At 45.8% G+C, this 140,949-nt stretch overlaps 4 protein-coding genes across 17 annotated transcripts; 2 read left to right on the top strand and 2 right to left on the bottom strand.

The window, feature by feature from the left end:
* Positions 1–9,906: 9,906 nt before the first annotated feature.
* Tmbim6 (transmembrane BAX inhibitor motif containing 6) lies at positions 9,907–27,917 on the bottom strand. 3 transcript variants are annotated; one of them, XM_027396541.2, is made up of 10 exons: positions 27,808–27,917; positions 17,342–17,424; positions 16,870–16,978; positions 14,980–15,100; positions 14,102–14,150; positions 13,906–14,003; positions 13,631–13,710; positions 13,177–13,277; positions 12,489–12,564; positions 9,907–11,543 (listed from the first exon to the last, which is right to left on the bottom strand). In XM_027396541.2, the coding sequence occupies exons 2-10, from the start codon at positions 17,395–17,397 to the stop codon at positions 11,520–11,522; spliced, it is 714 nt and encodes a 237-aa protein (XP_027252342.1). In that variant the 5' UTR covers positions 17,398–17,424; positions 27,808–27,917; the 3' UTR covers positions 9,907–11,519. The 3 variants fall into 3 exon arrangements, with proteins under 3 accessions (XP_027252342.1, XP_027252343.1, XP_035296758.1); XM_027396542.2 differs by having other exon boundaries at positions 17,342–17,421; positions 27,808–27,905; XM_035440867.1 differs by lacking the exon at positions 27,808–27,917 and adding an exon at positions 27,453–27,473.
* A 2,062-nt stretch (positions 27,918–29,979) lies between these two features.
* On the top strand, positions 29,980–30,816 carry LOC100769162 (baculoviral IAP repeat-containing protein 5). Its single transcript, XM_035439216.1, has one exon. The coding sequence runs from the start codon at positions 30,046–30,048 to the stop codon at positions 30,430–30,432; it is 387 nt and encodes a 128-aa protein (XP_035295107.1). The 5' UTR covers positions 29,980–30,045; the 3' UTR covers positions 30,433–30,816.
* A 25,300-nt stretch (positions 30,817–56,116) lies between these two features.
* Fmnl3 (formin like 3) lies at positions 56,117–111,840 on the top strand. Of its 7 annotated transcripts, none has more exons than XM_027396525.2 (27): positions 56,117–56,409; positions 89,549–89,632; positions 92,761–92,841; positions 93,744–93,820; positions 96,438–96,521; positions 99,210–99,362; positions 100,505–100,613; positions 100,773–100,849; positions 101,026–101,119; positions 102,608–102,682; positions 102,791–102,901; positions 103,196–103,342; positions 103,750–103,851; positions 104,996–105,278; positions 105,708–105,776; positions 105,857–105,981; positions 106,202–106,404; positions 107,205–107,439; positions 107,569–107,637; positions 107,762–107,842; positions 107,933–108,062; positions 108,570–108,730; positions 109,267–109,368; positions 109,672–109,764; positions 110,020–110,143; positions 110,258–110,374; positions 110,705–111,502. In XM_027396525.2, the coding sequence occupies exons 1-26, from the start codon at positions 56,284–56,286 to the stop codon at positions 110,347–110,349; spliced, it is 3,087 nt and encodes a 1,028-aa protein (XP_027252326.1). In that variant the 5' UTR covers positions 56,117–56,283; the 3' UTR covers positions 110,350–110,374; positions 110,705–111,502. The 7 variants fall into 7 exon arrangements, with proteins under 7 accessions (XP_027252326.1, XP_027252324.1, XP_027252328.1 ...); XM_027396523.2 differs by having other exon boundaries at positions 56,118–56,409; positions 103,193–103,342; XM_027396526.2 differs by lacking the exon at positions 56,117–56,409 and adding an exon at positions 56,911–56,973 and having other exon boundaries at positions 103,193–103,342.
* A 215-nt stretch (positions 111,841–112,055) lies between these two features.
* Positions 112,056–136,064, bottom strand: Prpf40b (pre-mRNA processing factor 40 homolog B). Of its 6 annotated transcripts, none has more exons than XM_027396537.2 (26): positions 135,866–136,064; positions 126,667–126,747; positions 125,811–125,954; positions 125,456–125,521; positions 124,782–124,809; positions 124,524–124,549; positions 124,295–124,405; positions 123,880–124,000; positions 123,764–123,788; positions 123,345–123,554; positions 123,030–123,156; positions 122,886–122,950; positions 122,278–122,442; positions 122,064–122,172; positions 121,632–121,782; positions 120,662–120,795; positions 120,007–120,121; positions 119,771–119,862; positions 114,580–114,696; positions 114,273–114,410; positions 113,968–114,063; positions 113,767–113,868; positions 113,472–113,649; positions 112,941–113,002; positions 112,707–112,850; positions 112,056–112,624 (listed from the first exon to the last, which is right to left on the bottom strand). In XM_027396537.2, exons 1-26 carry the CDS (start codon positions 135,866–135,868, stop codon positions 112,532–112,534), a joined length of 2,703 nt encoding a protein of 900 aa, XP_027252338.1. In that variant the 5' UTR covers positions 135,869–136,064; the 3' UTR covers positions 112,056–112,531. The 6 variants fall into 6 exon arrangements, with proteins under 6 accessions (XP_027252338.1, XP_035296756.1, XP_027252340.1 ...); XM_035440865.1 differs by having other exon boundaries at positions 112,056–112,620; XM_027396539.2 differs by having other exon boundaries at positions 113,779–113,868.
* Between the last annotated feature and the right edge of the window lie 4,885 nt (positions 136,065–140,949).

The following is a 140,949-nucleotide window of genomic DNA, read 5'->3' as shown; positions in this document are numbered from 1 at the left end:
ACTTCGAGCTTGCTTTGCAGGACGTCCCAGAATGTTCACTGAGCTTTTTTCTCAGAGCTGCCAGTGGTTTCATTTTCTTTCCCTATTTCTGGTTTGTTTTATTTTTTTTTTCACAAATAGTATGTTTTGTTTCCTTTATAAAAAAAAAAAATTAAAAAAAGAAAGTCATGCTCAGCAGCAAACTCTAGACACCCTTCTTCCTCTAGAAACCTCCTTCTTCTAGACAGTCTCCTGACTCTGGAACCCTCCCCGGCTCTAGAACCCTCCCTGACTCTAGACACTCTCCTTCCGCTAGAACCCTCCCTCCCCTCTGAGGTACTTCAAGTGTATAATCTCTTAAAGACACAAGTTCATGCTAGGTACTTGTGGGCAAGGCTGTGATTTTTAGGGACCAACTTTTTTTTTTTTTTTTAACTTTCTAATTATTAAAAACATACAAATTTGGACTGGTTCACAACCATCCATAACACCAGTTCCAGGGTCTTGCTGTGGGAACATTAGGACCCTAGTTAGGATATCTAGCCTACATAAAAGCCAGGTGTGAAAGTGTGTGCCTGTAACCTCAGCGCTGGTGGGGGGGCAAAAACAGGCAGGTCACATAGCTTGATAAGTAGCCAGTCTGGTCAGATGGTGAGCTGTACATTCAATAAGAGACTGTCTTAATAAATAAGAAAGCAAGGCCGGGCAGTGGTGGCACACACCTTTAATCCCAGCACTTGGAAGCAGAAGCTGGAGGATCTCTATGAGTTCAAGGCCAACCTAGTCTACAAAGTGAGTTCTGGGACAGTCAGGGCTATTACAAAGAGAACCCTGTCTCAAAAACCAGAAAACAAACCAATGGCTGGTAAGATGGTAAGATGGCTCAATGGGTAAAAGTGTTTCTTGTGCAGGCCCAGCTTGAGCTCATCACCCAGATGTCATAGTGCAAGGAGAGAACCAACCCCTGAACGAACATTATCCTCTGACCACCACACAAACTGTGGCTCACACACCCACAACACACATCACAGGTACATCCATGCTAATCATAAAATCAAGTATTTTAAAAAGCCAAGCAGAGCCAGGCGTTGGTGGCGCATGCCTTTATCCCAGCACTCGGGAGGCAGAGGCAGGCAGATCTCTGTGAGTTCGAGGCCAGCCTGGTCTGCAGAGTGAGTTCCAGGACAGCCTTCAAAGCCACAGAGAAACCCTGTCTCGAAAAAACAAAGAAAAAAATAAAATAACAAGCAGAAGCTGGAACGGTTGGTATGTGCTTAGCTAGCATGGTAGGCCTTGGGAGTGCATCCCTAGCATCAGTAAATCCTAGCATAGTACTGCGTACCCATAATCACAGCACTCTTGAGTGGAGGCAGGAGGCTGGTCAAGACCTGCCTAGGATACAGGAGACACTGTTCCAAAACAAAGACTTAACTAGAGAAGGCCTGGGTCCACTTGAATCAGTTAGGGGTTTATAGTATATGTAAGAACAACTGAAGAAAAGGGGATCATGAATTTCAAAGAGAACACAGGAAGTCTTGGAGGGAGAGAAGGGAAGGGGGAAATGATGTAATTATGATCTCAAAAAAATAAAAAACGAAAAATTCAAGGAAGTAGATGAGTGAAAAGGGAGGCCTAGTGGGTGGCACAGACCAAGGAAGTCTAGGGAACAGAGTCTGTCTGGTCTCTGCAGGGTCTTGCTTAGGCTTTGAGGTTCAGGCTGGCTTGGAACTCTTCATCCTCCTGCCTCAGCCTTCTAAGTGTTATTGTTTATAGTTTTAAAAACTGGAACACTTAACAGGTTAAAGCCTGTCTGTAGAAAGGCTGTTATTCAAGCAAGACCCTGCCCTGCAGCCAGAGAGATGGATCAGCCAGGGAAGAAGATTGAACAAGGTTCTTCCAGAAGACCAACTTTGGTACCCACACTGGATGGCTCACAACCACCGGTAAGTCCAGCTGTAGAGGGATCTGCTCCAGCTCTAGAGGGATCTGCTGTCTCTGGCCTCTCCAGGCACCTACACGCATGTGCAATCCCTCCCCCCACACATATACATACATATAATAATATATATAAGAAAAAATGGTCTCAAAAAAGAAAACGACAACAGAAGGAAATTAACTTGAAAGCTGAGGCAGGAGTACTGAGACCACACACACACACACACACACACACACACACACACACACACACACACACACACACAGGTTGTCACTCAGTGGCAGGACACTTGCCTAGCAACAATACCCTGAGTTTGATCCCTAACCCTGAAGATGGAGGCGGGGAAGGAAGAGAAGGGAGCTTGGGCTGGCTCCTAGCATGGGGAGGAGTGACTGACTGGGTGGTGAACCGAAGGATGTAGCTGTGTTTTGAGTAGTGGAACCTTCCCCATCTCATGCCACTGACATGAGGCAGAGGTGAAAATTGCCAGAGGGAACCCAGAGGATTCAAAGTGAAGTGGTTGAGTGAGTGTGTGGGCAGGGAGAAAGCAGCTAGGGTCTTATGACGGAAGAGCCATCAAAAAATTAAATTTTGGAAGCTAGGTGGTGATGCCATTTGCCTTTAATCCCAGCACTCGGGAGGCAGAGGCAGGCACATCTACCAAGCAAGTTCCAGGACAGGCTCCAAAGCTACAGAGAAGCCCTGTCTGGAAAAAAAAATAAAATTTTGGTCCTTGCCTAGTGGAAGCCAAGCAGGTAGCATGAGAGTGTCAGGGATGAGGTGTTTCTCTAAGGTAGGAGAACTCCTTGGAATAAATTTTATTTCTTATCTTTTTTTTTTTAAAGACAAGGTCTCACTATGTACCCCAGGCTGGTCATGAATTCAAGACAATTTTCTTGCCCCTGCTGTGGCCTCTCCAGGTCTGAAAGTATAGGACCACCAAACCAGGCAACAATAAAAAAATCCTTTCTTGGCAACTGAGAAAATGTTGCCAGAAGATGGTGCAAGAGAGGCAGTGTCATGGTTTTCGGGGCTGCACTGCCATCGTGTGGTTATAAGCGGAGATACAGAGCGTCCTCCACCTCTTGGACACCTTCGGTAGGTTTTGAACAAAGCACATGAACTCGTTCGTCCCTGTCCATCTCACGGGGCTAGAACTATCCCTTCTAGTTCTTTCCACCAGCCTTGCATCACGGGAGACACATTTCTTACAGACAGTCTCGATGTATTGGGGGCTGGCAAGGCAGCTGGACAATTCTGTGCCTCGCGCGTTTCTTGCAAATGCTCGTGAGGGGAGGACTTTCTGCAGATGAACTTTCACGCCATACCTGTCTTTTCATCCCTTTTTTTTTTCTTTCCTTTTTTAATCCAGGCCCGTTGAATCTGCAACAGACACTGGGCAGTGGAAAACACGGGGAAGTCCTCAGGTGGACACTGAATGTGAGCGATATTGTGGACCAGGCACCCAATTAGTTTGAGGTGGAGTGGGGTGGGGGGCTCTGAGAGGACTTTCTATACAAACTTAAAAGGTTTTAATACACTCTGTAAGGGGTCAGATTCCTGAGATCTGTCCCTCTGCCTTCCCTGCCCTCATGTCTTGACTTTCTGGAAACCACAAGACAGTAACGCCTCCAGGTGCATCTACGTTGTTCCATGTACCATGATTAATTTCCATATCAAAGAGGTACAGTTTATTCAGTCAAAAATGGAAGAATAACTGAATCATTGCCAGTTTTAGGTTATCAGAACTAAAACCGGAGTAGGGGATATAGTTCACTTGGTAGAACGCTTGCCTAAAATCCACAAAGCCTGACCTGGGTTCAGTTCCCAGCTCTGCATAAAATAAGATGTGGTGGTAAGTGTCTGTAACTCCAGAACTTGGGAGACGGAGGCAGAAAGGCTAGAAGTTCAAAGTCATCCTCAACTATATAGTGAGTTTGAGGCTGGCCTGAACCATATGAGACCTTATCTCAAAAATGAAAATAATTAGCTGGAGAGATGCTCAGTAGTTAAAAGAGGACACTATTCTTGCAGAGGATTGAGTGTGGTGGAATATTGTTTTAAGGTGTGCGACTTCTGTTTATGCTGCATTTGTTTAACTTTGTGAAGCTGTGATTCTTTGCCTGTCTAAAACACCTGATGGTCCCAATAAAGAGCTGAATGGCAAGGACAGGCGGGGCTGGCAGGCAGAGAGTGTAAAAGAACAGAGAAAGAGGAGGAGCAATGAGAGAACAAGGAGAGAGGTCAGGAGCCAGCTACTCAGCCACCCAGCCACACAGACAGCCATAGAGTAAGAAGGAAAGTAAAATATACAGTAGTAAGAAAGGTAAGAGCCCAGAGGAAAAAGGTAGATGGGTTAATTTAAGATAAGAAACAAGCTAAGCTAAGGCTGGGCATTCATAACTAAGAATAAGCCTCCGAATGATTTATTTGATAGCTGGATGGCAGGCCCCCCAAGAAGCCAGAAAAACCAAAAGAGTAAAACATCACACAACACCTGAGTTTGATTTCCAGCACCCACATCAGGCAGCTCACAGTTGCCTGTAACTCCAGCTCTACATATGACAGCTCTGACCCCCCCACACACACACAGAGGTGCAGGGTACAGTTTTTATGAGAACATAGTTTCTTTTTCTCTAGAATACTCAGCATTGCTATTGCTGGGTTGAACAGTTAAGTAAGAAAGAAAGATCCCGGTGGTGGTAGTGCAGGCCTTTAATCCCAACTCTGAAGGCAGAAGCAAGTGGATTTCTGTGAGCTCGAGGCCAGCCTGGTCTACAGAGTGAGTTCCAGGACAGCCAGAGCTGTTACACAGAGAAACCCTATCTATCTCAAAAAAAAAAAAAAAAAAAAAAAAAAAAAAAAAAAAAAAAAATTGTGAGCTACATGGCATGGGTGCTGGGAACAGAACTCCAGTCTCTGCAAGAACAATACAAACTCTTAGCCATTTCTCTCCAGCCCTCTATGTGGCATATCAGACAACACACCATTCAGTCTCATAGAACAGAGGTTCTGAGTTCGAGGTCTAATTTGTTTGATTTTGTAAGAGGCTGTACCTGCCCCCGACCCCATGTTACTGGTGATTCAGAGGGGGCCTGGCCTGTTGCATCACACTTTCAACAGCAATATCAATGTTATCAATACCTACATATATGTACACATACTTTCACACACATATGTACATACACATTAGCCATATCTCATACCTACTTTCATTTGCATCTCCCTGTTTGATGAGTTAGTTGCCATGGCATCTGGATCAGCCTTGCTCCTGATCTCTGGCCTCCCTCCACCTCTCAGGCTAGCCTAGGACTTACTGTATAGCTCAGGCCCCAACTCCCTGGCAGTCCTCCTGAATTATCATCTTGAATACTTTGATTACAGGTGTGAGCCACCACATCTGGCTAAAATTTTCTCTTTAATTTTTTTAATTCAAGATTGAACTCAGGGCATCACACATGCCAGACAACCCTAAAATTAATTTTAATTGATAAATTATATAATGATTTCTATGTATAATATAGAACAAAATCACAAAACCTCTGGCCTCATCTTAGGCATACAAGGCAAGCACTCTGCCAGCAAACATGTCCAATGGCCTCATTTTTCTTGTTTTTCCACTTAGTGTTTTTTAATTAAAAATTTAATTATTTTCTTATTTTTAATTATGTGCACATATGTTCATCTCTGTATGGGTGTGTGTTTGAGTGCAGTACCCACAGAGGCCTGAAGAGGGCGTCAGATCTATGGGAGCTGGAGCCACTTTGTGAGTCACTGGATATGGTGTTAGGAGCTTCTGTCCTCTGGAAAAGCAGGAAATGCTAGCAACTGTGACCCATTTCTCCAGAAGCACCTCCACCCCCATTACTGGGTTTTACTCATCACATTTCCTGGGTGGTGGTACTTAATGTTCCTTTAATGTCTTTCCTATAAATGGTACTTAGATCTAGAACTTCTCATGACTCAGATTTAGTTGTTATTTTTAAAAAAAGAAACAAAAAACTTCCTTGGTAGTGTTATCTACTTCTACCTGGAGGTGTATAATGTCACATTGCCTCTGTTAACATGACACTAGTGAAAGCTACCATCATCTGCCTTCATATATCACAGGTTTTCAAATTAGGGATACGTTAGCACTGTAATTCCTTCATCCCTTATTGGAATATTTCTGCATGGAAATGCTTGTTCATGTTCCTGCAAATAAAGTTAGGAGAGAAAAGGAAGGCTAAAACACTGTTTTCCTTTCTGAATATTTAGAGTGGCTGTTTGCTAGGCTCCTCCAAAGACACCGATAAGATAGTTTAAGAATATAGTGATATGGGGGTATGGAATGGCTTAGCTAGTGAAGCTCCTGCTCCAGAGCCTGATGACTACAGTGACCACACAGTAAAGATGCAGAAGCTGATCCTCTTGCCTCCACACCTGTGCCACGGCTAGCGTTGATCAACTGAGCTACATGTACCCCAAACCGAAAAGTTATTTACTTTGGTTTTTTGAGACAGGATTTCTCTGTATTGCTTTGGAGACTATCCTGTAACTCCCTCTGTAGAGCAGGCTGGCCTCAAACTCACAGAGATCCCGACTGCCTCTACCTCCCGAGTGCTGGGATTAAAGGCGTGAGCCACCAACACCAGGCTCTAAAGTTATTTTTAAATTGACAGACATACTGAACACACACACAAAAATAACAATTAAAAATCACATACATGCATGCGTGCACACACACACACAGAGACACACATGCACACAGACACATACATGCCCCCTCTACTGTGGCTGAGGAGGTAGTTTAGTTGGCAGAGTGCTTTCTCAGCACCCAGCACCAAATAAAACGAGATATGGTATTGGCAAATGATAGTAATTACACCACTTGGGAGGTGGAGGCAGGAGGATCAGAAGTTTGAGGCAATCTTAAGCAATTTAGCAACTTGGAAACCAGCTTGGGGTGACCTGAGTCCCTGTCACAAATGTAAACAAACATGTACTTTGATTTTAAAGACTAGAGGGCTGGAGAGATGGCGGCTTAATGGCTTAACTCCAGTTCCAGTACAATTTTCTCTGCTGACCTCCACTGGCATCAGGTACTATACATATATGCAGGCAAGACATTCATACACATACACTAAATCTAAACAAAGATTAAAAAAAAAAAAACAGGCATGCTCTCATAATTCCCACACTTGTAAAGTTGATTCAGGAAGATAATTAGGTCCAGGCCAGCCTGGATTACATAGCAAAACCCCATCCCCCAAAAAACCAAATGAATAAATAAATAAAAACAAAAAAATTAGTTGTTTCAGTTATGATTCTTACTGATGTTTGAATTGCCCCATGTTGAGCTAGCAGCGGTTTCCTTAGGTTTGCCTTTGAGTCTGGTGCTAGTGTGGTCATAGAGTTCACTATGTAGCTTAGGTTGGTCCCTAACCCTAGACCACATGGTGGGGCTTGGCCAAGCTTGCTTTGGACAGAGCATCCAGGCTCCTTTCTTGTCATAGACCTCTCAGCACCAACAGGTGATCTGGTTCATTCCAGCTGGAAATAGGGACAGTCTGGAAAAGGCCATTTGCCTGCTAACCTCCAGCAGCCAGGGCATAAAATCAAACCAACCTCTCTTGTTTTCGGGCTTTTCAGTGCTCTCTGTTGCCCCCAGAGAGCAGTCAACTCCTGTCCTACTTATTTAGAAGCCTAATTCCCATCTCCAGCTATTCTCCTTAACCCAGCAAAACCTGTGCTCTCCACGCTGAACCGTGCACTCAAGTGTGCCTTGCTTTGTGTCATTTCCTTAGTCCAAAGCCTCCATTCCTACCGCCTTCCCTGATCTCTCTCCATTACATCTCACTTTGACTCAGCCATCAAGATTTATTTAGCCTTAGTTTGTGTCATCTTCAAAGGGCACTCCAGACTCGAGGACTGTTCATTGTCACAAGCACACAGTAACCACCTGTCTAAAGGTGTGTGTGTGTGTGTGTGTGTGTGTGTGTAGGTCTGAAGTCAGATGTCTTCAACTGCTCTTCACTTGATGAAGCAAATCCACAGGTTAACCTTCCAGCCAGGCAACAGAAAGTTTTCCAAGACATTGGGCAGTACCTAAGCAAAGGAAACTTCAAAGCCCACCCCCCACAGTGACACACTTCCTCCCAACAAGACCACACTCACTCCAACAAAGCCACAACTCCTAATAGTGCCACTCCCCGAGGTTATGGGGGCAATGAAAATTAACTACCACAAGGGAATCACCCTCCAGTGCCGAAGCATCCATTGCTGCAGCCCATGTCTTCCTCACTCTGGTCCTGACTGGACAAAGCTCCCATTTATCATCCTCGATTAGCGTTGCTGAGGGAAGATGAAAAGCGTGTTTGCTTTTGCAATTCATACTGGTTGCAGAGATTATCGGTGAAGAGATTTTGCTGAAATGGATCCAATTTCCCTCTCACCCAAAGGGCAACACTTAGCTCAGGACAGAAAGGACAGCAATGCCCCCAAACTCTCATCATTACCTGCACATGGTAAGAGACTAAGGACTCTGGCATCAACTGCCTCTTCTGTTTTATTTTTGTTTTTTAAGATTTATTTATATTTATAAGCATTGGTGTTTTGCTTGCATATATATCTGTATGAGGTGTCAGATCCCCTGGAACTGGAGTTACAGTTTGTGAGCTATCATGTGGGTGCTGGGAATTGAACCTGGGTCCTCTGGAAGAGCATCCAGTGCTCCCAACCTCTGAGCCATCTTCTCCAGCCTTTTTTTTTTGGGGGGGGGGGGTAGACATTTACTACTATCTAGTGGTGTGACCTTGGCAGCAACTGAGCCCATGTAGTAAATGCATCACCTTCCTTGGCTATTAAGACCACGATAAAACAGGGTCAGTGAGATGGCTCAATGGGTAAATGAGACCTAAGGCCAAACCCTGGAACCCATACAAAGGTGGAGAGAACCCACTTCACAAAGTTGTCCTCTGACCTCCAAACATGCCACAACCCACCCCCAATAATAAATCTAAAATGTTGAAAACGGAGGCAATGTTTAAAGCCAAAATAAAAGCACTTTACAGGTGCACTTACATGTCACTTTGCAGTGTGACATTTGTAAGCAATCAAATATGGTGTGCTTGTGCTGGGGAGAGGATACTGCAGAGTCCTCTATAAGAGGACTCTGGTTCAACTCCCAAGACCCACATCACACCATTACAACTGCCTGTAATTTCAGCTCCAGAGGCTCATGTTTTGAAAAAGAAAATGGTGTGCCTGTGCCTCCCCCTTTCATACAAGAACAAAGCTAGGTTTTAAAGTCCTTAGGATGACTTTTAACAGTGAGGTGGTGCGAGGTATTTTCTCAATATAGAGAAAAGTGCGGTGTTTGATATGTTCCCCATGGGAACATTTGAACACTTAGTCCTAAGGTGGTACAACTGTTTGGGAGGTGTGGCCTTGTTGGGAGAGTTGTATCACTGGAGGTAGACTTTGCCAGTTAAAGATTTTCACCATTTCCAGTAACTGTACACTCCAATAAACCCTTCTCCATGTTGTCCTGGTCATGGTGTTTCATCACAGCACAGAAAAGTAACCAATAGAGATGATGGTTTACAGGGTCCAAATAGATCAGCTGTGAGCAACCTAGATAGGTAAGAGTTCAGCTAAGCAGGGTGAGTGGAACAGACTGAGCTCATCTCACACAGGGGTTTTTATTCACTGATGCTCCTGGAGTAGGGCCTGGCCAGAGTATTGAAACTCAAGTATTTGTGGGATGAGTGACATGCATTCCCCAACTCTGAGCAGTTGAACACCCTAACTAACTATCAGCCACTACCACCAGCAGAAGTTAGGGCGAGGAGAGGGCTCTGGAGGCTGGGGCATGCTGAGGCTCCAGAGTGGGAGGCCTAAGTGTGGTCCTTGCTTCTGTCTCTATGAGAACAGCTCCCACCAGCAATATTCTAAACAGCACCCCAACCCTCACCCAGCCTGCCCTTGATTGAACATACTTAGACGTCAGGAAAGGTTAAGGAATTTTCTTTATTTTTTACAAATTAAGACTATGTAGATATATTTTTTAATCAAAAACACCTTTGTCTTCACAGTATGAGTTAGAGAATGCAGCCTGAGCTGAAAAACCAAAGAACTGGGAAAGAAAGTGGAAATGACAATGATACCTGTATTAAAAACTGTTAGCATTTTCTTTAAAAGTAGTTTTATATCTTATCATTCTTGGCACTGTTTCTAAAGAAAAACTCCTTTATCCCAAGCAAAAAAGCACAAGAGGTGGAGTCTGGCTTCAAGAGGTGGAACTAAGTCAGATCCTAGACCTTGCAAAGAACCACTGTCATGGAAAGTTGCTGACTGGTGGGGGTGGGGGTGGGGGTGGGGCACTATGTTCAACTGCTGTGATGTGGGCAGGGAGAGCCCAAAGCGCCACCCTGCTAGTAGTGGGCTCTAGATGAGTTGGTCCTTTGAACTGAAACCACAAATAGCCACAAAGGACCGTGACAACTGCTGATGCCACCCTTCTGTGCAGACTGGTAGCCTACAGTTGGTCACCTGGCTTCTGCCAAGACCTAAAATTTCTACAAACAGGTGAACAAACCAGACTAAAGTGCATCTGTAAGTGAACATTACCTACTGCCTCAAATCTCTGGCTTGACCACTCCCTAACAATGTCTAAGCAGATGACAAACAATGCACTGAAGAGCTGTTAGGAATGCCATCTTCAAGTTATCACAGTCAAGGACACCCCCAACCCCCACAAGGAAGTGCTCAGCTAATGGAGACTTGTCCCTTGCTGCAGCCCTTACAGAGGCTTTTTTTCTGGCAGGATTCAGTACAATTAGCCCTGAGGCCCAACCATTCCCCTTTTCTATCCTTCCCCCAAGACTTACCCATAGCCACCTAGTGGAGGCCAATCAGTAACAAAGGTATTAATTTTAAAAACCACCAACAACAAAATACAATAGGGAAACTTGAGAACTGTCATCTCTACCTTGCCATATATTCTTCCTTTTTTACTCAGGCCTTCCCACCCCACAGATGGAAAGCAGGTAGAGTCCCTGAGGGCCACTCAGGGGTGGGAAAGGGAACACCCACAAATCCACATTCCCTTCTTCAAGGCAAGGCAGACAGGCGTTTGCCAGACCAATTCAGGCAGCAGAGGAAGCAAAGCACCCACCAGAGTCACTCTCTGGAAGGCTGACAACTCAGGACAGGTAAGCTCCTTCCCAGGGCAAACACATTGCCCAATCTCTCTGGACTATGAAAATCAAACACAAGGGCCAAAGAGGCTCCAGCAACAGTCCAGGAGAATCCGTCTGCAGAGGCGTAGCAGGAAGGCGGATATCAGCTCCTCGCTCATCTTGGTGGACTGGCTGCCTGAGCAGAGCAAGAGGCTATGGATCGGTTGACAGAAAAGGGAGCGTGGGAGAACCTCAGGAATATGAAGCCAAACTCCAAACTATATTCACTAATCAGTTTTTTGATCAAAAAATTCAAAATAGAGAAAACCACAAAGTACAAAAGCTTTTCTGATGCTTTTCATTATCATAGAACACGACACCTGTAATGTGTGCAGAGAAATGAGGGCGGGAGAGGAGTCAAGCTGGGGAGGCCAGCGGCCAATTCACTTCTTTTCTTTCTTCTTGTCCTACAAAGAAAGAAAGCCACCTAAGTATTTTTCCTCTAACATGCAAATCTAAATTCTTGAGCACTGGCAAAGGATATGAAGGAATCTGGACAACGAAGAAGATAAGAAATGCTTGCATGAACTGAGTCCTCCCAACCTTGGGTACAAGCCCAAGACAGAAAAGGAACAGAGCTCAGCAACTGGGGGACGGGGGGGGGGACAGCATTATCTCCACCATGTTCAGTCCAACTGCGGCTCAGCCCAAACAGAACCACAACCCCACCTTGTCCCTGCCTCCACCCCACTGCACTCTAAGGCTTACAAAGGAAAGTTCATAGGTTCATTGGTTTCTCTACCGCTGTACTATACTGACTAACTGCTTTTTTGGGAAAGATTAAGATTAACAAATGGATGGGACTGGAGAGATGGCTCAGTAGTTAAAGCACTGGCCGCTCTTGCAGAGGACCTGGGTTTGAATCCCAGCACCCACACAGTGGCTCAGAATTGTCTGTAACTTGTTCCAGGGAATCCAATGCATGCAGTATACATGTATACATGCAATCACTCATACATATTTATAAAAACTTTAAGAAACAATTGAAAGAGATTAACAAGTGGATAAACTGATCTTCTGACATTCACAAAGGACAGCTGTCATTACAACACCTTTTTCTGAGTCCTAACTAGCTTTGTAACCTTAAATTCTTCATAAGGTACCTTGCTCTCACAACTACCAAAGTTGTCTGCCATTTGATACTCATCTCTGGGATCAGTTAATATTTAAGGAAATTGTTTTCACGTGTTTTTCTTTTCCTTGTTAGCAAAGACTTCGGGTTCACCTCTTGAGAGCCCTGCCTTGCACATACTTTTGTCCTACATAGTGAATGAACCACTTTTCAAACTCTCACATCCACACAGATGTGAGCAGGAGCCGTTCTCTCATGTGCAGGCTTCAGACTCACTAACCTTCTCATTCAAAGCCAGGATCAGCATGAGCTTCCTGAAGAGTGTAACAAAATCTAAGAAGAGGTCGATGCAGTGCCTGAAAGAGAAGGACTAGTTCACTCACAGCACTTCCTTCCTTCCTTCCCACTTCCCTCATCAGAAGCCCCAACACTGATAGGACATAACACCGCCCACCTGAGAGTCACTCCCTCCAGCACCCAACCCCCACTAGCAAACAGGTTGGAATCCTTTTCAACTCAACAAATCCATGAGGCACCAGGAGACCAGGCTTTATACGAACAGAGACCAGGTCTGAACTTGGAACTACCAAGTACCAATGACCTAAAGGACTGTTCCACTTAACAAATTCTGCACACCTCTCATTGTTACCACTGAAAACAGAATAAAAGAGAAAGTCCCTTTACTACTGGATGCCTGGAGGAGGAGACTGATAAAACTGTGCAGTGCTGGGGTCCAAAGCTCGGCCCCAGTGACACAGCTTGTCTGGAGTGCTTGCCCAGCACTGATGAAACCCTGTATCTAATCCCGAGTATAAGGCACTGGTGCATGCCTGTAATGCCAGCAGGTCATCCATAGTTACTCAGTGAGTTCAAGGCCAGCCTGGACTATATGAGACCTTGCTTCTTTATCATGAAATGGAACAGTTTGTGTCAACCTTTATTCAATGCAGAGCAGTTCTCATACTTACCAGATGTAATCCTTATCTCCATTTTCAGCCTTCTCGATAATGAGCTGAGTATCAAAAAGGACAAAGCCGCACATGACCAGCAGCCCCATATACAAGTTTGCCTAACAAAAGAAGGAGACACAGTTACATGTGGTAGATGCAGTAGTGGGGAAAACAGCCCATTTCCTGCCTCTTACCATTTGAAAACACATCACATGCTACCCCAGAAGACAGTAAAGTTCATATTGCTTAAGACACAATTGCATTTTCTCTTTCAGGTCACTAATCTGCACTGAGGCAAACAGTCTCCTCAGCTGTGCCTAACCATGCAGAAGGCCATGTCCTCTGAAGGTTCTCAAGGTCTGTAGGGCACTGCCCAAACAAGGTGAGGGCTCCAGAGGAGTTAGTTGCCTCTTTGGACTTAGAGAAAGTGTATGAGGCAAACGGCTGCTGGAGATTCAGTATAAAATCTCACCTGGAATAGCCAAATGGATCCAAAGAAAAGGTTCCCCAGAGAGGACAAGAACATGAGGCTCATGGCTGACATCAAGATACCTAGTAAAACAGAGCAACAGTTGTCATGAGAAAGCCAAAGCAGGGCAAAAACAATCCCACTAAGGCCATTTCTAACCGTCTCCCCCAAGGAAGGTTTTTGGAGACTTGAGGTTTCCAGAAAAGGCAGCCTACTGAGCTCTATAGAGCTCAGAGTTCTATAGAAGACAGAGCCAGAGCCTGTCTTCCAGTTCCTACCTCCCAAGAAGAGATAGCTCCGGCGCCTGGCATAGAGTGCACTCAAGCTGAAGCAGGTGAAGATCATGGCTGTGCCCATGAAGGCTGTGGGGAGGATGCTGTGAAAAGAAAAGGCCATGAGTTGAGAGCTCCAACCATGTGCTCTGTATTTAGAAGGCATATTTACAAAGGTACAGAACACAATAAAAACAGTTACCTGGGATTGATAGCAATGCACAACTCCAAAGCAGGGCCCAAGCCAACTCCTAGAAAACAAACCCCCAGAACACAAAATTACCATCAATTCTATCACAGGCATTCATTCTCATTAAAAAACAAAAAAACCAAAAACCCTAACATATGAACCAAAGCAATTATTTTACTATATATAAAAGAATATATAACTAAGTTAATTCATAGATCTATCTTCCTCTTAGTTCAAAACCATGGATATTTTCAGGAAGAATAGAAATTAAACAAAAAAGCAGACTGTCAAATGTCATGTGTCCTTGAGACTGCAGTATGGCCACATCAGGGACTGAGTATAAGGATGGAAACAGAGTCTGGCAGCCAGTGACCTCACAGGCCTGCAGAATCAAGCCCTTGGTAGTAAAGGGCAGCCAGACCAGTTTTTCAGGGTGATCACATGGCAACAGGAGAACAACTTGCTAAAGCCCAGCATTTCTTCTACTCTAGCTATTTCCTCCCTGATAATCTCCCCTAACACTTCAATAACTAGTGTTCCCTGAGCCAACTCTTAAGTCCTCAATCTTTTCCTTTCTAAAATTTCTTAACACTGGTGCTTTTTTTTTTTTTTGGTTTTTCGAGACATGGTTTCTCTGTAGCTTTGGAGGCTGTCCTGGAACTCACTCTGTAGAACAGGCTGGCCTCAAGCTCATAGAGATCCACCTGCCTCTGCCTCCTGAGTGCTGGGATTAAAGGTGTGTGCCTGGCCAAGAGAACTGTTCCTAAAGAATTTTACACAGACAAAAAATACAAGTCACTTGGAAAATCAGAGTTAAACTTAGCTTTAATCTAAACAAGAACTAAAAATGAACACCTCTTCCAGTCTCATTAGACAACATGTTCACATACCTGTGAGGAAAGCAAAGCCAGCAAGAAGTCCCAATCTTTTTTGCTCAGTTTCATGGCTATGAGGTGTTGCCATCAGCCAGATCATCAAGCCCAAGGAGCCCAAGGCAGAGAGTAGGCCAGCCTGTAAGAGCCAGTCAACAAACAACAGTTCAAAGTTTCATGCTTACTAGGCTCAAATACTCATCTGACATTTCTAACATTTGCTTCTTCACGTAGAGGCAGAGAAAAAGGTAGTATGTTCTCAGAGAGAATGAGGTGATAAAAACCAGAGGCCTGGAGGTGAGGGCTAAGACCATGATCAATACCAAAAGGACATTGCATCTGTAGGGCAGCAGAAATGACCCCTTCTTGTTCACTTAAAAGAAGGGAAAACAAACAAACAAAAAAATACACCAGGTGACCTGAGTTATTTGATCCCTAGGACCCAAGAGGTTAAAGGAAAGAAACACATGCACTGTGGTTCACCCAGGCTTACCCATGAGCCAAACACACACTCCTGGATGATGGGATTATGGAAGGAGGGGGAGGGTTTACAGAGGCATGAACTTGGGTCCTGCTGCCTCTACTTTGCAGTGCTGGCAATACAATCTTGTCTCCCTTCTAGGGGTTTAAAATCGTTCAGCTATTTTTTAATTTCCTATAATAAATTACTTTTATAACAAAAATAAAATTTTAAAAGTGAATTTTAAAGGGAAAACCCACCCCCCAGGTATTAGGAGGAGATCACTGAGGATAATCATGGGCACTGAAGTTCCTGCCATTAAAATAGACAGCATTTCAGCACCATGTTGTTTCTGGTAAAATCAGGAATAAAACCATAGAATGGGGACAGGTCATGGAGGTGTATACCTTTAACTGCAATACACTTGGGGGGGGGGGCAGAAGCATGCAGAACATCCAGCCAGAACTACAAAAAAAGCCTATCTAAAAAGTATAAATCTGGCTGATGTGCAGCTCAGTGGAAAGAAGCATGTATGAAGGCACAGGTTCAATCTCTGAGTGAAGTATGATCCTAACCTCCACTGGGCATGTCGTAAAAGATGAATCAAACTTCTCACTACTTTTCATGTTTGCAAAATGTGCTCAACAGTGATCCTGGAATGGTTGAATCCCCAAATGCAGAGTCAGTTTGTATGGAGAACTGAGTGCATTTTACATTCCTTCAAACAAACAACAAAAATGCAAAAATAAGATACAACCAGAAAACAAGACATAGAACTTGCTTTGAACTCAAGGATCAAAGCCTCTCCCCTCTGAGTACCTGGAGCAATTTTTCATATAACCCTGGGCAGAAGGTGCCTGAACAAAAAACCAGTTCATTACAGTGATAAATGTCAACACAAATAAATCTCTGTATTTTTGCTAAAAAAGGGCACTCCAAAGTTTGGGTACTAGGGAAACTTCGAACCTTTTTGGTTCTTCTTTAAATAAAAATAAAAAAATGTGCCTTCTACTTCTGCTGGTCAAACCTAAAGCCTAGGACCATGAGTTGCTGAAGGTTTCTCCCAAGCACGAAGCACATAATTAAATAGGTCAAGCTTGTACAAGTCCCAACCTTGCCTACTCTGACAATTATATAACTGGCGTTTTGTTCCAAGCATTCCACAGTCACTGAGGCAATAAAGAAGAAAAGGTGGGACAGGCACCATGCCATGGAGTGCTAGCACCTGATTCATGTGTGAGGACGGGGTCTTGTACGTCAGCCAACATCAGCTGCACACCTTTAGGGCCAAGTACCCAGTGGAAGAGATTATGTGTTCAGTTTCTACAAGAGGAACACTTGCCAGAAAACTTGAACTACTGATAAGGAGGGGCATAGGAATAGACTACCCTGTTGTTTTCTTCCTAATGGAGTCTTGTGTTGCTGCCCCCAGAGAGAAACATTCTTACCTGAATGAAATGTGTGACCACATGGACATAGGCCCCTGCCGCCGCCACAAACATACAGAGTGCAAAGCTGGCATAGACCTTCTTCAGGTGCTGCTGTGTCGAAGGAGTTCTAGGAAAGAATGGTTGTAACACATCACATCTGGACAAACCATTTCTCTGTAAGTGAAATTTTTTTTATGAACAGTTTGAGATACTTTGGGAAGAACATATAATAAAAAGGAATGTTTGGAAAATGGGTCAACAGAATCTGCTAGAGAAGAACCCAAACCCCAAATTACATGAGCAATCAGTACCCACCGAACAAGTGACTTACTGGTGACTGCACAGCAGCCCCTAGAATCTGACTACTTCTGCTAGGCTTCTCTGGAATCTAGTTGGTTTGTTTACTGACACCTATAAAAGCTACCCAACCAAGAAAAGAAACTAGGTATGAAATGCAGCGAGTGACGATAGTCAAGGTTAAATCACTTACATATGGGAAAATTTTAAGAGGGCGTCAAAGTTGATCTTCCGATCAAATATGTTCATGGTTCCGAACTCTGCTCAGCACGCCTACTAAGAAGGAAGAAAAGATTATTTTGTAGACACCGGGACATTTAAGAGCACAGTCACATCATTTAAAAAAAAAAAAAAAGCAGTATGCAAGCTTTGAAAAATTAAAAGTCCCCCATTCGACTCCTTTATAGAAGACAAAAGACAGGAACATAAAGCCATCTTCTCTCCAAAACTCTTGTACCATCATTTGATTTCTATTTTAGAAGGTAATTAGACATTTTTTTTTTTCAAGACAGGGTTTCTCGCCGGGCGGTGGTGGCACATGCCTTTAGTCCCAGCCCTCGGGAGACAGAGGCAGGTGGATCTCTGTGAGTTAGAGACCAGCCTGGACTACAAGAGCTAGTTCCAGGACAGCCTCCAAAGCCACAGAAAAACCTTTGGTCTCAAAAAACCAAAAAAAAAAAAAGGGACAGGGTTTCTTTATGTAGCTTTGTAGACCAGGTTGGCCTCAAACTCATAGAGATCCGCCTGCCTCTGCATCCCAAGTAGTACTGGGATTAAAAGCCTGCACCACCACCTGGCCATAATTACAATTTTTTAAAGGGCAAATTTGTCTTTTAAAAAGACAGTTTATACCAGGCAGTGGTAGCACATGCCTTTATAATCCCAGCACTTGAGAGGCAGAGGCCGGCCTGGACTACAGAGCAAATTCCTGGGCAGATTCCAAAGCTACACACAGAAACCATGTCTTGAACCACCCCCTATACCCCCCAAAAAGACAGTTTACAAGAGAATTTTTCAATTAGCAATCTAGTTTAAGGAAGCCATCTGAGTTTTGTTTATAGTATTAGAACCCTCTTAAAAACATTTATTTATTTATTTATTTGTTTGTTTGTTTATTTATTTATTTATTTATTATGTATGCAGTATTTTGTCTGCGGTATGCCTGCAGGCCAGAAGAGGGCACTAGATCTCATTACTGATGGTTGTGAGCCACTATGTGGTTGCTGGGAATGGAACCTCTGGAAGAGCAACCAGTGCTCTTATTTTTTGGTTGTGAGCCTAGCCTTTAATGGCCGAGCCATCTCTCCAGTAGGAAATTGTGAGTCACCCAATATGTGTACTGAGAACCAAACAAATCCCCTTTAAGAGCTGCAAGTGCTCTTAACTGCTGAGCCACCTCTCCAGCTCCGACCAAACCACTGTCTAAGACATGGTCTTACCAGAGGCTCTGACTAGACTGACCTCACTACATAGACCAGGCTGGCCTCAAACTCAGAGATCTGACTGCCTCTGCCTCCCAAGTGCTGGGGTTAAAGGTGTGTGCTACCATGCTTGGCTTCCCTGGAACCTTTCCTATAGAAAGATTGTAACCATAAAAATTCCTTCTATAGTCTTGGTTGTTCTCTTGTTTAAGTTTAAAAATATAAAAAGAGGTGCAAGATGAGACGTGAGAACGAGAGATACATTAACCATAGTTTATTCTAGGTGGGGGAGGGAGAGAGAGAGGAGAGAGGGAGAGGAAGAGAAGAGAGCACAAGTGGGCGGAGTCTGTCTTTTAAAGGGGTCCTTTACACCTTCGTGCAGACTTAGTTCCCATGGAACCCTGGGCTGACCAGGGTACTACCTGAGTGGATTCTGCCAGGTAAGAGGGCCAGGCCAGCGTAATGCCTGAACCTTTCAAGTCTTTTAAAAAATGTTGTGTGTGTACTTGTGTGTGTGTGTGCAATTGTGGATATGTGCTTGCCACAGCATGTGTGCTGAGGTCAGAGGATGATGAGCTTGGCCCTCACCTTCCACTTGAGACAGTCACTTGTTGTTCACTACTGTTATGTGCCAGGCTAGCTAGCATGTGAGCTGCTAGGGATCTATTGTCTGCCTCCTATCTCCCTGTAAGAGCACTGGGATCAAATATGGGAGCAACCATGCCTGGCTTTTACATGGGTTCCAAGGACTCACATTCAGGGCCTTAACATGTTTGTGAGAAGGACATTACCTACTGAGCCACCTCATCAACCCCCTGATATTCTCTTAGATTTCCCAAATATTAATATCTGCCCTTTCCCTCCTCCATATATAACAGTATTTAATACAAAGACTTAAAATATTTTTCTTAAACTGTGTAGACAATGTTCTAGTACTTATGTGTGTATATCCAGAAAATACTCACCAAAAGCAAAAAATTAGGATGCAACGCTAACAGACCTTACAGACCTTATTCAGGTTTTCCCAACAGTTCCAATATGTCCAATAGCATTTTAGAACCAAAGCAGGGACTCTATCACCCCCTTTTCATTGTGATTCTTACAATACACACACAGACATTAAAAGCAAAAAACAAAATCCAACCAAACCATATCCAGTTACATCACACCAATACTGTTAAGATGGATTAAGTTTTGCTCCTTCATCTCACATGCAATCTCAAACAAACATATCCAGTCTAAGAACTAAGATCTAATCAAGAGCTTTCGTCTTTCCTAAACACACACACACACACACACACACACACACACACACACACACACACACACACACAGAGTTCTTTCTAAATACACAATGCCCACTCTATTCCCAATCTACCAAAAAGGGAGAGAGAAAGCAAAGAACCATTAGCCTGCAACCAAAGTTACAATCCTAAAATCAACTTCTGAGGTAGAAAGATGCAGTTTGTAAGGGTGACAGCACCAGTGGTTTCCCGAGGCTCTCTTCCCTCAAAGGAAGCAATCACAAAGGCACAGGCTGGCTTTCTCATCACAACCCTACTTACCTGGACTCTTGTTAATTTGGTTTAAGAACAGATCTGGTGAGAAGCTGTAGACCCTACCAAAGCTGCAACTTTCCTCTCCAGTCACTGGCTTCTGTGCCCTCTTGGTCTAGATGGTGCAACTATTACAGACTGTTGCAAGGCCAAGCACAGTCTTCCACAACCATGATGAATGCATTCTCCAGAGAGAATACTTACAGGATGGTACAATCCAGCAACTGGAAAGTGTCTTTAAGGCTTCCATTAACACTCCTAATGACTTCCCCAGAGAGAACGTGCAACTTCCACAGCCAAGTTTCTCAGTATGCACAAAAGTGCTAAAGTACCTCTTGCTTCCAATTTCAATCAGCAACAGCAAAAAGGGAGGGGACATTAAATACCCAGGGGGTTGTTTGTCAAAAAGGGGCAATACTCATGTAACCAGACCCTCTGAGGAAAAACTGTGAGAGAGCACACCAGCAGAAACTCTTCTTTCCCAGGTACTGACTGCCTCTTTCTGTGGCTTTCAGTTGATTTACAAAAAAAAAAAAGAAAAGAAAAGAAAAGAAAAGAAAAGGAAAGAAAGAAAGAAAGAAAGAAAGAAAGAAAGAAAGAAAGAAAGAAAGACGGGGCTGGAGAGGGCTCAGCAGCTAAGAGCACTGGCTGCTCTTTCACAGGACCAGGTTCAATCCTAGCACCAACATGTCAGCTGACAGCTGTAATTCCAGCTCCAGAGGATGCAAACCTCTCTTTTGAACTCTGAGGGCACCAGGTACACATGTAGTATATAGACATATTTGAATGCAAAACACTCACAATCTTAAAAAAAAAAAAAGGCAAAACTCTACGTAAGAATGAAGATGTCAAATACTCAAGTTTTTCCTTGACTTATTAGTAACTTTGCTTAAAATACTAAAATATACAAAAATTTTCCCTTTTTTTGTCACTCTTGTGAAATATAGTCTTACTATGCAAGCCAAACCTTCAATCCTCAGTATCCCAAGTGCTGGGACGGCATGTGTCACACCAGGTTAAAACTGCCCTAGTTTTTTGTTTGTTTTACTACCTACTACAAGTGTGTGTGTTTCTCTGTGTAGACTACACTGGGCCTTGAACTTAGAGATCCTCCTGCTTCTGCCCACTGAGTGCTAGGATTAAAAGCCTGTGCCACCACACCCAGCCTACTTCAAACTTGAGGTGAAATAAGCTAACTACAGCAATGTTAATACTATTAGTACAGAGAGGATGGGAGAGCTTCTTTGAAGGCCTAATAGCTTGAGATCCATTCCCAGTGAAAACAGTGCTGACTCTCCAAAGTTGTCTTCTGGCCTCCACACACATGCTGTGTCATGCACACACACCTCACATACATACACAGTATTACAAATTTTAAACCTTAAAAAAGTAGTAATATATATGCATATTTCATTTTGGAAATATAAGCGGGAAAGCAAGTCTCAGAATGAAGGAAACTTTGCTCTAGAGTTGTTCAAATTGGGGCAAACAAAGGTATAAACAGAAATGAAATGCTCCCTCAAGGTTTTTCCCCCTTTTCATTTTTGAGACAGGGTCTCACTATGTAGCTGCCCTGGCTGGCCTGTAATTGACAAAAAAACCCACCTGCTTTTGACTCCCAAGTGCTAGCATTAAAGTTGTATGTTGCCTGGCCCTGACATATACATTAAAAAAAAAAAAAATCCAAATTAAGAGTGTTTTGGATGGTTCCAGACCCTCTTCTGTATTGAGCAATGCGTTGGATTTTTTTCTCTCTCCTTTTTCTTTTTCTTTCTTTGAGATAAGGTTTCTCTGTGTAACTTTGGAGCCTATCCTGGAACTAGCTCTGTAGACCAGGCTGACCTTGAATTTACAGACATCGGCTTGCCTCTGCCTCTCGTAGTGCTGGTATTAGAAGCGTGCACCACTATTGCCAGGCAAATTTTTCTGTTTTTAAAGAGGCAATGCCTTTTGTTTTTGCCAAGGGAAAAAAAAAGTGGGAGCTATAGCTCAATGGTAGAACACTTGTCTAGCACAATTGAAGCCCTAGGCTCAATCACAGATACAACAAAAAAATCATTCCGGTGTATATGGGGGTCCAAACTGCTCCAAATTTCACTATATTTCTGATAAAGTGAAGACAATTACAAAAGTCAACCATCCAGGTATGGTGGCACACCTCTGTAATCTCAGGACTCAGGAGACAGAGGCAGGGTAAATTTAACTTTGGGGGTAGCCTGGGCTATATAATGAAGCTTAGTCTTAAAAAGAAATCACTGGTCTATCTCATCACAAAATAACTCTAATTCATACAGAAACCTAGAAACAGATCCCTAGTTCTAGAAATACTAAATTCTGAGGTAGTATGAGAGATTATTTATACAAAATTAAATGGCAGTGCCTTCTGGGGCATTGAGGAATTTGCTTATACTGCCTGTATAAAAGAAATGGAAATGCTCAGATTGTTTAGTTACAAACAACATTCGTTGGCTCTGCACCTTATTTTATGGCTGTATCTTTAAAGCAGTAGGAACCTGAAATAGCAACAGAACCTATCAAAATTTGTTATGCACATATTGCTACAGTTTTGTTGAAGTGTAACCAAAACTGATGATGGGTATCCTCCTCTGCTAGAGCCACCCCAAACTACAAAACAAAAAGCAAGAGCTGGGAGGCACATAACTAATACCAGCATGGACAGCTGAACAGGGTAGGGTGTTCAGCAGTGCTCTGGCTTTCATAGTTGATACTTAACTAAAAACAAGACCACCCCCAGTCTGAGGACATGGCTCAGTGACAAAGCACTTGTGGACTATGCTCAAGGCCCTACATTCAATCCTCAGGACTCACACACACAAGCACATGCATACACAACAAAAAACTCCCAAGCTTACTGCATATTTTATTTCTGTGACCTCCTTTTGCTTGGCAGGATAAAGACTAGCCTGTCTTGTTAAATCCGTTTCTGTTCCAGGGACCCTTCTTACCCTTGTCCTAAAACAAAAGGTTATTATCTAATAGAGGTTGCGCGAGAATGCGAGCATGCATGCATACACACCCACACCCACACCCACACCCACACCCACCCACCCACCCCTGCAAGCACTGGGGACAGCTCGGTGATAGAGTGTTTTCATAGCATGTAAAAAGGCCCCACCACTGGAAAAAAATTTTCATTTCCGCACATATAGTAAATATAGTACAAATAAGATATGCAAAAATCTACTCCAAAGTATCACAGTTGAAAACTACAGGAGTTGCCTCAATGTACACAATCTAACAACATTAATAAGCCAAAGAAACACTATGTAGATACTAGACTGAATTACTTTGTTTTGCCCTCCTGTTGCATTACTTCAACTATCTTGACTGCTCTCACTGCACCTCCATAAGGGACCAAATTGGTAAGTAAAAGAAAAACTCAGGGCTGATGACTGATTAAATGTGCTCGCTGCCAAATCAGACAAACTGAGTTTGATCCCCTGACCCACATGCAAGAGAACCAACTCCTAAATGCTATCTGTACTCTGAACTCTATACACATGCTCCTCCACACACAAGAAATGATGTCATCTTAAAGGGAAGGGTAGAATCATCACTTTTGACTAGTTTTCAGCCTCTGGATATCCATCCTTAGTATGTAGTGACACTGCATACTAGAGGTGTAGCTCTAACCAATCGCTAGCACCCAACAAGCTTCCACAGCAAGCTTCTAGCACTAAACTTCGATGTGCTTCAGTTTCATCATTTACAAACCAGTTAACTACAATACCCTTCATGGGGTTGAATATTAAGTGAGTCAGTACAATTAAGTGCTTAGAATATCACACTGTGCATAAGACAAGCTCACTTCCCGTTCACCAAAGTCTGCTTTTACTAGATTTCTATTTAAGCCTTATTTAAATAGATCATATAAATAGCTTAAAAATGTGACGGTTTAACAGTTAAATAGATAAGAAGTCTAAGAAAACAAACTGAAATTTGAAGTAGCCCAATAAATCCCATTCCTAGTTAAAACTGCTTTGTTTAAATGGCATACCTTTCCTCTAGCCATTTACTGTACCTCCTGCCTCAGAAGGCCATGAGGTGTTTTGAGACAGCCTAGTAACTAGGTGATAGGTGGCCATGGTAGAGTTTGTTCAAGTTAACTTTGTTATTAGCTTGATGCTTTTAATCTCTAGGAAACAGCTCAGTTTCAAGACATCCAAGGTTTCCTGTTTCATCGAGGGCTGGGCCTACATCATTAAGAGACCTGAAGTCCTAGAACTCTTTAACTTGACACCAAATCCCTGAGTTAAGCTACCACTGCATTTATCTCTGGAGAGGGCGGCCTCAAAACCAGTCATTACTGAAGGAATATCTTCCACTTTCAATTCTTTTGAGACAGGGTCTCTCTATGTATCCCTGGCCATTCTGAAACTTTACATAGACCAAGCTGGCCTTGAACTCAGAGGTCTGCCTGCCTCTGCCTCTGGAGTGCGGGGATTAAACCAGTGCACCACTACATTTGGCTCAAATTTATTTATTTGTTTATTTTTTTAACCAGGTCTGAAACTACTGAATCTCCCTCTCTAAAACCACAACTCTTTGACCGAAGTGAAGCTTAAGAAGGTTTCAATGTCCTAAATACATAATCTTCCATTAAAAACCAATAATCCCTCCTGCATTAATACCTTGTTTATCCCCCCAAGAATGAACAAGCATAGGGGCTGGAGAGATGGTGGTTCAGAACACTGGCTGTTTTCCCAGAGGACCCAGATACAATTCCTAGCACCCACATGGCAGCTCACAACTGTTGTTAACTCCAAGATCTGACACCCTCACACATACATTTGGGCAAAACACCAATGCACATTAAATAAAAATAAATTTTAAAAAAAGAACAAGCATAAATTAGGAACAAAAGTGTTCTATAACTTCAACATTCCTTATCTAGCCTACTCAGAGTGGAACCTCCTCAAATGCAATCCAATCTCTACAGCCTTTCTCTCTTCTCTTGAATACTGTATTTGGGGAATGTGTGCTACCATGAAATCTGGTTAGAAACTTTAGAACAAGACTGGATGAAATAGAAGGCGTTTGTGCCGGATCCTATAGCCAAGTTGAACTAGCAAAGAAAACCTTAGAAGTGAGTGGTTTCCCCAAAGGAGTTTAATACCCTTGGGCAGTTTATGAAACAAAATGAAACTCTTCAAGTCATTACCTCCAATGATAATAAGTATCAATTTGGTCCCTTCTGGATATACAGGGACAGAGTTCAAATGGTTGAATTAACACAGCAGGGGGTGGGGGGAAGAGGTAATTCACAATCTAGTATTTAAAAATGTTACCTTAGTTGTTAAACTGTATACACTGAGACACAACCCCTATTATCTTCACAATTAGTCCATGAAAAAAAGCAGGAAACAATCCCACATTCAAGGTTTTTTTTTTTTAATAGCAGTATAATAGTGGCAAAAGAATCAGATCTAGAGTTACAAATCCTACCTTTTCCGCCACATAACCTTGAGAAAATAATTTTACTTAACACCCTCTTCAATTGTAACATACATATGATTAATACCAGTTCTACCGACTCTCAGAAAAATACGTATGCCAGTCAGTGGTGGCTCATGCCTTTAACCCCAGCAGCACTCTAGAGGAAGACAGGTCTCCGGTTCAAGGCCAGCCTGGTCTACGGAGAGAGTTCCAGGACAGCTAGGGCCACACAGAGAAACTGTCTCAACAACAACAACAAAAAAAAAAAAAAAAAAAGAAAGAAAGAAAGAAAGAAAAAGAAAGAAAAAAAAGTATGATTTCTTTGTTAGACTAACTCAACATAAGGAATGACTTGAGCCAGAGCCAGACCCCAGGTTCCTGACACCCACAACAGAAAAGTAAGTTTTCAATACGGCAATTTCATAACTCCACAATACATATGTTGATTCCTACCATACTCATGTATTTTTTTAGCACTTCTACCAAGAAGAGGAACTATATCTGTAACAAGGAGGAAAACTGGAAATGCTACGTATTCAAATTAATTTTTCCTTTTCCTAATCATTAGTAAAGCCAGGCTTCGCTGGGCGTTGGTGGCTTTAATCCCAGCAGAGGCAGGTGGATCTCTGTGAGTTCGAGGCCAGCCTGGTCTCCAGAGCAAGTGCCAGGATAAGCTCCAAAGCTACAGAGAAACCTTCAAAAGAAAAAAAAAAAAGAAAAGAAAAAAAAGAAAGCCAGGCTTCTTCGTTCAGATCAACAGGGACAGAACAAGGTTGTGAAACCTTATTTCCACATGATGGAATAATGGAATATCCAAGTTATAGACTATTTCTCAAGGACTCAATTTTCTACTGGAGGAAAACCGAAGAAGAGACTCTAAATGTCAACTTTTCTCCAAGCTAGAACAAACAATTTTAGACAATGAAGAAACACAAATGAAAATAAATGTAACAATTATAGACCTAAGTGTCCACAGAAGCCACGAAAACTTGATTATGCAATCCAGGGAAATCTTTCCTGAACCCTATATCTCTCAAACTACTCATATAGTCCCAAGACAAATTTTCCATAAATATCAATAAGTGACTAGAAATTCAGCCATTGAACTTTAACCTTAAGTTCCTTGTGTTTCAGGCAGTCAGCTCTTCTGAAGTGTTACACATTCACAAGTGTTTGTGTAACTGTCTAGAGTCTCAAGTTCAAAGTGGTTTTGTTGTGGTGTGGTCAACAGAAGCCTGATTGGACAGGAAATGCAACCTGGCCCGGCATGAGATAGCTTGGAGAGAGAGGAGGAGGGGGGAGGGAGAGAGCAAGAGAGCGCGCGCGAGAGAGACACAGAGAGACACACACACAGAGAGAGACACACACACACACACACACACACACACACACACACAGAGAGAGAGAGAGAGAGAGAGAGAGAGAGAGAGAGAGAGAGAGAGAGAGAATGTCCAAGCCTACTTATCATATGTTTAGTAAGTCGATCCAAGGGAAAAAACAGCCCATCGCAGCCCTTCCGGAGCAGACTTTGGGACTCCCACAGGGTTCAGGACTTCCTCACCTGTCCAGAGGTAACAACCAGCTCACAGAGGGGCTGCTGCGTGGGGCTGGGAAACCAGGCCAAGCCCGGGTTTTCTCAGCTCTAACCTCTACCGTTGGCTTCCAAGTAACTAAGGAATCTCGCGTGTCACAGATAAGTGTGACATCACCCAGCCCGCCGTGACAGGGCAGTCCGCCCGACCAGGCCTAACTCGAGTCCCGGACCCCGGCGGCTCACCCAGGCCAGGCGGAGGGAACCCGAGAAGGCGCAGGCGAGCCGCGAAGGCTGGGTGGGGTGATCACAAACAACACAGCTTTCCCTTTCGTTTACCTCCAAGTCAGTGGCGGGGGAACCTGTCTCGAATTCAAGCCCTGAACTCGGCTGAGAGGGAAGACGGTGGAAACTGAAAGCGACCCAAATCGAGGGTCACTAAGGGGCCTTCGCCACAAAACCTGGCCCTAAGGCCCGGGAGACCCCGCAGACTCGCCCCCGCCCCGCCCCCGCCGGCGCCGCTGCGCATGCGCGGCACTAGTTCCTTCGCGTCCCTCCAGGCCCAGCTCGGATCTCGACGCCGAGCCGTCCTGGTTCCGAGGGACCGAGCTGTCCGAAAACGGAAGCCACTGCCCGCTCCCGCTCCCTCAGCATCCCTCGCTCCGGGCTTGCCTCCTCCTAGCCTCGCACGTACCTTCTCAGTCCGCAACTCAGGAGCTTCCCAGCTCTGCTAAAACCGGATGTGCTCTGAGCCTCCCCGGGTTGGCTCCGGAGCTCTACTCACGCCCGCCCCCCGTGAATCCCCGCCCCTGACCCGCCCCGGCACATTCTCATTGGGGTTTGGATGCGCTTCTGCCTTTCCATTGGCTTGCGTTCATAAACAGCAGCTGCTTACGTCAGAATCATCGGCCAATGCCCTTGTCAATCAGGACTCTGGCCACCAACCGGCACCGGAGCCACAGGCCTCCGCCTTCTTCCCGCGAGGAAGGAGGAATGTCTGTCTGACGCCCGTCAGTAAAGACGGTCAAGTGGGGTGTGTCAGTCCCGAGACACTTAACGACCACAGCGCTAAAAAGTCCCAAAATGCTGGCTTTAGGCTTCTCGTGGAATAGTAAAGAGGGAAAACTCCTCCCTGGGACCTTTTAACAGGGAATATATTGGAGCTCACGCTTCAGAGCACCTTTGAGGGTTCTGCTATTCTACAGGAACCCAAGGATCCCAGCCTGGAGGTCATTCTCTGTGGCCACGTGGTGGTCCTGGAGCCCCAAAGGAACAGGCCACCTGCATGGAAGTGGGTGGTTCTTTATAGTTACCAAGGACCCTGCAAGTCAGGTGTGAACAAGGCAGCCAAGACTGGTCTTGCAGTCCTAACCAGCTCTTTGGAGACCTGGCCAAGGGAGGTCAAAGAGCAGGCGTTTTCTTTAAGGCGTGTCCCCAACCAGAACACACCAGTTCTTGGCCAGCATTGATTACACAGCAGGACGTTTCCTGTTGGGAAAAATTAATATATCAAAATGAACGAAAACATTTAAAATTAAACTGTTATGGCTAGAGAGGCTCCGTTTTATGCCAGTCATCCGTCTGGTGACCACCAGTCGTTTGTCTCTGACCCCAGTTTCTGAAAGATAAGTGACCCCATCCAAACATGTACTGCTGTGACTATCTACTTGTTATGATTTGACTAACTTTTTTTTTTGCTTCTGTAATTTGCTTAAGCAGACACCCAAAGATTGTTTTGAGTTGCCTTAATCACATAACTTGGCAGAACACAACGGTTTTTATTTACTTGCATAGGTACTAAAAGTCTCCGTGTGGTTTTCCCCTTTTTCCCAGGCCCATCTGTCACAGCAATCTCAAATTTAGCTCCGAGATTGTTCATCCTGATAGCAGTTAATCATTTAATTATAATTGGATTGAGTCTATGGTCTTTTCCTAGGAGCTACAAACTCCATAACAAAACAAGAAAGAAAACTAACAGCCCCCCCCCCAAGGATATGGAGTCTCCCTATGTATCTCAGGCTAGCCACAAATTCAGCTCATATTAGCCTTGAATCTGCCCTCCCCACCTTCCTAGTACTGGGCTAACAGGTATGCACCAGAAAACCCTACTTCTGGGTGCTTTTGAGACCTGCTTCAAACTGCCTATTTCAAACATTGAGCTGGACTGAATCAATACATCTTTCAAAAATACACATTTCAGGCCAGGTATGATGGCACAGGGCTTTTAATCCCAGCACTCAGGAGGCAGAGGGGGTGGATCTTTGTGAGTTCGGGGCTAGCCTGGTCTACAGAGTGAGTTCAAGGACAGCTAACACTATACAAAGAAACTGTCTAAAAAAAACAAGCAAATAGACAAAAATTAAACCCCAGGTGAATCGACGAACAAAATGTGGTATAGCTATACAATGAAATATTATTTAGCCATAAAAAAGGTTGAAGGCCAAGTGTGGTAGTCATCCCTTGGCTACATAATGAATGCAAGGTTAGCTTAGTGTCTTAGATACTATTTGCTGATGGTCCATGATCATCACGGCAGAAAGCAGACAGGCATGGGGCTGGAGCAGTAGTTGAGAGCTTTACAGTTTCATCTGGGGGCGGGGTGGGGGGCGTTGGTGGTGCAGCATTGGCTGGGCCCTCCCACGTCAATCATCTATCAAGAAAATACACCACAGGCCTGCCCATAGACCAATATAGTGGCAAGGTTTCCTCAATAGGAGTTCCCTCTTCCAAAATGACTAGTTTGTGTCAAGCTGACTTAAAAGTAGCTAACAACTCCCAGAAGGCCGCGGGCCACGGCGTGGGGGCGGGGCGCTCCCGGCATGCTCAGCGGCTCTCCGCCGCCCGCGGGCTTTGAATCGCGCTCGCAGGTGGCCTGGCGGCGCTGGCATCATGGAGGCTCCGGCTCTGCTCCCCGACCTGGCAGCCGTATCTCATGGAGCACCGCATCTCCACCTTCAAGAACTGGCCCTTCCTGGAGGGCTGCTCCTGCACCCCCGAGCGGATGGAGGAAGCCGCCTTCATCCACTGCCCTACCGAGAAAGAGCCTGACTTGGCCCAGTGCTTTTTCTGCTTTAAGGAGTTGGAAGGCTGGGAGCCAGATGACAACCCCATGCAGGAGCATAAAAAGCACTCGCCTAAGTGTGCCTTCCTGATTGTCAAGAAGCAGTTTGAAGAACTGACCCTCGGTGAATTTTTGAAACTGGACAAAGAAAGAGCCAAGAACAAAATTGCAAAGGAGACCAACAGCAAGCAGAAAGAATTTGAAGAAACTGCAAAGACCGTCCGCTACTCCATTGAGCAGCTGGTTGCCTTGGAGTGAGCCTTTGCTGGGGGTGACCTGGACCTGAGGGACATGCCACATTTAAGCCACGTGTCCCAGCTTTCCCAGCCTGGGCCGCTTGGCAGTGTCTTCAAGAAAGAAATAATGGTATTTTGAAACTGGATGTCAAATATTATTTTTGTCTTCCCTTGGAAGTGGCTCAGCCTGTGTGCCTCCCTCCCTTGATTTTTGTGGCTTTGCTCTGTTGTGACCTGGACTGAGGCATTGAGGAAAGGAGTGGGTGAGAAGGGCAGTGTCCAGTGACAGCACCTGTTGGGGTGGGGGAGCCTGTACAAGGTGTTTCTGGTCTTCATGTTTCCCTACCGGTAGCTGATGCGTCCAGTGCACTGTAGGTGTGGTTATGTATTATGCTGGTGATTCATTTGTCCTCTGATGTGAGTCTTTTACCACAGGGTGATGGAATAAAATCACTTAAAAAGTGGATTGCAAGCTCAAAAAAAAAAAAAAAGTAGCCAAACAGTATACCAATATATACTAACTAGTATATATATTAGTATAGTAATCAGTATGTGGATGTATTTTGTTTTGCTGGAATTAAAGGTGTGTGCCGCCATGCCCCACATCTATGTACCTGTTGATGAATGAACTTTTGGGGTCTTTATACTATTATGAACAATGTTGCCACAGTGCTGCTATAGAAAACTATCACCCGCTGTGAGCCCTTGAACAGCTGTGCAGTAAATAAACATCTTTTCCTCATAAAGTTATCCAGCTTTGAGTATTTTGCTGTGGTATCACACAAAGGACTAGGCCAATGGAAAGTTCAATTGCTAGATCACATTATAACTTTTATTATTTACATTTATTTATTTGAGAGAACCACTTTGCCTTCTCACCAGCAGTACATGAAGGTTCCGATTTCTCTATATCATTGCCAACAAATTTTTGCCAAGCATTTTGATTTATTGCTATTTTAACAAATATGTGGCAGTTTGAATGTAATTGGCCCCCATAGTCTCATAGAAAGTGGTACTATTAGGCAGTGTGGCTTTGTTAGGATGGATATGGCTTTGTTGGAGGAAGTGTGTCACTGTAAGGTGGGTTTTGAGGTTTCTTATGCTCAGGGTACCAACCAGTGACTCAGTAGACTTTCTATTGCCTGCAAGATGTAGGACTCTCAGCTACTACTCCAGGATCACATCTGCCTGCACACTGCCATGCTCCCTGTCATGATGATAATATACTGAATCTCAGAAACTGTAAGCAGGCCACCCCAATTATATGTTATCTTTATAAGAGTTGCCATGGTCAGCCGGGTGGTGGTGGCACATGCCTTAATCCCACCACTTGGGAGGCAGAGGCAGATGGATCTCTGTAAATTTGAGGCCAGTCTAGTTCCAGGACAGCCAGAGCTACACAGAAATCCTGTCTCCAAAAACCAGAAAAAAAGAAAGTTGCCATGGTCATGATGTCTCTTCACAGCAATAGAAACCCTAACTAAGACAGAAGTTGGTACCAGGAACTGGGGTATGACTGCCATAGGCCTGACCATGTTTTTGATTGGAGGAATTTGGATTTTGGTACTTTGGGTTAGGAAAGCAGTGGAATGCTTTAAGCTCTGCTTAATGGGCCATACTAGTAGGAGCATGGAAGACAATGGTGCTAAGTGTGATTTAATCAACTGTGTGTGGGGGGGGGGGTTTCGGAGGAGAATTTTAATATGTTGGCTAGAGATCATTCTTGTGATATTTTGGTGAAGAAAGTGGTGAAGACAAGATATGAACTGATATCTTTTTTTTTTTTTTTTTTTTTGGTTTTTCAAGACAGGACTCAGAGATCCACCTGCCTCTGCCTCCCAGTTGCTAGGTTTAAAGGTGTGTATCACACTACCTGTTCTGTGAGCTGATATCTTACTATGGCTGTTTGACTAATGATTAGTTTTTTTGAAACAGAGTTTACCAGTAGCTATGGAGCCAGTCCTAGAACTCTGTAGACCAGGCTGGCTTTGAACTCACAGAGTTCATTGCCTCCCAAGTGCTGAGATGAAAGGTGTGCACCACCACCATCCAGCTCATTTATCCTTTTTATAATTTAGTTGAAAAATGGTCTTTCTTTGTGTGAGATACGCTTTCATGTATCCAAGGCTGGCTTTGAAATTACTATGTTTGAGGATGAACTTGAACTTTTGCCTCCTAAGTGCTGGGATTATGCTGAGCTGGGGCCTCAAGAATGCTAGGCAAGCACCCAACTCACTGAACCACATCCCCAGTCCTGTGAATTTTCTTTCTTTTTCTTTCTTTCTTTTTTGTTTTTGTTTTTCGAGACAGGTTTTCTCTGTGTAGCTTTGGAGCCTATCCTGGCGCTCGCTCTGGAGACCAGGCTGGCCTCGAACTCACAGAGATCCACCTACCTGCCTCTGCCTCCTGAGTGCTGGGATTAAAGGCATGTGCCACCAATGCCCGGCACTGTGAATTTTCTTTATGTGGTCTTGGTACCTGTCAGATATATGGTTTGCAAATATTTTTACCAATTTTATAGTTTTTGTTTTTGTTAACGGTGCATCTAAGCAAAAACAGTTTAATTTTGATATAATCTATTTTTCTTTGGTTGCTTTATGTGACATATATAAGAATGTAATACATTTTAATTAAGAATGTTTATATAGATTGGGTCTACAAATCATTTTCCTGAAGCCTCACTATCACATACCTTAAACAAAACCCTGTTTGGGAAGCTGGAGAGATGGCTAGCACTCTCTGCTAGCCCCGGAGGACCCTGGTTTTATTCCTAACAACCACTTGGCTGCTACAAAGGGCTATAACCCCAGTTACAAAGGATCCGATGCCCTCTTCTAGTCCTGGTAGGTAGTGGATTCATATAATGCACACACATATGTGTAGACAAAACACCTATACATATACACATAAGTAAAATAAATAAACCTTTTCAAAACAAAACATAACCTTGTTTCCACAACTGAGGAGTGGGGAATTACAGTATACCTTTTAAAGGCTGGTGTTATGGTTTTACTGAAAACCCAAAGGCTCTTATGTTTGAACACTTGGTCCCAAACTGGTGGTGCTATTTGGGAAGCTGTAGAACTTTTGGAAGGTGGGGCCTACATACAGGAAGTTGGTTTCTGGACACGGGTCCTAGGTGCTTTAACTAGACCCTACTTTTAGCACTCTCTCCCTCTCTCCCTCTCTCCCCGCTTCCCCCAGTTCTTATTCTCTGTGTTGTGAGGAGTCTTAGCCACATACTCCTCCCCTCATGGAGCCACCATGCCACTATGCCTCCTTCCCCATTGTAACAGGGCCCCAGACCTTAGCACAACTGATTCCATGATGGAAGTAACATTCAGGCCACAATTAGCATGTAAACAGTACCCACCTGCCAAAATAAAAACAAAGACCTAACCCATTAAAATCTGTAGTTTTTGGGAAAGTCTCTGAATGTAGTAACCTTGCTTCTTTCATCCCTAACTGGGTGAACAACTGGAGAACACACCAAGTATATGCCAACCCACCAAGGGCTCAGCCAGCACTGCACTTAGAGAACGAACCAATTCGTAGTAATTATGAAGCCTTTGCCCAGTTTCTTCCACAGCTCTGTAAAAACGTCTAGACAAGGATGTTTAACAGCTTTTTCCTTCCTTGGAAACCCCTCACAGGAGTTTCTTTCACTTTAACATCTCAATTTTCCTTAATTTGTCACATTCCCTTAATATCTCTTAAATTTATTATTACTATTTGTGTGTGTGTGTGTGTGTGTGTGTGTGTGTGTGTGTGTGTGTGTGTGTGTGTATTCATGTTTTGCCTGCATGTTATGTCTGTAAACCACTTGCATGCAGTGCCCTCAGAGACCACAAAGTTTCAGCCGGGCATTGGTGGCGCACGCCTTTAATCCCAGCACTTGGGAGGCAGAGGCAGGCAGATCTCTGTGAGTTCGAGGCCAGCCTGGTCTCCAAAGCGAGTGCTAGGATAGGCTCCTAAGCTACACAGAGAAACCCTGTCTCGAAAAACAAAAAACAAAAAACAACAACAAAAAAAACAAAAAAACAAAAAAAAAAGGAAAGTTTCAGATACCCTGGAACTAGAGTTACAGATGGTAGTGAACTGCCACGTGGGTGCTGGGAATTGAACCTAGGTCTTCTGGAAGAGCAGCAGTGATCTTAACCACTAAATTAATTCTCCAGCCCTTCCTTAATAGCTCTTCATAAAGCTTGCATTCCACTTTGCTTACAAAAGAGTCTGCATCTTAGCCAGATGGTGGTGGCACATGCCATTAATCCCAGCACTCGAAAAACAAAAGTCTGTATCTTTAACTTCATTGGTGTGAGACAATGAACCCGAAGCCACTGTCCAGATAGATCTTTGGCTACTGTGAGTATTTGGTACCCTATGTCCTTGGTACCAAATAACAATAACTGGACCAAGGAAGATCCAGGCACACTCAAAACTCAGGTTTTGTAGGCCCTTGTCTTTTTCTGTGTAGCTCTGGCTATCCTGGATCTCACCAGGCTGGCCTCAAACTCACAGGGATCTGCCTGCCTCTGCCTCCTGAGTGCTGGGAGTAAATAAAGGTGTGCACCACCATTGCCCAGCATTATAGGCCTTTTTATTAGAGAAATGGGGCTTTTTTTTTTCAGGAAGTGGTTTGTTATGACCCAGCATCATCTTTCTATGGCAGTGGTTCTCAACTTGTGGGTCTCCACCCCTTTGGGGTAAAATGACCTTTTCACAGGGGTCACATATCAGATGTTTACTATTCACAACAGTAGCAAAGTTACAGTTATGCATTAGCAATGAAATAATTTTATGTTTGGAGTCCACACAGCATGAAGAACTGTATTAGAGGGTTGCAGCATTAGGAAAGTTGAGGACCACTGCTCTATGGGAATTTTCATCAACAGCAGAGACAAATTTCCCAGAACAGATTTTTATAAGTTTTTGGTTTGTCTCCTGTATAGAGTGATTTACCTTCTGATTTGATACTTCAAACAGTGAGGCTAAAGACCAGTAATGGGGGAAAGACAGGAAGGAAGGAGGCTTGCAGGAGATATGTGGTAAAGTTGCATGAACCCTTTCCTGTGTGCTCTGTCTTAGGGTTCTATTGCTATGAAGAGACACCATGACCACATCAACTCTTATAAAGCAAAACATTTGACTAAGGCTAGCATACAACTCAGAGGTTTATCATGGTGGGAAACATGGTGGAAAGCATACAGGGATACATGGTTCTGGAGAGGTAACTTGGAGTACTACATCTGGATCAGCAGGCAGCAGGGCGAGAGAGCCACCTAACCTGGCATAGGCTTCTGAAACATCAAAGCCCACTCCCAGCAATACACTTCCTCCAACAAGGCCACATCTACTCCAATAAGACCACACCTCCCAATTAGTTCATTCAAACCAACAAGGGCTCTTTTCTGTTTTCTTCCCCTTGGTTCATGGGGCAGCATTATAAAGAAATGTTTTTCCTAGGTTCAGACAGTCAAGTACTCCGAAGCTGTTGCAGCAGCTGTAAAGGAGACCACTCATGCTGGGTGGGCTTTTGGTGATGTAGCTGCCTTAAGTTATCCATGTGCCTATACGTAACCCCTCACCCATATTCCTGAAAGTATCCCCAATAAGCTCTGGTTTGCCAAGTTGGACTTGATAGAATAATTTCTTTGGTCTTGTTTCAATGTCCTATCTGGGGTCTGTAGACAGTATTCATGTTTCCCTAGGAAAAGTCACATAACAAAAGAACAAAAGAGTGAGAGGGTAATGGAGGTTTACAGCAAGGTCCAGAAAGCCACTGAGACCAGTGGAAAACTAGGGCTTGGTTAATACATTCCAATAGTGTGGGGTGTGTATGTGTGTGTGTGGCAGGGGGTTGTTATTTGTTTTTTTATCTGTTAGGTCAGTCTTTATCTGTTAGTCATGGGAAGGTGGGGCAAAGAATGGCTATTTAGTAGGATAATCATAGCCAAAGATAAATTGTAATTAGGACCTGAAACATCCCATGCTCCTCTTTCCACTGAAGTTCTGATCAATCTTTGCAAGCCTGCCTACTTTCTTCCTTTCTTTCTTTCTTTCTTTCTTTCTTTCTTTCTTTCTTTCTTTCTTTCTTTCAAATTATATATTATGTACACAGTATTCTGCTTACATGTATGCTTGGATGCCAGAAGAGGGCACCAGATCTCATTATAGATTGTTGTGAGCCACCATGTGGTTGCTGGGAATCGAACTCAGGACCTTTGGAAGAGCAAGCAGTGATCTTAACCTCTTAGCCATCTCTCCAGCCCAAGCCTGCCTTCTTTCTAGGGATTCTCGTGGGGAAGGGGAATGGTGCATGTGACAGTGTGTCCATATATAAATGGTGGCCTGATGTCATCTTCATAAATGTTGCCTGTTTGCATTAAGCTAAGGTCTCACATGAGCCTGGAGTTCACCAACAGACTGGGCAGAGTGGCCAGCTATCCCCTCTGTGATTACAAGTACAGGCCACCATGGGTGATGGAGATGAAAGTCAAATCTTTATGTCTGTAAGGCAAGCATATTATCGATTGGGCTATCTCCCTGCCCCTATACCCCTTTTCTTATAAAGTACTCAATTTTAGGAACTTCGTTATAGTAACAAAAATAAACTAATAGGCCAAGTCTATGGCCTTATTCCTTGGATCTTGGCAAGTTTGTGATGGTTTCAACCCACAGGTTACAGGATAGTATTGCTGTGTAAGGCTCACATAAGGCTACACATCCTCTTCCTAGATCTCTCTGCTTCCAGTGTAGTTCCAGATGCTTCTGGCTTGTGAGCTTGAGAGTCTTTTAGAGCACACATATGGGTGCTTTGGGCAATAGTCCCAGGCGACCCCAATTTGGGAAAGGAGCCCCCAGAGGATCTCCAGTGCCTGGACCAAGTTCTATCACACAGAATCTACAGGCCAAGTGAAACGGTTTTTGTTTCATGTTACCAAGTTTGGGGTGGTAAAGATAACAGCATTCTGAACATTCTATAAATCAATAAGAACAAAATGAACACAATAGGCAAATGTCATTGGGTAATTAACTCCGCCATTGCAATCAGGAACACACATGGTGCACAGTCAGACATGCAGCCCAAACACCCATACACATTAAAATATTTTTAACTAAAAAAAGTTATTAGACCAACATTTGTTGGTTATGAACAACAGGTATAGGAATATTCATTATCATTCTCTGCATTTTCTCTATTTCACACTTTTCATATACGTGTAAGTCAGCTTGGTAGCATTCCAGCTAAATGTGCAATTAACTTATAAAGAGAGAAGTTTATTCTGGCTGACACTGGGAGATGGCCCAATCTGAAAACCAGTGGCCTCATTTTTTCGGGTCTCTGGTGTGGGTAGCACACCATCTCAGGAATGAATATTGGGCCAACCACTTATATCAGGAGCCAGGAAGAAAAACCATTTAATGGATATGCCCCCAATGGCCTAATGATCATACACACAGCCTTACCTCCTAAAAGTCCTACCAACTCTTAAGAGCCTAAGGACTGTGGCAGAATATTATTTTAAGGTGTGTGACTTTTGTTTACACTACATTTGTTTAACTCTGTGAAGCTGTGATTCTTTGCCTATCTAAAACACCTGATGGTCTAATAAAGTGCTGGGCTGTCAATAGTGAGGCAGGAGCAAGGAGAGGAGGGCCTGGCAGGCAGAGAGTATAAATTTGAGAACCGGAAGACGCACAAGGAGAGAACAAGGGGAGGAAGGTGTCAGGGGCTAGCTACGGAGTAAAAAGGAAAGTAAGATATATGGAAGTAAGAAAGATAAAAGCCCAGAAGGGAAAGGTATATGGGTTAATTTAAGAAAAGCTGGCTAGAAACAAGCCAGGCACTCATAACTAAGAATAAGCCTCCGTGTGTGATTTACATGGTTTGGTGGGCCTTTCAAAAGACCCAAAGAGTCAAAGAGTAAAAAACATTACAACAGGGGACCAAGCCTTTAATACTCATGCATTTGGGGAAGACACCATAACTCAGAACCCAGCAGCATAGAAATGATTTTTTTTTTTTTTTTGAGACAGTATCTTGCTAGGTAGCTCAGGCTGGCCTTGTGTTCACAGTCCTCCTACTATAGCCTCCCAAGTGCTAGGATTATCACAGGAAGTAACCACAGGAAGCTAATCCAAATTTAGATTAGAGGACACTACTTGCTCCAGGTGTGTACTATATGCATTGATTTTTTGAGTTTGTATTGTGACATCAGTTTAAGAAGACAGGACAGGGCTGGAGGAGATATCTAGGCCCATAACAGACAATGTCTGTTTTACCCTTTCATATTTTCCTCCAAACTTAGAAGGTATTAGAATTTACCTGGCCCAGAATCATCTGTATTCATGCACTCTGAGCCCAAAAATCCTCCTTCTCCTGCCCTGTCCCAGTCTGGAGGCAGGGGACTCTTAAGAACTGCCTTCTTTAATCCCAGCACTCTGGGGGCAGAGGCAGGCAGATCTCTGAGTTTGAGGCCAACCTGGTCTACACAGTGAGTTCCAGGACAGTAAGTGCTACACAGAGAACCCTGTTTCAGGAAAAACAAACAGACAAAACAAAATAAAAGCAACAACCAAAAAAAAAAAAAAACTGTCTCTGTTTCTGTCTAAGGCACCATCTTGTCCTTCAATACTCTGCCAATGATGCAAACTGTTTGGCAGGCATTATTTTGTCCTCAGGCCTGCTCTTCTTTCCTCCTGAGGCACTAAGTAAAAAGCCAACAAACTGTTGGTAGGGAAATAAGAGGAGACTAAACAAAGGCAGATACCCCTTTAAAAAAAATTTCTGTTACTTTCTGTGTTTGGGTGTTTTGCTTGCATGTATGTCTGTGAGCCAGTTGTGTGATTTGTGCCTGCAGAGTCCAGAAAAGAATCCCAGATCTAAAAAAAAAAAAAAAAAAAATCCAGGATCTCCTGGAACTGGAGTTATGGACAGTTGTGAGCCACCATGTGGTGGCTGGGAATCAAACTCAAGTCCTTTGGAAGGGCAGCCAGTGCTCCTAACTGATGAGACATCTCTTAGCCTAAGGTAATTATTTTAAAATGTCATTTAAGGTATTCAATTACTGCTGACATAGGTACTGTATTCTAGATCCTTCTATAATTTTGTCTTGTTAGCAAGATAGCTCAGTGGGTAGAGGTGCTTGCCACCAAGCAACACAACCTGGTTTAGTCCTTGAAACCAAATGGTGAAAGGAGAAAACCGTCACCTGCAGGTTGTCCTCTGACCTCTACTCTCGAACCACAGCATTATAAGGGCATGTACACACACACACACACACACACACACACACACACACACACACACACACAAATGCACAGACAAAATAAATATAATGAAAACTTTACAGTGGGGCGGTGGTGGCACACGCCTTAATCCCAGCACTCGGGAAGCAGAGACAAGTGGCTCTCTGTGAGTCAGAGACCAGCCTGGTCTATAAGAGCTAGTTCCAGGACAGCCTCCAAAGCCCCAGAGAAACCCTGTCTTGAACCCCCCCCCCCGGAAAAAAAAAGAAAGGAATAAAAAAGATATGCTTAGGAAACGGCCCAAGGAAGTTGTGGCTCTATAAGAGAAGGGTCCAGGGAATGGCTGTCACCCAAACTGCTTGGGAAATTCTCCATGTGCAGATGTCCAGGCTAAAGTTAGGATCCACATGTAGATCCATGTGTTATCATCAACCATCCATTTTCCTGGGCTAGAGGTTGGCATGGGATGTGGGACTCTAGAGTGCCAAAGCCCATTTCTAGAGTTGGGACATGCAAGCTAGAACAGTTGGTCACCCTAAACCCAGGATGGAGTCAGGAGGACAGGTGGGCAGAAAGACAGCAGACATGGGGAAAGCTCACAAACTTCTCCCACATAAATGAATTTGGAGGGCAATCTTCTGAATTTTTAATCATTTCAGAGAGCACAGATTTGAATTATGGGAAGCAAAAACTAAAGGCTCTGGAAAGTCTCTTAAGCTTTGTAACTTCCTCATATTTGTAATTTGAGACCCTTATCTGTTTCCTATTAGTGAGCAGAATTATAACCTTGTGATTGCAGGTTGTTTGCGTTTTCTCCTTAAGTCAGGAATGGTACTTTATGCCTGCAGTCCCAGCTACTGGAGATGCTTAGATGGAGGGTCACTTGGATCCACAAGATCAAGCCTGTGCAGCTGCAGCTTATAGAGAGCCTTATCTCAATTTTTCTTTGACCAGCTTTGGCTGGTCTGGAACTCACTATGTAGAATAGGTAGGCCTTGAACTCACAGAAATCTGCCTGCCTCTACCTCTTAAGTGCTGAGAGTAAAGGCATCTATTACTACACCTGACAGTTTTTTCCTTTTTAAAAAAAAATTGTGTGTGTGTGGGGGGGGGTTGCTGGAGAGATGGTGCATTTGTTGCTTTTGCCTAGGATCTGGCTTGATTCCCAGCACCCACAGAGTTGAGTCACAACCATCTGTAACTCCAGTTCAAGGGGATCTGATGCCCTCTTCTGACCTCTATGTATACCAGGCATATACACATACATATACATGCAGCAAAACACTCATACACAAAAAAATAAACAAAGCTAAAAAAATTTAATGTATTTTTATTTATTTATTGAAGTGCTAGAGCTCAATAAGGCCTTGTGCATGGCACTCTACGACTGAGCCAAACCCTCAATCTATTCTTTCTTTCTTTCTCTCTCTCTCTCTCTCTTTCTTTGTTTTCTTTCTTTTTTTTTGCTTTTTATAGTAACAATGGCAAACATCTGTTGTATACATTATTCAATGTATTCTTAATGCTTTATATGTAAAACATTCAGTCCTTGCAATCACCCTGCAAAGTAGGAACAGTGATTACATTACAGATTAGAAAAGGTTCAAATAGTTTGTTCTGTGGCAGGACCTGTATTTGAGCTCTGGGCATACCACTCTGGAGCCAAGCTATTAATCATTACACACATTAGTTACATTCTCACAGCACAGTATTGTTAATGTAACTTTATAACATTCTATGAATCTTTAAAAACAAAGCCTTCATATTGTCTATATTGTTAGCCCAAGTGAGGTATCTAAGTGTGGTCATGAAAGTGCTGGAGAGATGGCTTGGCAGTTAAGGACACTTGTTGATCTTTTTGTGTTTGTTTTTCTTTTGCATGTTTGTTTGAGACAGGGTTTCTCTGTGCAGCCTTGGCTGTCCTGGAACTCTCTGTAGACCAGGCTGGCCTTGAACTCACAGATATCCACCTGCCTCTGCCTCCTGAGTGCTGGGATCAAAGGTGAACACCACCACCGCCCAGTCAGAAAAGCATTTTTTTTTAACTGGGCCATCTGGAGAAGTTTTTTCTCCAGAACTGATGACACATGACAAAAGTCCATGTCAGGGATACTCAGTGATGTTGCTTAATGTTTTTTTTTTTTTGTTTTGTTTTTTTTATGTGTGTGGGGAGCTGGAGAGATAACTCAGAGGTTAAGAGCACTGGCTGCTCTTCCAGAGGACCTAGGTCCAATTCCCAGCAGCCACATGGCAGCTCACAACTGTCTGTAACTCCACCTGGCAATAGTTGCTATTTTTTGCAGAAGACCTGAGTTTGGTTCCTAACACCCATGGCAGGCGTTTTACAATAGGCTATAAACCCAGCTTCAGAGAATCTGCCCTCAAGTGCACATAGGTGCACACACATGCATGGGAACACAACAATCTTTTACAAAGATTTCAGTTTGTAGCAGCCAATGCCTTTATTGCTACCTTACAGGAAACCCTCAACCAGATGCTTCCAGTCAAGCCCTTTACAGATCCCTAACTCAGAAAACTGCAACAGAAAGGTTTTGTTATTTGTTTGTTTCAAGTCTCCAAGAAACATAGAATTCATTTTATTACTCAGTTTCCTTTGTAATGAATGTAACAAAACTTGATAATGTGACAAAGCTTGAACACATTAGAGTTGCCACCTGTTCCAGTAAAGAGAACTAAATGACAGGAGCTAGCATGGAAGAAGGAAGTGAGTTGATTACATATCTCTATGCCCAGAGAATGGATGTTGTGTGTGGTAGAATAAACAACCTGGTTTCTGTTGTTGGTTGTTTCTCACTCTTTTATTCCTTAGGGGGCCTGCCACACAGCTCCCAAATAAATCACACATGGAGACTTATTCTTACTTATGAATGCCCAGCCTTACCTTGGCTTGTTTCTAGCCAGCTTTCCTTAACTTAAGTTATTTTGCCTCTGGGCTTTTACTTTTTTCTATTTCTGTGCATGTTTTCTTTCCTTCTTATTCCGTGTCTGGCTGTGTGGCTAGCTGCCCCTTCTTTTCTCACTCCATCTTTTTTTCTCTCTTTTCCCCCTATTTATCCTCTCTGCCTATCAGCCCCACCTGTCCTTTCTCCTGCCTTGCTATTGGCTGTTCAGCTATTTCTGTTTTTTGAGACAGGGTTTCTCTGTAGATTTGGAAGCTGTCCTGAAACTTTCTGGCCTTTCAGGCTGGCCTCAAACTCACAGAGATCTGCCTGTATCTGCCTCCCCGAGTGCTGGGATTAAAGGTTTGTGACACCACTGTCCTGCTGGCCAGTGACTTAGGCGACTTAGGCAGGCACAGTAACACAGTTTCACAGAGTTAAACAAATGCAACATGAAAGAATGTAATATATCTTCATGTCATTAAACAGCAGGTTTTTGTTGGAATTTTATTTTTATTGTTTTCAGTCACAAGTGCTTCTAACAGCTAAATCCCAAAGCCCAGTGGCCATTTCTAAGCTTTTTCTACTGTGCAACTTTCTCTGGCTCCTCACCTGACTCTCTTTCAGACAGTTCCTTGGTTGCTAAACAGCAACACATTTTCCCTTTCCTCCACAGTCAGACTGGAGTTGTTCCCAGCTCTCTTCTCTTCAACAAATATTTGCCAGGTCTCTCTGGTGCACCAGATGCAATATTAAATATTAGACATGGCCTTGTGCAAATAGGCATGGTCCCAAACCTTATGAAATTTTTACTTTAGTGGGGAAGACAGATGTCTAACAAATAATCACATAAGTAAATACAGTCAAAGCATAGTTGTTTTATTTATTATTATTATTATTATTATTATTATTATTATTATTATTATTATTTATTTTGGTTTTTCGAGACAGGGTTTCTCTGTGGCTTTGGAGACTGTCCTGGAACTAACTCTTGTAGACAAGGCTGGTCTCGAACTCACAGAGATCTGCCTGCCTCTGCCTCCCGAGTGCTGGGATTAAAGGTGTGCGCTACCGAGATAGTTGTTTTTTTTAAACCCCAGTTCAAATGTCTGCTTCTTTTTTGTTTGTTTTGTTTTGTTTTGTTTTGTTTTTTGAGACATGGTTTCTTTGTGTATCAGCCCAGGCTGTCCTGGAACTTCCTTTGTAGACCAGCCTGGCCTCAAACTCAGAGATCCACCTGCCTCTGCCTTTTGAGTGCTAGGATTAAAGGTGTATGTCACCACTGCCTGGATTCTGACTGCCTTCCTTTTAAAAATAACTTTATTTAGGCATAATGGACCTATCGCCAATGGTAAAAATATATGTAAACTTCAATTTTGTGAGTTTTGACAGGAAATCATGATCATAGCCCTATCACCCCGCCATTTTCTCAAGCTTCTTTGTAGTCATTCCTACCTTCATCCTCCTCTATCCCCAAACAATCACTGGTCTGCTTTTATCATGATAGATTAATTTAGACTTTTTCAAATTTTACACAAATGGAACCATGCAACATGCACTTTCTATTTTGTTTGGCCTCTTTCACTCAGAAGTATTACTTTAATTTTGGCCATATTATAGCATACTAGTCCATTACTTTTTATTCCTGAGAGGTATTCTACTATATAGACTACCATGAGGTATTTATCCATTCACCTATTGATGGACTTGTAGATCATTCCCAGATGTTGTTTTGAGATAGAGTCTCATCATGGAGTTCTGTTTGGCCTGAAACTGATTCTGTAGAGCAGGCTGAGAGATCTGCCTGCTTCTGTGTTCAACTTCTGGGATTCATATTATTTCCTATTACAAATCTTTGGGTGTAGGTTTCCTTGGGGTAAATATCAAACAAAACAAAAGTAAACGACTGTTATCACACAAACAATACATGCTTAGCTTTTAAAATATCTATTTTCACTTTCGTGTACGGGCGTTTCACCTGCATGTGTGTCACAAGTGTGTCCAGTGTGCTTGAGGCGGGTTTCGGATCCTTTGGAACTGGAGTTACAGTTGTTTTTGAGCCAATGTGATAGTTTGAACGAGACTGTCCCCAGAGGCTCAGATTTGTGAATGCTTGGTTCCCAGTGGTGGTGCTGTGTGGGAAGGTTTAGGAGGTGTGGCCTTGCTGGAGGAAGTACATCTCTGGAGGTCGGCTTTGAGGTTTTAAATCCAGGTGCCAGCCCACATCACACTCTGTTTAATGCTGTGGTTTGAGATGTAAGCTCTTAGCTTCCTTCTAGCTATAGCCACTATGCCTTCACTCTACTATCAAGAACTCTTAATTCCAAATAAACTTTCTCCCCCGGACCCCCAGACAGGGTTTCTCTGTGTAACAGCCCTGGCTGTCCTGGAACTCACTCTGTAGACCAGGCTGGCCTTGAACTCCCAAAGATCCTCCTGCCTCTGCTGAGATTAAAGATGTGTGCCACCAAGCCCTGACTCAAATAAGTTGCTTTGGTCATAGTGTTTTATCACAGCAATAGAAAACTAACTAATACAGCCACTATGTGTTATCTGTTGGGAACTATTGTGTTATGTTGTGTTATGTGTTGGGCGTTGGGAACTGAACCTGTGTCCTCTGCAAGAGCAGAAAAAGCTCTTAACCTCTGGGTCATATTTCCAGTCCCTATTTTAAGATTTTAAAAAATTATGTGTAGGAGTGTTTTGTTTGAGTGTACATATGTGTATGTAGTACCTGTGGAGGCCAGAAGAGGGCATAGGATCCCCTGCAACTGGAGTGTGTCCTGAAAACAAAAGCTATGTCTTCTGCAAAAGTAAGGGGTGGCCCTAACCTCCGAGTCATCTCTCCAGCCCCTTATATTTAGCATCTAAATTACTGCCAAACACTTTTGCAGAGTGGCTGCATCATTTTATACTTTTATACAAGCAGGTCCCAGAAGTTTAAGCTCTGTCTCTACTCACTAATAGTATAATCAGACTTTCAGTTTTTAGGTATGTAGTTAGCTCATTGTAAATTGACTAAATAGGCCTTTGTCTCTCTCTCTCTCTCTTTTTTTTTTTTTTTTTTTTTTTTTTTTTTTTTTGGTTTTTCGAGACAGGGTTTCTCTGTGGCTTTGGAGGCTGTCCTGGAACTAGCTCTTGTAGACCAAGCTGGTCTCGAACTCACAGAGATCCGCCTGCCTCTGCCTCCCGAGTGCTGGGATTAAAGGTGTGTGCCACCAACGCCCGGCTGGCCTTTGACTCTTATGGTGCTGCGATTTGAGAGAGAGTATCACTTTTGTAGCCTTGGCTGGCTTCTAGGATTATAAGCAGGAGCCACCATGCTTGGCTAGTGTACCAGGCTTTTTCTTTTAGGCTACCAACAAGCTAACTCCCAAATCATGACATGGAGACTTATTATTAGTTATGAATGCTCAGCCTGCTTAGGTTTCTGGCCAGCTCTCTTAACTTAATGTATTTCTCTTTATCTGCCCTTTGCCTTGGGGCTTCTCACCTTTTCTTTCTGTATGCCTACTTTTCCTGCTTCTTCTGTGTCTGGCTCTCTGGTCGCTGTCTGGCTAGCTGGCCCCAGGAATCTCTCTCTTTCTCCCTCATTCTCTCTTCCTTCTCTCTTCTTTTTCTCTCAAGCCTAGATTTTTCCTCCTATTTATTCTCTCTGCCTACCAGCCCCACCTATCCCTACCTATCAGCCATTCAGCTTTTTATTAGACAAATAAGGTGCCTTAGGCGGGCAAGGTGAAACAGCAACACCTCTTTACATAATTAAACAAATATAGCAGAAACAAATGTAACACATCTCCACATAGTTAAATGTTTCACTGTAGGCTAATTTTTTGTTTGTTTGTTTCTTTGTTTTGAGACAGGGTTTCTTTGTACAGTCCTGGCTGTTCTAGAACTCACTCTGTAGATAGACCAGGCTGGCCTTGAACTCACATAGATCCACCTGCATCTGCCTCCTGAATCCTGGGATTAAAGATATATGCCATCACCACTCAGTGCTTGGTTAGTTTTTAATTCTAGTGAATACCAATATATTGATTTATTCTTTTTATATGTTTCACATTTAGAATCATAGCTAAAATATTTTTGCCAAAACTAGGAAGTAGAAAGGGACATACTGTACCCTAAAAGGCAGACCTTAGGCCAGCACCAGACACTAAAGCAGCCACTGGGCAAACGCTGGTCAAGGGATATAGGTGCAGAGCAAAAGACCCAGTTGCAGATAATAAAACAAGGTGTGGATTTGCAGACAAGCTGGGTCATAGCTACGGATGGTGGGCATTTTTCATCCATTACCACAACCCAGTGTACTTCCACCAAAGGAACTGGAGAGCTAACACTGTTTTTCAGACTGACTTGTAGCCAGTCTCATGTACTTGGCTCAGATTCAGAAGTGACATGAAGGACATCATCCTGATCCTTTGAATAGTTCACAAGCAAAATTGTAGAGATATGATTTCTATAGCAGCAGTTCTGTGACAATTGTAGCCTTGCAAATATTGAGAACTGCTTACATCAGGATCAGCAGTGGCAGTATCCCTGGACTGCAGCTGCAACTGGTGTCCTTAAACCCAGCCATCCACAGAGACCTCCAGGGGCCTTCCCTCTCTTGACAGGCAGAATGAGAAATTTCTCTAGTATAGTACTTCTGTCATAGTCTAGAAGTCATTTCTGGAGTTCCAGCTCACCTACTTCTAGTAGTTCGGCTACTCCAGACTTTCTAGAGGATTTTTAAAGTGTTTGTGTGTGTGTGTGTGTTCCTGTCTTTAACACACTTACAAGGGTTTTGTTTCCTATCCTACACTGATCCAGGAATGATACAAGCTGGCAGTCACATGTGTGTGGGAAGAATGACAAAGAACAAAAGGCCACCCATCGTTTTATTCTCTTGTTTATAAACATGTAGCAGACACTGAGTGACACTCCATCTAGACAAAGAAACTCCTTCCTGTTCTGAGGAGTGCACACAACTTGATGATCTCATGGTATAATGAAAGATGCATGTTAGGATACTATGTGCTCACAAGGATGTCCTTAACCATTTTTGGCAGAGAAGGCATAAAGAGCTGATCTTTAAACTTGGTTTTTATGCATGTGTAGGAATTACCCAGAAAGAAGAGGAGGAGAGGAAGAGCATTTTATCTGAAGCAGGGCATATTTTCTTCAGAGAGATTTTTAGTTTGTTTAATTTTTTAGTTTTTCAAGACAGGGTCTCTCTGTGTAACAGTCCTGGCTGTCCTAGAACTCACTTTGTAGACCAGGTTGGCCTCTAACTCACAGAGATCGTTTGCCTCTGCTTCCTGAGTGCTGGGATTAAAGGCCTGTGCCACCACGACCTGGCTAAGAAAGAATTTTTTTGATGGATGTGGTAGTACATGTCTTTAATCTCAGCATTGGAAGGTAGAAACAGGTAGATCTCTGAGTTTGAGGCCAGTCTGGTCTACAGAGAAAATTCCAGGACAGCTGGAGAAACCCTGTCTCAAAAAAAAAAAAAAAAAAAAGATTTTTTTTTTCCTCCTTGGGACAGGGTCTTTTTATGCAACCCTTGCTGGTCCAATTATGTAGATCTGGTTGGCCTAAAATTTGTGGCAATCTTCTTACTTCTGCCTGGGATTATGGGCATGTGCCACCAAACTTGGCTAAGAAAGAAACTGAAATGTCTGTGTTCACATTTCCCTCCACACTTTCCAAGAAAAACACAAAAAGAGGGGGTGTTTCTCTCTCCCCTTTCAAGGGTCTCACAATGTTTTTCTGGCTGTACTGGAACTTACTCTGTTGACCAGGCTGGCCTCAAACTCACAGAGATGCACCTGGCTCTACCTCCCGAGTGTTACAATTAAAGGTGTGAGCCACCAGGCCCTGCAGAGAGAGTTTCTAAACACCCAAGAAAGGAGTTAGAAATAATATAGAGGCTTCCTGGATGCAGGGTGAAGGGTAGTGTTGGGGGTCTATGGAAGGGAGGCATAGGGGTGGAGGGAGAAGCAAGAGTCAGTGCAAACAATTGGTTTAAATGAGATTCCAAGGGACCAGAGAGATGGTTTTGTGGTTAAGAGTGTAGACTGCTCTTGCAGAGTTCTGTTCCAAACACTCACTTTTGGCAGCCTGTAATTCCAGTTCCAGGGGATCTAATGTCTCCAGCCTCTATAGATACCTATAGTTTTGTACACATATTCACACAGACTCACCCCCTTTTTTTTTATTGTTAAAAAGAGAAGCCAGGTGTAGTGGGCACTCATTTAATCCCAGCACTCATGAGGCAGTAGGTAGATTTCTATGAATTGAAGGCTAGCTTGGTTCCATAGCAAGTTCTAGGACACCCAAGCCTACATAGAGAGACCCTGTCTAAAAACAAAAAAACAAAAACAAAAACTGGACAGAGAGAGAGAGGGAGAAGGAGAGGGGATTCTGGGCTTTCTAAGAAACTAAGGGTTGTGTATTCTTTTTTTTAATTCTTTAATTACTACTCATATTTACATATCCATCCCATTATCTTGCCCTCCCATCCTCCCCTGTTTCCCACCAACCCCCAACCCAACCCCCCAACTCTTCCCCAAGGATAGTGAGCCCCTCCACGGGGGACCTTCAAAGTCTGTCATATCATCTGGGGGAGGGCCTAGACCCTCCTTGCTGTATCTGGGCTGCAATAGTATCCCTCCATAGGGAATGGGCTCCCAAAGTCCATTGTGCTCTAGGGTTAAAGACTGGCTCCACTGTTAGAGGTCCTATAGACTGGCTTGGCCTCCTAGCTGGCACCTACATTCAGAGGGCTTGGTTCGGTCCAATGCTGTTTCCGAAGCTTTATGACTAGGGTCTCCATGCTATCAGCAGGTCAGGTCCACTGTTTCTGTGGGTTTCTCTCCAGCCCCATCTTGGCTCCTTTGCTTATCCCTCCTCCCTCTCCACAACTGGATTCCAGCAGTATAGTTCAGTGCTTAGCTATGGGTGCCTGTTTCTGCTTCAAACAGCTACTACTAGATAAAGGCTATAGGAATGGTAACCAAGGTAGGTGTCAATCTCATTATAGGGGAAGGGCATCAATGGCATCCTCTCCACCACTGCCTGGCTTCTTAGTTGGGGTCATCCCTGTGGATCTCCTAACATTTCCCCTGTGCCAGACCTCTCTCCATACCTGTACTGTCTCCCTCTATCAAGGCATCTCCTTTCTCACCCTCCTCTATTCCTCCCCTGTCTCAGTCCTCTTGTTCTCCTCCCCCCTCCCCTTCTTCCTTTTCCATCCCCTTCCTCTCCCCTCCACCCGGGCTCCCACTTTGGTCAGGGGTTCTTGTCCCCATCCCCTTCTTCAAGGGACTATGCAATCTTCTCTTGGGGTTCTCCTTGTTTCCTAGCTCCTCTGGCAGTATGAATTGTAGACTGGTATTCCTTTGCTCTATGTCTAAAAATCGAAAATGAGTGAGTACATACCATGTTTATCTTTTTGTGAATGGGTTACCTCACTCAGGGTGGTTTCTTTTAGTTCTACCCATTTGCCTGCGAATTTCAAGATTCCATTGTTTTTTTTTTTTCCTCTGAATAGTACTCCATTGTGTAAATGTACCACATTTTCTCTATCCATTCTTCAGTTGAGGGGCATCTAGGTTGCTTCCAGGTTTTGACTATTACAAATAATGCTGCTATGAACATGGTTGAACATAAGTCCTTATTGTATGAGTGTGCATTCTTTGGGTATATGCCCAAGAGAGGAATTGCTGGATCTTGAGGTAGACTGATTCCCATTTTCCTGAGAAACCACTATACTGATTTCCAAAGTGGTTGTACAAGTTTGCACTCCCACCAGCAATGGAGAAGAGTTCCTCTTTCTCCACATCCCCTCCAGCATAGATTGTCATTGATTTTAGCCATTCGGACAGGAGTGAGATGGTATCTCAGAGTGGTTTTGAGCTGCATTTCCCTGATGGCTAAGGATGTTGAGCACTTTCTCAAGTGTCTTTCAACCATTTTGGATTCTTCTGTTGAGAATTTTCTATTTTGTTCTGCACTCCAACTTTTAATTGCATTGTTTGGTGTTTTGGTGGCTAGCTTCTTGAGCTCATTGTATATTTTGGTGATCAGCCCTCTGTCAGATGTGGGGTTGGTGAATATCTTTTCCCATTCTGTGTGCTGGCATTTTGTCTTACTGACTATGTCCTTTGCCTTACAGAAGCTTCTCAGTTTCAGGAGGTCCCATTTATTAATTGTTGATCTCAATGTTTGTGCTACTGGTGTTATGTTCAGAAAGTGGTCTCCTGTACCAATTTGTTCCGGGGTACCACCTACCTTCTCTTCTAGGAGGTTCAGTGTGGCTGAATTTATGTTGAGGTCTTTGATCCATTTGGACTTAAATTTAGTGCTTGGCGATAGATATGGATCAATCTGCAATCTTCTATAAGTCCGAATCCAGTTATGCCAACACCATTTGTTGAAGATGCTTTCTTTTTTCCATTGTGTATAACTTTAGCTTCTTTGTCAAAAATCAGGTGTTCATATGTGTGTGGGTTAATATCAGGATTTTCAATTCCATTCCATTGGTCTATCTGTCAATTTTTGTGCCAATATCAAGCTGTTTTCAGGACTATGGCTCTATAATAGAGCTTGAAGTCAGGGATGGTGATGCCTCCTGAATTTCCTTTATTGTACAGGGATGTTTTGGCTATCCTGGGTTTAAGCTAGCCTCAACTCTTCAATCTTCGTTATTCCCTCACTTCTTTTTTTCATTATTTTTATTTTATATGCATTGGTATTTTGCCTGCACGTACATCTGTGTGAGGGTGTCAGATCTTGGAGTTAGACAGTTGTGATATGCCATGTGGGTGCTGGGGATTGAACCCAGGTCCTTTGGAAGAGCAGCCAGTGCTCTTAACCACTGAGCCATCTCTCCAGCCCCCTCCCTCACTTCTTTTTTTTTAAGATTTTATTTATTTATTATGTATACAACATTCTGCTTCCATGTATATCTGCACACCAGAAGAGGGTACCAGATCTCTTAATGGATGGTTGTGAACCACCATGTAGTTGCTGGGAATTGAACTCAGGACCCTTGGAAGAGCAGTCAGTGCTCTTAACCTCTGAGCCATCTCTCCAGCCCCCTCCCTCACTTCTTATGAGAGAATTAGAATGATATGAAAATTAGAAACTAAAGCCTAGGCCAGTGCCAGGCTAGCTGATGACTTGCTAGATGGCCTTTTAGTCTGTTTATTCACCGACAAAATTAGGAAAACATCTTGCATTGATGATTCCTGCCATAATGATCAAATCAGACGACAGACAACATTTCAAATTATAAAGCATGCACCAGAGATGACTCAGTGATAGAGGTGCTGCTGCCAAGGCTGATGACTTGAATTCACATTCTAGAAGGAAAGAATGTTAGCTGCCCTCGGACCTCTACAAATATCCATGGCACATGTACACACACTTACACACTTAATGTAAAGGCTCATTTATTTTGTAAGCTGCCCAACATGGTGCTAGGAACTGAACTCTGGTCTTCTGCAAGAGCAATACACACTCTTAACCACTGAGCTATACTTTAGCTGCAAATACATTAAAAAAAAAATACATGGTCTGGCAGGATTGTTCAGGCTGGTGAACTGAATTCAATCACCAGAACCTGAACCCACATAGGTGAGTGGAGAGAACCAACTCTACAAAGTTGTCCTCTGACTTTCATACATGTGCCATAGCATGTACACACACACACACACACACACACACACACACACACACACACACACACTCTCTATAAATAATAATAATTTTACATTAGAAATTATAAAACATTATAAAATATTTCTTACCATTATTTAACTAATAGTTAACAATCCAGTTGATTTAGTTATGACTGCTCTCAACTTCTGCTCCTGCCCTGATTTGATTTGGCTCTTCTCCATTCTCCTCCATACTGTTTCTGTAGAGCTTTCTGGATTCTGAAATGCTCTTACAGAAATCTTTCCAAAGAGTGTACTTAAAAGCTGTCTAAGGGCTGGAGAGATAGCTCAGAGGTTAAGAGCACTGACTGCTCTTCCAAGGGTCCTGAGTTCAATTCCCAGCAACCACATGGTGGTTCACAACCATCCATTAAGAGATCTGGTACCCTCTTCTGGTGTGCAGATATACATGGAAGCAGAATGTTGAGAGCAGAAGTTAAGATCTCGGGCTGCTCTTCCAAAGGCTCCTGGTTCAAATCCCAGCACCCACATGGTAGTTCACAACTGTCTATAAACTCCAGTTCCAGGGGATCTGACACCCTGACACAGACATGCATGAAGGCAATACCTCAATGTACATTTTTTTTTAAAAAAGCTGTCCAAAAACTGGCTGTAGTGGCAAATACCTGTAATCCCAGAATTTGGGAACCTAAGGTAGGAGGATCATAAGTTCAAGGATAGCCTGGGTCATATAGGGAGACTTTACCTCAAACAAACAACTCACTCTAACCTGTACACAGAGCAAAGTGTGGATTCTTCAGCCCTGTAAAAGACTCTCCTTCAATCGGATCCAACCTGCCTTTTGTTCTCTCTTTATACACTCTATGCTTTCGCCTCATTAAATCTCTTACTATTTATTGCTCAGCCTCCCACATTCCTTCACATGCATTTCCTCCACTCCTACAAGGCCTTTCCCCATTCCTGGTCAACATTCCTTCTTTCTCCTAGGCTTTGATTTTAGTCTTCTCAATAGCACTTTGTATACATTCCTATTGCAACATTTATCACACTGTTTAGTAAACATTCCTTTGGGAATCTACTAAATTTCTTTTGAGCACCTGGAAGACAGACACCTGTTTATCACTGGTGTCTTTATTACTATTTGGAACAAATGGACATTTCTGGCTGAAAAAAAGTGTTCATTTGAAGGATTAGAGGTAGGAGAGATAGGAGAAGTGTGATAAAGAGGTATTAATGGTTGAAGATTATTATATAGATCGTTCAATGCAGGGAGAGGAAAAAATTATTGGCTACGAGTATGCAGAGAGTTTACAATGAATGTGGGCCTCTAGTGAGCTCCAGAAGATTCCAAGAGGATGTAAGTCTGGTATTTAAGCATGAGCAATCAAAAGCAAAAAGCTGGTGACTAAGAGACCACACAGTGGGGACTGGAGAGATGGCTCAGAGGTTAAGAGCACCAGCTGCTCTTCCAGAGGTCCTGAGTTCAATTCCCAGCAACCACATGGTGGCTCACAACCATCTGTTATGAGATCTGGTGCCCTCTTCTGGTGTGCAGATATACATGGAAGCAGAATGTTGTATACATAATAAATAAATAAAATCTTTAAAAAAGGAGACCACACGGGGATGAAGACATGCTGTTGGTCATCCTGTCAAATTTCTTCTTCTTTTTCTGTTGCACGTTACTTGAGTATCCATGATGAATTAATAGTGATTTATTTCTGCTTTTGGAGCCTCAATTTTTGTTTAGTATGAGTCTACAGTTTTATCATGATGTCTCTGTGCTGGAAGTGTCTGTTAAAGGAACAGGGGAGGGGGCTGGAGAGGTGGCTCCAAGAGCTGTTAAGAGCCCTTGGATTCAGAGGACCTGAATCCAATTCCTAGCACCCACATCAGGTGGCTCACAACCATCTGTAACTCTAGCTCCAGGGAATCTAATACCTTCTTCCTCAGGTATCTTTGTGTACACACAGACACAAACACATAAGTGAAAACAAAATAAAATTTTACAAAAAGTTGGGTAAGTGTGTGTTTAGGGTAGTGGAACAGGAAAAGAAAGATATGAGTTTGGTTGATTTGTCCAACATGAGAAGAGAGACCACACAGGGATGAAGGCATGCTGTTGGGCATCTTGCTACATGTTACTTGAGTATCTGAGATAACTGAGAATGCCCTTTTTGTTCACAGATGCATCTTCAATGCCCAGAACAGTATGGGACATAAATACTTTATTTACTTTTCAATAAATACTTGTTGAATGGATGACTAAAACATTTGGGTGATAACTCGGGGGAGGTTAGATCAGTATGCCATTTGAATCTTGCCTTGACTGCTCAGCCATTCTCTGTGTATTGGCTTCATCCTCAGGTGGGTTTGGGGGTGATGAGTGATGGCAAGGTAAGTGAGAATAGTTGCAGGTTTACACTCTAGCAACTCAGAAGCCCAGATGACAGAGACTCTTTCCTGACTTTTCCTTAAAAGCCTTCAATAGTCCTAGAGTTAGCTGGGCATAGGCCAATTAACAGTCTCTACAATTGGGCAGTCCTGGGTCAAGGCCTGCTCCTTGAGTAGGGCAAGTCCAGTTCCACTTCAGCTGAAAACAGGAACTAGTGGTTCCCTAAAAGAAAATGGGGTTCTATCACCAGGAGACAGGAGAAACGCTGACAGAGATGACTGATGTACACCACCTTGTCAGTGGTGACAAGCCAGAGCACAGTTGTTTTCTTTCCTCTCTATTTTCTTACCAGCCCAGTGAACCTGTGCTTGTTGATAAGGTCTTGTTCTAAATGCCTCTCTCCTGTCTCTGTCTGTCTGCAAGAGACCTACCTTATCTCTGGATGCTTGGTTCAAATACATCTCCCTCATGGGTCTCCTTTTTGAATGGAATCCCATCCTTCCTAATGCCAAGTCCAGGGCAAGCGAAGGACATGCAGACTCTGCTGCATGACCTACACTCAATCTCCTGACCGCTCCAGAAAGCAGGCATTACTATATTCATGACGTCGATGAGAGCACCAGGGTCCAGAGGTGAGCCACCTGTCTTCAGTTCCAGTGCAACTGGGAGACGGTAGGCAGTGGAAGGACCAAACAAATCACTTTCTACCAAACCCAAGCCATTTCCGTAATCTAACCTTCATTCTCCAGCTATACTGTTTGCATCGTACTGGAACTTGCGACCTTCAGAAGAAACAGTTTGCTTAAGGCTCCCGGTGCATTAAGGAAGGTTTGAAGAAAACGGATACCATTGTTAGATGATAAAACCCTTCTGTGAACCAGGCCTGAAATAGACATTAGGGCACAGTAATCATTTTTTTTTTTTTAAATAGGCATTGGTGTTTTGCCTACGTAGTATGTCTGTGTGAGGGTGTTAGGTCCCCTAACAGTTGTGAGCAGCCATGTGGTTGCTGGGAAATGAACCCGGGTTTTCTGGAAGAGTAGCCAGTGCTCTTAACAGCTGAGGCATCTATCTCTCTAGCCCTCACAGAAATCATTTTAACCATACTTTCAAATGGGACATTTCCCCCTCCATTCGACCAAGGCTTGGAAAGTGGAGTTGTAACTTCTCCAGGGTTACATACACTGCTCTCACGATCACGTATTTTCTTATTTTCTGAGATAGAGTCTTACTATGTCCTCACAGACGGTGGCTTCTCTCCTGAGCGCCCTGGTGTTGACGCGCCCGGCAGTTCACTTTGCAGTCTGCGCCGATGCCTACCTTCTCTAGCAAGCACGGTGATTGGGTGTCCACCAAGGGCCACCAGGGCGCGCTCGCAGCTAGGCGCGAGGCCACTGAGGGCGGGAGGCTCTGTGATTGGGAGGCGCGGCTGTCAGTTAGCGGCGGGCGGGGTGGTGGGCGGGAGGCGTGGCCTGCATGAATAAGGCGCGCTTCAACGCGACAAGCGCTTCGCCGCCGCCCGCCGGACTGCGAGGCGCCCCCTGAGGGGCGGAGGAATCGGGCCTGGGGAACGGGCGCCGAGGAGGGAGGAGCCAGGTCGGAGCGGCAGAGGGCCCTGGCAAGGAGGTGGAGGGCTGAGGCCCGGAGGAGGCCCCGCCGCGATGGGCAACCTGGAGAGCACCGAGGGCAGCCCGGGCGAGCCGCCCTCCGTCCCCCTGCTGCTGCCGCCCGGCAAGACGCCGATGCCTGAGCCGTGCGAGCTGGAGGAGAGATTCGCCCTAGTGCTGGTGAGACCCGCGCTGCTGCCTTCCCGCCGTCCCCCACCCCCCGCTGGGTCCCGGGTCCCGCCCACCCCCGCAGCCCAGTCAACCCCTGACCCCACCAGCAGCGCCCGCTCGGGAGCTCGGAGCAGCCGGTGGGGGGGCGGGGAGGAGGGGACCCCAAGCCCCGGGACCTGCCCGCCGTCCAGACTCCTCCCCACTTCCCTCAGACTTCCCTGTCCGCTGCCGGAATTCCACTCCCGGGACCTCGCTGGCGGGGCGATTTGGGAAAGTGTTGGGTCCCCAGCCCAAAGCAGGCTTTTCCTCCCGAGTGAGAGTGGGCCTCGCCGCCAGATCAAGATGTTGGGGAGAGGGGGGACGACCGAGAAGAGAGGCTGGCTGCTCTGGGGGGTGGGGTGGTGGAATAAGGAGTGATGCCATTCTATTATTTCAGAACCGCATCCTGCTAAGTTAGAGTGGGTTTGCCTGGGCTGAACATGTGGATAAGCCATTTGACTAGGCAACTTTTTTCCCCCCAATTGGAACAATACACAAACCATTCCGCCTGATTTCCCCTTCCCTCGTTTCATGGTAAGCCTTGGTGACTGGTTTGTAGTCCTTTGCCTGTGGTTCTTTGTAGCCCTTCTGTGGTTTCAGAAGGGATGGTCTATAAAGATGCACTTTCAGAGAACCGACTTTGGGGTTGTCCTTTGCGCTGGGACTTGGGCACTGATGTGAATGGCTTTGTGACTAGAGGTTCGTAGCAGGTACCACTGAGATGAAGCTGGACCGTATGTTGAAGCTAAGCTAAACGTGAAGCTTTAGAGAAACTTGAACATCTGCTAAGAGAGAAATCTGAAAACCGGGGGAAACAGCCTTCATTTCCCCCAAAGAACTCTTAGTAATAATTCTGGTGTATTGTTGGTATGGCCTGAAGGGCTGACTCTGCCAGTGAGGAGGGATAAGTCGTAGACTTAGCAGCCTTATTGGATTTCATCTGCCTTGGAAGAGGGAGATTAGATCTGTTGGCAGCGGTGGAGCTGTCTAGAGATCCTGGCCTCTGCAACGTGGAGAGCCTGACATCAGCTCACTGGCACCTACTTGGACTCGAGAATCCAGGATGTTCTAAAGAGTTGTTACGAGGGAAGCAAGCGAGGATCCCAGCTGTGGTACTTGTTTCAAATCAGGGCACACTTAGAGGGGATCAATCAGGAACTTCAGGTGCCCCTGGGAAGAATCAAAATCAGTATGCTTGCACCCCTGTGATGTAGCTCTACCATATAAATAGAGAGGGCTTGGTTTAAGGCACTGGCTTGGGTTAGGACTCCTGGGATCAATGTCCTGAGCAAATCACCTCAGAACTCTAGCTCTCCAACCTCTGCTGACCATCTGTGTGGGTCAGATCATGTGTCTCCACCAGAAAGCCCAGAGTCTGTGGTCTTGACTCAGCATTGATACAGCTTCCCCAGTCAGAATGTTTTTCAGGGGGTTCCTGTAAATACAGTGGGGTTTGGGAAGTCCTCGTCTGACAAGAGCAGGCATATCCTGTGACTAGGTATATAGCATAGGGTAGCTGCCTTCCTCAGATTTCTGAACCTGAGGATTTCTTTTGGGGAATACAAGTGATCTCAGATCTGAGTCACTGTTGAGATAAACTTCAAAGTTAACATTTACTGGGCATTTAGTGCACGGCAGACTTCCACTTTCATTAAATCTACACAACAGCCCCATGTGGTAAGTGCTGTTATTATCCACATGGTAGAGGATCGTGGGACTCCAAGGGATTAGGTAATAACTGATCAGAGATGGAAGAAAATGTAGTTAATTTTTTTTTTTTTTTTTTTTGCTTTTTGGAGACAAGGATTTCTCTGTGGCTTTGGAGGCTGTCCTGGAACTAGCTCTTGTAGACCAGGCTGGTCTCGAACTCACAGAGATTCACTTGCCTCTGCCTCCCAGTGCTGGGACTAGAGGCGTGCACCACCACTGCCAGGCATAAAAATGTAGTTAATTTTGACCTTGAAAGTCCATATCCTAAACCAGGAGTTTAGTATGTCACCTTCCACCAACCAAATAGCCTTTCCCTAAATCCAGTCAGTTGCCTTGAAGCTGACAAACTGGGAAAAAAGTTAACAGAGGAGCAGTTTGCCTGTTTTACATCATCAAGAAAAAGTAGCCTACACTGATACATTTACATCTGTCTAGTTCTCACAAAGTCATCAGCTGCTTTTCCTTAGGATAGAAACTTTAAATTGAACTTGCTGAATTGTAAGTTATAAATGTTTTTTGTTTCCTAAAAAGTGTATTTATTATTGTGGTGTGTTACTACGGACATGCAAGTGTTACGGCTTGAGTGTAGAAGTCAGAGGACAGTTGGGAGTCAGTTCTCTCCTTACATCATGGGTTCTGGGATTCCAACTCAGGTTGTCAGGCCCCGCCCAGCAGGAGATTTTACCTGCAGAGCCATCTTGCCAGCCCAATAAATCGCTTTTAAGGTCCTTAGAACATATTTCCAAATTATATTTCAAAAATAATAGTGTGTTTTGGAATGGGAGCACATGCCTGTAATCCCTTGTGAGGCTAAGGCAATAGAATAATAAATTCAAGACTTGTCTCAGTTACATAGTGAGACACTGTCTCAAAACCAAATCTTCATCCTCAAAATAAATAAATAAATAAATAAATAAATAAATGAGTCCTCTAACTGAGGGAAGAGGATTGGGAATGGCTTTTTTCCTCTTGATTATAAAGTAATATATTTTAATTAAGAAGATTTGAAATTCCTGAACTATAGAAGAGAATCATCTGTACTATGGACTAGAAGTTTTTTCCTAATAACTTAACCATTAAGACAATACTCCAGATTGTGTTGTAAACTGAGTTTTTCTTTAAGTATTTTATAATTTTTTGTTTTGTCTTTCAAGATGGTTTCTCCGTGTAGCCCTGGCTGTCCTGGAACTCACTGTGTAGATCAGGATGGCCTCGAACTCAGAGATCTGCCTGTGTCTGCCTCATGAGTGCTGGGATTAAAGTGGTGGACCACCATGCCACCACTGCCCAGCACACATTTTGTAATTTTAAAAGTGTTCTTAGTATCATGGCTTTATGATTACATACTACTCTGCAGTATCTTGTTACTATGTTATCTTGTAGTTTTCTTTTAGCTCTTTTTTGTTTTGTGATGAATTTCATATGCACAAATATTTGCCTTTATTTCTGATGATTTATTGCCTTAGATAAATCTCTAGAAGTGGTGTTGTGGGGCCAAAGGATAAATGCTTTTTTGAGGCCATAGAGAACTATGCTTTGTTTGTTTGTTTTTGTTTTTTGAGACAGGGTTTTCTGTGTAGCTTTGTAGACCAGGCTGGCCTCAAACTCACAGAGATCCACCTGCCTCTGCTTCCTGAGTGCTGGGATCAAAGGCATGTGCTACCACCGCTCAGTGAGACCTGTGCATTTTTTTAAACATTTATTTTGTGTGTGTGACCATGTTTGTGCTGTGGTATATATGTGGAGGCAGAGAGCAACTTTCAGGAGTTGGTTTTCTCATTCCACTGTGTGGGCTTCCAGAATGGAACCCAGGTCATTAGACCCTGAAGCAAGCACTTTAACCCACTGAGCTTTCTCAACCCCCAAGACCTAGACCTTCTGTTAATTGTATCAATGACTTTTTCTGTCCACTCTAGTAACTTAGTATCTCATTCTCCCTGGCTTCCCTCCTTCCTTCTTTTCTTCTCCCTTCCGTCTTCTCCCACAGTGCTTGGGATGTAATCCAAAACCTCCTCCATTCTCGACAAGGGCTCTATTTATTTATTTGTTTGTTTTTGAGACAAGGCCTCTCTACATAGCCCTGACAGTCCTGAACTCACTCTGTAGACCAGACTGGCTTCTGACTCACAGAGGTCCACCCGCCTCTTCCTCCCGAGCACTGGGATAAAAGGCGTGTGCCACAATGTCCAGCCTCTTTTTCATTATAAGCCACTTCTGGATGGTTTTGATTTTTAGGAACTTTTGTTTCTTTGATTAATACAAAATGTTATCTTGTTTTACTTTGCATTTTTATTTTGTTGTGTTTTGTCTACCATTTGTTTGTCTTTTGTTCTTTGTTGGGGATTTATTCTGTACCCATATGTCTATGTAATAAATGTATGTTTTCTACAGTTTCACATTATAAATCTTTTTTGTTTGTTTGTTTGTTTTTTTTGTTTTTCGAGACAGGGTTTCTCTGTGGCTTTGGAGGCTGTCCTGGAACTAGCTCTTGTAGACCAAGCTGGTCTCGAACTCACAGAGATCCAACTGCCTCTGCCTGGGATTAAAGACATGCACCACCAATGCCCAGCTCACACTATAAATCTTTTTCACACATAAAAGAGCATAAATAACTGTCCTGTAAGGATAAAATACCAGGAGTTCTTAGAATTGCTCCCTGCCCCTTGTGCTCCGCACAGAAGTCTCTAATGCCGTACTTATTGGGTCTGTGTGTCCCACAGCTGGGGCAGTCCGGGTGGCAGTCATACACGCTGCCTCTGAGAGAACAGCTGCCACACTTGGTGAGAACAGGAACAGGTCTCAGTGGAAATAACTGGTCTTCAGTGAAGTGAAAAAAGAAGCCGAGGTAGAGAGGAAATGAAACCGCAGATCTTTCCCCCAGGCTTCTTGGGAAGGCTAGTCAAGGTCTACCCTGTAGTCAAGACCAAGGTATTTGCCCCAAGCTGACTGTGGTGAACACCAGTGCTGTCTGCCTGCAGTCAGCGTGTTGTCTGGAGTGCCCTGCATTTGGCTTCCATTTTGGGGAGACGTTTCTCCTGTGTTTGAGTTGGGCTGCAGCAGTGGCAGGGAAGGCTGGGGGTTAATTCCGGTTTAGAAATACTTTTGAAAAAGAGAAAGACCTTTTCCTTTGAAGATGGAGATGGTGCTGTGGTCACTTAGCCTCCCTTCCCTTGTCCCCTCTGGGCAAGAGACTTCATGACTCCCTCTGTGAATAGCTGTAGATGGAACAGGGTTTTAAAGTTCTCTATGAGGAAATGGGGTGGGCAGGAGATTCTAGAGTGGAGCTGAACTGGGTAGCTCGAATCCTTGAGTTTCTCTGCTTTCCTTCTACCTGGGAGAGAGGCTCCCCTAAGACTGATGCATTCCTCCTGGTGCCTTTGCCTCCCGCTCTCCTGGCTGCTTCTGTCTCCAGAGATTGCCTCATTCTGCCCTCTTTCCTTCTTTCCCTGTTTTCTTATCTCTTCTGTCACCTTACAGCACAGGTGTGGCTTGGGAGTTTGTGTGTTGGGTAGGAAAGGACCTAGAGAAGATTTGGCATGTGTGGGAGCAGAGTCTCTTCAATCCTGAACTATACTAATATGCGTAGGCTCAGTTTGTCGGGTTCTTTGCAACATTGAAAAGTATTGTAAATGACTTTGAGAATCATGAGGGACTGGCTGAGTTCTTTACGTGTCAGGGTTTAGGCTGTCCTGTACCAGTGGGGTTTAGTTCTTATCTCCATCTCTTCTCTCTATTTTTTTTTTTAAATCACCTCTGATACTCCTCTAGGGCTAGAGTTGCAGCCTGTCTGTTTTGCCACTGGTTCCCTGGTACACAGTAGAAAGATATGTATGTCCGTTTTCCTTTTCTTCTCATCTCTGCGTCAGTTAAGAATGGAGACTGTCACATCCTTCAGTTACCCAACCCTTTTCTGAGTGAGAGCTGGGCTTGTGCCTGGGATTTGGTTATTTTAAGAGATGGTTATTCTGTTTTAAGAACTACTTAGATTTCAGAGTTTAGCTGTTTTTTTGTTGTTGTTTGTTTTGTTTTGTTTTGTTTTGAAATTTTCTTGCAGGGAACTGGAGAACCACTCTGTGTAGTCCCTATTTCCCATGACACCATTAAAAAAAGTGCTCCTGACCCCCTGCAGAGGAAATGGGTGGTTGGAGATTTGCTGGCTCAGACTTGGTTTTAAAGGAAGGCTGTTAGTTTTATAATCGGGAGACTTAGGTTCTGTAGTCTCTTTTTCATCTGAAGAACTGTGGGCAAATCTTATAACTTAAAAATGTTAATTTAATTATATTTCTAGACATATATATATATATTTATATATATATATATATATATGGACATGTGTGTACCACAGTGTGGGTCTGGAGGACCAAGGACATCTGGTGAGGGTCTGTTCTCTCCTTCTATCATGTGGGTCCCAGGGATTGAACTCAGGTTGTCAGCCTTCGTGGTGAGTGTTCTGACCTGCTCACCATCTCACCATCCCAAATCCTGTAACTTTTCTGAGCCACTTGTGTTCTTTATGACATGAGTGAGGATTACTTCTTACTCCAAGGTATTCCCAGATCCTGATGTGATATCCTACTGAGGGAAGGGTTGGCCTATGTTGGAATTTGGGGAGCAAGCGAGGATATTTAGGTTATTATATTGCTGCTGCTGTGTTTGGTGCACAAGTCCAGGGATGTTAAACATCCACAGTGAATGGGTATGACTCCCACTCTTGCTTGTCCTCCCAACACTTGAGAGGCCAGCCTGGGCTACAAAGGGAGATTTTGTATTTTTAAAACTTTTATTTTACAGGAATAAAAGTAATGATAGAGTCATAGCTTATGAACTTATACCTTAGGAAATAAGTAGACCTTTTTATTATCCCTGTCTACAGGGTAGTCCCCGGTTCTTCTGATACAGTAGGCTCTATCCTAAAATATTCATGCTGTCTCTTTCCTCTGGTCAGTCTATTAGACCAGTATATAATAAACATTTTTTTTTTAAGTTGGGAGTTTTTTTTTTGTTTTTTTGTTTTTTTTTTCTTTTTAACCAAGAAATACTTTTGTATGGCTAGAATAGAGTTAAAACAGGATCTTTTTTTTTTTTTTTTTTTTTTTTAAGACAGGGTTTTTCTGTATAGCCTTGGCTATCCTGGAACTCGCTCTGTAGACCAGGCTGGCCTTGAATTCCCAGAGATCCACCTGCCTCTGCCTCCCGAGTGCTAGGATTAAAGATGTGCACTATCACTGCCTGGCAAGACAGGATTTTTTGTAGTTCAGGCTAGCTTAAGATTCCTGATCCTCTGGCTTCTACTTCCCTAGTGCTAGGAATACAAGCATGTGGTACCTTGCCTAGCTGAATTTGCAAGTAAATTTGATAGCGCCTCCGTGTTTTTTAAATAACAGATCCCTTTGAAAATCTGTTTAAACCCGTGGACTCCCTTATGCACATGTTGCATATATGTTTGATGTATGTATGTATGTATGTATGTATGTATGTATGTATGATCCAAGGATATGGGCCTATCCTTGGATCTACCAGGAAAGTCCTGGCTTTGATAGTCAAAGAGTAGAAAAGGATAGAGGGTGAGAACACTTAATGCCAACAGTATGGTAGGAGGGAATCCTCGTTAATCAATCAGATAAAATGATGCTTCTGGTAGTGGCAACAGCAAAGGCATCTTGTTGAAGTTTGGTTGGTCTCCATTCAGAGTGAGGCGTTCAGACCCCTGACATTGATTTGTCTTTGCTTAAGGATCTTTGATAGTGGGGGTCTGGTCTATTCTTTGAGGTAGGGGTCCATTTCTCAAATCCTGGGAACATCTAGGTGGTAGGAATTACATGAGTTTTGAGAAGTTGTGGGGAACTGGTGGCCTCTCTTGTAGGGGACAAGCTTTATAAGTCTTGCCCTGTGGTTGGGGGCACTACCTGTGAGGAGCAGCAGCCCCTTTCCTCTGGACAGTGTTTTCCCAAGGTGTCCAGGTAGAGTTGGCTCCCAGCATGTGTGTGAGAGGACTGGAAAGCTCTGTCCTCAGTAGTTGCCTCTCTGCTTCTTGTCTGCTTAATCACAACCATCTGACCTGTACCTCTCTTTTCTTTTTCTTTCTTTTTTTCCGAGACAGGGTTGCTGTATGTAGCCTCAGCTGTCCTACAACTCCCTCTGTAGACTAGGTTGGTCTCAAACTCAGAGACCCACCTGCCTTTGCCTCCTGAGTGCTGAGATTAATGGCATGCATCTCCACTGCCCAGCTAAATTGTACCTTTCTTTACTGAGACTATTTTAAAAATAGGGCTGGAGAAATGGCTCAGGTGTTAAAGGCTAGGCTCACAACAAAAATATAAGAATATTTAAAAATATTCCTAAATGTGTTTTGAAGAAAATTTCACATCTTTGTGGGATTTACATTCTAAAAATCTTTTGTTCAGAAATGATGACACATACCTTTTATCCTAGCCCTTGGGAGGCAGAGGCAGGTAAATCTCTTAATGTGAGGCTAGACTCATCTACATAGTGAGTTCCAGGCCAGCCAGGGCTATATAGTGAGACTGTTTTTTAAAAAAGTTTTTTTTTCAAGACAATATTAACTTGTTTTATTTCTGAGTAAGGACCCCCATCTTCTTTCAGAAATGCCTGTATGGCAGGCGGATATTTGTGAGTTTGAGGTGAGCTACAGAGCGAGTGCCAGAATAGGCTCCAAAGCTACACCGAAAAACCCTGTCTTGAAAAGAAAAGAAAAGAAAAAACAAAAAAACAAAAAAACAAAAAAAAAACAAAACAAAACCAGAAATGCCTATATGGTCTGAACTTAACTTGTAGAAGTTATTTATATTTGTTGGGAAATATACTGTCCTCGGGTGATTTCACTTGTCAAGAACTCTGTAAGGCAGTTATTTTACCTATATTTTACAAGGGATGAAGGCAAGGCTTAGAGTGCTTACCCAGGGAAGGTCTCCATTTAAATGTCACTCAGAAAGGCCTTCCTAAAGATATTTAGTTTGACTTTTTGTTGGTGCTAAAAGGACTACTAGAAAAAACTGCTTCTAAAATGATGCTTAATCTTTGGTTTTCAAATCTGTAGAAAATTTTTGGTGAAAATTCGAATAAAATACCAGGCATGGTGGCACCTGTACCTGTAATCCTAGGGTTTGGAAGGCTGAGGGAGGATTGCTGCAGCTTTCAGGCTAGTCTGGGGTACAAACAAACAAACTCCACCAAAACAAACTAGTTAATATTCATGGCTGGTAATGGTAAATTTGGTGCAGATGTTTTGGAAAGGCTTCGATATCTGGTTGTTTTAGAGTCTTGCTATACAACCGTGCCTGGCCTAAGTGTGTAAACCAGGTTGTCTTTGCACTCCTGGGCTACCCTCCTACCTCTGCCTTCAGTGCTGGGGTGGCACAGGCATGCACCACTATACCTAACTTTTGGATGACACTTTTTAAAGGTTCTCTCAGTTTGAAATGCATGTTTCTTCCTTTGTTATTGTTGTTTTCGAGACAGGGTTTCTCTGTGTAGTCCTGACTGTCTTGGAACTTACTCTGTAGACCAGGCTTGCTTCAGACTCACAGATTTGCCTGCCTCTGCCTCCCAAGTGTTGGGATCAAAGGTCCATCCATAAAGGCATTTTTCTTTTATCTGGGCCATCTGGAGAAGTGTTTTCTCCAGAACTGATTACTTGTGTGCACAAAGGTCCATGTCGAGGATACTCAGTGATATTGCTTAATGGTTAAAAAAGGGGGAGCTGGAGAGATGGCTCAGTGGTTAAGAGCACTGGCTGTTCTTCTAGAGGACCAGGGTTCAATTCCTATCACCCACATGGCAGCTCAAAACTGTCTCTAACTCCAGTTCCAGAGGATCTGATACCTTCACGCCAATGTACACAAAATAAAGTTTAAGAAAAAGAAAAAAGATCCAGTGGGAGGGAAAAGGAACTGGGATTGATAGGATTTTTTCTAATTTAAATTTAAAAAAAAAAGAGCCAATAAAGGCTCCCCCCCCCCCCCCCCCCGAGACAGGGTTTCTCTGTGGCTTTGGAGGCTGTCCTGGAACTAGCTCTTGTAGTGGACCAGGCTGGTCTCAAACTCACAGAGATCTGCCTGCCTCTGCTTCCCGAGTGCTGGGAATAAAGGCATGCGCTACCACCGCCCGGCCTCAACAAAGGCATTTTAAAAAAGGGGACAACTTGAATTTTTCATTTACCTACCTGCCCATCCTGTGAGCTATTTTAAATTTTTCTCTTCTTTCTCAGTACACAATCTATATATAATTCCCACTGGTTTCATCTAAAAAAATATGCATTATTTTCATCATTTTTTCCTTTTCTCTACTGCCACTGTTTCCTTCCAAGTCAGTATCGTTCTAGCTTGTATTACAGCCAGGCAGCCATTTTCCTCTTGTGTCTCTCCAGTCTCCATCTGTTCTCCACAAAGGAGCCAAATTTAAAATATTGGTCTTTCATTCAGAAGGTCCTTTCTACATTAGGGCCTTTGCACAAGCTATACCTGCCTGAGTACCTTCTGCCTGAATCTTTAATTGACTCATTTTAGTTTATAACTTAGGGCTTCAGCTTTTAAGTTGCCACCTACCTCTCAAAAGCCAGCCTTGCTCATTATTTTCCATCTTAGAATCCTGTTCATTCCCTTGTGTTAGTTTTCATTTTGAAATTATTTAATTGTTTATTTATCTTTCTTTCTACATTACTGACTCCCTGAGGGTGGGGACATTACATCCGCTTATCATTGTACATCTAAATACCTGGTATAGGTAATCATTTAATGTCTCTGGCTGATGGAAATCTCCAAGATAGGAGTGTGTGTATGCACAAAAATAATAATCTAATGAGGTGGTTCAGACCATAATGCTTTATAATAGACAACATAGTACTACTAGACCTAGAAGAATTAATAAAATTGTGTTGACTGCTGGAGGGGAATGAGTAGGTTGGAGTTGAGTAAGACTGTAAACATCAGAATATATTGAACGTTCTCAAAAAACATATTTTTATATTATGTATCATTCTTTTAAGGGAAAAGGAAGAATAAAAATGGAGTTGGGAGAGGGGAACCTGAACTTTGAATGATAATATTAAAAAGTTTCTCTTACTTTACAGTGAGCCAAAAGATGAACAGGAGAAAGAAAGGACACCAGTGAGATTGGTAGCAGGTCCTGCCTGCCTGTCACATGTCCTGTGGGGACCTAAGTACTAGTTCTCAACAGGAGAGAGATGCCCTTCTGCCCTGAGGCTACATTTTAGATTGTTGAGTGGAGGTATCCTGGTTCCTCAGACACAGGCAGGTTGTATATTTTTAGTCTCTTTTCATTTCAAATCCAGTTAAGCTTGCACCGCCGCCCTTGGCGGAATGTGGTGACATCAACAAAGGAAAGAAGCCTGCTCTCTGGACTTTACTGAACCTGTCTTAGCAGCTCTGACCCCCATGGAAATAAATTATTCTAGATTCTTGTCTCTTAGGAAGAGGATAACTAATAATGTTTTTAAATAATGAAAACAGGTCAGGCAGTGGTGGTGCATGCCTTTAATCCCAGCACTTGGGAGGAAGAGGCAGGCAGATCTCTGTGAATTCGAGGCCAGCCTGGTCTACAGAACCAGTTCCAGAATAGGCTCCAAAGCTACACAGAGAAACCCTGTCTTGAAAAACAAAAACAGAAAAAGAAGATATAATGAATGTGGCCACACTGGGAAGAGAAACAAATGACATCTAGGGACCTTCTACCAAGGGAATCTTGCAAATAATTCTTGATAACATTTACTGAATGAGGTAGTCACTTGGCACAAACCATCTCATTTTGTCACCTTGATTTATGTTTCTGGTTTTTTTCTTTTGTTTGGTTTTTTGCTTGCTTTTAGATTTTTTTTGTACATGCTAAAGCTGGATGAAGGGTCTCAAGCATGCTAGACACATGCTCTACCACTAAGCTATATCCTTAACCTGAAGTGGTTATTTCTGTTTTGTTAATGGAAAAACTGAGGTCCAGGAAGGTTAAGTGGTTCAGGATTAAACAATAATAAGTAGTCAGGATTTGAATCCAAGCTTTCTGACACCTAGGACATTGTTGCATTTCAGTTTGTTTTGAAATGTGATCGCATAGACCGCCAGACTAGCTTGGAACTCACTAGCCCACACAGGTATCTATCTGACTTGTGCCTTGGCCGGATTACAGCCCCAGACCACCACACTGCCCCCAAAAGTCCACATTACAAGATAGAAGCCAGTTTGGCTATGTTGGCACATGCACTTGGGTAGCTTAGAGGCTGGAGGATTAGGTCAGGGTCATCCTGGGAATCCATAGTGAGTTTGAAACCAGCTTGGGCTGTATAATGAGTTTCAGTGCAGGCTAAAATGCATAGCAAAATCTTGTCTCACAAAACCCAAACGAAAACAGAAATTATGTCTTTGGGAGGCAAAGAACAGACTAAGAGCCAAGGAAAGACCTCGTTTAGGACGGCAAGTCTCAGAGCTACACTTTCCTTTCTGTACACATGGCACTGTCCTAAGTGCTCTGGAGAATACCAAAGATAGAGACAGAATGAATATTGAGAACTATATTTTGAGCTGAATCATTAAGCCAAGTATGTATTCTCAGGTTGTCTGTGAGACCTGGTATAGGAAGTCAGACACTGCTTGCTGTCTTGTCTTAAACATGACTAGGGTAGGTCAGAAGAGAGACAGGAGCAGGATGGGAGGACTAAAGAGGAGGAATGAGCTAGCTGTGGAGAAGAGCAGCCAGGATGCCTGCCTTTTGAAGTAAAGGAGCCTGCTTACAGAGAAGTGAGCGTGGATCAGGATGGACTTACACTTCACAAAGAGTTCGCCTGAAGATTTACTGATACTAGGAGAGGCTCTGTGGAGGCCTGCTGTGCTGTCTTTCACCGGGGAAGAGAGATTTGAGATTAGTTGGCCAGTGGTCCCTGGCCATTCATGAGTTTGCTCATTAAAAGTTGGGTGGTTAAAATACATTGGAAATAAACATTAGATCCACAGAGGTTATAGAAACAGAATAATTTTAATAAAACTGGATGGAAAATGGTTCCACACATTACATTTGAACCTTATATAGATGCTCCCATTTTTAGCAACCAAGCTTTAAGCTCACTTTCTTTTTTCTAAATCTGCTGTGCCTTTTTTTAAAGGTGGAAGGGTGTCTTTTTTTTTTAATTTATTTATTAGTTCTAGTTAGGGAACAAGCTTGTTTCACATGTAAGTCCCTTCTTCCTCTCCCTCCCCTCACCCCATCCCTCCTCCCCAACCCCCAGCCTACCCCCCACCCCATCTACCCACCACTCCCCAGGCAGGGTAGGGCCCTCAACGGGGTCTCTGCAAAGTCCACCAAGTCTTCCTATGCTGGTCCTGGGCCCTTCCCCATGTGTCCAGGGCCAGAGTGTAACCCTTCACGTGGGATGGGCTCTCAAAGTCCCTTCTTGCACCAGAGAAAAATACTAATCCACCACCAGAGGCTCCCTGGAGTGCAGAGGCCTCCTTATTGACATCCATGTTCAGGGGTCTGGATCAGTCTTGTACTGGCCTCCCCGACAGCATCTGGGGTCGATGTGCTCTCCCTTGTTCAGGCCAATTGTTCCTGTGGGTTTCTCCAACCTGGTACAGACTCCTTCACTCTTCATTCCTCCCTCACTTCAACTAAATTCCCGATTTTAGCTCAGTGTATATCTGTGGATGTCTGTCTCTGCTTCCATCAGCCACTGGATGAGGGCTCTAGGATGGCATAAAGAGAAGTCATCAATCTCATTTTAGGTTATCCTCTCCACCATTGCCTGGATTGTCAGATTGTGTCATCTGGAAGGGTGTCTTATACTAAGCAATTTCTGTTATTAGCTTTGCTTGGGTTTGGGGAGATGGCTCAGTTGGTAAAGTGCTTAGGGCCTGAGTTTGATCTATAGCACCCATGTAAAAAGTTGGGCAAGGTGTTCATGTGCCAGTAATCCCAGTACTGGGGATACAAAAGGATCCCTGGGTCTTTCTGGTAAGTCAGTTTTTCAGAATCTGTGAGCTCCAGGTTCAGTGAGAGATCCTGCCGCAAAAAGTTAGGTGGCAAGCCATTGAGAAACACACCCAGTGTCAACCTCTGGCCTTCACAGTCATGTTCACACATGTGCATAGATACACATGGGTACAAACAAATACACAACATGCTTCGGTTGTGGTAGATTCTCAACAGATGTACTTCACTGCATCATTGTAGTGATCAGGCTTAGTCTCTGGCTGCCAGTAGTAGTGTACATTCTCTAATTTAGGAGGTGGGGATGAGATAGTACCCTTTCCTAGTTAATCACTCAAGCTAGGTACCTGGAGTCTCTAGTACAGCTGCTCTTTTCACCTTCCTTCTATCGACTGCCAGCCACTCTGTAGTTGGTCTGTTTTAATGAACTTGGTGGTTTCCTTGCTTGAGTCCTGCAGGACCTAACTCTTCTCCACCCATCATCACACTTCTAAAGTGTTTTGGGGGAGCTTTCTTGAAATAAAAAAATCTCAGGACACAGGAAACAACTGAACATTCAGGGACCTGAGAGGCCAGATTGGTTGATGAGGATCCCAAAGAGGTGTGAGAAGCCATTGATGGTGAGCAGGACCCAGACCATGTGGGATCTAGCCAGCCTTAGTAAGAAGTTTTCAAACAGTTGTGGGGATAGTTTCAGGCATGGTAAAGCCCTACCCTGATTCATAGTGTTGGGTTCACTGTGACAGTTGGGGAGAGTCCTGGTCAGGTCAGGAGCCTGCCTGAGGGCCAGGATCTTTTGTAGGTTCTGCAGGAGAGGGATGGCCTTCTTTATCTATCATTTCAGGTTTGACTGGTGCTCAGCCCTCAACTGCTGTACTAACTAACCCTCAGGCCAAAAAGGGCAGTGTCTCTGCTAGGCTGGCCCCAGTGTTTGGCGTGCCTATCCACGGCCTGGGCCTATAATTTGGTGGGTTGGCCGGTTACAAAAATAAAAAGTGCGACCTATAACTAAAGCTGAGTAGATTCAGTGAAGAGGGAGCTTTTAATTTGCCTGGGCTGTACTTACCGGGAAGCAAGTCTCCTCCCCAGGCGTAGCTCCAGGTTTTTAGTACCTGCTGTAGGGCCCATCAAGGGCTTGTGCCTGGTGCTGGAATGTGGGGACCCTAGGGAGGGATTTGGAGGGATCTTGGGGTCCATCGATAGGCTTGATCTGGTCCCCTAGGAAGTAAACATTATTTAGTCTTGTCTTTCACATTTGTTTCTTCTGTTTGATTGCATCAACATCCATCCATTCATTCATTTGTTCAACAGTATTGAATGCTTTTTGTATTTTAGGCCTTAGTGATATCACAGTGAACAAGAGAGACAAAGACACTGGCCTCAAAATTCACATTGTTGTTGAGAACAATAAATAAATGTTGAAGCATATAAAATAATATTTAGTGCCACAAGGGAAAAGAAAGAGTAACAGGCATGGTATTTTAGATAAGATGGTCATGTATTTTTCTGTGATTGAAGTATGGAAATATGGTGAAAAGGTGACAGGCTACTTCTATAGATTCTAGAACCCCACCACCTGAAAGTGTCTGAGGATGAGGCTTCCTGTGACAGCACAGTCAGCCTGGGTGGAGATGAGAGACAGTGCCCTCTGGGACCCAGCTGCTTCCTGGTCCCAGGTGGGCCCCAGTCAGTGCCTGTGGTTGTTTCTTCCAGGCTCCAAATGTCAAAACTGTCTACAGGGCCTGCAGGTGCTGATTAACTGTAAATAGACGCCTGGCTTCTCAGGACTTCTCAAAGCTGATTCTCCGGTTTCCTGAAGGAGGAGTGAAGTTGGCTTTGGGAGACTAAAGAGGTTGTGGGGTTCCTCCTGCCTGTATCTGGGTATACTTTTATAAGAGCTGAGTGAGGGGTTTTGTTTGTTTGTTTTGTTTTGTTTTGCTTTTCAAGATAGGGTTTCTCTGTGTAACAGGTTTGATTGTTCTGGAACTTGCTTTGTAGGCCAGGCTGGCCTTGAACTCAGATGCGATCTGCCTACCTCTGCAATGCTGCTGTTTATTAGATCTGTGACTTTGGGTCAATTCTCATCTTTCTTGAACCTCAACTTTTTTACCTGTGTAATAAGAATAACAGTACTTGCTTTCTAGGGGTTTTATAAGGGTTAAATGACATGTATAAAGGATCCAAGGCAGTGTCTGACATTGTGGGGTGCTCAATAAATATTAAGAAAAAAATGTTTTTGAGTCATATGTCTCAGGTTGATCTCATACTCCCTAAGAAGGCAAGGATGAACTTGAGTTTCTGATCTTTCTGCTTCCACCTTCTGAATACTGCGATGACCAGCATCCTCTACTAAGTCCAGTGCCCAGTTTATGCAGTGCTGAGGATCAAACCCAGGACCTCAGGCTAGGCAGGTACTCTACCAACCAACTCACATCCCTAATCTAAGAAGGAATGTTCTAAAGGCATTAACCTTTTGAACCAAGGGTCTTGTAATAGGAAGCCAAATGAAAATGTTCAAGAAATGAGTTATTGGAACTGGGTAGATGAATTAGCAGTTAAGAGCATTTGTTGCTCTTGCAGAGGACCTGGGTTCAATTCCCAGTATTCACACAGTGACTCGTGAACATCTGTAATTCCACTTCCAGGGGATTTCATATACTCTTCTGACCTCTGTGAACACTGGGCACATATGTGGTGTGTGTGTGTGTGTGTGTGTGTGTAAACAAAACATTCATAAACATAAAAACAATCAAATAGTAAAGCATGAATTACTCTTCACGAGTAGAGATTGTGTTCTCTGTACCTCTAAGTTGCAGAATCCCTAAATTACCCACCACATTTGTCACTTTGCTTGGCCATCTGATGTTAGACTAATACTGGCTTGTCCGTAGGCTTTAGAGACTCCTGGGGACAAGGGTAACCATGGATTCCTCTCAGCCTATCCTTTAGTGCATTTTGTTTCTGGTTCTGGACATGGAAGGTTCTGATTGTTAGACCATTCTGGACTTTAGTGCTTTTACTAAGGCCAGGACAGCCATCACAGGCCTGTTGAAGCTGAGGGTTGTGCACCCTACTGTATTTAACTCTGGGTTGTGGAGATTCCACATCCCTTTCTCCTCAGAGCAAACCTTGGGGATGATATTGTAGAATGGATGTATCAGAAGATACATAACTAGGAAAGAGTCCCTTCACTATGGACAGACTTCTTGTTTGTAGTTGTGGTTATTTTGTTTTTACTTGGCACTCGAGAATATGAGCCTCATACCATACTCATATGCCCAGGTCCTTGGCAGGCAGGACTTGGTGGCTCCTGTTCTCTAAGAAGAGCTCACATCTATCTGCAGGTTTTATTTGGGTGCATCTGGTATGAGTTCTAGATTAATAGTCCAATAGCAGCTCTTAATTGCTTCCTTTGGGCTTTTTAATTACTGCTAGCATGGTGGGTGACTAAGGGATTAAGAATCTCCCGTACATTTATAGAGCAATAGATTCTGGTATGTTCCTAAAACATTTACCTGTCATTTCTCCAACATATTCATGTTAAAAGTTGTGAACATAGCCATGCCATTGTGAACATACTGTATGGTGTATCATAATTGTGCATGACTTTATTTATGAGCTAAATAAATGAATGGAAAAAAAAGAAAAAAAAAGTTGTGAACATAACCTTTGGGCTTGAAGGGTGGCCAGCTGAAGAGTATGAGGAGGCATTTGGCCTCTCAGTTGATTCCTTCCAAGAATTAAAAAAAAAAAAAAAAAAAAAAAAAAAAAAAAAAAAAAAGCTGTCTAGTACTTGTTGCTCCAGATACTCAGGGAGATGTCATGGCGAAGCTGTAACAGCCTTGGTGTTGCCAGCTGCTTCTGGTATCTTAGAGGCATGGAGCTTACTCCTCCTGCCCTTTTTCTGTAGCAAGGCTAATGAAGATTCCCTTCAGTTTCCTGCAGGGACTCTGAGGCAGTGAGCTGAAGGTGGCCAGTGTATATGTCATCTACCCTGCCTAAAGACAGGGATAGGGACAGTGTTTCAACCATCAAAGGCTCAGCAGGTATAGTATAGCACTCATTCGCTCAGCAGGCATTTATTGAGGGTTTAGGACTGTGTTAATTGCCAAAGAACTAAAGATGACTAAGACAGTGTCTACCCCCAGGAGTTCAGTCTGGAGGGGGAGGCAAATTCACTGAACATATAATTACATTATGTTGTTAGGTGAGGCTCTGGTGTAGATCAGCTGGAAGCATGGGCATAGGCTTGGGGAGCTCTGCCTGCAAGAGAAAATCCCTCTTAGCCAATGGGATAATGGTGTTTGGATGGAGTAGGCAAGAGAAAGCACTCCAGATAGAGAGAACAGAGTGGTCATGGACATGTAAGGGGACAGAGCGTGATGTGCTCTGAGGATCTTCTCAGATCAGCTCACTGCTGTGGTGCAGTGCAAACTGAGAGCAGTGGGAAGTGAAGCCACCCCACACTCGCCAGGAGGCCTTGGCTGCCACATAGAAGGAACTGCACTTAATGCTTTCCCAAGAGAGTGTCGTGGTGAGATTTTGAGTTGTGTGTAGGTCAGTTTCATGTGTCCCATAGGAAGAAATCAGCAAAGAGGAGTAGTTGAGTAGTATATGATGATGGAGGGAGGAACAGTAGAGACCAGAGGACAGATTTAATTTTCAAGACTGATTAGGTTTGACACTGGGAGCTTGGAGACGAGAGACTGAAAACTCAGGATGGCATCTGAGCTGGCTGGGTTAGTTACATGGAAGTTCCATCACTGAGGGACCAAAGGAGAATGACCTGAGAACGGAAAGGATGAGGCCAGTTTGGAGACACGTGAAGTCACAGAACCAATGGGAATAACATACTGGCAAGCTGGAGATTTATCTATGGAGCTCAGAAGAGATATTGGAGACAGAACTACATATTGTAACGGTCAAGTAAAACCTGAGGCCTTTATATTCCCACAGCCTAGCTCTCTAGGAACAAGTAGGGACACTGAGAGGATTTACCTAGTGTACGGGGAACAAAGCAGAATTGTTGAGATAGTGAGGAGGGTGAAGAGAGTGATTCATGGTCAAATGAGTCCTCAGGTTTGCAGACCACAAGTTATGCTGGAAGAAGACAGGCAGCTGGGGAAGTGAGGGATTAGAGGTAAGCCAAGAACGCTAGAAATAATCTGGCAACATCTTCCCCTAATCTCTACAGATAACCAAACTGTGGCCCCACAAGTTTTGTGAATTGTCCTAGATTTCCCCCAGCTGTTGTGATAACAGGGCAGCCTAGTCAGCACTTCTGTACTGCCTGTTGAGCTCTGGTCCTGCCTGTGGTAAACCCATGGGTAGGGTAGCATGTATGCAGCTGCTCTCACCTGTAGAGTGGTCACTTGGATCCTGTATCAGCTGTTCAACCACATGTGCATCTGCTTTAAAACATCTTGATGAGGAGTAGTTGACTTCCTGTTTTACAGATGTGGAAAATGAGGCTTAGAAAACTCTGATAACTTTTCTAGGAGTTCATGACAAATATTTTAAAACAATATTACCCAGATTCATGATCTTAGTCAAGGTCTCCTGACCAAGATTCAGATCTGAGTCACCCTTTGTTCCCAAAGCCTAAGCTGTTTTTTTGCTTGCTTGCTTGCTTGCTTGCTTGTTTGTTTTTTTCAGACAAGGTCTCATAGTGAGTTCTTGGCTGGCCTGGAGCTAACTCACTATGTAGATCAGGCTGCCCTTGCTTCTGCATCTCAAGAGCTAGGATTAAAGGTGTATGCCACTCACATTTAGCACAGCTTGAGCTGTTATCTGCAGTATTTTGTAAAGTTTAGGATGTTACTCAACTGTAAGAGGACTCAGTTGTGTCTAAGAGGATAGTTTCTCTTCCCTCTGTGCATAGTAATTCTCTTACTGAGAAGCTCCAAACTGCAGGTGTATTTACACACACCTCGGTCAGCTGATTCCACTCAGTCCTGCTAGGTAAGGAGGCATTGTTTAAGGACCAAAGCTGTCAAACAAATGTAGTTGGACCTTCTTGATAGAAATGGAGTTCCCCTGACCCTCCTTCATAAAAGCTGATGGCAAGACATGGTAGAAAAGTGTGTATGTTGCAAACTCTGGGCTTAAATCTGGGTTCTAGTAAGTCTCTCTCTCTCTCTCTCTCTCTCTCTCTCTCTCTCTCTCTCTCTCTCTCTCTCTCTCTCTCTCTGAGAAAAGGTTTTTCTATGTAACAGCTCTGGCTGACCTGGAACTCTCTTTGTAGACCAGACTGGCCTTGAACTCATTAGAGATCTACCTGCCTCTGCTTCCACCTCCACCTCCGGAGTGCTGGCATTAAAGGCATGCACCACCTTGCCCACCCGGCTGGTTCTGGTACTCTCTAAATAACCTTGAGCCAACTGATCGATAGTTCTTCCCTTTCTGGATTACAGGTGAAGTGGCATTTACCCACAGGGGTTGCTGAGGGCAGTAAATGAAATAATTTGAGACAAGTGCTTAGCATATGAAATACTTAGTAATGTTTCCCTTCTAATCTTTGGTCCTGAGTAAAAGGTCTCACTGTGTAACCCTGGGTTGGCCAGGAACCTGCTATGTATACCAGGCCTCAAACTTACAACAGACCCACTTGCCTGTGCCCCCTGGTACTAGGATTATGTCACCACACATGGCCAAAAGCTATCAGGATCTCTTTATTGATTTTTTAAAATGCCACATATACATTTTAAAAGAATTTTATGTGTATGGCTGTTTATATGTCTGTGCACCATGTCCTTGCCTGGTGCCTGCAGAGGCCAAGTGAGGGCATCGGATTGTCTGAAACTAGAGTTATAGACAGGCACTGGAAGTTGAATCTGTGTCCTCTGGCAGAGCAGTCAGTGCTCTTAATCACTGGACTATCTCACCTGCTCCTTGGAGTCCCTTTAGATTGTAAGAAAGGAACTCTTAGTGGGCCAATTACAGGGAGGTATGCTCATCTAATTGGATAGTCCAGTGAAATGTAAAAAGTCTAGAACAACTAAAATAAAATGGCATTGAGATGTGGGTAGCTGTGACCTCTGTGAAGCTGTGGCCTTGAAGGTGTGAGGGTGACAACTTTGGAAAACTCAGAGATTAAGAATAGGTGTGTGTTGGGGGGGCAGTTGGTATGTAAGATGAATAAAAAAATAAAATATTTAAAAAAAAGAGTAGACTGAGTTCATCATAGCTCCTCCTAAAGAGGATAGAGCCCCATTTAAGAGCCATTCAAAAAGCAAGGGGAGACAGAGGACTTGGAATGCCTCTTTCTAGCTGATGTGATATGTGCCTGGGCTGGGCCTCATTTTACCCTTCTATAAAACAGGAGTCATGCCCCTCCCACGTGTGTTTAGAAGTAGGAAGGGATTCATTAAGTTTTATGGTTGGATAATAAGCTCCTCCATTTATTATGAGACTCCTGGAAAGTCAGAGCAGGGCCAAGGCAAGTGCACTAGGTGCTGGAGTGCTGCCTTCTGTCAGCCCATCCTGTCTCCTTGGACAGCTCAGTTTCTACTAAATTTCTTCTGCGAATGCCACATATCCTTGCCTAGGAACACGTGTGTTTCTATGCCAAGTCCATGCCCACATGGAGTGTACAGTCTAGTTGAGGAAATCACGCAAAAGGTGAACAATGAATAACTGAGGAAAAGGTATTTTTTCTATGAAACCTGATAATTAAAGGGCTTTAGTAAAGTGCCTGGCCCAGAGTAGATGTTTATATACTGCAGCTGCCTCTCTCTCTAAATATAAAAGAGTATTTGCAAGGCAAAACAGATTTTCTGGGCTTGTGAGATGGCTTCATGGGTAAATGACCTGTATTTGATCCCCGGAACACACATGATAGGAGAGAACTGACTCTGATTTACACACACACACACACACACACACACACACACACACACACACACACTATAAAACAACATGATCAGGTCTACCCCTGGCACAGTGTGGGTGTAGAAGACACAGCTGTTAAAAGGAAGTCTGAGGCTCTGCGGATTCTGTCACCTGGCTTCTTGCTGTCATCTGTTCAACTCTACAGTGTTCTTTGACATCACTATAGATGGCAAGTCCTTGGGCAATGTCTCCTTTGAGCTGTTTGCTGACAAAGTCCCAAGGATGGCAGAAAACTGTTGTGTTCTGAGCTCTGAATAACACAAAGGACTTGGTTACAAGGGTTTCTCTTTTCACAAAATTATTCCAGGATTCATGTGCCAGGGTTGTGACCTCACACTCTATTGTGGCACTAGCTTCAAGTCTGTCTACAGGGAGAAATTTGAGGTTGAGAACTTTATTCTGAAGCGTTCAGGCCCTGACATGTTGTTCATGGAAAATGCTGGATAATGCTAATAGTTCCCAGTTTTCATCCTCGCCTCCTGCTAAGACTGAGTAGTTGAATGGCAAAGCCTGTGATCTCTTGGAAGGTGCAGGAAACTACGAGCCTCATGGAAGCCATGTAGTACTTTGTTTGGGTCCTTGCACAGCAAAACCAGGAAGAAGAGAACTGTTGCTGACACTGGACCACTCTATACTGTTGACTTGTAGCATCTTAACCAGCAGACCTTTCCTTTTCGTAGCTCAGGAGAGAAACCCACCACCCCATCTACTTTAGATATCTTCTGATGCTTCTGTTCTCACTGTAGCATTTTTGGTGTGTGTGTGTTTGTGTGTGTGTGTGTGTGTGTGTGTGTGTGTGTGTGTGTGTGTGTGTGTGTGTGTTGACACAGGGTCTGTATTTTGTAGCCCCTGTTGTCTGAGTGCTACCTTTGTAGACCAGGCTGGCCTGGAACCCACAGAGATCCAATCTGCCTCTGCCTCTCAATTGCTGGGATTAAAGACGTGCACCCCATGACCCCAGCCTCTCATGCATGCAGTTCTTTAGGCTTCACATTTTCTTAGTCAGTCCTCTATGTAACTGGATTGTAAAGTTCACAATTATGAATGAAAACTAAGCAAGAAAAAAATGTTTGACTCTAATTGCTAATAGGGAATGAACTTTGCAGAAACTCAGGAATTATACAGACATCTGGGTTGTTGGTGGAGGGAGGTTCATGAGGAAAATTACAATTATCCAGGTGAGCCCTGAAGGATGTACAGGTTAGAAAGGTAGCAAAAGGGCTATGGCGCTTCCTGGTCTCAGAGTAGGTGCTATGTAGGGATAAAGTTCAGGATTTGGGGTTAGATCTAGACTCCAATTCCAGCCCTTTCACATACGTGCTGTGTGACCCCAGGCAAGCTCCACAGCCTTTCCTAGCCTTACCTGTAAAACAAAGACAATAGTCCCTATTTTACAGGGGTGTTGTGACTATTAAGTGAGATAATCCATAGAGTGCTCATGACAGTTTTCTCAGTTAATGTTAGCTTTGGTCATCTTTACTATTGTAATTTAAATAGCAGTATCATCCTACTCATTTCTGCTTGCTTACCTAGTAGTTCATAGACCCATTTGTGTTTTTTGTCTGTTTTGTTTTGGAGACGAGGTTTCTCTGTGTAGCCTGGCTGTCCTGGAACTTGATCTGTAGACCAGGCTGGCCTCAACTCATGGAGATCCACCTGCCTCTGCCTCCAGAGTGCTGGGATTAAAGGTGTGCCCACCACCCGGCTGACCACGGCAACTCTTAAAGAAAACATATAACTCACAGAGATCTGCCTATCTATGCCTCCCGAGTGCTGGGATTCATAGGCTCCTTTGTTATCGGACTGTTTTCTGCCCATAATAATTTCCTAGTGCACACTATTACAGAAAATCACTTGTAGACTCCTGGCCTTGTTGACGATGTTTTTGTGCTTGCACACATCTGCGATGCCATGCTCTGATCCAGAGTATGACCACCTCCCTACCGCTTTGCCAGACCCTCTCCTGCTTGATGTTCAGTACATGACCCTGAAACTTTGCTTCCAGGAATCCCTGCTTGCTTCCTTCCTCATCTAATGAAATGCTGTCTCCCTGAGATCCCTTGGATAACCTCTGCCTCTTCCTCAGCCGTGGCTCACCCTAGCTTTCTGGTCAACCTTGTCTCAGGATATAAGCCTTCCCAAGATAGTAATCACTCCTTGTTTATTTCCTATTCCCAGATTCTAGTTTAGTGCTTGATGTGTAGTTTCATAGCTAAGTGTTGGAATAAAAAGCCTGAGCAAAGTTTGCATTATGTGTAACATTTTCTCTGTGGGTTCTGATGTAATGTGGTATGATGTTTAACTTCCCTGGTCCCCATAGCAACTCTGCTAGGTAGGCACTATTCTGATCTCCATTTCACACAAGAGGAGATCGGGTCTCACAGACATGAAATCCTTCCCCAGGGGTACACTACAAGTAATAAGTGATGGAGCTAGGACTCCATCCCGGGCACTGTGTCTCTGCAGTCTTTGTTCTAACCACTTCATTCTGTTTCCAGGAGTGTCACTGAGATCCATCATAAGGATGTTTATTGAATGCCCAAGAAAGGGTGAAGGAACATTAGCCATAAGTCACAACTTTTTGGTCACATTTAAAAAGGATTAATAAATGTGTGGCGACTCTGTTGGGGAACCTCTCACTCAGGGAAGATTTGTTAGAAGAGGTAGGATCTCACCTGTGAGCTGGAGGAGGGATGAGGCTGAGATGTTATGGAGAGGGAGACATAATGGCAGGAGGAAGAGGAGTATATGCATGGAGAAATGAAATTTGCTCAGTCTTTATTGGGTTGGTGGTGACTCTCAAAAGCCATTGTCTAGCAGGCTATAAAAAGGGTGAATCTGCTTAAAGAGAAGGAAAGGGAAGGGAATAGGCTTTGATGATGACTTGACCTGAGACTCTGAATGAGACCCAGGAGTTTACTGAGGGAAAAGTAGCCTAAAAAGAAAGTTAGTTGAGCTATAACACAAAAGGCAGAGTATAGATGAGTGCTCAGAAGTCCCAAGGACAGTGGTAATATGTCAAGAGAATACTTTCTGTCCTCAAATAACTAGGGGAATGTAACAGGATCAGAACAAGGGACCCCAAGGGACCTAGTGGTCAGTCATTTATTAAGCACCAACGTTATTCACAACAGAAGCCTGGTTTTTGCTTTTAGGAGTTCCTGTTCTAGTTGTGAATAGATGAACAGAGGAAACAAGAAAGTGCATCATATGGAATATATTCAGATTGCGCTCATTGGTAACAAGGGGATATTTCTTTCCTATCCTCCCTCCCAGCCTAGCCCACCCCTTCTTTCCTTCTTCCAGATAGTCTTGCTGAATTGCCCAGTCTGGCCTTGAATTCCCAGTCCTCCTGCCTCATTCTTCCAAGTAGCTGGGATTACAAGTGTGTGTCACCATACTTAGTGGCAATGACAATAGCTGCTGCTGCTTTTATCTTTTCAGCCCTAGGGTTTGTACCTAGAGCTTTGTGCATGATAGGCAAGTGATCTACTACAGCATCACATCCCCAGACCCAGGGACTTTTGTTTTACTATATAGGCTTCAATTCCAAAGTCACCTCTCTTGGTTCAAATTAACTGCCCAAGTTCAGCCGTTGTGCTTGTGTTCTAACTAGCTGCAAACAGAACCTAGAAAAGGAATATCTGCTTCATCCCTTTAATGATTTTTCTCAGAGACGGCACACTACTATTTATATTCCATGTGGTCACAGAGCCATACCTAAATGAAAGAGAAAGCTATAGAGAAAAGGATGCTAAATATTTCTAAGGAAGATGAGAACCTGGGGGATAGCAAGTGAGTATTTGCTGTGTCGTTTTTACATGGAATAATTTGGGAATGTGATTTGTGACAGCTGTTGGGTTTTGATAATGGGTAGGAGGGATTTAGAAGACCAAGGAAGTGTTGGTCGCAGGCTAATCCTGAGGCCAGGAAATAGTGAGAGGGCTAGTTCTCTGAGAGGCCAGAGGGTAAACTGTTCAGAGATGCTGAGGCCAGCTTGGAGAGAAGCTTAGCTCCTGAGTGCATTCTGGTAAGATGTGAGGAGCAACCGACCAAGGACTTCTGTTTTGAAAATAAGAAGGAACCAGAGTATTTCTGAATCAGGAAAAAACACGATCCACTTTATGAGCCTGGGTGTTTGGAAGTTGCATTCCTATTCCTGGGGAAGAGGGAAGTAACTGCTAGAAGTCGTTCTGCCATTAGATCAGTTGTCCCTGAGGGCTGAAGTGAATAGTGAAAGCATCAACGTGGTGACAGTGGGAGAGCAAGGGAAGGGTGAGGTCAAAGGCCTGGGAGAGAGACTTATTTTCTCTCAGTGAGATCTGCTATGGTGTGAGGAGACAAAGGGATGGGACCCCAGAAATTGAGTTGCCTGAATAGTGGTGCTTGCCTCTTGGGGCTCCCAGGGACTCCCCGGGAAAGAGGGAGGTCCCTGGTTGACTATTGGAGAGTGGCAAGCTGTGCCCAAGAGTTCTTGGCTTTGGAAAACCTGTCACCCCCATTGGAATAGTTTCCATTCTGCGTAACTGGGGAGTGTGTGGGTCTGGCTAACCACGAGGAGGGGCTGAGGAGCCAGCGGGTGGATCAAGTTGCTGTGGTGGTGGTTTCTTAGCTAGGGCCAATGGCTCAATTGGAAAATGACATCAGCAGTTTTGTCTGAAATTGGGTACCCCTCAACTGGTAGGCAGAAGGGTGTCCTTAACCAGGAGCTGGGCCCAAGCCGTCTGTAGAAGTTACCTGATACTAGGTGTAAGAGCAGTAGTGAGGCCGAGGGTGGAGCCAGTTCCCGGTACTGGTGACACAGTCATTTTCCCTTTGCCTTCTCAGATCCAATAGAAGAACCCTCCAAGGGGATGAAGAGGCCTCAGGGGTGTAATTGTTAGTAAAAGTCCTCTCTGTTTGAGTTGTGCTGGCCTTCTAGGACCCTTCTTCATCTGATTGGCCTGGTGTGAATTGCACAGCTCGGCTGGAGACATCTGGTGAATCCATTTCTTTTTCCTCCAGGCTGCTTAGGGACTTGGCCTGTAACTGCTCAGCAAGTTGTTTCTGGTTATGGAGTCGTCAGTGACCACAGGAGTGCATTCTCCAGACACAGTTCTGTGCTGGCAGCTTGTTCCCAAAATGATGGCTTCAATTAAGACAAATCCAGAAAGGCAGACTTAAGCCACTGTGGACACTTAAGTCAAAGAAAAGCACACCCACTTTACTGATGTCATGAGGGGCCCCAGCCACTTCCCTTTATGTCTAATAGTAGTCCAGGCCTTGAGAAAACTGTATGGGAGAGCTGTGCACTTTGTGTGTCCTCCTGTGCATAGGGTCCCTTCCTAAGGGAGTAAAGTAGTGGGGTGGGGGTTGGGTCGCTGCACTGTGAGTTTATGGAGTTTGACAGAAAAGGGCTGGAGTCTCAGGGTTCTGGGAGGTGCCTGTTGCCCAGCCTGCTTCCTGTTTTAGAACACTGCCAGGCAGGGGGCCTGCTGGATTGCCCCGCTTGCTGGCCTGTGTGCTCTGTCGGTGCTTTGAGGGCCTGAATTGGCCCTTCCTATGATTCTCTTTCTGGAGTGCAACAGCTCTTGTCCAGAATCTTTTGTCCCACACTCAGACTCATTCTCTGAACCCCTGCTCAGAAAAGGAGAAAGTGGGTGAGAGGAGCGGCCTTGAGCTCTGTTTCCCAGGCTTGGCAGTGAAGACTGGATTCTGGGTGGGTGATGACTGCAGGGAAGTCTGCCTGTCCATGGGTTTCATCTCCATCCACCCCTACACTACCCCAGCCAGTCATGGGCCTGGGGAAAAGTGTGGGTGTTTGAAGGGCCTGCTGTTTTTCCTATGTCTGGATTTTCTGATGTTAGCTCGAGGACCTTTGATTGAGCTCTGATTTGTTTCCTTTTGACAGGATTACAGTTTTGGGGGTGTTGGGAGGGGCTGTACTGAAACAGTGAGATAAACAGTGATGCAGAGGTGGCAGCAGCATGGGTCGGGTGGGGCTGGCCAGGCAGCCTGCTGTCTGGGCGGGCTGGCTGGAGGAGGACTCCTGCCCAGCACACTGGCCAGCTGGCTTGTGTTAAAGCACTGGCTGAAAATAGCTCTCATTGTCTGGGAGCTGCTACTGCAGCAGGGCTGGCTATGACCGCCAAGGGGCCAAGGTAGGAGGGGCTGATGCCTCCTACCTCTTGAGTACTCACCCTTTGGTAACAGTGCCCAGCTGGCCACAGCTGTGCCCATTGCCTACCGGTGGAGGCATGTGGGAGGCTGGCTGGGCTGTTGCAAACACTGTCCTACTGATATCTGGTCATGGGACTTGTGCCTTGTATTGCAGCTTTGCCACCGGCTTTGGAGCAGACTTGTTGGTTGGTGAAGGGGATCCCATTAGGAGCTCAGGCTGGGAGCACTGCTAACTCTAATCCTACAGCAGCCTGTTCAACACCCAAGCTTTTGTTTCTTCACTGTTTCCCACCTCTGCTCCCCTGTCCTCTAGGTCCATTGACAGATGCCAGGGAGTGCTTGGTAGCAGCTGTATCTGGGGCACAGAGGCATGCTGAGAAGCACATGGTACCCAGGAAAATACTTCATGTCCCCCCAGGGGAGCCTTAAGATTCAGCTCTCCAGGACTCTCCATCCCATGGCTGGATCACAGGGCCTGGAGCATCTATACTCAGAGACAGGTCCCGCTTTGGAAACTTGTTGGGAGGTGGTTCTGCAAGAAAAAGACATTAAAAAAAACACCAATTCTTTGTTTTTGTTGAAAGTAAATACCATTTGTGGCTGTCCCTAAAGTCTTCACAGTCCTTTCCCCAGGGATATTCCAATGTTTTCTAGCCAGTCTCTAGGAGCTATGCCATTTTTGTGTCTGTTCTGATATTTGTCATGATCAGCTGGGACTAGAAGTAACAGAGCAGGGAATTTTGGGTGCTTTCTATTTCTGTATGCTGGGTTTTCCCCAGACTTGGCCCAAGAAGAGCAGCAGAGCAGGGGTGAGTCCCAGAGTAGGCAAGCAGCTTTCAAGGAAACTCCAGATATCCGGTATTTCCTTTTCCTTGCAGTGGGAAAGAAATGAGGAGGGGCTAAGTGGACTTGGGTACAAGGCAGGCAGAAGGGAACCCCTAAGAACAGAACCCCTTCCTCCTCCCTAACTTTCCTGGGGCTGACACTGACAGGGATCAGGTTGGAGGGAAGTAAGGAGACCTTGATGGAGGAATAGGACCCGCTTATTTACACAGTAAGAAGCAAACCCAAACAGTCTTGCTGGAGAGGCGTCAGGTCCACACCTTTTAGCTTCTTCCATTATGCGCCTCCTCTATTGAGGCATCTTTCTGGTTACCTTTGACTTAGAGATCAGGATCCAGAATTGCTTTCAGTTTGATTTATACTTCCCCTTCTCCTATCTCCTGTTGTGAATGTTTTGGCCATGATTTGTCTCTCTTCCTCCATTCCTGGGTGGGGTGTGGCCCTCCCCTCCCCCAAAGATGGGATGTTTAATTGATTCTAGTCTTAGAGGAAATAAAAAAGGGACTTAAAAGTGGTTCAAAGGGCCAGGCGTTGGTGGCGCACGCCTTTAATCCCAGCACTTGGGAGGCAGAGGCAGGTGGATCTCTGTGAGTTCGAGGCCAGCCTGGTCTCCAGAGTGAGTGCCAGAATGGGCTCCAAAGCTACACAGAGAAACCCTGTCTCGAAAAACCAAAAAAAAAAAGGGGGGGGCTCAAAGGATTACAATTAAGTTTCATCGTTGAGAAGCAGTTGCTGAAGGATGAATGAGAACAGACAACCCAGAAGCAAGAGGGCAGGTTTGTGGATTTGTGTCAAATACCACACAGACTTTCCAGGAGGCAAGGGGACTTTGCCAGTACCCACCATATTCCAGATGTGTGCAGGTGTAAAATATTCATCATCCGATGCTCAAAAAACCCCTTGGGACCGTGAGATGAGTTTGATGGATGAGCCCAGTGAGGCTTGGTAGTGCTGAAATCCCCAAAGTGGATTTCGGGCACTCTGGCTCCACATCTGGTGTCCTCCACATTCTTTCTGTCCAACAAGACTTGCATCAGGCACTTAGCAAGAACTTAGCCTCTGCCTCTGGGAGCCCAGCATGCAAGGAACCATGGAAGGGAAATGCTGCTGCTGACTGAGTCTGGAGTCCTGTCGTGTTTACCCCCGACTGTCTCTGGAAGCCAGGAAGTTGGCTTCCTCTCTGGACATTGGACCCTGCCAGAATTACACATTATCAGGTGGAGACAAGAGGCTTCATGCTCTTGTGTGGCAGGAAGAGAGCTGCCTGGTCCTCTGCCTTGGCTAGTGGCTCCCACCTCAGTCAGTACTTTGCTTTGTGAGAATGCAAGTGGTTGCTGGGTTTTCCTTATTCATCCCCTACCCATTACACTTTTAGCCCTGACAAAACAGAATGCTGGGGCCACTGTCCAGAAAGCCATGGAAGCCCTAGACAGGAGGGTGTGGGCCTGTGGTGAGCGCTGTTTCATGTTTTGCCACCTATTTCCACACTGCAGGGATCCATCTTCTTTGAGGATTTAAATTTTGACCAGACCTTTGATGTGTCATCCATGGTTTTAAGATAGGCGTCCCAGAGGGGGTGATTTTGCTCAGTCTTGAAGCCTGGCGAGAGTCAAGCATTTCCTCACCGGCACACCTGCCAGCGTGATGTGAAGCCACAGCCCCCGCAGTGGTTGGCCAGAAGAGGAAGTTGGTGTACACAGGATGTGATGTCTGCCACAGCAGCAGCAGACTAGCCCTGCTCTGTACAGTCTGAGGTTTCTATTGCTGATGAAACACCATGACCAAAACACAGCTTGAGGAGGAGAGGTCATTTCACTCCACTTCAAATCACACTACATTATCCAAGGAAGTCAGGGAAGGAACGTGGAGGTGGGAACTGGTACAGAGGCCATTGGAAAAGTGCTGCTTACTGGCTTGCTCCTGTATCTTGCTCAGCCTGCTTTCTTACTGTACCCAGGACCATTTTATCCAAGGGCAGCACACTTCAGTGAGGGGATAGACCCACCTGCATCAATCATTAAGAAAAAATGTCCCACAGGCTTGCCCACAGGGCAATCTGGTGGGGACATTTTCTTAAGAGAGGTTTTCTTCTCAAATGACTCTAGCTAGTGTTAAGTTGACAAAACAAATAAATAAAAACAAATAAACAAGAAAAGCCAGCACAACAGGCATTTTTTTCCCTCCACTGAAAAAAAGTAGGAAATTATTTCCCTGGTGCAGACCTGGAAGCAGTATCATTAGATGACAGTGGCATAGGCCCAGAGTGTATAGAGCCATGACTGATCCTGAGGACTCTTTCTGCTTAGTTTTCTCTTATATTCAGCTGGTGGCAGCTTGTCCTCCAGCTGGGTGGGCTGAGGCTGTCTGGACCTGCCTTTGACCTTTGTGTCTGTTTGTTAAAGCACCCTGCTCCTGTTCTACTGTCCACATAGACAGCTGAGATTGGCCATCAGCAAAGCAGTTCCAGAGTCTGGATTGTGTTTGCCCATCCTACCATCAGCTGTGGGGAAGATTCGGGCTGGCCCCGCTTTCATGTAGTTCAGGCAGACTCCTGGGCAGCAGGCAGAAACCATGGGAGAGTTGTGACTAGGTCGTCTCTGTCCTTTCCTTGGGCCAGTTTTGTCTCTTAGTCCTAAATTCTTCCATTTGTAACTAACTGGAGTCCTCAACCTGCTGCTTCCTGGACCTTTGAGCCCTGATGGTCCTGTTTCAGGCCCACTGCTCCTGGGGCCTGAGAATCATGGACTCACCACCAAGGCATGTCTCTGTGAAATGTGTTGAGAGGAGAAGACTGAACACATTGCATCCTCAGGGTAGGATGAGTGCACAGATTGCATCGTGGTATGTGTGAGATAAGTGCATGATAAATAGATCATGTGACAGAAGTAGACAATACTTGTTGGTCCCTCAGAACATCTGCCCCCACCGGGACTCTTCTGGTTTCTTCCTTGGAGACCCTGAATATACCATTCCTGTGAGTATGAGGCTGCCAGCAGTAGACAGGAGTGAAGCCAGTGATCAGGCTTGGGTTACCAAGGATTGAGAGCTGTGCTTAGAGTAACAGGTAGAGGTACCAGGGAGGTCTTTGGTGGGGGAAGGCCTCGAGTTGGGGTCAGACAGCTGTGGTACCTCAGATGGGACATCTTGAGTCAGAGTGGGGTGTCAGACTGCTATTAGAGGCAAAGGTTGTGACCTAGAGCAAAGCCAGTCATGGCTGCAGAGGACACAGAAGGGGAGGGAGGTCAACACCATGTATAGGCAGACTTTTGGGCTTCCTTGCACTGTACTGACTGTTCATTTAGTGCATAGTACTGAGCAAAATAAGATGATTCATGGTCTGCCCTTCAGTATTTTATATTAGGGTGTCTCAACAGGGGGTCTGGAGAGTACCATGTATTGGTTAATTGGGAGGGTAGTAATTTGTAATTAGTAGCAAATAAATTGCTATTGCATTTTTTGTTTTGTTTTGAGTCAGGGTTTCTCTATATAGCCCCGGCTGTCCTGAAACTCGCTCTGGAGACCAGACTGGCCTCACAGAGATCTGCCTGCCTCTACCTCCTGAGTGCTGGGATGAAAGATGTGCGCCACCACTACCTGGCTTGTAAATATTTTTCTAAAAGTGTATGAACAGTTCTCTATATATGAATGACTCATTCACGATGCTTGGCTCTCAGGTTATGGCAGAAAAGCAAATTGAAAGCAGCTTTCAAAGTTTTGAGCTGTCTTATGCTAAGAAGTATCTTTTGGTGCTGGAGAAATGGGTTGTTCAAGGGCTAAAAGTAGGTACTGCTCTTACAGACAACCCAAGCATCCACATCAGACAGTGCATAGCTGCCTATAGCTCCAGCTCCAGATGATCTGATGCCCTCTTCTGAACTCCTAAGGCACCTGCTTGACCTGCGCAAGTGTGCGTGTGCACACACACACATACACACACACACACACAATCTAACAATAGTAGAAAGTCTTTTTGAAAACATACTTTTTACAGTATGACCTTTCCTAGTTTGACCTGTCTCATATTACATGTACCCTTTACAGCATGACTTATGTGTATATGACATATATATGGACTGTCAAGAAGGCTTCATAAAACTTTTATACTTTCCTTGCGATGAATCTTGGTGTCTAAATTTTACTTTCATTTTAAGTATTTAGGTGTGAGTACTTTGTATAGGTGTGTGGGAGCAAGTACGCCATGATATATCCAGGGGGTCAGAAAGACAGCTTGCTTATAGGAGTGGCTCTGCTTTGGGGATTAAACTCAGGCTGGACTCAGTGGCCGCACCTTTCCTCCTGAGCCATCTCACTGGTTATTTTGCCTTCCAAATAAGATTAATTTTGATTCACTAGATTGATTCTCTGATCTCTAGTTTGGAAAATACTGTTCAGCCAAACTTGACTGCTATGGTGGGGAGGCAGGAAGTTACCCCCCCCCTTTCTACGCCACCTTAGCAGCAGTAAAGGGAGCAGGGAGAGTTCATGCTTTCCTGCTCTCCAGGTGAGTGAGTGGATAGTGGGAGCTTCAGCTTGCTGACTCAGGTTCCCTCCTCAGAGTTCCATGAACCTGCCTCCCGACAAGGCCCGGCTCCTGCGACAGTATGACAACGAGAAGAAGTGGGATCTCATCTGTGATCAGGTATGACGTGGGGTCTGTGTGATCACGTGTGATGAGGTGGGAAGGTCAGGGAGGTGGGGTCTGTGTGATCACGTGTGATGAGGTGGGAAGGTCAGGGACGTGGGGTCTGTGTGATCACGTGTGATGAGGTGGGAAGGTCAGGGAGGTGGGGTCTGTGTGATCACGTGTGATGAGGTGGGCAGGTCAGGGAGGTGGGGTCTGTGTGATCACGTGTGATGAGGTGGGAAGGTCAGGGAGGTGGGGTCTGTGTGATCACGTGTGATGAGGTGGGAAGGTCAGGGAGGTGGGGTCTGTGTGATCACGTGTGATGAGGTGGGAAGGTCAGGGAGGTGGGGTCTGTGTGATCACGTGTGATGAGGTGGGAAGGTCAGGGAGGTGGGGTCTGTGTGATCACGTGTGATGAGGTGGGAGGTCAGGGAGGTGGGGTCTGTGTGATCACGTGTGATGAGGTGGGAGGTCAGGGAGGTGGGGTCTGTGTGATCACGTGTGATGAGGTGGGAGGTCAGGGAGGTGGGGTCTGTGTGATCACGTGTGATGAGGTGGGAAGGTCAGGGAGGTGGGGTCTGTGTGATCACGTGTGATGAGGTGGGAAGGTCAGGGAGGTGGGGTCTGTGTGATCACGTGTGATGAGGTGGGAAGGTCAGGGAGGTGGGGTCTGTGTGATCACGTGTGATGAGGTGGGAGGTCAGGGAGGTGGGGTCTGTGTGATCACGTGTGATGAGGTGGGAAGGTCAGGGAGGTGGGGTCTGTGTGATCACGTGTGATGAGGTGGGAAGGTCAGGGAGGTGGGGTCTGTGTGATCACGTGTGATGAGGTGGGAAGGTCAGGGAGGTGGGGTCTGTGTGATCACGTGTGATGAGGTGGGAAGGTCAGGGAGGTGGGGTCTGTGTGATCACGTGTGATGAGGTGGGAAGGTCAGGGAGGTGGGGTCTGTGTGATCACGTGTGATGAGGTGGGAAGGTCAGGGAGGTGGGGTCTGTGTGATCACGTGTGATGAGGTGGGAGGTCAGGGAGGTGGGGTCTGTGTGATCACGTGTGATGAGGTGGGAAGGTCAGGGAGGTGGGGTCTGTGTGATCACGTGTGATGAGGTGGGAAGGTCAGGGAGGTGGCAGTCTATGACACCTGGACTAGACAGTAAGGCCAAAGATATAACTGCCATGTTGACAGGAGCCAGCCTTAGCACGGGGTAAGCTGACTTTGTTCAGAGGACTGCCTGGCTGAGACAGCCAATAGCCTGAGTGCCCATGAGGGGTTGCCCAGTGGACAGTGGTGCCAGTGACCTGTGCAGGGTCAGCTGTGGATGAGGTGAGCCCTTCTCCCAGAAGACTGTTCAGCCCATACTGTGGCTGTGCCTGCAGGCTGTGCTGAAGGACTCTCTTACTCTGGCCCAGACATGACAGATAGTGCGGTGCTTCTCCTAGGAGGGAGATGCCCTTGTCCCCCAGTGTAGTCAAGGACTGCAGCTGTCCTTGCATGGATAGTATCTAGAGCTGAGGAAGAAGAGGACTCAGCACTGTGAGAACCAAGGTATTATGACACTCACTGCCTAACTTTTGCCCCCCTGCATATGTGTGAAGGTCACAGTTCCTGAGTCTTTGCATACAAGGCTCTTGGTGGGTCTGGAAGGACCTGGAACAGTGTGGGTGTTATGTTTACAGCACTCGGGCACTGAGCTTTTTCATGACAAATCTGTGATTTCTTTTCATGCTAATAGATAATAATAATAATAATAATAATAATAATAATAATAATAATAATAGCAGCTAATGTTTGAGAGCTGATGACCTGTAAGGACACCACACATAATAAAATATCTCATTTAACCCACACACAATCCCATAATGGGTGCTCTTTCAGTCAGAGAACCAACAGCAGTTGGGCCAAGACAAACAGGTGTCAGATATTTGCTAGCTATTTTCTTATACTGTGTCCTGGGCTTGCCCTGAGCTAGCATTATGTGAGGTTCAAGTCCAAGCTCTCGCCAGGAAAGGATTTAGAGAACAGCAGTGCTGAAGTTCTTTACTTCATAAGTTCTGTCCTCTTTTTTTTTTTTTTTTAAGTTTTTTTCGAGACAATATTTCTCTGGTTGTCCTGGAACTTGCTCTGTAGAACTTGCTCTATAGACTTCTCCTGCCTCTGCCTCCTGAATGCTGGGACTAAAGGTGTGCACCACCACCGCCCAGCAAGTTCTGTCTTTTTTGTTTGTTTGTTGTTTTCTGAGACAGAGGTTCTCTGTGTAGCTTTGGAGCTTGTCCTGAAACTGGCTCTGTAGACCAGTCTGGCCTTGAACTCACAGAGATCCGCCTGCCTCTGCCTCCTGAATGCTGGGATTAAAGGCTTGTGCCAGACCTCCCAGCCAAATTCTGTCTTTTTAGGTCACATAATTTCAGTTTTCCTTGGAGTTGTCTTGTATGTTTTCAGGCCCTATTTCCTCGTATGTCATTCTCCTGGATCCCTGTATGTATCTCTTCCCCTCAATTCTTGAGATAGCTTCTTTGTGGAGGGCTGTATAAGACCAGAATGCTGAGGGCTTTGTTGAATCTCCTCTTGGGTGGACCTGAGTAAAGAAGACATACCCTGTGCTCTGTGGAAGGGTATTGAGAGGTGACCTGGCTGAGCCTAACCTTTAGTGTTCAGTTGCCAGGGTCCAGTGCCTGGGCAAAGCACAGACAGTGTACCTCCCTGAGTGTAAGAACACTGCAAAGCCAGCTGAGCTCCAGCTGCAGAGTTTAGAACTACAAAAACTAGATTCTTAAGGGCAAATCTCCCCTCCCTGTGGCTTTCATAACTGTCTTCAAGTTGGCCAATTACATATTCCCTTTAGGTCCTAGTCGCAGCTCTGTGGTCTCTGCATCTTAGCAAGCAGTAGACTCAAAATAGTTTCTGGCATAGAAAAGCACTTTAGACGTTAGGGAGCATTGACTGGAGGAGGAAACCACAGCAAACAGGTGGGATGCACCTAGGGATCGGTCAAAGAAGGGAACCTAGGGTTTGGATGATGCTAAGGGACAGGTGACAACTGGAGGTCGAGTTACCTCAAATTGAGTACTGTAGGCATTCTCCTTCCTTAGCACCCTCCGTGCACTTTGTGTTTCTGTGTGCATACATATGTGTGTTTTTCTTACAGGAACGATTCCAAGTGAAGAATCCTCCCCACACCTATATCCAGAAACTCCAGAGCTTCTTGGACCCCAATGTAACACGGAAGGTGAAGTATACAATGGAAAGGCCCTATCTTGCTTCCCTTCCCTTAGTGGAGTTTGGGCACAAACCTTTTGACATGGGGCTGGTTCCCCACTCATGTTTTGTTTTTTGTTTTTTTTTTTTTAAGATTTTATTTATTATGTATACAGCATTCTGCTTCCATGTCTATCTGCACACCAGAAGAGGGCACCAGATCTCATAGTGGATGGTTGTGAGCCACCATGTGGTTGCTGGGAATTGAACTCAGGACCTCTAGAAGAGCAGCCGGTGCTCTTAACCTCTGAGCCATCTCTTCAGCCCCGGGGGCTAACTGTTTTGACATTGAACTTTGAATAATGGAAGTTAAACACCTGGGCTTTGAGGCCTAAGTGACTATCCAGTGCTGGAGGGACGGTCTGTAATTGCACATTGTACTACCTGTGTTTTCTTTTCTGCCTCTTTTATTTGTAATATAAAATTGGATAGCTGGGTATGGTAGCTTATGCCTGTGATCTCAGTACTTATGAGACTGAGGCAAGAGGATTGTGGGTTCCAGGTCAACTTGGGCTACATAACAAGATGCTGCACACCACTTCCCCAAACAGACAAACAGGCAGGCAGGCAGACAGACAAGGTTGATGGAGAAAGGGAGGTTAGCGAGATGATCAGTAGTTAAGAGAACTTGCTGTTTTTCCAGAGGAACCAGGTTCAGTTCCCAATACCCACATGGTGGCTCACAACTCCTGTCACCTGACTTCCAGGGAGCCCAGCATCCTCTTCTGGCTTCTGTAGGCACTGCATGCATATGGTACATAGATATACATACATGCAGGCAAAATACCCACACACAAAAATATAAATAAAATCTTAAAGAAGAATGATTGACAGGGAATATCTGTCAAGTGACAAAAGATTCCATGTTTACAGAAGTTCAGGAGGAGAGTTCAGGAGTCAACCAAGGTCCTAAGGGAGCTGGAGATCTCACTTCGCACCAATCACATTGGGTAAGTCAGGCTTGGCCATCCCAGCCTCACTTCCTGGCACCACACATGGCCTACCACAGAGATTTTGGTGCCCTTTGTTGGTTTATCCATCCTGACATGAGGCCAGGTTGTCGCTTGAATAGCACTTGGCTCTACAGAGCTCGAGATACGCCCTTTCTGACTTTTCTACCCTTCAGTTCTGCCAGCTGCTGACCAGTTAACTTCTGGCAAGCTTGGGGCCTCTCTTGGGGGTCCTGTGGCTTTGAGTAGAAGACATTCCCATAGTAACTGAGACTAGAGACTGCCTGTGGTCTGGTGCTGGGCCAAGAGAGGCCAGCAAAGGTTGGGATGTGAAAGTATAGTATATTAAATAGATGAAACCTAGTTCCTAAGTGAAGACTAGTTAGACTTTTTGGTGCACAGATTATTTATTTGTTTGAGAGGAAAAAAAAAAAAAAGTACACAAGCAGAAGGGGCTTCCTGGAGCACCAAAGAGAGATGTCAGATAGAGGGGATCAGTCATTGGCTGTCTCCTGTACTCACAGATCCTGCTGCTGTCAACACATTCAGATCTGTGTGAGTGGGGAACCAGGTGGTGCTGAGGGAACCAGGGGCTGATGCAGTGAGGTTCAGGCCAGGACAGTACCTCAGTCCTGTGAGGCTGTTCCCACAGAAGAGAGAGGAGGGGGGAGGGAGGGAGGGGGGGGTATGTGTATACCTATGCAGAAAGGTAGTGAGATGGGACTCCAGCACTTCAGGTAGGGGGCCTCAGTGAGTGAACAGCAAAGGCTAAAGTGGGGTTTTCTAGGCAGATGCCAGACTAAGTCCCTGAGCTTCCTGAAAGTAAGGTGGAAAGAGCCAAATGACATCATCAGCTTTTCCTCTTCTGTCAAGGCAGCAGCCTACTGTCTACCCCCAGGCCAGACCTGCCCGGAGCTCTTGGGGGCGGGGAGGTGGATATCTGTATGTGGCCAGCTGCAACAGCAGTCAGAAGGGAAGTGGCACAGGAGAGGGCAGGAAAGAGACAGTTCCTGGTGTTGGGAGCTGCACTGTGGTAGCCAAAGCATGGCTTCCACACCAGTCATCTGTGACCCAGACATGGAAAGCCACTGCGAAAGGTGTGGCCAAGCCTTCCTATCCCTCCACTCCCAAGAATCTCACAAAAGGAACTAGGAAAGTTCATCAGTTAGGCTATGTGTGTGTGACTAAGAGTGACCCTGTGCAGTCCTGAGTCCCACCTGGTACCTGCCCCACTTCACAGGGCCTCTCTCTTAGGCCTTGCTGTCTGGTGTGAGGGTGGGGTCTTCTCCCTTTAAGAAAGGACCACAAAGTAACAGTCCCCTGTGATTAGCACAGTTCCCAGGCCCCAAGGCTCCTTGGCAATGGCTCACAGCTCCTGCTGTCCAATCGGAGGCTTCTCTGTGTGGTTCTATGAGGAATACAGAATCCTTCTCTTCAGGGAATTTGTCAGGCTAGTGAGGGTCCTGGGGTTCTGCAGGAGCCAGTCTGCTGGTAGTGGAGGGGGCTGATGCTGCGGGATGATGCTGCCCCAAAGTAGGGTTCCAGAGCCTCTAGCTCTCCTGGTTTATGTTGGTTTCCCTGCCTTGTCAAAGTGCCCTTTAACCTCTCCTTCAAAGTGTCAGGATCCCAAAAATAGCAGTGTAGACTCAGACAGGAAATGAGAAGGGGGTGGGGAGCTGGAGAGCAGACAGACAGGAAATGGGAGGTCTGTCAGCCCCCAGAGAGGAAGCTAACTTCAGGCAGCTCCAGTGTCAGCTTCAGCTTGCTGCCAAATCAGCCAAGCCTGGTGCTCCAGCTCTAGCCTCTCTCAGCTCCGGGTGTGGCTGGCCAGCATGGAACTGGTATCCAGCTGTGGGGTAAAAGCCCTGCAGGGCAGATGGACACAGCTGCTTTATGTGGTCCTATGGACATTCCAGAGTGAGTAGAGCGAGCACTCAGGAGAACAGGGGGTTTGTCCTGAGGGGCTTATGCCTGTGTGCAGTGGACCAACTCTGAGAGAACTGGCTCTTGACTTTTATTCCAGAGATAGCACAGTCCAAAAGGAAAGCAAAAATGCCCTAGTTCATTGTCCTTCTGTCCACCCACCTGCCTGCTTTCCCACATTTTCATGTGACTGGGAGAGTCATGACTTACTGGAGTTTGGCCCAGTAAGGATATCTGATTGAGATTTATAGCATCAGGGACTTGCTGGCTTTCTCAGACACAGCTCTGTGAGTGGTAAATGTTCTGGATGCCTCCACAATTCTTCCAGCACACGGTTGGAAAGGACATCATGCCTAGCATTATATCAGATCAAAAGGATACAGGAAATAATTGGGCTATAGCCTTGGCCCACTAGGAGGAGACTGGCTGGAATCTTGTTGGCTGAAGCTCATCTGTGATAAAGCAAGTGGTGTTGGAAATGCTTTCCCTGTCCCTGGCTCCCATGCCTGTGGGAGGTCCAGGCTCATGACAAGGTCACGAATGGATGTTGTAGACTTTGGTTTTCAGGGTTTTCTCAGCCTGACACTAGGGTCCAGTGGCACACATTTGTTGCTAGATTGCTGGGTCAGAGCCCTCCACCAAACCAAACCAGCTTATGGACTCCATCCACTGTGTTTCCTGTATCTATCTGCAGGTGGGTGAGGGAATTTCTCAATGATGAAAACAAAGGCCTGGATGTGCTGGTGGATTACCTGTCATTTGCCCAGTGTTCTGTCATGTGAGTACCACAAGGGCTAAGGTTGGGGACCCACTGGGAAGCACACAGTCTCAGTATGTTTAGAAGGATGAGAGCTGGGGATGCAGAACAGCAGAACGTTGCCTACTGTGTGCTGAGGTTGAGGGTTCAGTCTCCAGCATGGGAGGAGATGGAAGGAGGAGGAGGAGAAGGAAGTGTGAGATTCCAGCAGAGAGATGGGAATGGGCAACCCAAGACAGGAGGAAGTAGCCTAAGTGTTAGTGTAGAGGTGAGCAGGCAAGGGACTACCAAGAATCAGCAAGAGTTGGCCAGTTAGCATGTTTTGGGGAAGCATGAAGAGAACAGTATGGAAAGGGAGCAACTACAGGCTTTCTAAGAAAATATCCTGGCTCCTCAGGGAAATGCCTTGGTAGGGTTTACCCATTTCTACAGAATTGACTATTCATGAATAACTTGGGCCCTGAGATGTGAGAGGGTTACTACAGACCTGTTGTTGAAGAAGTGCAGTGAGCATGACCTTTGACCCGAGCAGATAAATGAAGCATTTGGGAGCATTTTCCAGTCATCCTTTTCACATGGAGGCAATTAGCCCTGGGTTAGCACAGGAGTGATGGCATGTCAAGGCGTGGTGAATGAGGGCTTTGGAGTCAGACAGAGTTGGGTTTGGGTCTTAGTTGTGTTGTGCACCTATCTGTGGAACCTCAAGCAGCATTGTCCTCACTCAAAGGAGTAGATGGGAAGGGGTGCCTCACACTTAGCATTTGGAGCATACTAGGCTTCCTCTGTGGTGGCTGCTTTGTTGTTGATTTATTACCTGGGTGATATGCTTGCCTGTGATTGATGGTAAAGGAAGTTACCAGCATGTGCAGTGTTACACCCAAGACAGCCTAGGGAGACTGGGTCCCAGTTTTGCTCTCTCTCAACCTCCCATGGTTCCCTAGCACTGAATGTCCCTAGTCTGGAGAAGCCCTAGGTTTGAGCCTTGGACCTTGCCCAGACTTTTGCTTTTGTGCTGTCCTTGCCCTTGTGGCTCTTCTCTGTCTACTGCATTTCCTCAAGGCACACACTAAAGCGTCTTCCAGGTGCAGCTTCCCTGACACCCTTCCCAGGTCACCCTCTTTAACCCTAGAGCAGGCCACTTTGTATCCACATCTCTGCAGAACCCATTCCTCATGATCCTCTTGTCCCATTAAATAATCTTTTTATAGAAAGAAACGGAAAAAAATTGCTTAAGTGAATTTTTAGTTCAGAACTTTTATAGTAAAAAGATGTAGATCATTTCCCCAAATATGCCTATCTTTCTTGAAAAAGCAAACAAATCTCAGTTGCTCTAAACTAAGAATACACTGGACATTTAATGCTTTGGTGTCCAGGGCAGTGCCTTTGAAAACAGAGCCCAGGGAATGAGAGGGAATATGTTTTGGGAAGCCTTGAGAGGGAAGGGGTGCGGCCACATAGTTTGAGAGAAGGCACGCATTTGTAAATGGCACATCCCATGCCCTGGAGTACCATGGTTGATGGTCGGACATCATCCCCATCAGGAATCTGTGAAGTTGGCTGGGCTGCCCCGTTAACTACCTCCTGATGTCAGGACTCTAAAGCCTACTTCAGCCTCCTTTAAAACTTCAGCTCCTGTGGTGTTCCTTGTTCCAGAAAGCCTGGCCTTTGACACTGGGCATTCTTGTGAAGCAAGATGTCCTGTGGGAAAAAGCCTTTGGGAAACATGCCCCAGTTCTTAGTGGCTACAGGGGCACAGGGGAGGAAGGATGGGTAGAACTGCTTCTCAAGGTGTGTACTCTTGTAAAGAAACATAAGGGAAGGCCCTGGGTGATGTGTAATTCCAGCTATTCTCTGCCTTGAGCACAGCTGCGATGGTAAAAGACAGTCTATAGGAAGTAACCCAAACAACACAGACATCTCCAGCAGCTAGAGTGCTCTGTCAGTCTCAGCCTATGGTTTTCTTTCTTCTAGGGAAGCTGAAGCTAAGGAGGAAAACAGAGAAGCCTCATGTAGTCAATCACAGACAAACAGGCCATTAAGAGGGCTGCTAGGCCTGGGGTGTAGCTCACTGGGACCTCCTGTTAGTATGCTAGCCTAGCCGGAGGCCCTTGGCTACTCCTCAGCACTGAAAAGCCAAACGAAGCCAGTCCACAGAAGCCAGTGATAGGATGGGACAGTGATGTATGCCTAAGCTTAAAGGACCAGCTTTGGCTTTTCAGGAACCCTATTCTTTTCCTTTTCAGCCCTATCCAATTCTTGATGACCTAGGCTACTTTAGGGATCTTGAATCTTTAGGCCAAAGCCATTGGCTAGTGAGCAAGTCCTACAGCTGGCCCATTCCCCTCTATTCTTTTTTGGAATAGATTTTTAAAGTAGAGCTGTGGTGATTTGAGGTGTCCCATTTGAGGCTAGGAGCCCATGAAGGGCATGTTTCCCAAAGGCCAGCCCCCACAGTCATGGGGCCATGGAGAAACCTTCAGATCTCCCCTCCCTCCCAGAACTGTCTGAGCCTCCCTTGCCTGTCTTACCTTGGTAGCTCCAGCCAGGATTAGGTCTCTGATGCCTAATTCTGTTTTCTCTTCTTGCTGTCCTTGCTTTGTGTTGCCATAGAGGCCTGAAGAGTGGGAGGTAGGCTTGCTGGGGGCTTGGCACAGAGTTTCTCTTGCATATGTGCCTGCGTGTGTGCACGTGTGTCCTTTCGTGCTCCAGGTTTGACTTTGAGGGTCTGGAGAGTGGCGATGATGGTGCATTTGACAAGCTCCGGTCCTGGAGCAGGTCAATCGAGGACCTGCAGCCACCGAACGCCCTGTCGGCCCCCTTCGCCAACAGCCTCGCTCGCTCTGCGCGCCAGTCCGTGCTCCGGTATGTGTGCGCTTACTCTGCCCATCTGCATCCCACCCCAGCCCCAGTCCAGGTCTTGGTAACCCGGTGAGTGCTCATGCTCCTCCCTCCACTCTTGCTTCCAGGCTCAGCTCTCTTGCCCTCTGCCTGCTCGCCTGTCTCTCATCTGTCCTCTCTGTCTCCCTGACTCTGCCCAGCAGTCTGTCCTGGGTAAGTACATGGTCCTCAGCTGTGCCACCCCACCTGGCATTCCAGCTTTCCCCATCCTCCAGTCTTTACTCTTTTAGCCATTCCTTCCTGACCTTGGGTAGGGCTTGGTCTTTGCTGGCTGACTCAGCTCCTGCCCTGTGAACGCTCACTCTTCCCATCAGCGGCTTGGAGACCAGTCCCACCTGCCTGCTGCTCCTTCCTTTCCCTTCCCTTCTCCTTCAGGTCTTCTCTCTAAGTTGTGTTTTCATTTGTTTGTGGGCTCTCAAGGGCAGTCCTGTTGGTGAACTGGACCCCTTCCCAGAGCCCTTTATACCTGAGGTTGTCCTTGCACACCCATAGCTTTTCCTTTGGCCTCTGTCTCTCCCACGGCTCTACTTCTCTCCTTGGGTTTTGTGTCTTGGACATTGCTCACCACTCTGGTCTTGCAGGAACAGGTTCCATATGTGTTTCCTCTTCTCACAAAACGTTAAGGCAGTAGAGGGATGATACAAAGCCAGGCATAGTCCCTAGCCTTCCCAAGGCCTGGTCTTGTGTGGTTTTCTCTGCCTTTAGGGGCTTAAGAATGAGATGAGAGCAAAGATGTACCTGCCCCGCTGAATGTGCCAAAGATGTGGTAACAAAAAGTGAAAGAAGGGAAGTCTCGGATGCGTGTCTTTGTGATCCATCCTAAGGACTACAAAGTCCTCAAAACATTTTTGTATTTCAGAGGGTCTCTGGGTTAGCATGATTTTGACCAAGTATAAAGCTACGATCCTGGGTAGTTGCTGACAAAGGCCTGTACCAAGGAGGTGAATAGAAGCCGACTCCCCTGCCTCTTGTACCCGGGGCTATCTTGGCAGTTGGTACAAGGTCCTCTTTTCCCCCATTTTTTCTGCTTCTAAGGGGCATCCTGGTATCCTAGAACCTTCGCCAGCAGTCTTGTCCCCTCCCTGATTACTTGGTGCTATCCCCAGGTACAGTACTCTCCCTGGCCGCAGGGCCCTGAAGAACTCCCGCCTGGTGAGCCAGAAGGATGATGTCCACGTCTGTATCCTTTGTCTTAGAGCCATCATGAACTATCAGGTAAGGGGTGATGCTCACCATGGATGAACTACTTCTTCTGCCTCCTATGGTAAACCAAGACAGCAGAGCACCCACTTGTGAAAGACAAGTTTGCCAGGGGGAGACCTGCTGGCTTCCTCTTTCCCACCATTGAGGTCCCTCCTATCTTCTCCTTTGCAGTATGGCTTCAACTTGGTCATGTCCCACCCCCACGCTGTCAATGAGATTGCACTTAGCCTCAACAACAAGAATCCAAGGTGCGTTCCTTCCTTCCTCATATGTCCAGATATCTAACGATCCTGATTTACCTTTAACAAGTCCTGCCTGCTTTGGGTCTGTCAGTCAGGGTCTCCTCTGCTGGAGAAGTGTCTAAGGACATGAACTGTGGGGGCTTGGATGGGACCTAGGATGTTAATCTTCCTTCATCTTTTAGGACGAAAGCCCTGGTCTTGGAGCTGCTGGCAGCTGTGTGTTTGGTGCGGGGAGGTCATGAAATTATCCTTGCTGCCTTTGACAATTTCAAAGAGGTTAGTCTACTGCATGCTTGCCCTGCCCAGGCCCGTGCGCACATGCATGTGTGCCTGTTCATGTGTGCTCACGAGTGTGTGTGTGTGTGTGTGTGTGTGTGTGTGTGTGTGTGTGTGTGTGTTAGAAGAAAATGTGGGTTCTATTTACTGGGATTTCTAGTGACTTTAAAATAACTGAGCTTGACTGAGCAGCCTGCTTCGGAGTGAGACTAGAACTAAAACAAAACCAGAGCTTAAGTCTTTTTAGATCTTGTTCCATGACCCCTCCCAGTTGGCCAGTTCATGATGCTCTGGGGTAGACTGCAGTGTCCTACTAATATCGTAGGAATCACCTGAGGAGATTGTTGGAAGTGCAGATGGGGCTGGAGAGGTGGCTTAGTAGTTAAGCTCCTCTGCTGACCTTTTAGAGGCCCTGGGTTCAGCTTCCAGTATTGAAATGGTGCCCCCTTCTGGCCTCCGCAGGCACAGTACACAACATGCACATATACATTTATGTAGGCAAAAACAGACCTCCCCCCCCCCCTTAATTTAGGCACAGGCTTAACTCCTGACCTACCGGAGTGGAGCCTGGGTATCACCGTTACTTTATAAGACTCCCCAGGTAGTTCTGCTGCAGTGAGCCCACAGGTGGACTCCAAAGCAAGTATATTCTCAGAAGGAGAAGGTTATTAGTAAAGGAAGAAAGAACTTGTATGTGGAATTTTCCCATCCTGAGGTCTACCTCTGAAACCCCAATTTGCTTAACATGGGATTCCTCAACATCCAGCCACAGCTGTGGTCCCACCCCTTCCTCCTCTCTGGGCCTCTTCCCCCACATCCATTGTTTGGTTCAGGAAACAGCTCTTCCTCCTTAAAGTTCAGAAACTCAAAGGAGTCCCCGGACCCTTTCCGCAGAGGACTTTGCTGTGTACTGACTCCTTGGTTCCCCTGGGACCCAACCTTCTGCCACAGCCATGGCTTGACTCCTTTTCTCCTTTTTTTCCTCTCTCTGTAATTTGGCAGCATTAAATCTGCTGTATGTTGTTCTGGCCAACCTTTAGAGGCACCTAAATCCTAGGCTGTACTGGATGCCCTCAGTGTGGTAGAGGGTCAGAGACCCAGGGCCAGATTCCAGGTCCTGGATTTTCTTCTGGTGTCCAAAATGGCACAGTTCCTAGATAGAGTTATGGTTAATTTGTTTTTATTTTATTTATTTGTATATTTATTTAAGTATCTTTTGTTTGTTTGTTTGGTTGGTCTTTGTTCTTTTAAGATAATTTTTTTACTTTCTAGCCCATGCTGGCTTCAAACTTATGGCAGTTCTCCTATTTCAGCCTCCTGAAGGCTAGCTAGGAAGTTAGGTGCAAGCCACATGCCCCACCGAGTTGTGGCTGATGCTTTCACTAGGACTGATGCTTTGCTGTCATGTTCCGGGGGACCAGAGGTTGTAGATTTAGGTTCTGCATGGTACATACAAATCCTTCCCCTGAGAATGTTTTGCCCGTTCAGGTATGTAAAGAAATGCATCGGTTTGAGAAGCTAATGGAATATTTCCGAAATGAGGACAGCAACATTGACTTCATGGTGAGGACCTGGGCCTGGGTCAGGTGCATGCCACGCCCATTAAGGCTTTGTGCTGCTTAAGCCAGTCCAAACTAACAGTGTGTTTTGAGAGTCTGCTTCTCGCCGCAGGTAGCCTGCATGCAGTTCATCAATATTGTGGTGCACTCAGTAGAGGACATGAACTTCCGGGTCCACCTGCAATACGAGTTTACCAAGTTGGGGCTGGAGGAATTTCTGCAGGTAAACTGGCTAGGGTCTTGGAAAGGTGACATGTTTTGGGGAGGAGAATCAGCTTAGACACAGCACAAAGAGCCTAGATGATTATGAAACCTGCCTGTCTTCTTTGGCTGGGGACTGAGGCCCTTTTGTCAATGTCTGTCTTCCCAATGAAGCAGCTCTATCAGGGCCAGCCAGGCGTGGGTAGAAGCTGGAAGACCCTGGTTACATGCTCTCAGAGGTAGTTGTGAAGCAATGATGCTCCCCTCTGAGGCCTACCCTGACTCCCGTACCTGCTACTCTCTGTTTCCCTAGAAGTCAAGGCACACGGAGAGCGAGAAGCTGCAGGTGCAGATTCAGGCATACCTGGACAATGTGTTTGACGTCGGGGGGTTGTTGGAGGATGCTGAAACCAAGAATGTAGCCCTGGAAAAGGTGGAAGAACTGGAAGAGCACGTGTCCCACGTAGGTGTCCTCTGCTTGCCAGGAGGCACTGTGGAGGGTTGGGAGGATGGGCACTACTAGGTGCCTGGAATCCTACCTGCCTGCAAATTGAACTGCAGGAAGACTTTAGAACCACTGAGTCTCTCTAGAAGCCACTCTGGCCCAGGCACTGGACACTACTCACTGGAATGTGCTGTCCTCCATGGCTGAGTATAAGATGGCCTTAAACTTGGGACAGACTGCTGCCATTTGCTTTGTACCTGTTGCTGTTTCATAGTGTCAGGACTCCTGGCCCCCGAGAGTAACGTAGGAAAGCCACTTGAGTAACTGCCTTTTGGGCACTGCTTTTCAGGTCTTGGTTTGGCTTCAGGTTATGCTAAATGTTCAGGCTTGAACACAGCTTTGAACATACCTTCTCTGTTTTGTAGCTCACAGAGAAGCTGCTGGACATGGAGAATGAGAATATGATGCGGGTGGCAGAACTGGAGAAGCAGCTGCTGCAGCGGGAAAAGGAGCTGGAGAGCATCAAGGTGCCAGTAGGGAGGGAGAAGAGGGGAGGCTGCAGCTGACCTGGGTCTCAGGGCCACAGGAATTACCCTTCTAACCAAATCATGTCAAGGAAAGAAACTGATCTATCCTCAAAGTGCTCAGGCAGGTGTGAACTGGTGATCTCCCCTTTTCTATCTGGAGAGAGAAGTTGAAGCTAGAGTTGGCCAGACACAGAAGAGAGTGGGAGCAGCCATCTTCTTCCTGCCACTTGCTGGCCTTTTCTCCACATGCTCCTTAGCTCTCCTTACTGAGCATGATCAAAGTAGCCCAGGTCTGTTTCTTAGAATGTCTACGGTGTCCTCTGAAGGGCAGGGCTTCTCATAGTCCAGTCTCTTGTGTTCTTGCACCTAACTTCCTAACTAAATTATAAAGCCATGTCACCTCCTTTTTCTTGCAAAAGAATATGATTATGATCCCAGCATTGGGGAGGCAGAGGCAGGCAGATCTCTGTGAGTTCGAGACCAGCCTGGTCTACAAGAGCTAGTTCCAGGACAGCCTCCAAAGCCACAGAAAAATTCTCTCTCTCTCTCTCTCTCTCTCTCTCTCTCTCTCTCTCTCTTTCTCTCTCTCTCTCTCTCTATATATATATATATGTTATAGATATATAATCATTATATATATATATATATATAATGATTATGTTGACTACTGAGTTCTATATATCTGCTATATAAGGAGCTAGGGAGAATACAGAGCTCACCAAGACAAGGTTTATCTATGAGGCTTTCATATAAGCAATTATCCACAACCAAAGAAATAAAAGCAATAATGAAGACTTAAGGCCTGAGGATAGCACAGCTCTGGCCATCTGGAAGGGGACCAATGGGAGTTTCAAATGAGGAACTCCTTTTCCTTCACCCTTGAGGGGCCTATGCAGTGAGAACAGACTTGAGCAGAGAGGACATATCAGAATACCAGTAGAAGCAAGCTGATTCTCCTTCTGCTTCTTCTCTACTGCACTCCAGCTTTGCTGTTCTCTGACCTGGATTCCTTCTGTTCTGAGCAGCCTCACTGAGATGACCCTAGCTCCTTGAGAGTCTATTGGATAGGAATGCTGACTCCCAGGGGAAGAGATTGTTGTATCCTCAGCCCCTTGTTTCCTCAATGTTGCTGTCTGCCTGATAGGAGACGTACGAGAACACAAACCACCAGGTGCATACTCTCCGGAGGCTCATTAAAGAGAAGGAAGAGGCCTTCCAGCGCCGATGCCATCTGGAGCCAAGTGCCCGGGGCCTGGAGTCCATGGGTGGTAGCGAGGCCCTATCCAGGATAGGCCCTACGGAGTTGAGTGAGGGCATGCCACCCTCTGACCTGGACTTGCTGGCTCCAACCCCACCTGCTGAAGAGGCCCTTCCTCTGCCCCCTCCACCAGCTCCACCTTTGCCCCCACCCCCTCCTCCACTACCAGGTAACTGGGACTTCCAAGCTGGGGGATGGGCGGGGGCCAGGTTTTTGTGAGATCAAGACCCTAGTTGCAGCATCTTTCTAGGGAAGCATTTGAAGGCTGGGAGGATTTTAAGTCAGGATGAGAGGGCTAAGGAAGGACCAAAATTTGCTCAAACATGGAGTGCTGGGAGCAGGTTTTGCTTCAAGGATCTCTTGAGTGCTTCTCTTAGTTATTCTGAAGGTAGCCAAGCAGAGGGCTAAACTGTAGCAGAAGAAACTCAATCAGTGATACTAGTCACTGTCACCTTCAGGAGACTTCAGGGATTAGCTTGACCAGAGTTTCCATAGCACACTTCTCTGAGTCTCTAAGGACAAGTGAGGCAGGCAGAGTTTGAGGAGTGGAAAGAGTTTTTGGACCTTCCAGTCACTGTGGCATTGTTTTCTCCCCCAGACAAGTGTCCCCCTGCCCCACCTCTCCCTGGTGCTGCTCCTTCTGTGGTGTTAACAGTGGGCCTGTCAGGTGAGTGTCCTCAGGGCTCTGGGCAACACTGGTAGAGTTTTTCCTTGGCCCCTGCCTTATACCTGTCCTTCCAAAACTAGCCATTCGCATCAAGAAACCCATCAAGACCAAGTTCCGGCTGCCAGTCTTCAACTGGACAGCACTGAAACCCAATCAGATCAATGGCACTGTCTTCAGTGAGCTTGATGATGAGAAGATCTTGGAGGTGACAGGGTTCTGGGGTCCCGAAGGATGAGGTTGGGGGTCTGAGGACCAAGATGCCCTTACAGCCAGATCTTCTGGTCTTGAAAAACTTTCAGGAAGAGCAGAACTAAAGTGTATCAGCTTTAGGGACCCCCAACTGGGTCCTTGCAAGGCATATGGCAGTGGGTGTTGTTATATAGTTAGAGCCTTCAACATCGTCCCTTCTTATCTACTTCTGTCAGGACTTAGACCTGGACAAGTTTGAAGAGTTATTTAAGACAAAAGCCCAGGGTCCTGCCCTTGACCTCATCTGCTCCAAGAATAAGACAGCACAAAAGGCTGCCAGCAAGGTGACCCTTTTGGAAGCCAACCGTGCCAAGAACCTGGCTATCACCCTTCGCAAGGCTGGGCGCTCAGCTGAGGAGATCTGCAGAGCCATCCACACGTGAGGCTCCCACTAACTTGGCCCAGGTCCCCAAACAGCTGTTATCCCAATTCTCCCCACAGCAGCTGGGTTCTCCTAGATTCCAGGGCTCCTGAGAGGACTTGTTCACACTTCTCAGTATGCACTGGCCTGGACAGAGCATATTGACTCCATGCTTGGTGCCAGACAGTGAGAGGAGCTGCACGTTCAGCCCGGAAGGAAGAAGTGTGGTCAGAATAGTGTTGGCAGGGATACCACCATGTTATCAGAGCACAGACAGGAGAGCCAGGTGGCTGAGCATTGTGAAGGAAGATGTCCCAAGGAGGGTCTTAACTAAGACCGAAGGAATTGCACAAGTTGGTCCAGATCAGGACCTGGTGGAAACAACATGGTATATATTGAGTACTGAAAATGAAATCTGCCTTTAGTGTGTAGGCCAGACAGGGTAGAAAGTGGGCAGAGGTCTTGCAGGCCACATTCAGGTTGCTTAAACTTAACCATAGATAGAGAGGGAAGACACTGAAGGACTTTAACAACAGGAGCATGGGGGTCAAGTATAGTGTATGTGTCTATAATCCTAGCACTTTTGTAGCAGAGGTAGGAGGCCCACAAGTTTGAGACCACCCTCGACTACAAAGCAAGATCCTGTCTGAAAACAAACCAAGCAACCATGGATTATTCCTCTAGGAGTATTGTTAACGTTGTGACAGATGATGTTGCTTTGCATCTGGCTGTGTCATGTGTATTGTCCTCCAGTCCTTCTAAGGATGAGGGAGAATGTGGACAGATGTCAGACCTGAAGTATTGTTCTTCCTACACAGGTTTGACTTACAGACACTACCTGTAGACTTTGTGGAGTGCCTGATGCGCTTCCTGCCCACAGAGGCTGAGGTGAAGCTGCTGCGGCAGTATGAGCGTGAACGGCAGCCCCTGGAGGAGCTAGCAGCTGAGGACCGCTTCATGCTTCTCTTTAGCAAGGTGGAACGGCTGACGCAGAGAATGGCTGGCATGGCCTTTTTGGGCAACTTCCAGGACAACCTGCAGATGCTCACACCGGTACAGCCTCTTCCCTAATCACTATCCACTGCTGTCACTAGTCATGTCTGCTGTCTATCCTTCTGGCCCTGCCCCTTGACTTTATCATTCTCCCAACCTGGGTGACTCGGTGTTCATCTTGTCTTACAGCAACTGAATGCCATCATTGCAGCCTCTGCCTCTGTCAAGTCCTCACAGAAACTGAAGCAGATGTTGGAGGTTGGGAAAGGGAGTGACTGGGGTACTGGTGGTTCCCAGGTCCTGGGTGGGTCCTAGTACTACTATGCAGAGGACAAAGTCCTTGGAGCTTCTGGTGACCTTCCTTCATGCGTTTTATGAACAGATCATACTTGCATTGGGGAACTACATGAACAGCAGCAAGCGAGGCGCCGTGTATGGCTTCAAGCTCCAGAGCCTGGATCTGGTAAGGTGGCAGGGACAGCATTTGCAGGACAGCATTCACCAGTGTTAGAGCCAGGGTGCTTAGCTCTGTGTTGCCTCCACTGCCTTTCAGCTGCTGGACACAAAGTCCACTGACAGGAAAATGACACTGCTGCACTTCATCGCCTTGACAGTGAAGGAGAAATACCCAGACCTGGCTACCTTCTGGCATGAGCTACACTTTGTGGAGAAGGCTGCAGCAGGTGAGGGGCTCCCTGCCTCCCGCCCAGGACAATCTCAGGAAGCTGGGCAAGAGGAACACCTGGGCCCATTTCTGGCTTTTGTAATCTTTTTTGCTACTTCAAAGCTTTCTGCTAAGGTCCTGAGCAGGGGCCACTCCAGAGGAAGCCTTCCTGAGCTCAAGTGAGATCAGGCTTCCCTTAGGCTGGCCCAGAGATTGCATTTCTCTACCACTTATGTGATATGGTTAGAAAACTTACAAAGCCCCCTACACACATACAGTTTCTGTCCTGCCTATGAAAAACTACACCAGGCCGAAGGAGCTTGGAGACCAGCAGTCTCAGTGGCTTGCCATCTTTTGCTACCTTGTTCTTTGGGGGTCATGAACTCTGGCCCTCCATTCCTTCCCACTGCCCAGAACTTATTCTGCTTGGCATGGGCTTCTCTATGTGTGTGTCATTGAGAGTCTATGCCATGGGGAGGATACATATAGTCCTGAGCAAGCCTCAGCCAGACCTCTCGGTAAATAGTGTCCCTGGAGAACGTGCTGCTAGATGTGAAAGAGTTGGGCCGGGGCATGGAGCTGATTCGGCGAGAATGCAGCATTCATGACAACAGCGTCCTTCGAAACTTCCTTAGCACCAATGAAGGCAAACTGGACAAGCTCCAGCGAGATGCCAAGACTGCTGAGGTGAGCAAGGAACTGGAAGTAGAAAACAAACATCCAGAACAGCAGTCTCAACCTATGGGTTGCAACCCCTTTGGGGGAATCGAATGACTGTTTCACACAGGGGTCATATGTCAGATATTTACATTATGATTCATTAGCAAAATTAGTTATGATGTAGCAATGAAAATAATTTTATGGTTGAAGGTCACCACAGCATGAGGAACTGTATTAAAGGGTCGTAGCATCAGGAAGGTTGAGGACCACTGGACTAGATAGAGCCAAGACACTAGGCCACTTTGTGTCAGCATCCAACTGCAGTTCTTACATCATGCAGTTGGCCAGCTATTAGGGAGCATGATGTGGGAATAAGGAAGGACTTCAAAGATAGCAGACATCCATGTCTGGAGTTATGACTCTGGGGAACCTTGGGGACGCCCCACATTCCTCTCTTGTTCAGGGGGCTTGGGTAGTTGCTTTTGGTGGGCTTTGTGTCCATGTGGGAGTGCTGGGTGTCTACCCATCAGGGTGACCTTTCTGTCTGTCCCTTTCTTACCCAGGAGGCCTACAATGCAGTTGTGCGCTATTTTGGCGAGAGTCCCAAGACCACACCTCCTTCTGTGTTTTTCCCAGTATTTGTCAGATTCATTCGTTCTTACAAGGTAAGATGAAGAGTTTCTAGAGGAGTTTGGCTAAGAGAAAATGATTAGTCAAGAGACTTTTCTGTTCCTGAGGTCTAGGAAAGGAACCATGGAAGCTGGCGACAGGCCTCTTAACTGTGAACTGGTGGGCAGGGTGGGGCCCAACCCCTTCCTTTCATTGTTTGGAGCAGGAAGTACCCCTTCAGAGGGTGGCCACCTGGGGTTAGCTGGTCTTACAGCCACCCACTCTCCATGCTCAGTGTCAGCCCCTCCTCTCCCAGCCTGTGAGAGCCTCTCACTCCTCCTCTCTTGGTTCTCTCTAAGGAAGCAGAACAAGAGAATGAAGCTCGCAAGAAACAAGAGGAGGTCATGCGGGAGAAGCAGCTGGCTCAGGAAGCCAAGAAGCTGGATGCCAAGGTGGGTGGGACCGATAGCTGGTCTGGAGAGCAGGACAAAAAACTGAGGATTCAGACAGCAGGGATCCAGAAAGGACATGCATGCCCCCTCCCTTGGAGTGCCCAAAGGCAAGAGTCCAGAGGGAGGGTCAGATACAGATGGATAGGACACAGGGTTTCTCTCAGTAGGGCCATCTTCAGACTACATCTTGGGACAGGAACCAGTTGCTTATCAAGTTAGTGATGACTTCCTTCCCCTAATAATATTTGGCCCTAGACTCCATCCCAGCGGAACAAATGGCAACAGCAGGAGCTAATTGCAGAGTTGAGGAGGCGCCAAGCTAAGGAACACCGGCCTGTTTATGAGGGCAAGGATGGTACCATTGAGGACATCATCACAGGTGGGACCTTTGTCCATTGGGCCCAATTCCCAAAGCCTGAGCCAACCACTCTTTGGTCCTTCTTCCTAGTCTGTTTCCCCATAAAACCTGACCATGATCTCTCCTGGGCTGTAGTGTTGAAGAGTGTCCCTTTCACGGCCCGTACTGCCAAGCGGGGCTCACGCTTCTTCTGTGATGCAGCCCACCACGATGAGTCAAACTGTTAGCCCTCAAGGCTGGGGCCCCTGACAGGTACTGGGCACTGTGGCTGCACTCTCTGCATGCCTTAGAATCATCTGGTAGCAGCTTGCCATGAATGGAGACAGACTTCTTGCATGCTGCATGCTCCAAGAAACAGTTGATCCCTTGCATGTTTCCTCCCACTAATTCTGTCCTAGCATGCAGGCATACATGCAGGCAGAGCACTGTATATATAATAAATTAACAACAACAACAACAAAAAACCCAGCTCCAGCAGTTTCTCCAGCTGGTCCTCCCTGATCCTACTTACTCCCTGCCCTCCTGAAGCTTCTGTCCTGCTCAGTCTCCCTGCCTGTTCACATGCATCTGTCTTCCCCACAGGCTTCAACCACCGGCCCATGGTCACCTGCAACCAAGCCAGGAGCGCTCTACCACCCAGCGGCCCTCCTCGGGCTCCAGGTCCCCACTGAGATCCTCTTGGAGGCAGAAGTACTTTAATTCTCAAGAGTCCTGCAAGTCTGGACAGTGGATCCAGGGCCCAGCAGAAAGCTGTGTTGTTCCAGCTGTAGCCACTTGGGCTCTGAGGCTGGATCTTCCCTGTGCCACTGTGGGCATTAGATCTAGGGGTGTGGCACTTCTCTAGTGCTTCCCATAATGCACCTTGTCCCCCCCAGTCTTCAACTTCATTCAGGGCCAGGGAAAACCACTTCCAGCTTTGGCTCATGGGGGCAGATGGCCTCTCTTCTACTAGGGTCTAGTGGGATGAAAAAAGAGAATGCTGTACTCTTTTTAATTTTTTCTTTTTGGGGCGAAATATGCAGGCTTATAGACCCCTGGACCCTGCCAATCAGAGTAAAGCCCTTCTTTACCTGGGCCCACTCTGCTGAGCTCTAGTAAGGGGAGAGGAGCAATGCCAGACCCACTGCCTTCTTGCACATTCTACCTGAGACTTCAGTTTTTCGTCCTGCCCTCCAGACCCTTGGTCCCACCCGCCTTGGCTTCTAGCTTCTTGGCTTCCTGAGCCAGCTGCTTCTCCTGCATGACCTCTTGCTTGCAGGAGCTTCTTGCTCCACTTGGTTGTGGGGGAAGACTTGAGGCTTTCAAAGGTGGGAAGGGAGGAGCTAACACTGAACATGGAGAGTGTGGCAGTGGGACCAGCTAACCCCAGGTGGCCACCCTCTGGAGGGATACTTCCTGCTCCAAACAATGAAAGGAAGGGGCTGGGCCCCCACCCTGCCCACTGTCTTCCCACCGACTGAAGAGCAGAGACGGCGTCTGCACCAGCTCCAAGATTGCTGGGGGAAAAGATGTGCCAAACGTCTCACCTTTCCTCAGCTATGAGGATTCTGGCCGGGAACAGGCAACATGGAGGATCTTCATAGACTATTTGCTCAGTTCCCTACTAGGTTCTCTGACCTTAGAAGGGAATGCGAGGGCACTTTGTTTTGTACATGTACCATTTCCTTTCTCTCTTGTATATAAACCCCACACTTCTCAACAAAAGTCTTATGCACCAGGCTGTCTTCTCTTTCTTGGTTTGGATGGCTAGGGAGGCCATGAGGATATAAAGAGTGGGCAGGAGCAGTGTTTGCCTCCATCTCAGGAACGATGAGCCTAGAGGGCAAGGGAAGCCTGGCTGGGTGGGCCTCAACTACACAGGGAAAAATATGTTAGAACAATAGTGCCCTCTGCTGGTCCCCAGTGGATGACACATGAAGAGGAAGAGGACAAAGTAGTTGTAGATCATGTTATAAATATTATTTAAAAAACAAAAACAGAACACATACATCGGGTCCCAGGGGTAGAGGAAGCAATGGTGGAGCCCCAGGGCCAGGTCAGGCAAGAGCAGGCACTGATGCTAAAGGGTGAGGACCCTGCCCTCTGCCACCCAGGCTGTGTCCACCAGCCTGTCTCTTTCCCGGAAATCCCTTCTCACACTGTATCTACTGGCATCACCCACCCCATGTGATATAGACTGCCCATCTCTGGTCTGGGGCTAAGGGCAAGGACTGTACTAGTTTCTGAGAACTAGGGGACCCTTGAACACCAAGAGCAACCTTGAGAGGTGCTAACAGTAGTGTGTTGGGATGGGTTACTTTAGGGAAAGTGGACACAGACCAGACATACGAAGAAGTCTGAGGCAGATGGTGAGGATGGCCCTGGAGCCACTGCCTCACGAAGTCCCAAGGCAGGAAGTAGTTCGTGGGGTCATTGGTGGTCATCCAGCTGCTGTAGGAGTGTCCGCCTTCGTCTTTCCAGCTCCCCCTCACTCAGCTCGCTTTCCGATGTGTCCCAGCCTGTCTGTTGAGCAAAGGTGTGGCTTACCTGAGCCCCCTGGACAGTGTGTCACAGGCTGGGGCAAAAGCCAGGTCCTTCCATTCACCTTCTCCTTTTTGATTCCAAAGCCTGGAGAGCGGTTAGGGAGCTCTGCCTGCCGGAGTTCCCTGTCTTTGTCCTGTTCTTGTTCTCTGTCTTCACTCTCCTTGCCAGCTTTTTCTTCAGGGTCCGTCTCACTCTCAGGACTGTTCTGTAAGAGTTCAGAGCCCATCTGAGCAACTGAGCAGCACAACTGAAAGGCAGCATAAAATGGACTCGAGGATCTGAGTTCTCTACTCACCGACTTGTGTCTTCTCTTCTTAGTTTTCTTTTTTGGTTTCTTGGCTTTCCGAAGACCATGATCTATAGAGTTTAAAAAAATAAAATAGCCGGGCATTAGTGGCGAACACCTTTAATCCCAGCACTGGAGAGGCAGAGGCAGGCGGATCTCTGTGAGTTTGAGGCCAGCCTGGTCTACAGAGAGAGTGCCAGGATAGGCTCCAAAGCTACACAGAGAAACCCTTTCTCAAAAAACCAAAAAAAATTAAATAAAAATAAACTAAATAAATAAAAAATCTCAGTGTTAAGTCCCATTGTGGGAGAGAAAGGGCTTGTCCTCTTCCCTGTTGTACATTCTGAGTAGATGCTGGCTCCTGCTCTGAGGAAGGCTGAATTTGGCTTCCCTCCATCCAGCTTGGGCAGGGATGGGAAATCTTGCTCCCTAGCTAGGCGCTCCCATCCTTGTCACCCCTCAAGGGGTCTGGCATCTAATGTGCCTCTACTTAGTTAGGACCACAGAACTCCAGTTCCCAGGCTACTACAAACTGCTTACCCGACCCAAGGAGAAGGTGGGAGGATGGGGAGCCTGGTCCTCCAAGGGCAGCACCCCCACTTTCAACTGAATCAAGTGAGGATGAGGGCTCAGAGCCAGACTCTGAGGGGTTCCGCCTCCTCCGCTTGGGGGGCCGGAGGGATGGTGGGGGCAGTTCCTCTTCATCTGACTCAGAGCCCTGGACAGACAAGAGACACAGGTCAGTCCAGAGTTCTGTCCTCCAGGAGCCCTCACTTGGGGACAGGGTCCAGAATCAAGAAAGGAAAACAGTCCAGCCTCACCCACATCCCTCTACCTGCTGACTCACTGAGGGTGAGTGAGACCGCTTGCGATGGTGTTTCTTGCCTTTTCTGCCATGCTTTCGGCCTTTGGTGTGGAGGTGCTGGCATTCAGTCTGCTAAAGGCAGAGGAAGAGGTAAGGACCTGTCTCAGCAGGGGCTTTCTGCCTTTTCTAGGATCCACTCAGTTCCCCTTCCTTGGCTGGCCAGGAACATACCTCCAGCACCTGCAGGAACTCTCGGAAGAGCCGGATCCGCTCCGACTCCAGGGTGATCTGCTCAAAGGCTGAGTCGCACACAAAGCGCTCACGGACCTTGAACGGGGAGAGCACTGCTGATCAGACCAGGCCCTGCCTGGCCCAGCTTGGACACGCCACGAGCACTGGGCAGGGCTGGGGCAGAGGAAGGAAGGGAACTGGAGCTGGCCCAGGGCTTGTGCTGTGACTGGGGTGGGCCCTCAGTGGTGGAGAAGCTCCGCTGCCCTCAGGCTTGAGGGTGACTGGGGCCAGGCTGTGCTCCTGACCTCTTCCCAGGCAGTGCCCAGCTCCAGAGCAGGCACGGCCTGCCTCAGCATGCTTCGAAAGGCAGCTTCTCTGCGCCGCATCCTTCGTGCCTCCTCCTTTTCTCGCTCCCTCTCCCGTGCCTCCGCTTTCTCCAGCAGCTGAGGACCAAGGGAAACAGAACTGGGTCAGGTATACCTTAAGAGGTACGAAGGTGGGGTCTGGACTCCTGCCATCATTCCCCAAACCCAAGATAATCGGCAGGGTAGTGAGAAGAAACAAGACACTGGGATAAGTGAGAGAACCGCCCAGCCCTGCCCAGCCCCTCACACTATTGAAGGTCAGCTTGATGTTGCCTGCGTCCAGCGCAGCAGCCCTCTTGTCAAAGCTTATGACGTGGGCGAAGTCCTCGAAGGCTGTGTTCACCTCCACACAGAAGCCCCGGTCCTGTGGGCACAGCAGTGCGTGAAGGCCAGGGGCACCACAGGCCCAAGACCCAAGGCCAATAGGCAAAGGATCAGGCTGTAAGGCAGTCAAGCCTCTGCCCTCACCTAGGACACACCTTAGAAACCATGCTAAGTCTTCATTTCACACCCCCTCCCCTTCCGACCTGTGTGGGTTCATATGGAGCCAAGGAAGTCAGGAAGTTTCTTCACAGTCTTGATTGATGACTGAGTTTTTCACAATTACATCTTTGTTCCTCTGGCCACAGCTGGGCCTTCCTGCTGCTAATTGGAAGCTGCCATGCATTCTTAACATCTGGCCTATCCCTTCTGCTTCTTGTACTGAGTGCTTGACACATTTCTCCTTTAATCCTCCCTGTTCTGTTAGGTGCGTCTCATTTTATGCAGACAAGAAAAATGAAAGCACTTGCTCTATTATATCCCAGGTCTAACCCCCAAATCTGTGCTTTTAAGCACTACACCCACCCTGACTGCACAGTTCCTGGAAGAGATGTTGGCCATCGAGTGGAGAACTCTAGCAATTCTAAAAACATGCCCATTGTCTTAAGTATATGGCCAAGCTCTATATTTTTCATCAAAAAGCCTCCATGTCTCAATGAAGTTGAGATGAAGGAGAGTGACCTCACTTGGCCAAGCTGATATGAGGTAAATGGAATTCTGTGTCACAGGCCAGCTTTCCTGTCCTTCCACACGGCCAGCTTCCTCCGGTCTTCCCTCTTGCTGATGCCAGGAGTATACTTGCTTTCCCCAAGAGTCCTTTCTCAGTCAAGGCTCCAGCCCTTCCAAACACATCCTTCTTTCTGTGTGAGTGAGGCTTGGTCTACTCCCTTTGAGACTGTGGGTCTCGCTGAAACTGAAGCTCTCCATTTTGGCTAAACTATCAAGTTAAGATCATGTCTCAGCCCTGCTTCAGTGTTGGGGTTGCAAACATACCCAGACTTTATATGGGTGTTGAGGATTCAAACTCCAGTCTTTATGCTCCCTAGCACAGTTCCTCCTTATGGAAGGCTTGACTACACCCTCTTTACTGTCCTCCCAAGGAACACACAGCTCCCTGTACTTAGAATAGCCCTCCATCCTGCTTTTAGCTTCTCAAGCTAGCTGTTTCTTTTCCTCACTTTCAATTCCTTGGACACAGAACAGGGGAAAGGAATAGACATTTATCAAGAGCCCATTATAAGCAAGACACTTGACAAATGTCTTTTTAAAATGTTACTTAATTCTTACCATGTGGTATGTAGATTATCCCCAATCTATAGAGGATGAAACTGAGGCTCAAAAGCACTAGATAAACTTGTGAAGGTTTCAGGCCAATAAATAGCCAAAAGTTACTTTACTGTGAAATGCATGCAGTACTCTCCTCTCCAGGACTCTTGTATCTTGACCTTTTTTGTCACTTCCCTTGTGTGGACACATGTCCCTGAGAAATGCCCTTACACTATTTTTATTATTAGTTTTTGGTTTTTGAGACAGGGTTTCACTGTGCATCCCTGACTGTCCTGGAACTCACTCTGTAGACCAGGCTGGCCTCAAACTCACAGAGATTCACCTGCCTTTGCCTGCCAAGGGCTGGGATTAAAGGCGTGAGCCACCACTGCCTGGCCTTTTTTTTTTTTTTTTTTTAAACTTATCTGATCTACATTTTCCCAGCAATTTCACCCTTCATCTGTTGACTTTCAGACCCTAACCCATACCAGCCTGGCTATTTTAATGTACCACTCCCAATCGTTAATCTTCCAGCCCAGATCACCAGTCTCCTATCGGTTCCAAGTTCAGGGCCCTACACTGGTCCCAGGAGACGAAAGGCGCCCCTATAGTCCATGGCCACAGGACCTCCAAAGATCACCTGGCTGCCTAACCTGGGAGACCAAATGAAGGAGTAGAAAGTGGAACTTCCCAGAATGACTGCTTTCTCAGGCAGCGTAGACAGGAGCCCAGCAGGCCTTTCTTCCAGTTACTTTGGCTAAATGTTAACTATCTAGTAAAATTTAGCCATCTTAAGATAGGTATTTGGGCTGGAGAGATAGCTCAGCCATTAAGAACACTGGCTGCTCTTCCAGAGGTCCTGAGTTCAATTCCCAGCAACCACATGGTGGTTCATGACCATCTGTAATGAGATTTGGTGCCCTCTTGGCATATATGCATAAATAATTTTTAAAAATCTTAAAAAATAGGTATTTATAATTTACAAGATCAGCCTGTAAAAGATATTTTACTCTTTTTTTTTTTTTTTTTTTTTTTTTTTTTTTTGCTTTTGAGACAAGGTTTCTCTGTGAAGCTCTCTCTGGCTGTCCAAGAACTCACTTCTTTGTAGAACAGGCTGGCCTCAAACTTACAGAGATCCACCCTGCAGCCAATCCTTTCTGCTCAACTCTCAGTCCTCAATGCTTAACAACAGTGCTGCCATTTATCGCCTGCCCTGAACCTTTCCATCCTTCCCTTAACTTCACAAAATAATCGGCAATTCTACCTTAGTGGTTCTAGCCCATTGAGTTAAGTTTTTGATTTTTTTTTTCTGAAAAGAAAACGTGATTTTTAAATATCCCCATCTTATCTATTTATAAATGTCAAAGTTCTTGGCCAGACTTGAGAGCACTTTTAAACAAGTCCTTGGCAATTTCTAAATTGTTCTTAGTGACCTTGATAACCCTTTGATCAAGACTGAGGTCAGAGGAGCATATAAATAAGTCACCTTTAACTTTCACATTTTTAAAACATTTATTCTGTATGAATATATGTGGGCACCCATATACCATGGCATATGTGAAAATGATTCTCTTCTACCAATTGGGATTTCTGAGATCCACCCTCTACACACTAAGGCATCTCACCAGCCCAACTTTTTTTGTTTTTTTTTATTCCCAAGACCGGGTTTCTCTCTGTGTGTAGCCCTGGCTGTCCTGGAACTCACTCTAGAACAAGCTTGCCTCAAATTCAGAGATTACCTATCCGCCTTCCAAGTGCTGGAATTAAAAGCATCCGCCACCACATCCAGCCCAACTTTCACTTTTTTAACAAATATTTTTTAATAAAAATCTTCTATAGCACCTCAATGCACAAGAGGTAAGAGCTTTTCTGCTAAGATACACCTCCAAACTGGGCCTTAGCACATGTTTATGTGAGAAAACCTATGGCATCTTGTCTCTTCATCTGCCACCTCAACTCTGAATAGCTGCCTGACTAGCGAGTGAGCCTTCCCACTCCCCCAACAGTCTCTGGCATTGTCATGTGGTTCTCCAACTTTCGCATCACAGAGCACTGATAACAGCAGAGTACTGTGATCCAGTCCAGGGACAAGGTGAGCTAAAACATGTAGCTCAAGTACCTGTCATCACTTCTAAGATCTTGAGACTTGAGGGGCTGAACTCCTGCCTCTTCTCTACCACTTCCCCTAACAATACAAACTGACTGGGAAGTACTTCACACCACCATCCGAGCTATCACTTACAATATAAAATCTAAGCCTCTTTGTTAGCATCCAAAGCCTTTTGCAAAGATCTAGTGGGCATGTAGTTCCAGAGAAATAGAAAAGCCCAGGACAACATGATGCATCTCACTTAAGAGTAATTTTGAAACAAACTCTTGGGGATTTTTTTCAGGTCTTTAGAGATAGGATCTGTTGTGTAGCCCAGGCTGACCTGCAACTCACCATCCTCCTCCCTTGACTTCCAAGCACTGGAGTTAAAGGGGTGAGCCATTACACTGGTTTATTAAGTCCATATTAAACAGATGACTGTATTACAATGCAACATCCATTGTAAGGTGATCTACCTAACAGTACCCCATGTCCCTCTCAACCTAGACACCAAGTTGCTATCTTCAGTAATTGGGTGTCCCTTGGTGGAACACTCACCATTTTTGAGACAAGGAAACTAATGCTTAGAAAAGGTGATACAACACATAAGGGCTTATCTGGACTTTTACCCCAAGTTCTGCTGCTAGTCACTGTATTGGATTGCATCTTCAAATACATAGTATTGATTAGAATATTAGAATAGAATTTACTTTTAGAATGTATGAATTATTATTAGAATACTAGAAGAATTACATATTAGAATACTATTTACTCCCATAAAGAAATACATTTCCCTTCAGTTGCTTACTCACATTTGTAACTTTGACAGACCCAGACAATTATTTCTCCAGTAAAGAAAACGACAGGGCACATGGGCTAGATGTGCAGCTGACACTTGCCTGAGCTTAAGAAGGCAGTAAAGAGTAGTGAGGAAAAGAACACCTCATCCTCTTCCTCTTTCTAAGAGGGCAGAGGCATCTCAGCCAGTGTCCATGGCATGCCTTGAAGAACGAGCCCAGTGTTGACAGATCATCCAAACTGGCAAGAGACACTGAAGATCCAGATTTTTATGTGAAGCCAGGCATAGTGGTGCACACCTATAATTCAATTCCAGCATGTGGGAAGTGAAAGGGGATTGGGAATTCAAGGCCAGCCTGGGATACGTAAGACCTTGTCTCAAAAACCAAAACAAGACATATTTTTGTGAAATCTCCTGATTTCAAAACATTAGCAATAAATTCCAAATTCTTCAAAACACCCTACAGGCTGGAAGGAGCATAGCTGTGGGGGTATGCGTTTACAATTAGCTGTGCTTGCTTCTCAGGCCTATGCCTTTGCTCCTGTAGCACCCCTATGCTTACAATATTCCACCTCTTCCACCCACTCATTCCTGAAGGTGGATTACTGTCAAATCTTCTGATTCCTGTCTCTGTAGTAACAGTTGCCCCTGGCTAACAGTTCTCATGTTTGTTTTAGATCATGAGCATCTAAGAGGAGAAAATGACTTTTTTGCTTTTTTTATTTTTCTGACACCAGGTTTCAACCTAGCTAGTACTCATTTTATTTCTCAGACTGGCTTTGAACTAGTGGCAGTCCTCCTGCCTCAGCTTCCCAGGTGCTGGGGATACTAGTATGCATGGCTACATCTAGCTGGAAAAATGTGTCTATTTGTATCCTCAGTGCAAGCTGTCCTGTTCTTGAAAAGCATGACTCAGGGTATTCTGGTCTAGAGAGTGGCTTACACCCAGTCTGTGTCCCTCACCTTAAGAATGTCCTTTATGATCTTCTTCTCATCATGGAACCTTGCCTTCAATTCCTCCACATAGAACTTGAATAAGTCCAGAGGAGTAGAGCCTGCAGAAAGGGAGAGATGGGGGCCTGGCGGGCGGCAGCTTCCCAAGGCCCAGGGTGGGGTCAAGGACAGGCCCAGGGAGTGGGGTGCAGAGAGGCTGGCAGGTAGGAAGCCAGACCAGACAAGGGGAAGCCTGGCTGCCTTACCCGGCTGGCCCAGCATGTTGGCAAAGCGGACATCAGTGCTGACTGCTGGGTACAGCTCCATCCAGGTGGACATGGAATGCAGCTGCCCTGTCTCATGCAACTCGTCCAGGAAGGTCTGAACAAGGAAAGGCCAGTGATAGGAGAATGAGAGAGGGAGAGAAGCATGGCCAGGGACTAGGGAGGAAGGAAGGGAATGGCAGAGTTGGACAAGCAGAACAGTTTAGGCAAAGGAGGCAGAGATGAGGAGACACAGGGAAAGGTACTACAAAAGGAGGAAAACATGAATATACAAACAGAATAAGCCATTCTGGAGGCAATAAAGCAGAAACCTGCAGGCAGCACAATTTTCTGACTTGGCTTCAATTTCCTATGACCAGCTTATTAGTCAACCTACTAAAACTGCTCCCAAGCTGAGGACAAATGTTCTGTCTGGCTCCCACCCAAAGGGAAAGACACTTGGTCTTGGTCTAGCTGGCACCCATGTCTGAGGGTGGTACAAACAGCTTGTCTCCCTGAAGGGGCACTACTGCAGAGTGCCTGAGGGACATGCAGGGGGACTAGTCAACAGACAACCTTATTGAGAGGAGGCACTACAGAGAGGCTGTGGTCTCTAGCAGAGCTGAGCCAAGCTCTGATCCCAAGAACAGGAAGATACCTGAAAAGCCTCCCGGTTCTTCCGCTGCTGGCGCCGTTCCCGAAGCCGGGCCCGTTCCCGCTCCTCCTCCTCCTCTCTCTCTAAAGCTCGGATGTGCTCCTCAAAGCAGATCAGTGCATCTTCTTTGTCCATGTCTACATGCAGGGAAGAAGTCTGCAGGCACTGCACCAGCGGGACAGCCCCTCAAATGGGGACAGACCCCATTTCTCAAGAGTGCTTCCCTGTGGGTGCTAGGGGCTCTCAAGGGGGTGGAGAAAAGTGAAGCAGGGCTATATGACAGCAGTCACTAGTGGTAGGGGAAGAGTATTAATTGCACTGGAAAAAAACAGCAAGTACTAAGTGATGAATTCAGCTTTTAGAAACTACCATATAAACCTAGTTATCTTAGAATCTAAGGCATCACATCTTAGGCAACTGGAAGTCATTTAGGCTTTGATACAGCTTCAGAAGGTGAATTATTATTCTGTCAGTAACCACAAGCCAACAATTCCTTACCACAGTTAAGGCTCACAACACTAAGATAGTTTAAAACCATCTCTACATGAGCTACAGATAACATCACCATCATCTGTAAGGATTTTATATTTCTATCCAAGACACACAATGTTCAGGTAAACAGTGGACTCCAGGGCTGGGGGTAGAACTCTGTAGTAAAGCATGTGCCTAACTGAGGACCTAGGTTCAATTCTCAGCACTACAAAATATAAAAGTTTAAAAAAAAAAGATAGAGGTTGTTCTAAAATATATGTAAGGGCTAAGGTACCAGTCCTGCCAAAATGTATGTAAGGGTCAGGGCACCATCCCTGACATCACACAGAGACACAACAGCAAACCAGAGGGTGACCTGAAACATCTGGACTCCAGAGTGCAAGAGAGGCAGTAACTGCCTCTAGGCTAGGGTTTCCAGAATAGGTAGGGGCAGGCTCTAAGGTCTCAGATGAGTGAGGAAGGGACAGACATCCAGGCTTACTCTGCAGCTGCTGGTCCTGAGCAAAGCTGGGGTTGTCCATGAGGTACTGCTGGGCCTGCGACCATGTGGTTTGCAAGTTGACACTGCTCATCCCATCCAGGATGCTCTTCAGGGCCTGGATATTTCGACGCCGAAGCTGCTTGGCTTGTTCCTAGAAAGCCACAGGGTGAAAATGAAACAGAGCTGGCAAAGGTAGAAAGCTAGAAAAACCCTAGGAGGACCAGACTTTTGTGTCCCAGGAAAGGGGAGGAATTCCAAGTCACAGACCAGTATCCTCCTTGCCCTCCCCGACCCAGTGCAGAAATAGGGAAGGTAAAAGTTCCACACCAGCTTCCAATTCACAAGGGACACTGGCTGAGTAGAGAAATGAATAGCCATGATGCACAGGAAATTGAGGGCTAGGAGAATCTAGTCAGTGACAATGGCCATTACCTTCTCCTTCTTAGCCAGGAAGAAGAGGACATCATCATAAACCTCTTTTCGATCCCTCTCAGGGACAACAGCCCAAACCTCCAGGTCCCCAAAGGTCTGTTCTGCCCGCCTGTGGAGCACACGGGCTGTGAGTGGGTAGAAAACAGAACCCTGCCTGCATCTGTGTGTTCTCAGGATTCCTGAGCCCCAGACCAGCCTAATACAGTTCTCTGACCGGTAACGGGTGGTGGAGGTCATGCGTTCATGCTGCTCTAGGAAATGCTGCAGGGTCTGTTTGGCCTCCTTGGCCCTCAGCCGGGCCTCTTCTTTCTCCTCCTTCTCCCGCTGTGCCTTGTAAGCATTAAATGCCTGCTTCTTCTCACTCAATTTGGGCAAGGCACTGTGTGGATAAGGTGAGGACAAGGAAGGACACAGCTTCAATTAATCTACACAGCCCATGAAGCAGGGTCTCAAGACATGGGGGAAAAGTCTCCACAACACCATGTTGGGGACCCATGCATGGGCTTAGCATACAGGTGTCCAGAATATGGGTAAGGATGAGTAGTGAGGGGAAGAAATACTGAGCCCTTTTGCTTAGATGTTCTCAAGCCTCAGACACTTGTCTTGTTAGGGCCCCTATTCCCTACAGTTCAGTTCAAGCCAATGATCATTTATTAAGCATCTCATGGCTGTACCTTTCCCTCTTCTGGAGCCACTCTAGCTTTTCCTTCTCTTGCACCCCACCCCAGCCACTTGGACCTGAATATTGAGTTGAACATCTCAGGGAGTTCCTGGCCCAGTTGCCTTCATGAACAAGGACTATCCCCTCCTGCTCAAGCCTACCTGTAACGCGGGTCAGTGACTACCATCTTCATGGCCTGTTCCCACGAAGCATTGGAAGGGACAGCCTGGAACAGAGGCATAGGTCTTAAGAGTCTGCACACCTCTACACACCCCAAGCCCTCCATGGGAGCCTATGCCAAGTACCTTGTCCCTCAGCAGCTCTTTGAAGGCCTGTTTTGCCTTCTCCCGGTTGCTCCAACTGAGGCCAGATCTCTCTGGTTCTGGCCTAGCTTCCTCCTCTTCCTGTGGTAGCCGATGCTGTCCAGTAGAACTGAAGAGGAGAAGAGACTCAGCCAAGGGCCCACAATCCTTATAGTTTTCAGTGCCCTTCACTCTCAGCAATTTACTGTCCTTTTCTTGCTCCCCAGGGAGCCCTTCAGAGGTCATGCTCAGCTCTTCACATGTCCCTCCCAAGGCTCTGAAGAAAACGAGGCTGCAATGAACAAGGGTGGCTCTCACCTGCTGGGGCCCTCCTCCCGCTGCAGGAACCCCTGCTCCAGGGGCTGGGCAGCCTCCAACACATCACAATCTTCACTTCGACCTGGCTCAGGTTCCAGGAGGGCCATAGGCACTGGGATGGGACCAGGAGGTATAGGTGGAGGGTCAGGCTGTGGTTGAGGTGGCTGTGGTTGTGGCTGTAGTGTCTGTAGCTGCTGGGTCTGCTGTTTTCTGTAGGCAAGCCAAAAGGGTGATGGTGTACCAAAGCGAGGACAGGAAAGCAGGGTGGGCCAATTGCTTTAGCTTGGGAAGACTGGGTCTAAAGCAGCTGACCCCATAAAAGACTAAGACTCCTCCTTCCATAGAGGAAGGATAATGGTGAATCCACTCCCTCCCCAAAGTGCTCCAAGGAAGGAAGGTTACATGGTCAAGTTACTTACCCTGCAGACTCTTGTTTGACTAGGGCTGCAAGGAGAAGAGATAACAGTCATAGAGTAGCAAAGGACTCCCAAGTAGCCTTGCCCAGTCTTCCCCTTCTACCTCCAGGACCCCTCACCCTCCAGGTCATCCAGATCCTTGGGCCGGGTCCAACGGGACTCTTGACTCTGGTTGTTGTAGTAGTACGGCTTCCCTGTGTCTGATTTGTACTCTTTCCAGGGACACTGGGACAGCAGCAGCTGTAAAAGGATGGGTCAGAAGTCATCAACAGCTGGGCAGCCCTCCAGCCTGTCCAGGGAGCTAAGGGGACCCAGTGAATAGAGGACACAGCAGTCTTTAGTGCCACCTGGCCTTGCCTGAATGGGGCAAAATGGACTTCCTAAGACCCTAGGGAGGCAATTCCAAGGAGCATAGAGGTGGTCAGGGATCTTGGGGTCAGAGGAACTACAATGAGTATGGTTAGAGACTTAAGAAAGGCCAAGGACTTGGAAGAGTCGGAGAAAATGAAAGAGCCAGAAAGCCCCAGTTAGGACCTCTGCCTTGGACTTGAGCACGCTGGGCTTCTCCCACACGGACTGTTTGTCATCAGCGTTGTAGTAGTAGATGCGCCCATCAGGGGCCACATGCTCACTCCATAAGGCCCTCTGGGGGAGGAGTACAAGATCATCATCAGGCTCCCTTCCCAAAACCTCTCCTCACCCTGATAACTTAACCATCCGCCTCCCACTTTCTACTCAAGAGACCTAAGCTAGAAGCACTCACCGGAGGGCCTGTCCCAGCCACAGCAGCTAGAAAAGAAGCCAAAGGAAACCTACTAAGGCCTTGCTCCAAACCCCCATCTTCTCCCCACTTACTCCTCCCTTATTCCATCCCATAAATATCCCCCTGATCCCCATCAACATCCCAAAATCCCTGACATCCCAACAGGCATGATCCAGCGTGGGCTCCAGTCCATGGTCCCCTCTCCCCTGTGCCCCCCAACCTCCGAGCCTGGGGGGAGCAGGCCCCCAGAAGACTCACAGCTGGCGGTGTCCGCACCCGGAGCCGTCTGCCGAAGAAAGAGGAGGGGGAAGGGTTGGGGCCAAGCCCAGTGGCCCCCACGACCCAGGCCATGGGAGATGGAGAAGCAGGCCAGGCCAGGATCTGTGTGTCCTGTTCCCAGGGATCTCTGCCCTCTAATAGTCCTGTCCCCTCCACCCCGCCAGGGCTGTGACTCTCAGGTCCCACGGGGAGTCACACAGTAGCTGCTTTCTTCGTCTTCCACAAGTAACAGTATTCTGTTGAGTCAACTCCTGAGATCCATCTCTTCACAGTAGATGCCAAACTTCTACACCCCACTTAAGACTCCACTACACTGAGCCACAGCACAAGAAAGTGCACTGCCTCTTTTAGAGGCAAAGAGGACGTGATATGAAGAAACCTTCTTAGCATGTCTAGAATGCAGGAGTATCTGAATGAGTGATTCCTTAAGGGTGTGGCATGAGAAGTAACGAGAGATCATGAGGCCTTTGGTGATGAGTGGGAAACTAAAACTGCTGAGTGTGTGGCTGGTGAGGATTTGGATGTGAGGAATATTGCCAGGGACCAGAGGAGACACGATAGGAGGGAAAGAACAGAGTCCACATCCATGCACTCCAAGTCAGACCCACAGAGTGCAAGATCGAGCCTGCTTCCTGCTCACCCCCAGCGCTTACCGCTGCAGTGACAGGCACCGCTGGCATCAGCATCCCTGGCATCATTGGAGGTACCATTCCTGGTATCTACAGATATGAAGACCAGCAGCCAATATTAGAGTATGTAAGGGCTAGGCAGACCAGTCTGAGTTTGGTTCCCTGAGAGATCCCCTTGGAGGCTCTAACCCTCACCTGGGGCACACTCTCAAGCAATCTTCAGGTTCTGGACACTCACCATGCCTGAGAGCTCTTTTAATCATTCAGCAGATAAAGATAGGAGTCTGGCCCAAAGCTTCCTTTCCTCCCCAATTTCTAAAGCTCAGATGCTTGCTCCCTTCTCTTTCCCAGCAAAAGACCCCATGGGAAGAATGATTACCTGTGTGAGTGGTGGTGGTGCCCCCATTGGTGGAAGCATTGGGGGCAGTATGCCAGGTGGCATGGGGGGAATGGCTGGTGGTCTCTGACTCATAGGGGGCAGCCCCATTGGAGGAAAAGGAGGTGGGATCCCTGGAGGGGGCATCTGGAAATGAGGAAAGAAAAAGCCATTAGACAGAGGACACGGTCTTATTCTAGCAAAGACCACCTATCCCAGGCACTTCCCAGCCCTCATCCTGGTCCACAGCTGATTCCAAGGCTTTCATTTGAGAAGTAAAAAGCGTAAAACTGTCTCCTTCACTACAGAGGAAGACAGGTCACTGAGGAGCTCCTAGTCGTAATGGCAAGCACACAGCTTCCTAAGTGGGGGAGGGAGAGGAAAAGGGCAAGGGAACAGTACCAGACTGGGGAGGTTGTACTCCCCCCCACCCCACCCCCGAGACCTTCAGATGAAGGGAGAAGGCAGGGATCCCAGTCTCCTACCTCCTGACCCTTTCTAACTCACAACCGCCAATGCTATTCCAGCCTGAACTCAGAGGCTTTTGTAAAGAGCACAGGTAAGGAATAGTGAAAGAGAAAGAAGCCTCCCCAGCCTTCAGTCTACTGGAGATCTCTCCCTTCCATTTCTCCGATCTCCAGCCCCCTTGTATCCCAAGGACAAAACAAAAAGGGAGAACTGTCACTTTATGGACTAGAGCTTTAACAGCAGCTCTCCCCACCCCAGTGCTCAACACCACCCATCTTCCAAATACCAAAAGGGTGTGTTACAGGTCCTTGCTGGCAACACAGCAGTGGCAGGGTGGGGGCTGAGGGTGCAGGCTGGAAAAGCCAAGCCCAGGGAAACACATAAAACTTACGAAGGGTGGTGGCATCATGGGGTGCCCCGGTGGGAAGGGGGCAGGCGCTGCTGGGGGCCGGGGACCAGAATCGGGAACCGACTGTTGAGGGAGAGAAAAGTCATAGGACCCAGGATGGGCACAGAGATGGACTTGTAGAAGGGAAGCAGAGGGATAGGATGAATGAAAGAGAAACACAAGTTCAGGAGGGAGTTTCCAAGCCCCATTTCCTACCCATCCCGAGCCTGAGCCCTGCAGAGCTCTGCTCTCTAGTGCTAGCTCAGAAAGCCAGCTGACGGAGCCCTTCATGTCATCTTTATTTTGGGAGTTCCCATTTTGCCAAAGCCACAGCAGAGGCACAGCAGAGGCACAGAAGGCTCTACTACAGGCATCTGGCTCTTCTCATAACATCATCCCATCTTAAGCCCTTGTTCAATTTATTGAGTTAAAGATTCACTCCAAAGCTGTTGGTCATTAGCCAGGCGTTGGTGGCACATGCCTCTAATCCCAGCACTCAGGAGGCAGAGGCAGGTGGGTCTCTGTGAGTTTGAGACCAGCCTGGTCTAGTTCCAGGACAGCCTCCAAAGCCACAAAGAAACCCTGTCTCGAAAAAAAACAAAAAAACAAACAAACAAAAAAAAAGCTGTTGGTCCTTTACACCAAGCTTCCTTCTAGCCAGACTCATTCACTCATCCACCTGCTTCCACTTTTACTCCCAAACACCACCTGGACCATCCTCCCCCACCTCCGATGGTTACCCTCCTTTACAAACTCTGAACATGGTCACAGGCTTACACAGTTCAAGTATTCCTGCCTTCCCTCAACAGCTGACAACATGGCACTATTTAAAACAGCTTTCTCCAACTTCTTTTCCATCTGACCCCCTTCCTTAGTTTCCTCACGTACACAATTTTATTATGTCTGCCTGAGCATGCTTTGTCCTACTAGTGGGTGATGCCATTCCACAGAAGCAGGGACCATATGAGTTGCTGAAAACTAGATTCCTGGTACCTGCCACAGGGTCTGGCACATAATAGGTACATAACAAGTACTGAATGGATTTAAAACAAATGAAGCAAATTTCTATATAGAAATCTCCAATTCTAAAGTGTCATTCTCTCTCTCTCTCTCTCTATCTATCTATCTATCTATCTATCTATCTATATATATATCTCAAATCTTCATTTTTTTTTTTAGGGTTTGTTTATTTATCATGTATACAGTGCATGCCAGAAGAGGGCACCAGATCCCATTACAGATGGTTGTGAGCCACCATGTGGTTGCTGGGAATTGAATTCAGGACCTCTGGAAGAATAGTCAGTGCTCTTAACCCCTGAGCCATCTTTCCAGCCCTGGCCAAATCTTCGTTTTTTTGGTTTTTTTTTTTGTTTTTTTTTTTAAGAAGTTTTTTGTTTTTGTTTTGTTTTGTTTTTTTTTTTGTCTTTTTTTAAGATTTATTTATTTATTATGCAGTGTTCTGCCTGCATGTATGCCTGCAGGCCAGAGGAGGGCACCAGATCTCATTATATATGATTGTGAGCCACCATGTGGTTGTTAGGAATTGAACTCAGGACCTCTCTGGAAGAACAGCCAGTGCTCTTAACCTCTGAGCCATCTCTCCAGCCCCCAAGTCTTCATTTTTATAAACACAGACAAGAATAAGCTTAAATATCCATCAGTAAAGAGTCATCACACAAACATAAAATGGAACACTACACAGTCATAAATAAGAATGAGGAAATTCTGGGGCTGGAGAGATGGCTCAGCAGTTAAAAGCACTGGCTGTTCTTCCAGAGGACCCAGGTTTAATTCCCAGCATCCCCATAGTGGCTCACATCCATCTGTAATCCCAGTTCCATAAAATCTGACATCCTCAGGCACACATATGGAATATGTTATAAATGTAGGCAAAACACTCATACATGTAAACTGAAAACAAATAAATATTTGTGATTAAAAAAAGAATGAGGTTTCATTACTAAGATATGGAACAACGTCAAAATCTTAAGGTAAGTTGGGGGAGGCAAGATGCTGTGAAGCCTTATCACATATATAAATATCAATGATAAGAACAACAAAAGGGGCTGGAGAGATGGCTCAGCAGTTAAGAGCACTGACTGTTCTTCCAGAGGTCCTGAGTTCAATTCCCAGCAACCACATGGTGGCTCACAACCACCCTGAATGAGATCTAGTGCCCTCTGCTGGCATGCAGGCACAAGACTGTAAACATAATAAATAAATAAAATCTTTAAAAACAAAACAAACAAACAAAAAAAGAACAACAAAAGACAGACGGGAAAGAGGCTTTTCACAGTATGCCTTGTGACACAATATTGTGTCTTATAAATATGCTACTATATGTGTTCAAGAATAATTGGCACAGCCGGACGTTGGTGGTGCATGCCTTTAATCCCAGCACTCGGGAGCCAGAGGCAGGCAGGCAGAGAACTCTATGTGAGTTCGAGACTAGCCTGGTCTACAAGAGCTAGTTCCAGGACGGCCTCCAAAGCCACAGAGAAACCCTGTCTCAAAAAACCAAACAACAAAAAGAATAATTGGCGGTAGGGGCAGCTGGAGACACTGTTCAGGAGTTAAGAACCTTGCCTGCTCTTCCAGAGGACCTGGGTTCAGTTCCCAGCACCCACATAATGGTTCATTGCTATGTATAACTGCAGTTCCAGGGGATATGACACAGTCTTATGGCTTCCATGAGCACCAGGCACAACACACACGCAGGCAAACACTTAAATACACAAAATAAATCTTTTTTTTTTTAAAGCATTTTGGGGGCCAGAGAGATGGCTCAGTAGATAAGAGCACTTGCTGCATGAGTACCTGAGTTTGGATGCCAGAACACACACATGCATGCACACTTTGCATGGTTGTAACCTGTGCGGTGGAGTTCTGAGACAGGACAATCATTAGAACTTGCTGGCTGCTAGCCTAACTCAGTGAGAAGCCCTGTCTCTAGCAAATAAGGCAAGGAGGGATGGATAAAATGCCTGTCATCTTCCTCTGGCCTCAGTGCACAGACAGACACATTTTTTTGTTTTGTTTTGTTGTTTGTTTCTGAGACAGGGTCTCACTATGTAGCCCTTGCTACCCTGGAACTCACTCTGTAGACCAGACTAGCTTAGAATTCAAGAGATTCTCCTACCTCTGCTCTGGGTGCTGGGAATAGAGGTGTACCCACACCCAGCTCACACTTTTTAAAAGGTAGAGATAGAGCTAAAAGGCTGTGCTTCTTCCTAGCTGGAAGCTGAGGAGCAGCATGCGAGTTCTGAGGAGAGGTGGTATCCTGGAGGAACAGGAGTCACCTCACAACTGTTTCTCAGTTACCCCTATCCTGAGGCGGCCTGGACAGTTAAAAATGCTTTCTAGCTGGGTGTTGGTGGCTCACACCATTAACCCCAGCACTTGGGAGGCAGACGCAGGTGGATCTCTGTGAATTTGAGGCCAGCCTGGTTTACAGAGCAAGTTCCAGGACAACCTCCAAAGCAATACAGAGAAACCCTGTCTCAAACAAAAACAAAACAAAACAAAACAAAAAATGCTTTCTAACCTTTATCTCTAGAAAGTATGTCTTTTACCTTGTCTTGAGTAGTATGTGCCAAGCTACTGCAATTGACCCCTATTCTCTATCTCCAACTAAGGGCACTCTTCCTGTGCTCTGGATATTATATCTATATGGAATGTCAGAAACCACTTGCCATGGAAGAAACCAAATGTTTTGTTCTACTCTTCCATCCTGAGCTGCTTTAACCTACCAAGTAATCAACACTGAGTCTCATCAGACCCAGCACCATGTTATCCAGTCCTGTCTAAGACAGAGACCTGGAAGTTACTCTATAATGTCCTTGATAATACAACCTGAGTTCTCTTAGTTTTTTTTTTTTTTTCTCTCCATCTAAGTATTTCTTTCCATTTTTTTTTCCCAACACACTTTTCCCATCTGATCTACTATTTGACCTCCCAAACAGTTTTCCTCATATCCACTTCTATCTGTATCCACAACACACTCTTCCAAATGTACCTGCTTAGAATTCTACAGCCATTTCCTACTGTTCTGAGAATGACCACCAAAGCCCAACTAGTCAGGTCTGTGAGGCTGCCTATCACCTTGGCAGCCTCTTCCATACCCATCTTCTGTGCTTCAGCCATTCTCAGGCTTTCTCCCACCTCAGGCATCCAGCTGTACACAGAGCACCTCTCCTATGTTCTATACATACTTCACAGCCAAAACATTTCCCATGAAAGCCTTTGCCAACCACTGTACTAGCCCAATTCTAAATGTACTGTCTCATGTAGCACTAAGACATACACTCTATTAAACATGGATACTCACATGTTAGATTTAATGAACTATAACATTTAGTGCAACTCCACTAAAATGAAAACTCTTAAGTGCAGGGGTAAACTCAGCATAGTGGCTCAACACTGTCATCCTAGCACTTGGAGATATAGAGAGGAGGATCTGGAGTTTGAGGCCAGTGTGGACTATGTGGTGAGTACCAGGCCACCCTGGGCTGCTGAGACTCTGCCTCAAAAAATTCTTAATAAATGATTTGGTGAGATGGCTTAAGTGGATTAAGGCACTTGCCTTCCAGCCTGAGGACCTGGATCTGGTCCCTGGGACCCACATGGTGGTAACAGACAACTGACTTCCACAACTTTTCTTCTGACCTCCACACATATAATGTAGTACACGTGCATTCATCCAAAATGAGCAATAGAAATTATAGAAAAAAAGTGAAGGTGGGGCAGTCGTAGGCTGGAATGGATACTTGTTTCTTGACTTGACTGGTCTTGGTAAGTTCCACCAAACTTGAGGGCCACTGGTAAGGCCTACTATCAAGAAAACACAATTTAGAGCTGGAGGAAACCATGAAAATCACCCCAAATACATCCCTCAATCTTTTTGAGATAGGGTATCATTTTATAACAAGTGTAACCTGGAACTCACAGTATATTCCAATCTAACTCTAGCTTTCAAATTTCAGCAAAACACTTTATAATAAGGGTGGCCTAAGCTGGGCATTGGTGGTGCACGCCTTTAATCCCAGCACTCGGGAGGCAGAGGCAGGCAGATCTCTGTGAGTTCGAGGCCAGCCTGGTCTCCAGAGTGAGTGCCAGGACAGCCTCCAAAGCTACACAGAGAAACCCTGTCTCGAAAAACAAAAACAAACAAACAAACAAACAAACAAAAGGGTGGCCTGGAACTCACTGTGTATTAAATTATAACTCTAGCCTTCAAATTTGCAGCAAAACAATCCTCTTACCTTAGGATTATAGATATGTGCCAACATTTGTTTTTATAGCCTAGACTGGTCTTAACCTCCTGATCCTCTTGCCTCCACCTCCATCATAGGAGTGCCACTATACACACCAATACTCCTCTCTTGTCATGGGAGAAAGGTAAGACAGTAATAGCTAAAGTCCCTCAGCTAGTTTCAGATGATCCCCGACTAAATTTTATTTGCCTCCCTTAGAAGCATAATGCCTGCCAGAGAAAGCAGATATTTTTCATACAAACCTTCCTTGCATGTGATTAAATCAGCAAGACTCCAACCTCATCTTAAGAATGTACAGAAAGCCTGGCAGTGGTGGCACACACCTTTAATTCCAACACTCAGGAGGTAGAGGCAGGTGGATCTCTGTGAGTTCGAGACCAGCCTGGCCTGCAAGAGCTAGTTCCAGGACAGGCTCCAAAGATACACAGAGAAACCCTGTCTTGAAAAACAAAACAACAAAAAATGTACAGTAGTGCCTATTGCGCACCTCATAAAATTATTTAACTTACAATCAGGTGCTCGTGGTACATGCCTTTAATTTGGGAGGCAAAGGCCGGCGGAACTCTGTGAGTTCAAGGCTAGCTGGATCTACACATCAAGTTCCAGGACAGCCAGAGCTACATCTAAAGGCCCTCTCTCAAAATAAAAACTAAATTAGTAAGTTGGGCATAATGGCATTTGCCTTTAATCCCAGCACTTGGTAGGTAGGTAGAGCTCTGAGTTTGAGGCCAGTCTGGTCTATAGAGGAAGTTCCAGAACAGCAAGGGCTACACAAAGAAACCATCTCCAAAAACAATTTTTTTTTCTTCATCTACCATCCAAAGCCTTTCAATACAGCCAATCCCACACTCTGGCTCATCCTGAGTCCAGGGCTTCCCAGTTTCTTTCTGAGTAAGAATTGTTAGATGACCCTCTTGTTTCATTGAAGATAGCTGTGTTACTTTTGCTCACCCCACACATACACTCTATGTCCTTTCAGGTAGAGTGCATCACTTTACAGAGTGGCATGCACCACTGTGAATGTTTACTGGGCTTCTGAGATTACGCACCTCTCCACTCCAGTGCAGAGTTCCCTACATTTTGGAAGTGAGCTTTCTTTTTCTTTTTCCAGTTCACAAAATATGAAAACATGTGGGAGCACATGAACACATAAAAGCTGATGTTGAGAATCATCCTTGATCCATCTTCTACCTCATTCACTGAGGAAAGCAGACACTCTCAATCAAACTCAGAGCTCACTGATATAGCCTCACTAGCTGTCCTGCTCTGGCAATTCAGTCTCTGCCCTCAAAGGACAGAACTGCAGAGAGGTGGGCATTTTTCTAAGTTCTGGGTATCTGAACTCCAGTCCTTGTGCCAGCACAAGCATTTCCCAAGCCACCTCCCCAGGCTGAGCTTTCTCTTTTTATACCTCCCCTGATTCTTTTTTTTTTTTTTTTTTTGAGACAGGGTTTCTCTGTGTAGCTTTGGAGCCTATCCTGGCACTCGCTCTGGAGACCAGGCTGGCCTCGAACTCACAGAGATCCGCCTGCCTCTGCCTCTGCCTCCCAAGTGCTGGGATTAAAGGTGTGCACCAACACCTGGCCCTCCCCTGATTATCTAAACAGGGACTCCACCTGAAATGCTTCCATGAAACCTGGTCTTATCCCTAACCTTGGTGGGGTTTTGCATACAACCTAAAACACTGTCTGCTTATTTGTTTGCATAAAATCTAGGTACAGTCTGTGATAGAAACATGTACAATAGTGGAGACGCTTTGTCTTCAGAAAAGGGAGCTGGTAAGAAAAAAGTTAAATACAGAAGGCTAACTGTATATAACCACCTTCACACTGGAATGGAGACTTCTGACCAGAATTCAAACACTGGCCTGTTTCACTCAGTTTCCCAGGGAAGACAGAGCAATGGGACGAATGTAAATGATTATGGAACTTTCTGACCCATCCCTTCTGCAAGTTTCCCGTCTTGTCCTTTCTTTCCTAAAAAACCTTCTCCTCTCACTGACTGCAATACCAGTCAATTCTGGGTTGCTTACGTTTCTGAGTGAACTGTGAGGTGAACAGTGCAAGAGGACAGAAGGAAGGAAGCTGAAAGAGGAGGGAACCTGTTGGGCTTCTCTGGAACAGAACACACACTTAGGACTGGGGAGTGATAAGGAAGTTGAGACACTTGACCATCTGGTCATCATATATTCATAGAGACCAATGGAAGCCTCCTGATACACGATGCAATCAAGTCCCAGCCTTCAAATCTAAGGGCACCTTAGAAATGAGCATCCAGAAGAACAGAGAGAAAACAAGACAATAATAAAGAAACAGAGGAAAGAGAACAGAAGCAACAGCTAACAAGTAACGGTTAGTGGGTGCTTATCATGAATCAGAATCACAACAAACATTCTTTAATCCTCACACTATCTTAGAAATTATCCCCTGAGGTTCTGACAGATTACTTATTTGACTATGAAGTTAAGTGGTAGAGGCAGGTTTGAAATCCAAGCAATCTGACCACATAAAGCTGCTTCCCAGAAGGAAGGATGGCCGGTGCCATAGATGGCATCTCAGCCTCATCTTCATTCTTTTCTTTTCATCCCAATCCTCACGCAAGGCTGAGATTGACTGTCAGACAAAGTGATCCTAGGTTGGCCTGGTCTGACTCACTCTCACTCACTGTTATAAATGAAGACTAGGAGGTATACTTCTCAGGAAGAGGTACCCATCATCAAAAAGAAACAACAGGGCTGGGAATGTAGCTCAGCAGTGAAGCACCTGCCCAGCATTAACAAGGCCCTGATTTCAATGCAAAGAACAGCTGAGGCACCAGTTAATCACCCTGTAGTCTCCATTGACTTGCTGAGCCCAAACAGGTCCAGCCTCCCCGCTCCCCCAAGCCCCTTCCTAGCCAGGGGATCTTTCTAGAATACAACTTCTTGTTGCTTCTGATACCTGTCACCTCTTCACCCTCCTGAAGAACAGAATGTTATCTTACTTCTGGATCTCACCTTTTGGAGCCAGGGTTCAACCTTCTCTATTTACACAGTTCTCCCATTCCCCCAACAGGATTCCCAAGATCCAGGCCCACCAGGGCACGGCCATGCAAGCTGTAAATCTCCTCCTCCCCGAAAATCCCGGGTACTTTTCCCCAGCCGAGGGTTTCCTCTCCAACTTCATGCTTCCCGCATCCTAGAACCCATTGGCCTTAAATCTCCTCCTCAAAACCCGCCCCCTTTTGGAACTGATGGAGATTCATTTTCGCCCATTTTCCTTTTTAAGTCAATGGGAAATCCGAGGCCCAAAGAAAGGTAGTGACTTGCCCAAGGTCACACAGAGTTATTAGTTTCTTGAAGGCTGAGCCAAGGGGCTGGGACCAAGGGGCCTCTGCTCGTCCATTTCTTGGACTGCTCCAGCTCTGAGGTGAAAACCAGGAGCCTCTCTTTCCTCAGAAGCCCCCTCCTCACCTCAGAAGACAAGGTTTTGTGAACGAGTGGAGAAAGAAAGGAGTTCCCTATGATCCTAAGGGGGCACCCAGGGCTTCGATACCCAAGCCTGGGTCTGGGGGAGGGGCACGGGGCACGTCAAATAGCCCAGGAGAGGTTAACTGTGGTTTCCATCTCCCGCCCTCTTCTTCCCCGACCTTTCTCCACAGACCCACCCTTCACTTCATCTCTCCTCACACCGCGAGCCTCCGCTCTGCGTCCCCTCAGCCCCCGGCCGCACGCCCCCCGCCATGCTCCATAATGGCCTCCCCGCCCCTTCTACCCAAATCCCCGCCCCCACCCCCCTACTGGGCTGTTTTTCCTCGCCCCTCGGTCCCCTCGCCCTCCCTCAGGGTCCCGGGTACCCCGGCGGCCCCCCCGCCTCCCCGGCCCGAGCCCGGGCCGCAGGGGGCGCTGTGGGACAGCCCCGGGCCTCTCCACCCCCGCGCGGGGACGTTACCATGCCAGAGCCTCAGAGCAGCTGGGCCGGCTCGGCCCACTCGCCAGTAAAAACAACTCTGATTGGCCGGGCCTCAGTCGGGAGGGCGGGGCCAGTGGGGGGTCGCACCCCTTCGTGGCCGGGGCTCCGGTTGCTTTCGCCGAGGAGCGGAGCCCCCAACCGGCCCGGTGTGCCCGGCCCGGCTCCGCCCCCGGCACGGAGAGCCAGGCCCCGCCCCCGCGCGCACGCAAGGCCCTGGGCCTGCCCCCGGGGGCGGGGCGCGCCAGCTCCCGCCTCTGATTGGCCGCGCGCCCACTGCGCAGAGCTGCGCGGAGCTCAACCCTGCCGCCCTCGCCTCCGAGGCCTCCGTAAGATTCCGGACGAGACCGAGTCGTCCTTTCCGCCCGCTGTAAGGCGCCGTTGTGCTCCGCAGCGCGGTTTGGTTTTTCTTGTGCATTTTCTGTACTTTTTATGTCATTAGTTTAAGAACTATTAACACCTGTCCCTGGAACCATGCGTATTGGGCGCGGCCGACACATCCCCTGGACCGTACACACGCTCGGCCCTGAGGTTACTTTTGCAGTCTGGCTCCGTAACATTGATAATGTGAAATAAATGTGAAATGAAAATTCACTTATGCAGACAAGGAAACGCAAAGTTACTTAATGGGTATGCTGAATGTGCATTGTGTTTTGCCATGAGTATCGAATGCCCTGGAAATGGAGTGACAGTTGTGAGCTGCCTTGTGGGTGCTGGGAATTGAACCCTCCTGAAGAGCAGTCAGTGCTCTTAGTCACTGAGCTGTCTCTCCAGCCCCCTGAAGTTCTTGGGCTAGTAACTGATGACTGCTAGCCAGGGCTGGATGCATTGCACCTCTTCCCCCTGCCTCCCCCCCCCCCCAAGTCAGGGAGAAGAAATTGCCTGTTTTCGCTATTAACACTTGACCCTATACTCTGTCCTCAGCACTGTGGGAGGTTACTGAGCCTGAGTCGGGAAAACACTTCTTGATGTCTATCGACAACTTTGGCTTTATCAATATCTGTGTTAAAAGTTTCTTGTATTCCTCGGGCGGGACATCAAAGGGAAAATGGACATGAGGAGGGAAAGAAGCCCCCCTTCCCCTGGGTTTTATGCTTCTCCTGATGCCATCTCAAATAATAAATGAACTATGCACTTTAAATCTCAAAATAAATAAATCTCGAGTATCTCCCTTATCTTTTTCTTGTATTTATTTCATTTGTTTATTGGTGGGGCACATGCCCACTGCACCCATGTAGAGGTCAGAGGACAACTTTCTGAAGTGGGTTGTTTCCTTCCACTATTTGGGGCTTGGGAATTGAAATCAGGTCATCAGGCTTGGTGGCAATTGTCTTTACCCACTGAGCCATCTCTCCAGCCTCTCCTTTATTTTTTAAAAAAAGAACGTGTGTGTGTGTGTGTGTGTGTGTGTGTGTGTGTGTGTGTGTGTGTGTGTGTGTGTCTTGTTTGTCACCCACAGGGATCAGTTCTCTGTTTTGACCATGTTGGATCAGGGATCAAACTCATGTGGCCAGACCCAGCAGCAATCACCTTTACCTTCTGAGCCCTGTCCCTTATCTTGATAAATACAATTTTTACTGTACTCTCATTTGTCCTGACTTTTTTCAGCATAGTCAAGCATCTGGCTTTACCTGAGTGGATGAACCTAAGGGGGAAGATAACTTGGGCTATTGGCAGCAGTGTTGGGCATCACCCTGTACCCGAACTAACAGTTCAACAATATCTAGATTACCTTAGATGAGGACCTACTCTTTCTTACAGTTTACAAAGCCATTTTTGAGGACTTGAGGCACAACAGAAGTGGTCCAGGGGTTCCATGAAATTTTATTACATTTTTTAGAGACCTGATTTTGCTATATGGATAAAGCTAGCCTCAAACTGCACTGGCTTCAAACTCTTGTGCTCAAGTCGGTGCTCTTAGACTCCTCGGTAGCTGAGAATATGGTCACATACCCCACATCTTGCCTCCATAAATTTTACAAGCCACATTTGATATTTTTCTTTTGTACCAGAGATTGAACCTAAGATTTTATTCTTTCCCACTTTGTGTGCAAATATCTGTGTGAGTGCACATGGAGGCAGGAGAACAATGTTGGGCAGTGCTCCTTACATACTGTCTACCTTTTTCCTTTTGGTCTCTTGCTTTTCTAGAACTCACAAAATAGGCTAGACTGACCAGCCAGTGAGCACCAGGGATCAGTCTGTCTCTGTGACTCAGTGCTGGATTTACAAGCTTACCCTACCACGCCTAGCCTGGGTTCTGGGGAATTCGGGTCCTTGTGTTTGCAAACAAAGCACAACTTAGCTGTTAGGTTTTGTTTTCATTCTAATGAAGCATTTGAACACACAAACACACACACACACACACACACACACACACACACACACACCATGGTTTTGTTGTTGACATGTGGTTTGGGACTTTTATTTTCTTCTTTTTAGACAGACTCTCTCACTATGTAGCCCAGGTTGACCTAGACTTAACTATACAGCCTAGGCTGGCCTTGAACTCACAATACTGCTTCTAACTCTGTCTTCTGTGTGCTGGAATTACAGTATGAGCCATCACTCTGGGCGATTGGGGTGGAGGAGTGTTTCAAGACATTCTCAGTGTGGGTGTCCTAGAGCTTGCTCTGTAGACTGGCCTTGAACTCAGAGATTCACCTGCCTCTGCCTCCTAAGCACTGGGATTAAAGGTGTGTACCACCGCCACCTGGCAAGACAAATGTTTTTAAAAGTCAAATAAACATATAAAAAAATTTCAAGACAGTAGACTCTTGTCTCATTTATCTTCTCCTTGGAAATAACCATTTTCACATCATTTAGTGGTTTTTCTATGTGGTTGTTTTGGATTGGTTTTGGTAATTTTTTTATATTGTTGTTTGGTTTGGAATATCTACATTCCTCTTCCAGCTTCATCCCTCCTCCAGCTTCATTCCTTCCTACCCAGTTTGTTTCCTGGGTCATCTCCTGTTTCTTGTTGGATTCCCACATCCCTCCCCAGGGAGATGATGCAGATGATGTGGGCATCCCTGGGCCTAGGGAATAACCAAGGGCAGCTATCTGCACAAGCCAGAGGCCTCTGATCCCTTGTGAGGTGTTCTCGAGGCAGGATGGAGCTAAGAGGGAGGGCCAGGGGCTAGGTAGGCACTGCCATTTTCTCCTGCAGAATTCTGGAGAGTCCAGAACTCTAATTTAGAACCTGGCCTTCCGGGCACATTTTTTGTGAAACTGAATTTTGGAATGTGTTTTACTTAACAGTTAGTTGACTTGTGGTGTCTGAATATTTAGTATATGAATATTGATTTATAGTCTTGCCTCAGTCCCAGAGACAATAATAGGAGCAGATGTGAGGATTTAGCTCATTTCCCTTCCCTTCTTATAACTTATACATCATTTATAATGTCCATCTGCCAAATTCAATTCTGTAATCATTTTTTGATTGTTTAATAGTCAGTTCTTACAACACTGCGATTGCCATTCAAAATGGAACCAAGCAGAAAGCCAATTTGGCTCTTTTTCTAGACAAATTATTATTACCTCAAATTAGTCATTGCTTTTTTGTTGCTTATTTGCTTTGTGTTATTTGTATTTTTTATCAATTTATTTGTGTTTGTATATTAATTAGTGTATGTGTGTGTGCCCACAGACAAATTGTGGGAATCAGTTCTCTCTTATGCATGAAGTCCCAGGAGCAAACTCAGGTCATCAGGCTTGGTGGCAAGTGCCTTTACTCACCAAGCCATCACATTGGATCTCATTTTCTTTTCTTTTTTTGTTTTTATTTTTTGAAACAAGGTTTCTCTGTGTAACATCCCTGGCTGTCCTGGAACTCACTCTGGTGTCAGGAGCGATTTCCAGGGGTTCCAGGAACCAGGAGCTCCTGTCTGCATCGAATAGTGGATGCTAACTGATTTGCTATTGAATGACATGGCCTCAGTGGGGAATGTCTCCTAGTTTGCATCTCTACAGAGCTAAGCATTTGAATAGGCCTGCACCTGGGCGGAGGGGCCAGGTATGTAAGTAACAAGTGAGGACAGAGGGTTAGGAGAGTGGAGAACATAAGGACAGAAATGGCCTCCTCGTGGCCATGGAAGCATGGTTAAGAAACAGCCAAAAAGATGGTAAATAAACAAGAGACTCTAGTTTTACAACATGGAACTGAGCGCTCTCTAAAGATGACAAGATGCCTGTGTTTGGTCTTTATCGCTGCTGGGTTGCTAGGAGTTTCCCGGTCCACACACCCCACTCAGGCCGAACCTCATGGCTTAAGGCTGAGACATGCCAGGTCACGACACTCTGGAGACCAGGCTGTCCTTGAAGGGACCAGCTCCCCATTTCGGCAGCCATAACAGCCGAACACGCACTTGCCTGCCCTTGCCTTGGTCACTAGAGGTTAGGTGCCTGCCTCATGGCAAGGAACCAATCAGAAGTTAGCTGGTGGTGGTATGCTTTACAGCTCTGGGTGTGCTTTACGGAAAAGCGCACAGCAATGACGCACAGAGCATAACAACCACCCTGGGAGAGCCTATGGACCATAAACAACCAGGTGGCCAATCAACACAGGGCAAGCCCTCCAAGCCTGGAGGCACACCAATCCTGAGCCTGTGCGTACCCCTAGATACTCCCCTTACACTGTCCTATAAGATCTCTATGCAGCCGCTTAGAACTGTCTTTTGTGAGGCCATGGTGGATGGATGAAAGACCAGAGCTAACATGGGGTTAGCTCGTTGAACAACAATAAAGCCTTGTGCAGTTTGCATCAAGCTTTCGACTCAGCCTGGTGATTGGGGTGGCAGAGGTCCTGGGCTAAGATCCTGGAAGCCTGAGCTTTCCGGGGGTCTTACATCCTCAAATTCAGAGATCCACCTGTCTCTGCTTCCCAAGTGCTGGGATTAAATGTGTATGCCACCACCGCTCAGCATTTCTTGTGTTTTGTTGCTTTAAGTTTATTGTTCTTACATATGCTCTGAATATCCTTTTACAGCATCTTATGTGTTTCAGGTTGTATTGATCCATCTTGAAAACTACTAGTTATTGAGTGATTGTGTTTATTTAATCCTTTT

The sequence above is a fragment of the Cricetulus griseus genome, chromosome 2 (assembly GCF_003668045.3).
Source record: "Cricetulus griseus strain 17A/GY chromosome 2, alternate assembly CriGri-PICRH-1.0, whole genome shotgun sequence".
NCBI lineage: Eukaryota > Metazoa > Chordata > Mammalia > Rodentia > Cricetidae > Cricetulus > Cricetulus griseus.
This window is presented reverse-complemented; position numbering and strand designations above follow the sequence as displayed.

Excerpts from the sequence above, each read along its gene's own strand:
- Tmbim6 (XM_027396541.2), bottom strand. The coding sequence starts at position 17,397 with ATGAACATATTTGATCGGAAGATCAACTTTGACGCCCTCTTAAAATTT. Across the intron at positions 15,101-16,869 it reads TGGTCACACATTTCATTCAG|GCTGGCCTACTCTCTGCCTT; the intron begins GTAAGAATGTTT and ends TGGCTCTTACAG. Across the intron at positions 13,711-13,905 it reads GAGCTATCTCTTCTTGGGAG|GTATCTTGATGTCAGCCATG; the intron begins GTAGGAACTGGA and ends CTGTTTTACTAG.
- LOC100769162 (XM_035439216.1), top strand. The coding sequence starts at position 30,046 with ATGGAGCACCGCATCTCCACCTTCAAGAACTGGCCCTTCCTGGAGGGC.
- Fmnl3 (XM_027396523.2), top strand. The coding sequence starts at position 56,284 with ATGGGCAACCTGGAGAGCACCGAGGGCAGCCCGGGCGAGCCGCCCTCC. Across the intron at positions 107,638-107,761 it reads AACTGAAGCAGATGTTGGAG|ATCATACTTGCATTGGGGAA; the intron begins GTTGGGAAAGGG and ends TTTTATGAACAG. Across the intron at positions 109,369-109,671 it reads GATTCATTCGTTCTTACAAG|GAAGCAGAACAAGAGAATGA; the intron begins GTAAGATGAAGA and ends GTTCTCTCTAAG.
- Prpf40b (XM_027396537.2), bottom strand. Across the intron at positions 123,555-123,763 it reads GTCAAACAAGAGTCTGCAGG|AAAACAGCAGACCCAGCAGC; the intron begins GTAAGTAACTTG and ends GCTTGCCTACAG. Across the intron at positions 120,122-120,661 it reads AGAACCGGGAGGCTTTTCAG|ACCTTCCTGGACGAGTTGCA; the intron begins GTATCTTCCTGT and ends TTCCTTGTTCAG.